This window comes from Tyto alba, unplaced genomic scaffold, assembly GCF_018691265.1.
Source record: "Tyto alba isolate M040663 unplaced genomic scaffold, T.alba_DEE_v4.0 Super-Scaffold_17, whole genome shotgun sequence".
Lineage (NCBI taxonomy): Eukaryota > Metazoa > Chordata > Aves > Strigiformes > Tytonidae > Tyto > Tyto alba.
Window position 1 is genome coordinate 21,818,080 of NW_024881279.1, and position 138,913 is coordinate 21,956,992.

The 138,913-nt window shown below is 52.8% G+C and overlaps 14 protein-coding genes and 3 pseudogenes across 14 annotated transcripts; all 17 read right to left on the reverse strand.

Annotated features, from left to right (window-relative positions):
* Window positions 1–1,261: 1,261 nt before the first annotated feature.
* LOC122153265 (protocadherin gamma-B1-like) lies at window positions 1,262–5,967 on the reverse strand. The gene is made up of 2 exons (XM_042790505.1): window positions 3,145–5,967; window positions 1,262–1,387 (listed from the first exon to the last, which is right to left on the reverse strand). The coding sequence occupies exons 1-2, from the start codon at window positions 5,695–5,697 to the stop codon at window positions 1,262–1,264; spliced, it is 2,679 nt and encodes an 892-aa protein (XP_042646439.1). The 5' UTR covers window positions 5,698–5,967.
* A 1,626-nt stretch (window positions 5,968–7,593) lies between these two features.
* Window positions 7,594–11,648, reverse strand: LOC122153226 (protocadherin gamma-A10-like). The gene has a single exon (XM_042790030.1). The coding sequence runs from the start codon at window positions 11,066–11,068 to the stop codon at window positions 8,594–8,596; it is 2,475 nt and encodes an 824-aa protein (XP_042645964.1). The 5' UTR covers window positions 11,069–11,648; the 3' UTR covers window positions 7,594–8,593.
* A 3,676-nt stretch (window positions 11,649–15,324) lies between these two features.
* LOC122153266 (protocadherin beta-4-like) lies at window positions 15,325–17,755 on the reverse strand. The gene is given in 6 exon segments (XM_042790506.1): window positions 15,325–16,875; window positions 16,877–16,972; window positions 16,975–16,998; window positions 17,001–17,045; window positions 17,048–17,143; window positions 17,146–17,755. Coding segments are annotated over 6 exon segments (2,340 nt in total). The 5' UTR covers window positions 17,674–17,755.
* A 5,622-nt stretch (window positions 17,756–23,377) lies between these two features.
* Window positions 23,378–27,204, reverse strand: LOC122153253 (protocadherin beta-15-like). The gene has a single exon (XM_042790430.1). It carries the CDS (start codon window positions 27,066–27,068, stop codon window positions 24,627–24,629), a length of 2,442 nt encoding a protein of 813 aa, XP_042646364.1. The 5' UTR covers window positions 27,069–27,204; the 3' UTR covers window positions 23,378–24,626.
* A 1,244-nt stretch (window positions 27,205–28,448) lies between these two features.
* On the reverse strand, window positions 28,449–31,236 carry LOC116963941 (annotated as a pseudogene).
* Window positions 31,199–36,308, reverse strand: LOC116961463 (protocadherin beta-16-like). The gene is made up of 2 exons (XM_042790363.1): window positions 33,412–36,308; window positions 31,199–31,984 (listed from the first exon to the last, which is right to left on the reverse strand). Exons 1-2 carry the CDS (start codon window positions 35,848–35,850, stop codon window positions 31,865–31,867), a joined length of 2,559 nt encoding a protein of 852 aa, XP_042646297.1. The 5' UTR covers window positions 35,851–36,308; the 3' UTR covers window positions 31,199–31,864.
* A 3,093-nt stretch (window positions 36,309–39,401) lies between these two features.
* Window positions 39,402–42,084, reverse strand: LOC122153219 (protocadherin beta-15-like). Its single transcript, XM_042790006.1, has one exon. It carries the CDS (start codon window positions 41,955–41,957, stop codon window positions 39,516–39,518), a length of 2,442 nt encoding a protein of 813 aa, XP_042645940.1. The 5' UTR covers window positions 41,958–42,084; the 3' UTR covers window positions 39,402–39,515.
* A 5,574-nt stretch (window positions 42,085–47,658) lies between these two features.
* LOC122153220 (protocadherin beta-15-like) lies at window positions 47,659–51,481 on the reverse strand. Its single transcript, XM_042790007.1, has one exon. The coding sequence runs from the start codon at window positions 51,348–51,350 to the stop codon at window positions 48,909–48,911; it is 2,442 nt and encodes an 813-aa protein (XP_042645941.1). The 5' UTR covers window positions 51,351–51,481; the 3' UTR covers window positions 47,659–48,908.
* A 2,025-nt stretch (window positions 51,482–53,506) lies between these two features.
* LOC104367669 (protocadherin beta-16-like) lies at window positions 53,507–58,485 on the reverse strand. Its single transcript, XM_042790005.1, has 2 exons — window positions 55,714–58,485; window positions 53,507–54,287 (listed from the first exon to the last, which is right to left on the reverse strand). The coding sequence occupies exons 1-2, from the start codon at window positions 58,153–58,155 to the stop codon at window positions 54,168–54,170; spliced, it is 2,562 nt and encodes an 853-aa protein (XP_042645939.1). The 5' UTR covers window positions 58,156–58,485; the 3' UTR covers window positions 53,507–54,167.
* A 2,611-nt stretch (window positions 58,486–61,096) lies between these two features.
* Window positions 61,097–64,379, reverse strand: LOC122153247 (protocadherin beta-15-like). Its single transcript, XM_042790371.1, has one exon. The coding sequence runs from the start codon at window positions 64,250–64,252 to the stop codon at window positions 61,811–61,813; it is 2,442 nt and encodes an 813-aa protein (XP_042646305.1). The 5' UTR covers window positions 64,253–64,379; the 3' UTR covers window positions 61,097–61,810.
* Window positions 64,380–70,029: 5,650 nt separating this feature from the next.
* LOC104368266 (protocadherin beta-15) lies at window positions 70,030–72,624 on the reverse strand. The gene has a single exon (XM_009975570.3). It carries the CDS (start codon window positions 72,510–72,512, stop codon window positions 70,071–70,073), a length of 2,442 nt encoding a protein of 813 aa, XP_009973872.3. The 5' UTR covers window positions 72,513–72,624; the 3' UTR covers window positions 70,030–70,070.
* A 1,306-nt stretch (window positions 72,625–73,930) lies between these two features.
* On the reverse strand, window positions 73,931–76,719 carry LOC104365968 (annotated as a pseudogene).
* LOC116964701 (protocadherin beta-16-like) lies at window positions 76,682–81,717 on the reverse strand. The gene is made up of 2 exons (XM_042790367.1): window positions 78,894–81,717; window positions 76,682–77,467 (listed from the first exon to the last, which is right to left on the reverse strand). The coding sequence occupies exons 1-2, from the start codon at window positions 81,333–81,335 to the stop codon at window positions 77,348–77,350; spliced, it is 2,562 nt and encodes an 853-aa protein (XP_042646301.1). The 5' UTR covers window positions 81,336–81,717; the 3' UTR covers window positions 76,682–77,347.
* Window positions 81,718–84,376: 2,659 nt separating this feature from the next.
* Window positions 84,377–87,619, reverse strand: LOC116959878 (protocadherin beta-15-like). The gene has a single exon (XM_042790369.1). The coding sequence runs from the start codon at window positions 87,502–87,504 to the stop codon at window positions 85,063–85,065; it is 2,442 nt and encodes an 813-aa protein (XP_042646303.1). The 5' UTR covers window positions 87,505–87,619; the 3' UTR covers window positions 84,377–85,062.
* Window positions 87,620–92,033: 4,414 nt separating this feature from the next.
* Window positions 92,034–95,866, reverse strand: LOC122153246 (protocadherin beta-15-like). The gene has a single exon (XM_042790368.1). The coding sequence runs from the start codon at window positions 95,723–95,725 to the stop codon at window positions 93,284–93,286; it is 2,442 nt and encodes an 813-aa protein (XP_042646302.1). The 5' UTR covers window positions 95,726–95,866; the 3' UTR covers window positions 92,034–93,283.
* A 1,277-nt stretch (window positions 95,867–97,143) lies between these two features.
* Window positions 97,144–99,923, reverse strand: LOC122153267 (annotated as a pseudogene).
* LOC122153251 (protocadherin beta-16-like) lies at window positions 99,886–104,770 on the reverse strand. The gene is made up of 2 exons (XM_042790396.1): window positions 102,098–104,770; window positions 99,886–100,671 (listed from the first exon to the last, which is right to left on the reverse strand). Exons 1-2 carry the CDS (start codon window positions 104,537–104,539, stop codon window positions 100,552–100,554), a joined length of 2,562 nt encoding a protein of 853 aa, XP_042646330.1. The 5' UTR covers window positions 104,540–104,770; the 3' UTR covers window positions 99,886–100,551.
* Window positions 104,771–138,913: the final 34,143 nt, after the last annotated feature.

Here is a 138,913-nt window from a genome sequence, read left to right on the forward strand (position 1 = left end):
ACATGAGAAGAAACAAGGAAGGAATGTGAAACCCACAGAAGTGAAGGAATCATAGCTGAGCATTTCAGATTAAGTCATTTGTAGTAGGTACACAAGAAAAGCATCCAGTTGGCAAAAAGTACACGGGAGGATCACAGAGGAGTTCACAACTCAGACCACAACCACAGTTCTCAAAGGCATTTCTTTGGACAATGAGAGAAGGAAAAGGCACTGGACCAAAACTATGGGGCTCATATTAAAACTACGAGAAAGGCAACATTTACACCTACCTTTTAGACATTTCAAACAACACCACAGCGAACTCTTCCAGCTGCCCTGTCTCTGTGCAGACAGAATGCTTCAGCGTGCTCAAACATCACACAACAAGGAAGCTAACTTGGCACACAGACATCACGGAAAGAAATGTTTCCCACAAAAATTCTTGGGAGAAGAAGGATCCCAACCCATAAGCATGCACAGGGACTACTCTACTCATCAAACTCGTCTGAGGAAACCTGAAATGTTCTAAAGAGCATAAGTGATATGTTAAAGACTCGGTTGTCAGTATCAGCTCAGAGACACCATCATTCACCTTCAGCACCTGGGCCATTGGGCACATATGTGACTCTGTAACTGGTAACTCAATGTTGACATCTATGCCCAAGAGCTACCATTGACAAGGAAAGCTGGATCAGCCATGACACTGCATGAAAGGAGTCGATTCCCTGCACATGCTTCAAAGAACAAGCTCTAAATGCAGAAATTCCACACAAAAATGCCCTCACTTTCCCCTACATTCCCAGTAATTTTGATACCGACAAAAGATCAACAGTTACTTCATATCAGCAAGTGCCATTAGTAGCATTTGATGGCCGGTAAAAGCTGGGAAAAGCTCAATACAACCAGGATGAAACTCTAAATCACCATCTTACAAGCACATACAACTAGAAAAATTACATTTCTCACAGCAATTCTCTCTCTCTCTCACACACACACACACACAGAGGAGCAGAGCTGTCAGACTCATTACCACAGGCGGCAAGAACTTGATTTTCGATTTCCCTGAAACTACAGTGTAAAACATTGATACTTCGTAGCAAAGTAGTCATCTAATCCTGGAGTCTCCATGTTAGTAGGACACCTTTTCAGCAAAGCACTGTAGGGCAGCAGCAGAAGACAAGTACAGCTGCACAGCCTACACTATCTGTAAGTGTGAAACAGACTTTATCAAGTGCCTAATTGCTGCCGGTTTGCATATTTCCTTGTCGGTTTAGAAATGTTCTCAAGGTGAGAACAGGTCAATCAGGCAGATCCAATAACGAAACAACGATTCATCAAGTGGGCGACACACCGAATTTCTCAGTTTAGTATTTCCCTCTCGACACAATGGACCACGTCCATCATCTCTCTGGGAAAAAGGAAGAAGAATAGTGGACAGGCTCCGAAAGACGAAAGGCGGTATCTATTTATCTATAGCTATAGGTCTATAAGATATATCTGTAGATATATTTCTTAGATGCCATCGTGCATCTTCACGTTTGTGGGAAAGACAGATCAGGAACGGTAAAAAAGAGGAAACTACCCCCCAGAATGAAAATTTAAATAGTAATAAAAGAATAATAGATAAATAACTGCATAGAGAAACAATGCCTGGAATAAATAACCCGTCCCATATTCTGCAATTTCTCCTTTCATGGAGAAAACACCTACGTTTCAGGAAGGCAAGATCTGCAACACCAAGCGCCACCCCCATGTTCCCAGCTGCACCATGTAGGACCCATGGAACTCTTTCTACACTCGAAGAACCCCTGCAGACAGTTAGAACGGGAAATAACTTTACAAGGAACACGAAATCTCACGCCTGGATAAAATGTATCCATCCCCTCAGGGCTCCCATTTCTGCAGCAGCCTTCCCCCAAAAGCTGGCAGGGCACACGGCAGGAGAGGGAGGAACAGTCGGTAACTTCTGCACTGATAGAGCCACACGCACGTTTCCTAACTTCCTAAATACCTAAACCCTCTAATTTCTGGAAGATGAAAAGCAGGTTGACTGCCGAAGGAATTGGCGGCATGAGACTTTGCATTTAAAAGCCAGAGCAGAAAAACAAAAGGCAGCTCCGTGTTAAAGCAAACGGTACCGATCAGCACGTATGAAAGGGAACCGATGGAGCTAGTCCTGGGAACAAAAAACACCTCATCAAAAACTTAACGACTTGGCTCCAACCTTTGGGATGCCAGCTGCAAAGGACTCTTTTCACATTCTATTTTTGCCTGGGATCAGGGCACTACTGGGAGAAAGGAGGGGCCTGCCCTTCTTTGGAAAGTCTATAGTCACACTGTTTGCTTCAATAAACGATTCAGCTTAGATCCAAGCTCTGGTCCGTGTCTTCATACGCTGCAGTAATTAAAGAGTTTGTGCCGAGAGAACAACCAGGTGCCACCAGATTGCTTCAGGATAAATCTCTAACACCGGGTACCAGACCCGAGCCTGTCATGCAGAACCAGCGGATCTCCCTCTCATGAGGAAAGATCTGAGATCACCGTTACTAGCTCACAGGAGTTCTAGACAACACTAGAGTTGGAGACAAAACCTCTCGGGTGAACCTGAACCTGGGAGCCTGATAAACCAGGGAGTACCGCGGCTCACTGCCTGCTCTGAGGGGCGGGGGGATGCGCCTTCCCTTATTCCGTTCCTTCCCTCACGGAGGCACGGATCAGCACTAGTCCCCAAAAGGGGGATTCTCTTGTTTCACAGGGTACAAGGAATCTGTCGCTTTTTCCATTCGTGGAGCCACAGACACATTTTCTTTGGGAGTCCAAAATTGACAACCCGCTAACTAACGGGTTTGTGCCCAGCTAGCAAACAGGGACAAGAGCATTGCTCATTGCTCCAGGATAAAATCCCCAACACCAGGTGTCAGTGCCCAACCTGTCATGCAGAATCAGCGGATCTCGCTCCTCTCATGAGGAAGGATCCGCGGTCACCGTTACCAGCTCACAGGATTTTAGGCAACACTGGAGCTGGAGAGGAAACACCTCGGGTGAAGCTGGTAAACCGCGGAGTGCCGCGTCTCACTGCCTGCTCTGGGGGGCAGGGGAATGCGCCCTCCCCTCTCCCCTTCCTTCCCTCCCGCGGGCAGACACCGCCGCCCTCTCCCCGCCCACAGCCCCCGCGCAAGGCCCGCGGGAAAGAGGAGAGGGGCTCCGAGAGGCTGCGGGAGAGCAGCGAGAGCGCGCGGGCTTCCAGACCTGCGGTGCGTCGGGCTCCGCGGGCGGCTCTCCCGCGCCGGCGCTGCTGCTCGGGCTCCGCTTCCCGCAGGGCTCCCCGCCGAGCAGCTCCTCCGCGGGCAGGCTGGGCACCGGCAACGGCGGCGGCGGCGGCCAAGCGCCCTCGGCCACGGCGCGGCCCGGCGCCACGCACAGGTTGTAGGAGTAGGGCAAGGTGCCCTCGCAGAAGTCGGCCGGGAAGGCGGCGCCGGCCGCGGAGAAGCGCTGCGCGCCCAGGCAGCGCAGGACGGCGGGCGGCCCGGCCCGGCGCACCCGCGCCAGCACGGCCAGCGCCACGCTCAGCAGGAACAGGGCGGAGAGGAGCGCCAGCGCCAGCACCAGGTAGAACTGCAGCTCCGCCGGCGAGTCGGCGCCCGCCGCCCGCTCGCTCAGCTCCGGCAGCGCCTCCTGCAAGCTCTCGGCCAGCACCACGTGCAGCGTGGCCGTGGCCGACAGCGCCGGCTGCCCGTGGTCCTTCACCACGGCCACCAGCCGCTGCTTCGCCGCGTCCCGCTCCGACACGGCCCGCGCCGTCCGCACCTCGCCGCTGTGCAGCCCCACGCGGAACAGCGCCGGCTCCGGCGCCTGCACCAGCTCGTACGACAGCCACGCGTTGCGCCCCGCGTCCGCGTCCACCGCCACCACCTTGGCCACCAGGTACCCGGCCTCGGCCGAGCGCGGCACCACCTCGAACGGCCCCGCCGCTCCCGCCGCCGCTCCCGCCGCCGCCCCCGCGCCCGCCCCCGCGCCCGCCGCCGGCCACAGCACCCGCGGCGCGTTGTCGTTGCGGTCCAGCACGAAGACGCGCACCGTCGCCGTCGAGCTCCGCGCCGGCGCCCCGCCGTCCTGCGCCCGCACCGCCACCGCGAACTCGCGGCACTGCTCGTAGTCGAAGGAGCGCTGCGCGTACACCGCGCCGCTCCGCGCCTCCACCGACACGGGCGGCGCCGCGCCCGCGCTGCCGCCCGCCAGCCAGTAGCTCACGCGCCCGTTGGCGCCCGCGTCCGCGTCCCGCGCGCGCACGCGCAGCACCGGCGCGCCCGCCGCGTTGTTCTCCGCCACGTAGGCGCTGTAGGCGGCCTCCTCGAACACCGGCGCGTTGTCGTTCACGTCCGACACCTCCAGCACCAGCGCCGCGCGGCTCGAGAGCGACGGGCTGCCCCGGTCCCGGGCGGTGATGGTGATGTTGTAAGCAGAAGCCGTTTCTCTGTCCAGGGCACTGGCTATTATTAGTTTATAGCTGTTCTCTGATGACAGTTCTAGTCTGAAAGGCAAATCGCCGTCGATGTTGCAGCTCACTTCTCCGTTATCCCCCGAGTCTCTGTCACGGACGTTGATCACAGCTACAACTGTAGTCTCGACTGAGTCTTCGGGTACCGGGTTTAAGATAGGCAGGAGGGAAATTGTTGGTGCATTGTCGTTCACGTCTAGAATGTCTATGTGCACTTTGGCGTGCGCACTCAGCCCGCCCCCATCCTTTCCTTCAACACTCGCTTCGTAATACTTCCCTTCTTCATAGTCCAAGGGGCCTGTAATCTTCACTTCCCCTGTCCTGGAGTCCAGAGTGAAGAGTTGTCTAGCACTGTTTGCGATGTCACTGAAAGTGTAGGTAACTTCTGCATTTGTCCCTTCGTCGCCGTCAGTAGCTTTCACCTGAAAAGCTAAGGAGCCCTCTGGCAGGTTTTCCAGTAGTCGAACCTTGTAGACCTCTTTGGTGAACACCGGCGCGTTGTCATTTGCGTCGGTCACGTTAATGTTAATCTGGGCGGTCCCGGATCGGACTGGATCCCCGCTATCCACTGCCGTTAGTATCAAACGATGATTTCTCTGTTTTTCTCGATCTAAGCTTTTCTCCAGTAGCAGTTCCGCATATTTCATCCCCTCGGGACTCTCCCTCACTACAAGGGAAAAGATCGGGTTGGGCGTAAGTTGGTAGCTTTGTAATGAGTTTGCCCCAACGTCGGGGTCTCTTGCACTGCCCAGTGGGAACCTGGCTCCAGGAGGCGTTGACTCAATTATTTCTATGACAACAGATTCTCTGTCAAACTGCGGCGCATTGTCATTGATGTCCTGGATAGTAACGCTCACATGAAATATATTGAAAGGGTTTTCCACGACGGCCTCCAAACTGAGGACGCAAGGCGACACGGCCCCGCAGATGCCCTCTCGGTCTATCCTCTCGTTTACCCGCAGGTTTCTATTATCTTCCCCGAGAGTGAAGTATTGCTTTTCGTCACCAGCCACGAGCCGCAGCTTGCGTGCCGGCAGCTCCGCCGGGCTCAGCCCCAGGTCCCGCGCCAGCGGCCCCACCAGCGAGCCTCTGCCCAGCTCCTCGGGGATGGCGTAGCGGAGCCGCTCCGGTGCCACCGGGCAGCACACCGGCAGCAGCACGGCGAGCAGCGCGACCCGCCCAGCGGCTGCCCGGCCCTGCGCTGCCGGTCGGACCTCCATTCTCTGCAGACGATTGGAAATTAGGCTTTCAGAGCAGATGAATCAGTACCTGAGAGAAATCAATAAATGAAATCCCTGCCGCCGGGCGGAGAACGGGCTGAGTCAGCCAGTTCCTGCTCTTCTCTCTGCTCTGCTCCGTGGGCGGTGGAGCCGGGGAGGAGCCGACGGCGGAGCCGCTTCTCCGCCTTGGCCAACAGTGACACCCTGAGTCCGTGTCCGAGAACCGCAGCGTTCCAGAGGAAAACGACAGCCCGATGGTCCTGCTACACACGTCCTTAGATCGCATTCACACGCGGCTTGAAAAATACAGATGTTGTCGGTAGCGTGAAACCAAAAAAGTTGTATCTGTCCTGAAACGCTACGTCTATAAGTTCCCATTGTCTGGATTGCTTACACTTGCAAGTCTTCTGCGGGACAAATCCTCTTCCATTGCTCCGAGGCTATATGGGGAAGGATCTCTATCTCTGCCCCACAGTGATCTTAGCGGTGTCTAGGGTGAGGCGCTGGCGTGTTCCCGCTGCCATCTCCTCACCACGGGAAGAGAAACGGCAAGACGGGACGAATGCTGAAGCCCTGCTCGTAGATAGCGGTTTTATTTTCGATAGCTGGGACATCCAGAGCTAGCACTCAGCTTTTCCACTTTCAGCGGTGATCGCTGATGGACGAGGAAAGCCGGGAATCCCAGCCACTGAGAAAATCACAGCTGTCACACCAGACCTACAGGATCTCATCTCTGTCGACATTCAAAACCCAGCATCATCATGTCAGTGCCATACAACCCAATTCCGAATTTATTTTGTCGGTGTCTCTGACAAACTACATCCTCATCTCTCCGTGAGCCAGCCGTTACTTCAACAGGACTCAAACCTTAAGAATATATTCTGGCAAAGGTTGATGGCAGTTACCGTTGCTTGAATAAGTGATCCCTCACGAAAAGCCACTCTACCTCGCCTGTACATTAAAACCTTTTCTATGGTGAAGAACAAAAAAAAAGACCTGAAGGAAAGCTGTATCACCACAACCCCTTATGCAGAAGACAAGGAAAGGTTAGAAAAGTCTCCATTCTACCTACCTGGTGGAGGAGTTCCAGCATATACACCAACGCTGAGTCTCTGCAGATGCCAACGTGAAGACCTCCTCCCCTTCTCAGTAATAGGTCATTAAAAAAATGTTTTCCTGCTAACTCCTGCCATTTATTCAGTGGAGAATAATTTATTTTCCTCCATCTGTACTTATACACGACTCACGGTAACAAACTAACTACTCATTAAAAGGGGAATTTGGTTTGAATTTGTAGTGTTTTGAGAGTCAAGATGCAGCAAGCATGTGGGCATCTTTATATGATTTCGAGAGAAGGATATGGATATTTATATAGGGACAGGGGGGACTCTGCTGAAACAAGTTGGCGTCAATTCACTGCTTCCAGTATGGCGAGCATTGTCTATCACAAACCAGACACACATTTTCATGCACCTTCACACACTGAAACACCCTCCAAATCGGGTTTCAAGAGGGGGTTGATGTCTCCTAGTTCCAGGATTTTCTCTTCCCCCTTGTACTCGAGCCTGAGGGCCATAACACAGTTAAGTTCCAGGACGAAACAGCTAAGAACCAGCCTGCATCAGAGAGGGAAATATTTTCTTCTCACATGCATATGGCATATTTGTGTCTGATGGATGGCAGCAGAAAGGAGGAACGACCACATGGTTATTTCAGGTGAAGCATTATGTTAAGTCTCAGCTTCTGTTCTCACCACACACAAAAGTACTTGTACAAATTCACAATATTTTGGTAAGATTTAGGATCAGTACAAAAACATCTGTGCAGACATTCCCCAGGAACCTTACAGTATGTTTTCCTCTCAAATTGAAAGCAGTCATTTTTGTGTGCCACTAGTTTATTTTGTTTAAAATGCAATGATACACTGTATCACCAGCTTAAATAGCAGAATAACGAATAGAGCAATGTAATAGTATTCCTTAATTATATTCCTGAAGTCCTAAAAGCCTGTTCAGTTCATGATGAAAGATCAGTAATAGAGAAAATAGGGCAGGCTGCTTCCAAGTCAGCCTGATTAGTAGACGTGCTTTCAGGACAGGATGACGTGTTTTGCAGGGAAAAGTGTTTTAATATTATAAGGAAACCAAGGACTAAAATATTTCAAATTCTCGGATTAATTGAAATTCTGAAATTAGACACACGAAACAGAGACTGTAACGAATTATAATGTGTTTAAAAATTTTTCCATCTCTATTCTAGTAAATACACTCTATTTTGATGTCTATGCCTGTACATTATTCAACAATTACATTTGTATCGACTCCAAAAGTTCAGTTATGAAGTTGAGCAGTGGGAAAAAACTCGGTGGGATATCTTAAGAATTTTTCACTGTGTAATACCAACCTATTTGTAGAATTCTAAGTCTTCTCAAGTGGGATTGATAAATTCGTTTGTTGAAGGAGGATTTCCAAGTAACCTGGGACTTCAGAGGTCTTGGCTTTCGAACTACAAGATTGCTCAATTATATCAGCATTTGAGAGTTGAAACACAGGATGCAAAGGAAATTCTGACAACTAGGTACGAGGAAGTACATAAACAATTTCAAGGAAGTCTGAGAGGAAGACCTAGACACTGCAAATTCCTTGTGCAATTGCACATGCAATGGAATGTTCCAGCCTTAGCAAAAGCTAGATATGATGAACTCTACCCAGCCAGCAGAGAGCACGGCACATAAAACACACATAACAGACTCAGCACACATTCAGGAGGTGACATTCATTAGCTGGTGACCATCATAAAACGTGATTTCTAGGACTGTGAACACTGAAATGTCTGTAGCTACCCCAACAATCCTAAAAACCACGTACACAAAAAAAAAGGCTTAAAAAAAAAAAAATTAACGTACCTGAAAGGAAACTTGGCAACCGTTTTCGGCAACATGATCTCCGGTCAAGAGAAGATCACCCGAGGGCTCGTCGGGCGGCGGCCGGGCCGGGAGGGTGTCGCAGCAGCTGCCGCCCGACAAGCGGAGCTGGCTCTTGCGCGAGTCGGCCGTGAGCGACACCTCGTGCGAGTAGGAGTGCAGGAAGGCGCGGACGCCGTCGATGCCCACGAAGTGCGAGGCCGGCACGCCGCGCAAGGCGCCGCTGCCCGCCGCCAGCAGCTGCGAGCGGCGCCAGCGCCGCAGGCGCAGCGCCAGCAGCAGCAGCAGGAAGGCGAGGAAGAGGCAGGACACGGCCGCCACGGCCACCACCAGCCACCGCGTCAGGCTGCCGGCCGGCTCGCCCGGCGCCGCCGCCGCGCTGCCCAGCTCCGACAGCAGCTCGGCCACGCTCTCGGCCAGCACCACCGTCAGCGTGGCCGTGGCCGACAGCGCCGGCCGCCCGTGGTCCTTCACCACCACCACCAGGCTCTGCCGCGCCGCGTCGCGGGCCAGCGGGAAGCGCGCCGTGCGCACCTCGCCGCTGTGCAGCCCCACGCGGAACAGCCCCGGCTCCGTCGCCTTGGCCAGCTCGTACGACAGCCACGCGTTCTGACCCGCGTCCGCGTCCACCGCCACCACCTTGGCCACCAGCGCCCCGGGCTCCGCCGAGCGCGGCGCCAGCTCCACGCCCGCCCAGACCGCGACCGCGCCCGCGCCCGCGCCCACGCCAGGCACCGGCGCCGGCGCCGGCGGCGGGTACAGCACCTGCGGCGCGTTGTCGTTCTCGTCCACGATCACGAGCCGCACCGACACGTTGCTGCTCAGCGCCGGCGCGCCGCCGTCCTCCGCCCGCACCCACAGCCCCACCTCGCGCACCTCCTCGTAGTCGAAGGAGCGCAGCGCGTACAGCGCGCCCGTCTCCGCCTGCACCGACACGTACGACGACAGCGGCGCGCCCCGCACCCGCCCCTCCGCCAGCCGGTACCGCACGCGCGCGTTCTGCCCCCAGTCCGCGTCCGCCGCCCGCACCGTCAGCACCAGCGCGCCCGCCGCGTTGTTCTCGGGCAGCCGGGCGCTGTAGCGCGCCTCCGCGAACACCGGCGCGTTGTCGTTCACGTCCAGCACGCGCAGCGCCAGCACCGCGCTGCTCCACAGCGCCGGCGACCCGCCGTCCGCCGCCCGCACCGTCACGTTGTACTCCGACACCTCCTCCCGGTCCAGCTCCCTCGCCGTCACCACGCGGTAGTAGTCCTCAAAGGACCGCTCCAGCCGGAACGGGACGCCCCCGCCCAGCGAGCACCGCACGTCGCCGTTCGGCCCCGAGTCCCGGTCCTGCACGTGCAGCAGGGCCACCACCGTCCCCGACGGGGCGTCCTCCGAGATCTCGCTCAGCGCCGACCTCACCGAAATCTCGGGCGCGTTATCGTTCACGTCTGTCACTGTGATCACCACTTTCGCCGTGTCGAAAAACTCGCCGATGTCCCGTGCCTGCACCTCCAATTCATGAGAAGAAATTTCCTCAAAATCTAAATCTGACTTAAGGGATATTTCTCCTGTCTCAGAGTCGATATTCAAAAGTCCCGAAGCATGTTCTGAAATTTTGTGGAAAGTGTATTCAACGTGCCCGTTTGTCCCCTCGTCGGCGTCGGAGGCCGTGACGGTGAGGAGGGTGGAGCCCACGGGCACGTCCTCGGGCACACGCGCCGTGTACTCCGCCTGCCCGAACACGGGCGCGTTGTCGTTCGCGTCCAGCACCGCCACGCGGATCCGCGCCGTGCCCGTCCGTGCCGGCTCGCCGCCGTCGCTCGCCCTCAGCACCAGCTCGTGAAACGCCGCCTCCTCCCGGTCCAGCGCCTTCGCCAGCACCAGCTCGGGACGCTGCTCCCCGCCGGGGCCCGCCCGCACGGCCAGCGAGAAGTGCTCGTCGCCGCTCAGCTCGTATCTCTGCACCGAATTCCGTCCTGAGTCCGGATCGTGCGCGTCCCGCAGGGGAAACCGCGACCCCGGCGCTGCCGTTTCACTTATTCTCAGTTGCGTTTCTGCCTCTGGGAAGATGGGCGCGTTGTCGTTAATGTCCATGATCTCCACTTCGATTCCGTAAACGTGCATTTCCCCCTCCGCGATCACCTCGCAGCGCAACACGCATCTCTCCTGCAGCCGGCACAGCTGCTCTCTGTCTATCCTCTGCGCCGTCACCAAATGGCCCGTCTTCCCGTGCAGGGCGAAATACGGCGTCCTACCTGCCGAGACAAGGCTGACGCCGCGGGGGCCGAGCGCCGGCAGCTGCAGCCCCAGGTCCGCGGCCACGTCGCCCACGAACGAGCCCTTCGGCATCTCCTCGGGCAGCGAGTAGCGCAGCTGCCCCCACGCCGCCTCCCACGCCGCCACCAGCACGCACCACAGCAGGGCTCGCTCCCGCCGGCCCCGGCGCTCTTCTCTCTCCGCCATGGCAAAGCCCGGCAGCAGCTGCTTGCTCGCCCCTCAGCCCACTGGTGCCTCTCCGCGACTCCTCGCTACGCTCTTTCCTCCACCCCTTCCCCAGGCAGCCCGGCTCGGCTCGCTTTCGCCGCTCCGCTCCGGGCTCCGTCCATCAGCCCCGCCGCTCCCTCCCGGTTCACCGTTGTTCTGGCCGCCGCCGCCCGTCCGTGGCCCATCGTGAGCCAACAGCGACACTCGCCGCCGCAGCCGGGAACGGCAGCGCTCCATCCCTCGGCCCTGTCGAATTCCCTCTCCTGCTCCTCCAACTGAGCCTGCTGCTGCACCGAGCTTGCGATCGTCCCTATAACGGAGCCTAAAGATTAACGGGACATGAATCCTGGAGAGTGTCTCTGACAAGTCCTGCCCACCGCATTGCTTCCTAAAAGGCACATCGCATGATATCCTCAGAAAGCTCAGCAGTGTGTTCAGGCCCTCCGGTAAAGGAAAGAGCCTTCAACTCTCATAGGGTAAAATCCACAATAAAACAGTGAGTCATGAACTACATCAGACAACTGGATCCTTGAGCTGGAATGACCACAAGAAGCAGCTGGTTTACACCAGAAGGTGCTGGTTCCTTGTCATCCACTAAGAGAGACACACTGACACTCTGAGAGGTCACTCACAACTCGTATAGCTCATGGTATTGGAAGAGATCAGCATAGAGAATCTTATGTCCCCTGAGATGTGGAGAAATATGAGCATAGTAGTTTCAGACACAACTCCAGACAAGCACATCATGCCATGGCAGACCCTCGTCACAGAAGAAAAAGAGTGGCCTGATTCCATCCTTCAAGTCATTATTGGCCTCTTCTGCAAGAAAACAATTCTACTCATCATTTCTGCTGTCACAGTAACAGAAGTTCCCACGTGGACTCCTTGCTTGCAGGTGGCTTTGTCTCCAGGGCCAAGGGGAAGCTGCCTGCAGGTTCCTCAGTGTCCTGTGTTTGAGTGAGTGGTGGGGCTTTTTGATAGCAGGGGTGGGGGCTTTAGGGGTGGCCCCCTGTGAGAAGCTTCCTGAAGCTCCCCCAGCTTGAAGTCAACTAAACCTCTGCATGAAAACTGAGCCAATCGGCTGCACTGCATCTCTGCAATAACGTATTTAAGAACGGACTTGTGAGGAGGAGTTGCAACAGCTGCATGAACACCAAGGTCAGTGGAGGAACGGAGGAAGAAAAGAAAGGGGAGGTGTACCAGGGCAGAGACCCAGCTGTATCCTGTGGTGAGATGGCAGGGCAGCCCCCCCTGCCACCCATGAAGATCTACAGTGGAGCAGACACTGATTTATGGCCTCTGTTTTTTGCCTGGGTGATCAAGATGCTGTGCCTGAAGAAGGTCAGGGTCTTGTGGGAAAAGGTAGCCCTGCTGTTGTAGTTCAGCACTGGGAGGATTGCAGCATGTGGGGGTGTCCCACACCGGAGCAGCTCAGGAAGGCCTGCAGCCCATGGGAGGAACTCCAGTCAGAGAAAGTTGGTGACACACACCGGAGCAGTGTAAGGAAATACTGCGGCCTGTGAGGGGGACTCATGTCAGAGAAAGTTTCTGGAGGACTGTCTTCTGTGAGAGGGGGACCACGCTGCAGCAGGGGGAAGAAGTTCCAGAAGCTCCTCCCACCAAAGATGGAAAAACTGGGAGCACTGACTGCACCCCCCATTCCCTGCCCCTGTGCCGCTGGGGGAGGAGGTAGAGATATCGGGAGCAGAGCTGAGCATGGGAAGAAGGGAGGGGTGAGGGGAAGGTGTTCTCAAGATATGGCAATGCTTCTCACTGTCCTACTCTGTTAAGTGATGTTAGTGTCTGTAAAAAATACATGCTTTTTTCATTCCCATAACGAGTCTGCCTCTTCCTTGTAACAATAAAGGGTGATTTTCCACTAATGGTGCTATCCTGAATCCCAAGACTGGCTCTCTGTCCCTTCTAGTTGCTGGAAGAGAAGGGGGAGAGAGTGGGTGCATGGTGTTGGGCTGCCGACAAGGCTCAAACCACAACACTCGGTTGCAATGAGCTCTTGGAGTTTCTCCTGCCCACCAGTGACTTATGCAGCACAAACCACAACAGCACAGCTCAGCACAGGCCTGCGCCTGCCCCGATGAACTGGACCGAGGATCATTCCCTCTTCTACGTACAACACTCTCCCGCTCAGCAGAACTACACCAGCCAGTCCTCAGGACTTACCTTTTATCAGAGATTTTACAGAAGGGACGGCTGTGCTCCTCGGCATTTCAGGAGAGGGAATCCTCTCCTGGGCAGTAGTTCTTGCCCACCTCTCGGGAATCCACCCAATACTTCCCCAAGGGAACACGCACGCTGCCTTGGTGACATCCATCCACCCATCCATCCATCCATCCATCCATCCATCCATCCATCCATCCATCCATCCATCCATCCTCCATCCATCCATCCATCTGTCAATCCATCCATCCATCCATCTGTCAATCCATCTATCCCTCCAAAAGCTTTAGAATCAAAAGACTTTGTGCTCAAACACCCCAGAGTTGCTACACGCAGCAGGAGCTGTCGGGAGACTTGGAAAGGTCACTGCTCCCACCTCACTGCTTTGCAGAGGCCTTTGCACACCCAGGGCCCCTCTTAGCCCAGGCGACACTTTCCCCTGGCCTGGAGCTCACTGGGCTCTCTCACAGCCAGAAGCTCACTGCTCAGAATCCCACAGAGGCCTGGCAGTAGTTCCCTGCTCCCCACAATTTCCCCAAATGCTCTATCGGACACGTCTCCACACTGAACCAATTCACCTGCTCAACTTCACCTCAGCCAAGGGATAAAAGGAGAAAAAAAAATCCCAGCCTTTTTGAAAACTTGGCAGAGCATTCCCAGAAAGAACCTTGCTACAAAGACCAGTCTCCACACAAGGCATTCACAGGTTCTCTTTATTTCACTTTTACACGCAAGGGTACTCCGGGTTACAACGATGCAGTTTACAACTGCTCTACATAACAGCGTGAGGTTCTCTGAATACCCTGTGCCACACGGCCTTCATTCAAACAATCAATTATTATATATGGGGTGACAGTCCTTCTCAGGCAAAATAGGCAACACAAGGCTCAACAAGGTTCACAGAGTAAAAGGAGAAGGGGTAAAAAAGAGAATGCACGTGCCCTAACACAAACCCAAAAAATCTTTTTGGGACACCTTTCCACTCCCATCAAGAAGCCTCTGAATTTAGGAACAATGATGATGAGGTCAAACTCAACAGTCCTTTTTCAAGTTCCTCCTGATTCTGCCTTCAGACAATACCTTGGAAACAACTTCTGGACTTTTCTTGCACGTGTAGAAAAGCAACACCTATTCCCAGCTCTGTCCAGGTACAGCCTGTGCCAACACCCTTGGTGCTGCTGCACTTCCAGGGCACTCCCAAGCAGGCAGCCCATCCACCCACCCAGCCCCTCTCATGGCCCAAAGGGACAGCTCCTGTGTTTTACTGCTCTCCCGTAGACAAGATGTGGCTTCTCTAGCCAAGGGGACAATAGACCCTCCGTGCCCGCTGAGCTGGGACTGTGCACATTGCAACAGTTCGATGTGCGCAACTCCCCGCTTTACCGGGCAGCACCAGCGCAGCATTTACACACACCCAACGGCTGCACGGACAGACAGAGAGACAGAGCCCACACACCTCCCAGACAGACCCCCAAGAGAAAGAGAGGAATGAGCCCCGTGCATGCACCACATTGGGACACAGTACTCACAACTTCCTTGCTTTTCTGGCCTGTGACCAGCGCTACGTGCAATTCAGCGAGCAGGCGATTGGTCTGCCCGAGCACACCGGTGAGTTACAACACAGAATTTGAACTCCATGGTCTTGCCTAACAGTGAGTCTGACAAAAAACGTAGTGGGGGATCTTGGAAGTCATCCCACTCTCAAAGAGTTTCAGAAATATCTGTCAGGAAGAGGAAACCAAATCTTTCCAGCATGAGGGAGGTGTAGGTTTGCTCGGCTGGTTGGTTGGTGGTTGGGATGGAGAAACAACAGTTCTTCTCCCTTCAAATTTGTGGGAAATTGGTGATGCCAATCGCAAATGCAGATTTACTCTGGAGGAACCACGGCCGCACGCAGTAGCCTGCATCCCTTCCTGTCATGGGGCACGAAGCCTCTGGCCGTGCTGCCTCCGAGCTAGTTAAAGGCAAGACTGTGGGAGTGTTGGGCAGAGAGCGTCCCTGGGTCCCCCGGTGCCGTGTCCTCCACAGCCATAGGGCCATGGGGGAACTGGAGCTCCTCATCGGTGCCACCCCCCGTAGGCACGGTGCTGTGGCGACAGGCTGGGGAGGATGGGCTTCAGGAACTGGAACTCGCTGCTGCCCGAGCCCGTTGTGAGGCTGACCTCGTAGCAATAGGCGTGGGGCAGGGTCCCTGCAGCGGCCGCATCAGCCGGGACCCTCGGCAAGTTGCTGGGGCCATAAAGCCCACGCTCAGGCGTCAGCTCCTTTCTCTTGCACACCTTGCGAGTGATGAAGGCTGCGGCGGACGCAAGGAAGAGGAGTGAGACGCAGACCAAGGAAATGATTAAATAGGTTGTCAGGGAGCCGTCGTCGTCCTCCGTGGCCGGGCTGCTGTGGGGGATGCGCACGTCTGAGAAGTCACTGAGCAGGAGCGCGCTCAGCGCAGCCGTGGCTGACAGTGGTGGCCGCCCGTTGTCTCGCACCACAACGACGAGCTTCTGCTTCACGGCGTCTCTCTCGGTCACGGGCCTCCTCAGCCGCACCTCCCCGCTTTGGGCACCCACCGCAAACAGCCCGGGCTCAGTGGCCCTCAGCAGGTGGTACGAGAGCCACGAGTTCTGACCCGAGTCAGCGTCCACGGCCACCACTTTGGTGACCAGGTAGCCCGCCTCAGCCGAAACGGGCACCAGCTCGCTGGGCGCCGGGCTGCTGCCCTGGGCCGGGTACAGCACCAGCGGCGCATTGTCATTCTCATCCACCACAACAAGGCGGACGGTGACATTGGCACTCAGAGGAGGAGTCCCCGCATCAGAGGCCATCACCCACACCTCCACCTGCCTCACCTGCTCGTAGTCCAAGGGCCGCAGCACAAAGACGTGCCCGTTCTCTGAGTTGATGGAGAGGCAGGAGCAGGGAGGCTGCTCTGCGGGCTGCGCTGGGGCCAGGGAATAGGTCACCTTGGCGTTGGGCCCCACGTCAGCATCCCAGGCGCTCACAGCTCCAACCAACACCGTGGGGACATTGTTCTCTCGCACGTACATGGTGTACGACGTCTCGTTGAAGACAGGCGCGTTGTCGTTCACATCGGAGATGGCCACCGTGAAGGTCTGGGTGGTCGTCAGAGGAGGCGACCCCGCGTCCGCCGCTGTGACAGGGAGGACGTAGCGAGCCGTCTCCTCCCGGTCCAGCTCGCTCACAGTCACCAGCTCGTAGTAATTCTTATAGGCCGGCCGCAGGGAGAACGACAGCTGGTCCTCAAGGGCACAGGAGATCTGCCCGTTGGCACCGGCATCCCGGTCCCTCACAGCAAAGAGGGCCACCACCGTCCCGGGTAACGCGTTCTCGGGGAGGGAGCTGCTGAAGGAACTCACCACCAGCTCCGGTGCGTTGTCATTCACATCCACCACCTCCACCAACACCTTGCAGATTGCCGACAGTCCCCCGCCGTCTCTGGCCCGCACACTGAGCTCGTGACTCTCTGCTGCCTCATAGTCCAGAGGCGTTGTGAGTTTAATTTCACCGCTGACAGGGTCAATCCCAAAAGCGGAGTTGCTCTGCCCCACTGCTTGGCTGAATTCATAAGTGATGTCCCCATTAGATCCTGCATCCCTGATCGGTTGCCACCACGCTGACAACCACAGAGCCTTCTGGAGCATTTTCCAAAACCTGCCCAACATACAGCTCTTGCGTGAAGATTGGGAGCATTAGTCATTGACATCTAGAATGACTAATGCTGGATTTGGGTGGTCCCGCTCCTGGGGGGAGAGCCCCCATCCACAGGCTAATGACACTGAAACTCATCTCCGCCTGCTCCTCTCGGTCTAGCGGCTTTTCCAGGACTAGTTCAACAATCTTATCTTCAGCACTTATCGACTCCCAAAGGAGATGCTAAAGTACTCATTCTCGGGAGCGATGCTGTAAGCCTGGATGCTGTTGCTGCCAACATCCAGGTCCCGAGCCTCCTCCAGCGGGAAACGCGAGCCCGGGTTGCTCATTTCCAGGATCCTCAGTGTGACTTGCTCCTCCGGGAACACGGGCGAGTGGTCATTGACGTCCTCCACGGCCACCTCGACCCGCACGAACTGCAGCGGGTCGGCCAGCAGCAGCTCGACGGGGAGCGTGCACGTCCCGGCCTGCCCGCACAGCTCCTCCCGGTCCAGCCTCTCCGCCACCACGAGGCGGCCGGTGCCGCGCTCGAAGCGAAAGTGCTGCCGGCCGTCCTCCGAGGCCAGGCGGGCGCGGCGAGCCGAGAGCTGCGCCGGGGCCAGCCCCGCGTCCTCCGCCACGTTGCCTACCACGGAGCCGCGCTCGCCCTCCTCGGCTACGGAGTAGCGGAGGGGCTGGCAGCGAGCGGGCGGCAGGCAGAGGAGAGCCGAGAGCCAGAGCACTTGCCTTGCCGGCGCCATGGCGCACGGGGCGGCGGGCAGCCTCCGTCCCGCGGGGCGCCCGCGCCGTCCTCCGCCGAGCGCGGCCGCCGTGGCCCTGCAGCGGGGGAGACCGGGGCACCGCTCGCCGCCGCTGCCGCCGCCGCCGCCGCCGCCCGGCTGGGCTGGGCTGGGCTGGGCTGGGCAGGGCCGGGCCGGGCTCGGCCGCCTCCCCGCCCGCAGCCGCTCGGCGCCGCCTTGGCCGGCAGCACCACCCTGCGGCCCGCGGCGGGACTGCGCCCGCCGCCCGCTGCCCGCTGCCCGCTGCCCGCGCTGCCGGCTCGCCCGGCCACGCGCGGCCGTGCGCACACGCGTGGGGTCCCCGCGGCAGGACGCGCACACGCGTGGGGGCCCCGCGGCAGGACGCGCGCACCCCGCGCCGGGGCGGCAAGCGCAGGGCAGGAGCGCCCAGAGCCCGGCGGGGCCGCCGCTGCAGCCCGAGCGCCCGGGCAGCGCCGGCAGCTGCCCCGCGTCCTCCCCCGCTGCCCAGAGCCCGCGGGCAGGCGTGCGCGCCGGGCTCCCGGCAGGCCGGGCCCTGCCCCGCCACGGACACGCCGGCAGGACACGCGACACGCGTCGCCCGCCGGGCCGCTCGGCCAGCGCGCCACTCGGCTTGCTGTCAGCCCCCGGGGCGCTCAGGTTCTGCGCCATCCCGCTCTCCCTTCCGGGGAGGAAGAGGTTAAGCAGTGTCCGGACCTACCCCTGAGGGACAGCACTCGTTACAGATCCCCACAGGGACACGGAGGCGGTGACGGCCACTCCCTCAACCTGGCAGCCCACCCGATTCCTTTTTGTCTACTCAGTAGTCCATTCAATTCCTTCTCCTGTAAATTCGGCCTTAAATTCCTTCCCCATTCGATGGCACAGCTAAATTCTTATCCCCATAATAGTACATCCAGCAATTCCATCTGTTTCTCCGATTTGGAGACAAGGACAGCGTGTCACATGCCTTGCAGAACTCCAGATAGGCGACTTCCGTAGCTCTTCCCCTGTCCCCTGATGCAGTCATTCCACCGCACAACGTCACTAGGTTGCTCAGGCAAGACTCGCTCTTGGTGAAGCTGTGCTGGCTGTCCCCAAGCACCTCCCTGTCCCCCAGGTGCCTCAGCAGAGCTCCCAGGAGGATCTGTTCCCTGAGCTGCCCAGGCACAGAGCTCAGGCTGACAGGTCAGTACATCCCAGCTGTCACGTCAACTGGTTAAGGCAGAAAATCTCAGAGAGAACCAAATCAACACTCTCAGTCCAAGCGTATTCAATATATGAACCTGTTACCGTTCGGATACACTAATAGTGGACGGCACCTTCACTCTAGTCATGCTCATGAACTAGCACGGCCACTCTTTGGTCGCGTTCAGTGAGAAACTGAAACGACTAGCTATTTAAATAGTCCAGTTTATTTAAGTGACAGATATAGAGGTCCTTATGATTGTCGGTGAGAAATACACTGCCTGGAAAGTACGTGCAAATAAGAGGATATATAAAGCACACAACAAAGTTATAACAGTACAGCCAGGCTATAGAAATGCCAAAGGGACTTTCTAGAAACATTTCTAAGTTCCTAAGTCTTACCCAAAGGCATCCATACGGGGAGGGAAAGAGAGGCTCAGCCCATCAACTGATGCCAGAAGTTCACACGATGGTGTCTTCCATCAACTTCCCTGGGCTATTTTTATACTATTTTTTACCTTCCAGCTGGAGTTTGAGTGACTCTAGACGTAAATACCTTCAGTATGGTTGGTGTAAAATCCTCTCGCTTCACATTTAAAGGTAGACATTACAAAAACACAGGGCACGGAGTCAAAGAGGAGTGGTCGCACCTTAGCGGCGGGCAGCCTTTGGGATGGAGCTGTGTTTTGCTATTGTAATGACCTTGTAACGAGCAAAGTTCGCACAAAGGACAGCATTTCATCAAAATCCAACAGGATGTCTGGCTCGGGGTAGCCAGTATGCAGCTTGTCAGTTCTGTAGTTCCCCCTTGTTCATGTACCTGCTGTACCATCGCAGGGAGAGACCTGAGCTCTCCAGCCCAATTCACCCCCCGTGGTGCTCTGCAAGAAATATTATCCCAGCAATCGCAGATGTCCTGGTGGATTCTTCGCACAACAGCTGCAGCTGTGTTATGCCCTAGACGCCTTTTGATTTTATACCATTCCGTAATGAGTGAACAATGCTGGATTTTGGTCATTTTTGTAATTATTCCACACCAGGGTCCTCCTTGCAAACCTTTTTCCAAATGGCTGCAACGTTTCCCTTTTTCCGGTCACCAGGGACTTCTCCGGAGTGCCATGACTTTTCAAATATCCTGGAGAGTGGCTTGGCAACTGCATCAGCCTCAGGACCCTCACTTCTCTCAGGACTCTGCGATGCACCTCCTTGGCTCCCACACCTTCTGTATCTTCAGCTTCCTCAGGTCCGCTCAAAACTGATCTTTCCTTACAGTCGGAGGGACTTTGCTCACCCAGTCCCTGACTTGAGGCTCATCCGCTCGAGATGTGTGGCATTGTTAGCGGTCGCAATCGCTAAAGAACTTATCTACACACAGCAGATAAGCAGGCACTTCTTTATTCCAGCACTGGGGAACACGGGGGATAAATCCGCCAGAGACTTGTTCACCGACAGGTATAAAACACAACATATTTATACACTTTTTCAGCAGAGTCATAGTTACATAAGATCAACAAAATTCATAAAGTTTAAGTTGACCTTGATAATGATTGTCTTTCAGTTACCTCACCTTAACTATATTCCTATTGTACAGAAATCATTGGTCATCTTTACTGATTCATTTAAATAGAATGGGGGGATGGCAGTGATTAGCATATTCATGTTATTTCCTGGAAATTATTATCATATGCAAATGTCTCTAACGCACGCGTGGTTATACTGGATGGGGGTCCTCTGGTGGTCGTCAATAGTCTTCCTCACTGTGTCCGCTGATTGAACTCCATCCTTGAGCATGCACATTTTATCTTTGGCTAATGCTCATTTCTCCCTTGGCTGATCTTCCTAACCAAACCAATTTCTTCTGGTACCAATTGTACCAAGTCAAGATCCATGACCAGTACCTATTGTGTTAATTCAGAGTCCATAACGATTCTTAGAGTGTTCAAGGCACACAGCATACTAGTTGCTTAATCCTAAGGGCCTTAGTGTACTTTATATTCTTCTAGCTACTGTAGCTTCATGTTAAATCCAAATCATACTTTTAAACTAAAATCAAAGTAATATTCTAGGATTCAAAATGTTTTATTAGGGTGACTGCAACAGCATGAGAGACTGCCAGTGAACACAGAAGCAAAAGTATTGATGAGGAACTCAGCCTACTCCTTCTCTGGTTACGAACTACATCAGACATCCACGTGCTTGAGCTGGGATGACCCAAGAAGTAGCTGATTTACACCAAGAGGTGCTGCTTCCTGTTGGAGAATGGCTCAGAGACGAGGGTCCTGAGCCCACCGAGCAATTGTACGATCAGAGCCTGTTCTAGGGGCTGATGCTGGGCCTCACTAGGGTTTGCCTGCCGCTGCTCGCAGCTGCTGATACATGAAGAATGTCAAGGACGAAGCAGTGGTAAACAAGTTTGCTGGAGACAAGCCAAGTCAAGACGAATGTTGAACTGAATAAGCAAACAACAAGGGGGAGGGATATAAAAATGTAATCTTTCTAACTTAGCCTATGGCTTACCAATACGTATGCATAATTACGCTGCTGTCTATATAAGAATATGTTGTACCAATAAAGGTTGAAGATTGCTCTATCATTCGTGTCGAACTGACTGCTGTCTTCCCTCGCTCGTCAGCTTCCTTGTCATTTCACTGAGACACACCAAGTCTCTAAGAATTCATTCACAACTCTGTTATAGCTCACAGTATTGTTAGAGGTTAGTGTAGAGGATCTAATGTCCCTTTAAGTGTCGAGAACCCTGATCTCAGTAGCTTCACATGGGACTTCAGCCGAGCACATCATGTCAGGAAGACACCGGTCATAGAAAAAAAATACGAGTGGTCCCCCTTGCATCCTTGAGGTCAGTAGAGGTCTTTTCGGCAAGAAAGCAATTCTACTCATCCTTTCTGCTGTCACAGTAACAGAAGGTCCCACGTGGACTCCATGCTTGCAGGTGGCTTTCTCTCCAGGGCCAGAAGGTTCCTCAGGATCCTGTGTTTGAGTGTGTGGTGGGGTTTTTTGATAGCAGCGGATAGCACCTCCTTGGCTCCCACACATTCTGTATCTCCAGGTTAATCAGGTGCTCTCAAACCTGATCTTTTCTTACAGCAGGAGGGACTTGCTCGCCCAGTCCCTGACTGGAGGCTCATCCGATTGAGATGTGTGGGATGAGAGACTGCCAGTGAAGACTGGGGAAAAAATATTGTTGAGGAACTCAGGCTTCTCCTTCTCTAGTCATGAACCACATCAGACACCCAGATGCTCCACATGGAACGACCCCAGAAACAGCTGTTTTGGAACAGGAGCTGCTGGATCCTTGTCACCTCAACAAGAGAGAAATGATGACTCTCTACAGAGTTATTCACAACTCTGTTGTAGCTCACAGTGTTGAAAGAGATCAGCATAGAGAATCTTATGTCCCTTTAGATGATGAGAAGCCTGAGCACAGAAGCTTCACACATCAATCAAGCCACGCACTTGATGCCATACAGACCGAAGTCATAGAAATGGAAGGGTGGTGCCGCTTCCATCCTTGAAGTCAACATAGGTCCTTTCTGCAAGAAATCAATTCCACTCATGGCATCTGCTGTCACAGAAAAGACTGTCCCACGTGGACTCGTTGCTCACTGGTGGCTTTCTCTCCAGGGCCAAGGGGGAGCTGCCTGCAGGTTCCTCGGATGCAATGAGCTCTCGGAGTTTCTCCTGCCCACCAGGGATTTATGCAGCACAAACCACAACAGCACAGCCCAGCACAGGCCTGCGCCTGCCCTGATGAACTGGACCGAGGATCATTCCCTCTTCTACGTACAACACTCTCCCGCTCAGCAGCACTACACCAGCCTGTCCTCAGGACTTACCTTCTATCAAGGATTTTACAGAAGGGACGTCTGTGCTCCTCGGCATTTCAGGAGAGGGAATCCTCTCCTGGGCAGTAGTTCTTGCCCACCTCCCGGGCATCCACCCAATACTTCCCAAGGGAACACGTACGCTGCCTTGCTGACATCCATCCATCCATCCATCCATCCATCCATCCATCCATCCATCCATCCATCCATCCATCCATCCATCCATCCATCCGTCTGTCAATCCATCTATCCCCCCAAAAGCTTTAGAATCAAAAGACTTTGTGCTCAAACACCCCAGAGTTGCTACACGCAGCCAGAGCTGTCGGGAGACTTCGAAAGGTCACTGTCCCCACCTCACTGCTTTGCAGAGGCCTTTGCACACCCAGGGCCCCTCTTAGCCCAGGCGACACTTTCCCCTGGCCTGGAGCTCACTGGGCTCTCTCACAGCCAGAAGCTCACTGCTCAGAATCCCACAGAGGCCTGGCAGTAGTTCCCTGCTCCCCACAATTTCCCCAAATGCTCTATCGGACACGTCTCCACACTGAACCAATTCACCTGCTCAACTTCACCTCAGCCAAGGGACAAAAGGAGAAAAAAAATCCCAGCCTTTTGGAAACTTCTACAGAGCACTCCCAGAAAGAACACCTCTACAAAGACTACAGTCTCCACACAAGGCATTCATGGGTTCTCTTTATTTCACTTTTACACGCAAGGGTACCCCGGGTTACAACGATGCAGTTTATAACTGCTCTACATAACAGCGTGAGGTTCTCTGAATACCCTGTGCCACACGGCCTTCATTCAAACAATCAATTATTATATATGGGGTGACAGTCCTTCTCAAGCAAAATAGGCAACACAAGGCTCAACAATGTTCAAAGAGTAAAAGGAGAAGGGGTAAAAAGGAGAATGCACATGCCCTAACACAAACGCACAAAATCCTATTGGGATACCTTTCACTCCCATCAAGAAGACTCTGAATTTGGGAACAACGATGATGTGGTCAAACTCAACAGAACTTTTCTGAGTTTGTTCAGATTCTGCCTTAGGAGAAGCCTTTGGAAACAACTTCTGGACTTTCCTTGCACCCATGGAAAAGCAACACCTATTCCCAGCTCTGTCCAGGTACAGCCTGAGCCAACACCCTTGGTGCTGCTGCACTTCCAGGGCACTCCCAAGCAGGCAGCCCACCCACCCAGCCCCTCTCACGGCCCAAAGGGACAGTTCCTGTGTTTTACTGCTCTCCCGTAGAGAAGATGTGGTTTCTCTAGCCAAGGGGACAACAGACCCTCCGTGCCCGCTGAGCTGGGACTGTGCACATTGCAACAGTTCGATGTGCGCAACTCCCCGCTTCCCCAGGCAGCACCAGCGCAGCATTTACACACACCCAACGGCTGCACGGACAGACAGAGAGACAGAGCCCACACACCTCCCAGACAGACACCCGAGAGAAAGAGAAGAACGAGCCCCGTGCATGCACCACATTGGGACACAGTACTCACAACTTCCTTGCTTTTCTGGCCTGCGACCAGCGCTACGTGCATTGCAGCGAGCAGGCGATTGGTCTGCCCGAGCGCGCCGGTGCATTACAGCACAGAATTCGAGCTCCATGGTCTTGCCTAACAGTGAGTCACACAAAAACTTAGTCGGGGATCTTGGAAGTCAACCCACTCTCAAACAATTTCAGAAATATCTGTCAGGAAGAGGAAACAAAATCTTTCCAGCACGAGGGAGGCATAGGTTTGCTCGGCTTGTTGGTTTGTGGTTGGGATGGAGAAACAACAGTTCTTCTCCCTTCAAATTTGTGGGAAATTGGTGATGCCAATCGCAAATGCAGTTTTACTCTGGAGGAACCACGGCCGCATGCAGTAGCCCGCATCCCTTCCTGTCGTGGGGCACGAAGCCTCTGGCTGTGCTGCCTCCGAGCTAGTTAAAGGCAAGACTGTGGGAGTGTTGGGCAGAGAGCGTCCCTGGGTCCCCCGGTGCCGTGTCCTCCACAGCCATAGGGCCATGGGGGAACTGGAGCTCCTCATCGGTGCCACCCCCCGTGGCACGGTGCTGTGGCGACAGGCTGGGGAGGATGGGCTTCAGGAACTGGAACTCGCTGCTGCCCGAGCCCGTTGTGAGGCTGACCTCGTAGCAATAGGCGTGGGGCAGGGTCCCCGCAGCGGCCGCATCAGCCGGGACCCTCGGCAAGTTGCTGGGGCCGTAAAGCACACGCTCAGGCGTCAGCTCCTTTCTCTTGCACACCTTGCGAGTGATGAAGGCTGCAGCGGACGCGAGGAAAAGGAGTGAGACGCAGACCAAGGAAATGATTAAATAGGTTGTCAGGGAGCCGTCGTCGTCCTCCGTGGCCGGGCTGCTGTGGGGGACGCGCACGTCTGAGAAGTCACTGAGCAGGAGCGCGCTCAGCGCAGCCGTGGCTGACAGTGGTGGCCGCCCGTTGTCTCGCACCACAACGACGAGCTTCTGCTTCACGGCGTCTCTCTCGGTCACGGGCCTCCTCAGCCGCACCTCCCCGCTTTGGGCACCCACCGCAAACAGCCCGGGCTCAGTGGCCCTCAGCAGGTGGTACGAGAGCCACGAGTTCTGACCCGAGTCAGCGTCCACGGCCACCACTTTGGTGACCAGGTAGCCCGCCTCAGCCGAAACGGGCACCAGCTCGCTGGACGCCGGGCTGCTGCCCTGGGCCGGGTACAGCACCAGCGGCGCATTGTCATTCTCATCCACCACAACAAGGTGGACGGTGACATTGGCACTCAGAGGAGGAGTCCCCGCATCAGAGGCCATCACCCACACCTCCACCCGCCTCACCTGCTCGTAGTCCAAGGGCCGCAGCACAAAGACGTGCCCGTTCTCTGAGTTGATGGAGAGGCAGGAGCAGGGAGGCTGCTCTGCGGGCTGCGCTGGGGCCAGGGAATAGGTCACCTTGGCGTTGGGCCCCACGTCAGCGTCCCAGGCGCTCACGGCTCCAACCAACACCGTGGGGACATTGTTCTCTCGCACGTACATGGTGTACGACGTCTCGTTGAAGACAGGCGCGTTGTCGTTCACATCGGAGATGGCCACCGTGAAGGTCTGGGTGGTCGTCAGAGGCGGCGACCCCGCGTCCGCCACTGTGACAGGGAGGACGTAGCGAGCCGTCTCCTCCCGGTCCAGCTCGCTCACAGTCACCAGCTCGTAGTAATTCTTATAGGCCGGCCGCAGGGAGAACGACAGCTGGTCCTCAAGGGCACAGGAGATCTGCCCATTGGCACCGGCATCCCGGTCCCTCACAGCAAAGAGGGCCACCACCGTCCCGGGTAACGCGTTCTCGGGGAGGGAGCTGCTGAAGGAACTCACCACCAGCTCCGGTGCGTTGTCATTCACATCCACCACCTCCACCAACACCTTGCAGATTGCCGACAGTCCCCCGCCGTCTCTGGCCCGCACACTGAGCTCGTGACTCTCTGCTGCCTCATAGTCCAGAGGCGTTGTGAGTTTAATTTCACCGCTGACAGGGTCAATCCCAAAAGCGGAGTTGCTCTGCCCCACTGCTTGGCTGAATTCATAAGTGATGTCCCCATTAGGTCCTGCATCCCGATCGGTTGCCACCACGCTGACAACCACAGAGCCCTCTGGGGCATTTTCCAAAATCTGCCCAACATACAGCTTTTGTGTGAAGATGGGCACGTTGTCATTGACATCGAGAACGACAATATGGATTTGGGTGGTGCCGCTCCTGGGGGGAGAGCCCCCATCCATGGCAATGAGACTGAAACTCATCTCCGCCTGCTCTTCTCGATCTAACGGCTTTTCCAGGACTAGTTCAACATCTTTGCCTTCAGCACTATTACTTCCAAAGGAGATGCTAAAGTATTCATTCTCGGGGGCAATGCTGTAAGCCTGGATGCTGTTGCTGCCAACATCCAGGTCCTGAGCCTCCTCCAGCTGAAAACGCGAGCCCGGGTTGCTCATTTCGGGGATCCTCAGCGTGACTTGCTCCTCCGGGAACACGGGCGAGTGGTCATTGACGTCCTCCACGGCCACCTCGACCCGCACGAACTGCAGCGGGTCGGCCAGCAGCAGCTCGACGGGGAGCGTGCACGTCCCGGCCTGCCCGCACAGCTCCTCCCGGTCCAGCCTCTCCGCCACCACGAGGCGGCCGGTGCCGCGCTCGAAGCGAAAGTGCTGCCGGCCGTCCTCCGAGGCCAGGCGGGCGCGGCGAGCCGAGAGCTGCGCCGGGGCCAGCCCCGCGTCCTCCGCCACGTTGCCTACCACGGAGCCGCGCTCGCCCTCCTCGGCTACGGAGTAGCGGAGGGGCTGGCAGCGAGCGGGCGGCAGGCAGAGGAGAGCCGAGAGCCAGAGCACTTGCCTTGCCGGCGCCATGGCGCACGGGGCGGCGGGCAGCCTCCGTCCCGCGGGGCGCCCGCGCCGTCCTCCGCCGAGCGCGGCCGCCGTGGCCCTGCAGCGGGGGGGACCGGGGCACCGCTCGCCGCCGCTGCCGCCGCCGCCGCCGCCGCCCGGCTGGGCTGGGCTGGGCTGGGCTGGGCAGGGCCGGGCCGGGCTCGGCCGCCTCCCCGCCCGCAGCCGCTCGGCGCCGCCTTGGCCGGCAGCACCACCCTGCGGCCCGCGGCGGGACTGCGCCCGCCGCCCGCTGCCCGCGGTGCCGGCTCGCCCCGCCACGCGCGGCCGTGCGCACACGCGTGGGGGCCCCGCGGCAGGACGCGCGCACCCCGCGCCGGGGCGGCAAGCGCAGGGCAGGAGCGCCCAGAGCCCGGCGGGGCCGCCGCTGCAGCCCGAGCGCCCGGGCAGCGCCGGCAGCTGCCCCGCGTCCTCCCCCGCTGCCCAGAGCCCGCGGGCAGGCGTGCGCGCCGGGCTCCCGGCAGGCCGGGCCCTGCCCCGCCACGGACACGCCGGCAGGACACGCGACACGCGTCGCCCGCCGGGCCGCTCGGCCAGCGCGCCACTCGGCTTGCTGTCAGCCCCCGTGGCGCTCAGGTTCTGCGCCATCCCGCTCTCCCTTCCGGGGAGGAAGAGGTTAAGCAGTGTCCGGACCGACCCCGGAGGGACAGCACCCGTCACAGATCTCCACAGGGACACGGAGGCGGTGACGGCCACTCCTCGAACCCGGCGGCCCACCCAATTCCTTCTTCTCTGCTCAATAATCCATTTAATTCCTTCTCCAGTAAATTCGGCATTAAATTCCTTCCCCATTCGATGCTACAGATAAATTCTTATCCCCTCAATACTACATCCAGCAATTCCACCTGTCTCTCCCATTTGGAGACAAGGACAGCGTGTCACATGCCTTGCAGAACTCCAGGTAGGCGACTTCCGTAGCTCTTCCCCTGTCCCCTGATGCAGTCACTCCACCGCACGACGTCACTAGGTTGCTCAGGCAAGACTCACCCTTGGTGAAGCCGTGCTGGCTGTCCCCAAGCACCTCCCTGTCCTCCAGGTGCCTCAGCAGAGCTCCCTGAAGGATCTGTTCCCTGAGCTGCCCAGGCAGAGCTCAGGCTGACAGGTCAGTAACTACTGACCAGCTGTCACGTCAACTGGTTAACGCAGAAAATCTGAGAGATAACCCCCGCGGGACCGGTCGGCTAAGGGTCAGCTTGCCTCTGCTGTCAAGCCACCTCCTCCGGCAGGAAAAAGCAAACTGGAGCCTCCGTGGGGCCAGCAGACATTTAACGGCAGAGGACGGCACTACAACTACTCGGGAATCTGTGGCTGAGGACGATGAGCATAGGCAGGTCCCGGCGGGGCTCAGGCGTGGACGTGCCTGCCGGCCGGCCAGTCCAACCCATGACCAGGAGCAGGGGCTCTGCTCCCCGGGATGGCTTCCCACTTGCCAGCAGGCTGGGAGCAACAGAACCGTTCCTTGGCCTTTCCACCCCCTACGTCAAAGCTGCCTTGCGGGCTGGGCAGGATGGGCCTCAGGAACTGGAATTCGCTCCTCCCCGAGCCGGTGGTCAGGCATGCTTCATAGCAGTAAGCCAAGTCGCTGTGCCGGCCACATCCACGCTGTCGGCGGCAAAGTCACTGTCAGTGTAGCAGCGGGCAGAGGGCGGCGAAAGCCTTACCCAGAGGCGAGCCCTGCAGAAATTGTATGCTGTAAAGGTGAGGATGGACAGGAGGAACAGCGAGGAAACACCGACCAGGGCGGCGATGAGGTTGGTGGTGAGCTTGTCCTCCTCAGCCTCCTGCCGCTGTTGCCTTCCCTCAGGAGTGTGGGAGAGCTGGTGAATGGCATCGGAGAAGCCATGCACCAGGGTGATGGCCAGGGTGGCGGTGGCGGAGCGCGGCAGCTGCCCACGGTCTCGCACCAGCACGACAAGCCTCTGCCGCGCCACGTCCCGCTCCGACATGGCCCGCGCCGTGCGCACCTCGCCGCTGTGCAGCCCCACGTGGAACAGCCCCGGCTCCGGTGCCTTGGCCAGCTCGTACGACAGCCACGCGTTCTGCCCCATGTCTGCATCCACCGCCACCACCTTGGCCACCAGGTAGCCCTCCAGTGCCCAGCGTGGCACCAGCTCGCACATTGTCGCCGCGCTGCTGTCGGGGGGTGGGTGCAGCACGACGGGCGCGTTGTCATTCTCGTCACGCACCACTACGTGCAGCACTGCCTGGGCACGGAGCGGTGGTGAGATCCCATCGGCAGCGTGGTCCACCACCTCGAAGGCGCGCACCACCTCGTAGTCCAGCAGGTGCAGCGCTTGCACGGTCCCTCTCTCTGCGTCCACAGCCACGAACAAGATCGCAGCGGGCAAGTCCGGTGGGGGTGGCCCCAGTGCGTATCTCACATGGGTGTTTTTTCCCTCATCGGTGTCCGTGGCGGTCAGACAGCCCAGGCTCATCCCCGCCGGCTGGTTTTCACTCACCACCATGGTGTAACTGTCCTGGGTGAAGGTGGGCGCGTTGTCGTTCGTGTCCAAGAGCCGCACGAGCAGAGTCTTGGATGACGAGAGCGCGGGGGAACCCTCCTCGTGAGCCCACACCGTCACGTTGTACTCCCCCACCTGCTCCCAGTCCAGCGCCTCCGATGTCACCAGCACATACACGTCGGCCGCCAGCTGCCTGATGCTGAAGTGCTGCTCATCTGGCAGCTCACAGCTCGTCCTGCCGTTGTCCCCCGAGTCCCGGTCCCGCACATTGAAGAGGGCCACCACGGTGGTCGGCGGGGCGGCTTCCGAGAGGGTGCTGGACAGGGAGGTGATGATCACTTCGGGGGTGTTGTCGTTCACATCCTCCACTCGCACCTCCATCTTGCAGTGCGCGGACAAGCCCCCTCCGCCTGTGGCCTGGACGTCTATCTCGTAGGTCTTTATTTCTTCATAATCCACCGGCTTTTTGAGTCGAATCTGCCGTCTCTGAATTTATTTGAAACTTCTGGCGATTCTCCTCTGAATTTTGAACTATGGAATAGGCTATTTCCCCGTTCGTTCCTGAGTCTAAATCTCTAGCAGACACCGCCACCACTAAGGTATCCGGGCAGCTGTTTTCCAATACTCGGACTTTATACACACGCCAGCTAAATACCGGGTGTTGTCATTTATATCCAGGACTATCACGCGGATTAAGGCTGTACCAGAGCGTGGTGGAGATCCACCATCCACAGCCGTGACACCGAAAGCCACTTCTGCCTGCTGCTCCCAGTGCAGGGCTCGCTCCAACACCAGCTCGGCGTACCTCCTGCCATCACTCCGCCTCCGGCTGTTGATACTGAAATAGTCATTCGAGCTGATACTGTAATACTGAAGACTGTTGTTCCCCACATCCGGGTCCTGAGCGCTTTCCAACAAAAATCGAGCCTCCGGCATTGCGCTTTCCGAGATCTTTAAAACTATCTCTTTCTTTAAGAACCCGGGAGCGTGATCGTTTATGTCAGTGAGGCTTACCTCAGCTCGGAAGGACTGCAGTGGGCTCTCCAGCAGCACCTCGAAACGCAGCAGGCAGGGCTCGCTCTGCCCGCACAGCTCCTCCCGGTCCATCTGCTCTCGCACCACCAACGGAAGCTATGCTTCCGTTTGCCTTTCATTTGAAAACAAGATTTATTTAAAGCTGTTTTTTCTAATCCCTCCCTACAGCACTTTGAACTGTTTACGCACAATGAAGAAATTCCTTTTAGGCTGTTTAGCTAAAAAAAGCTGTTCATCGTTACAGGTGTCCAGCATCCAGAGCGAGCTGGTCCATGAACCACGGCAGCGATCGCAATGTAGTTCCCCGTAGTAATTCCTGGCCTCGTTTCTGGAATGGACAGAGGTTGTTGCCCCATTCAGACTGGGAGCCCTCATGAAGGGGATGGGGGCAGCATCTCTCGGGCCTCAGCTTGGCTCAGAAAAGCCCCCTTCACCTTCTTCTGGCCTCTGAGATCGGCCTAGTTTCCAGGTCGCTCTGATTTCCACTGCACAAAACCCACTCCAAATGCACAGATTTATTCCCAAAGTCCTGCTCTTGGCATGGCTATTTCTTTGGCGATGACTGTGACAAGTGAATTTCAAGACAGCACACTCACCTGAGGGAATTCCAAGTAGCTTTTATTGTTCTCTGTCATCAGACATTAGACTCTTGAAAATGGGTGAGCGACAGGAAATATCACATTATTTATAGACCATAAACAATTAATTAAAAGAAAGCAAAGCTTCCTGATGCCCTATATTCTACAGTGCCCTAAGTTTATTATAAACGTTTTAGCCTATTCTACTATAAAACCACAAAGAGTACATTCAATTCTCTACGACCTTATGCTCGAAAATCTTTAAATGTTCATTTCAACTTTACACTATGAAAAATCCCACCCCAACCCAACCCAAAACAAAAAAAAATACCACAACAGAAACTGAAAAGACACAGAAAAGCTGATGTAGGAAAAAGTGATCTTGAAGATCTCCTCCCAGTTTTCAGTATTTCCCTTAAGATTCAGAAGCAGTAAGACTCTCACAATCATACATCAAGTGTCAGTGTAATCAACATGCAACACAGTCCCCAGCCTCCATTCATATCACAATTACAAAATGCCTGCAGGACTTAAGTACTGCTCAAGAGTAGAGGGGTTCTGCCCTCTCACGGAGATGTCTGGTACCTCCCTGGTACTTTCTTTGGTGGGTGTTTGGTCTCTTAATTCCCTTTTCCCTTTGAGGACGTTAGCCGGTGAGGACAGACACGCTTGTCTTTCTCTTCGCTTACTGATGGGTGAGCCAAGGGTTTTGATCAGAGTTGATATTTTGCTTCAGCCCCCTGTTTGCTGTGCAAGCTGCTTCCGCAAGTCTGGGGACCGTGTCTTCGGGAAGGGGAGCTCTACCCTGCAAAGAACAGAGTGGAGGTTGTTGTTTGGGTGTTGAAAGGTAAGCAGACATCAGCGAGAAGCTTCGAGGGCATGTCTTACACCACCGCACGGCTGTCACCGCTCTTCTCTACCCAGAGCCAAAGAGGAGGTTAGACCGGGAGGTGGGTCTCTGACCTGAACGCGGAAAATCTAACCCCCCAAACCATCCTCCACTGAGGACATCACAAAGGCACTACTGCAAAGCTTCGGTGAGTCTGAGGGAGTAATTTAACATGGGAAGAGCCCAAAATAAAAAGCACTTTCTCAAAAAGAGTAAAGGTGGTTTAATGTTGATGTATCAGGATGGGTCCTTGTCTCCCTTGAGGCTACTGCAGCTGCGGTTCTGTGAACCTGCAGTAGAGTGAGTCCAAGACATCAGTGGTTGTGAAATACGAAAATGTTGTGGCGTGACCATAAAAGATGTTGTTTATAGGTCTTCAGCCTCATATATGTTCATCGTCCAGACTCTTACGACGTGCTGGATGGCCCCCAGAAACTAGGAACCCCATGAGGAGAGAAGGAGCTCTTTCAATGACTGCCTTTTTTCCCCCTCACACTCTTTGAACAGCTGGAGTTCGAAGGGCACCTCAGACATGACTCACTTTAGGTTCACAGCAGCACTGAGAAGAGAAGTGCTGGTACTGTCCGGCAGCACCCGGCGCCTGGGTCAGGAAGTGACTGGGACGGTGCTTTGTAAAGCCCCAATAACCACATTTTTCTGGCCAACACTGTTCATGCAAGCCACAAAAATACAAGGGAATTTAATGGCAGAGGTTCCCACCTCCGTGGCCTCCAGCAGCTTGGAAGACAGCTTAAGTTCAGCACTGCCATCACCCTGCTGAACAGCACTTGGCAGGGTCCGGCACCAGCTCCTAACAGCAGTGCAGGGGACAGCGTCAGTGATGTGACACCCCTTTGCACTGTTGTCCCTGCAGCCCCAGTTGACTCTGGACAGGACCACTGCACTCCGCTGCTGCTGCCTCTGGGAGGATGTGCCCCTAGGGCACCTGCTCTGAGTCCCTGTGGGCTCTACCCAGTGCGTGGACAGGACACACTGTGCGGCTCACACATCCATACCCCTCCTTCTCATCTTCTCACAGCCCAGATGCCCCCCTTTTTGGTGACACCCAAGACTTGACCTAACATGAATACGCAAGGGATAAAGCTGAATGTATACAGACTCACTTAGTCAGCACTTGGGGAGCAGAGGGCCGTGCCGGATCCTCCTGGGAGGCCCCTGCCAGCGGCTCTGAAACCCTCTCTACCCTCTCCTCCCTCCCCAGTAGCTCCTCCAACACTAGCTCTGCAACATCGATAGTTGTTCCTGCCAGGGGTGAGCACCCCCCACCCCACACTGCTCCCTCCCCGCTCCCCCCATCGCCTCGGCCCGGCCAGGTCCCTCACCTGTGCAGCCCAGTCGCCTTCTTCCCCGAGGTTGGTTGCCTCTTGTGAGCACACCGAGCTCCGCTGTTCGCCCGAGCCGGGGGGCAGCCCGGCGGGGAAGCAGGGAAAGAGGGGCCTGAGGAACCGAAACTCGCTGTTGACGGTCCCAGCAGCAAAACGGACGTCGTACACGTAGCTGCGGGGCAGGGAGCCCGCATCACTCTCCGTGGCAGTCTGTGGGAACGTGGGTAAAGTCTCCGCCTCCCTCTGCCTGGCCTGCCGCAACTTGACCACCAAGGCGGCCACCGCGGTGGCGAGGAACAGCGCCGATACGCAGGCCAGGCAGGCGATGAGATACAGGGTGAGCCGCCCGTCGGGCTCGGCCACCGGCACCTCCTCGCTCACCTGCAAATGGGCATCGGAGAAGCCGTGCACCAGAGCGATGTCCAGGGTGGCGGTGGCGGAGCGTGGCGGTTGCCCACGGTCTCGCACCAGCACAACGAGCCTCTGCCGCGCCACGTCCCGCTCCGACACGGCCCGCGCCGTGCGCACCTCGCCGCTGTGCAGCCCCACGTGGAACAGCCCCGGCTCCGGTGCCTTGGCCAGCTCGTACGACAGCCACGCGTTCTGCCCCGCGTCCGCGTCCACCGCCACCACCTTGGCCACCAGGTAGCCCTCCGGGGCCCAGCGTGGCACCAACTCGCCCATCGCCACCGCACTGCTGCCGGGGGGTGGGTGCAGCACGACGGGCGTGTTGTCGTTCTCGTCACGCACCACCACACGCAGCACCGCCTCAGCGCGGAGAGGTGGCGAGCCCCCGTCGGCAGCGCGCACCACCACCTCGAAGGCGCGCACCTCCTCATAGTCCAGTGGGTGGAGGATATAAACATCCCCGTTTTCAGAGTTGACTGACACGGGCTGTTCTTTGCCCTCCTGCCTCACCAGCGCGTAGTTTACGTGGGCGTTTTGCCCCGCATCGGCATCCGTGGCGTTCACACTGCCGATCCGCAGCATGGGGCTGTTGTTCTCCGTAACCGGCATGATGTAAACCTCCTGGGTGAACTCCGGGGGATTGTCATTCACATCTGATATCTGCACAAAGATGGTTTCTTCAGAGCTCAGCCGTGACATGCCCCAGTCCGTGGCTATGATGGTGATGTTATACTCCGCTGTCCTCTCCCTGTCCAGCGCTGTGTTTGTTCTCAGCTCGTAGTAATTATCAAAAGTGTGGGTGAGACTGAAGGGGAAGTCTCCGTTGATCGAGCACTCCGTCCTGCCGTTGTCCCCGGAGTCCCGGTCCCGCACACTGAACAGGGACACCACGGTGCGGGGAGGGGTGTCCTCAGGAATGGAGGCAGTGATGGAGGTGAGCGCTATCTCAGGGGCGTTGTCATTCACGTCCAGGACCTCCACCTGCACTTTGCAATGCGCAGACAGCCCTCCGCCATCGGTGGCTCTCACCAACATCTCATGGTTTTCTGCTTTCTCGAAATCCAGGTTACCCGTGACTTGTATCTCACCGGTGGCAGGGTTCAGCTCGAAGAGCTGCCGCGACTGCTCCCATGTCTGGCTGAAGGCGTACCGCACTTTCCCGTTGGACCCTTCGTCGGGATCCACGGCCGTGACTCTGACCGCCAGCTGCCCCAGGGGGCTGTTCTCGGCCAGCCGCACCTCGTAGACCTCCCGGCTGAAGACTGGGATGTTGTCATTGGCATCCAGCACCACGATGTGGATCTGAGCCGTGCCCGACCTGGGTGGCGAGCCCCCGTCAGTGGCGGTGAGGTGTAAATTCAGCTCCTGCTGCTCTTCGCGGTCCAGCTGCCGCTGTAGGACCAGCTCTGGGTATTTTACTCCACCTTTCCCTGTTCCGAGAGTGAGAGAGAAATGTGAATTGGACTCGAGGCTATAGTTCTGCAAACCATTACTGCCCACGTCCTTGTCTTGGGCGCTTTCCAGAGGAAAACGAGACCCTGGAGGTGTCGTTTCCGGAATCTCTAAAACCATCTCCTTCTCCGGGAACACAGGGGAGTTGTCGTTCACGTCACGAAGCTCCACTTCCCCTCGCATCAGCTGCAACGGATTTTCAAAGAATATCTTAAAGAAGAGTGTGCAGGTCTTGCTCTGCGGACAGATCTCCTCTCGGTCCAGCGACTCCTTTATCGTCAGGACTCCGGTGTTTGCATTGAGGCGGAAAAGCTGCTCATTCCCCTCGGACACGACACGGGCCTTGCGAGCTGCAAGCTGGCTCGGAGCAAGCCCCAGGTCGTTTGTAATATTGGCGACAAAGGAGTCCCTCTCCATTTCCTCCGCCAGGGAATAGCGGAGGGTTTTGGCCCCGCTCTGACACAAGCAAACGCACAGAATAAACAAGCTCACTTGCCTCTTGCTGCCTCCGCTCCGTCTCCCACACGCCATTCCTCTCCAGAAAAGCCATCCACCGTCCTCCGTGGCTCCCGGCATTTTGAAGTAGCTTCCGAGGCAGAGCGGTGTTTGTCAGGAATCCCGGGGTAAGGGGGTCTGAAAGCCCCCGAGCAACCCGGCTCCGTGCCCCGCCGCCCTTCCCGAGCAGCTCACGCGGCTTTTTTTTTTGTCTCCCTGTGCCGGCAAATCCGGAGCGGGCAGAGAAACCTCCCGCTCCGTGGCCAACACCCCCACCCAGCGTCGCGAGGGGGAATAGTTCCTCTGCCTCCTCATTCGGGGCAGCGCAGCGGGTTTGGAGTTTGCTGCTTGAATCTGCACCCTCCGTGCCAAAGCGGAGCCGGAAGACGCAGTGTAAACGCTCTCTTCGTTTGGAAGCAGGCTCCCGCCCCGCAAACGGAGCGCTGCCCTGGGCTATCGCTTCCCAGCTCGCAGTCGCGAACTCTTCATACACAGCTGTTGGTCTTCCTCCGTGTTGGGTAAGCATTGCAAGATCTGCCACTTCCACAGGCTGCGCTGAGGGATTTTCTCTCTCTTCTCCACTTCTTAATGAGCACAGCACAATTAGCAAATTGGGCGGGTCAGAGAAGCACCGCTATTGAACGAGAGCAGACGCCAGGGAAAGGTCCCGAAAGCAAAGGCTTCACCATCGCCCTGGCTCACTGTCACATCAGAATGATAATGCTGTTGTACACCACATCATCCCAGTGTTCTTTTCTTCACGTTGTGCATCACACCTCGCCCAAAGGGCACACGGCTTTAACAGAATTATCCTTCCCTGCCGCCTGCTGCCCTTTGCGCCGTGAAAAATGTCCCCAGCCGTCCACAACAAACACTGAAATGCTGCAACCTGCTTTCGTGTTTTGGAGGGACGCAGTCCTTTCTCCTCTGATGTTACCACACAGACATAGAAATACTTGAAAGGTGCCTGTACTGGGAAGTCGAACCCGAACTGCTGTACCTGTGTAAAGATACACGGCCAACAGCTATTTAATACCAAGGGCAAGGAAACGAGCAGGAGGGCTCGTCAATTAAACCCTCAGATACACAAACGCTAACGAGCAGGAGCTAACGGAGACAATAGCGAAGACCAGGGATCTAACGACACCGACCGATGGGCCATTAAAGGAACCGTTCAAGTGCAAACTCCAAGAGTTGTAGCCAGCGATTTTGTAAACGATAAGGAGGGGTGGCGGGGCGGGGCGGGTGGGGGGGAAGAAGTATCATGGATTATCTGCAAGTGCCTTGTAGGAAAGAGCAAATTGATTGCGAGATATTTGAGGGGGGTTCTAGCAGTATGCAAAGTTTTTTATGGGATGATTAGAGGCAGGATCAAACTCGGTAAATGGAGAGGTCAGGAGTGGAGCTGGGAGGAACAGCCATGGGGAAAGGGAGGTGGGAGGGGAGAGCGAGGGGTTCTGAGCACGGCCTGAGAGTGCGAGCCAGGATCCGTGCCGGAGGCCGGATAAAATCCCAGGATCAGGCACCCATTGCCGGCCCTGAGGATCGATGTGTATCGCGACTGCTCCTGCGGACCCAGGGGCGAGCTCCGGCAAATGCATAAGGAATGTATTGGAGAGGCTCACAGCTGCCTCCAAGAGCAGTCCTCCTCTTACAGAATAAAAATAAAATAAAATAATAAAATAAAATAAAATAAAATAAAATAGAAAATCCCTACAGTTTGCAGTACTTATTTTTGGTTCAAGCAATTATAATTCTGCTTTTAATATAAAAGTATGCATGCTATTTATATATACATTTATATAGAAAATATACTAACCTCCTTAATTTTCTCATATTTTCTTCAATTACTTAAATATTTCCAACTTATTTTTGATTGCTAATGGGGTTACCAATGTAAACCAATGCTCACCAGATGAAGACCTAGAAATGCACTGATGCATTCATTTCTTTTAAACTAGACATTTCCAGGAGTGAACATCAATTCGGCCTGGGTGACATCCATCCATCCATCCATCCATCCATCCATCCATCCATCCATCCATCCATCCATCCATCCATCCATCCCCCCAAAACCTTTAGAATCAAAAGACTTTGTGTTCAAACACCCCAGAGTTGCTACACGCAGCTGGAGCTGTCGGGAGTCTTGGAAAGGTCACTGTCCCCACCTCCCTGCTTTGCAGAGGCCTTTGCACACTCAGGGCCCCTCTTAGCCCAGGGGACACTTTCCCCTGGCCTGGAGCTCACTGGGCTCTCTCACAGCCAGAAGCTCACTGCTCAGAATCCCACAGAGGCCTGGCAGTAGTTCCCTGCTCCCCACAATTTCCCCAAATGCTCTATCGGACACGTCTCCACACTGAACCAATTCACCTGCTCAACCTCAACCTATGTCAAGGGACAAAATGAGAAAAATAATTCCAGCCTTTTCAAAACCTTGGCAGAGCATTCCCAGAACGAACACCTCTCCAAGGACCAAAGTATCCAAACAAAGCGTTCACGGGTTCTCTTTATTTCACTTTTACATGCAAGGGTACCCCGGGTTACAACGATGCAGTTTATAACTGCTCCACATAACAGCGTGAGGGTCTCTGAATACCCCGTGCCACACGGCCTTCATTCAAACAATCAAGTATTATATATGGGGTGACAGTCCTTCTCAAGCAAAATAGGCAACACAAGGCTCAATAATGTTCAAAGAGTAAAAGGAGAAGGGGTAAAAAGGAGAATGCACATGCTCTAACACAAATGCACAAAATCCTATTGGGACACCTTTCCACTCCCATCAAGAAGCCTCTGAATTTGGGAACAACAACAATGATGTGGTCAAAATCAACAGTCCATTTCTGAGTTCGTTTGGATACTTCCTTCAGACAAGCCCTTGGAAACAACTTCTGGACTTTCGTTGAACCCATAGAAAAGCAACAACTATTCCCAGATCTGTCCAGGTACAGCCTGTGCCAACACCCTTGGTGCTGCTGCACTTCCAGGGCACTCCCAAGCAGGCAGCCCACCCACCCAGCCCCTCTCACGGCCCAAAGGGACAGCTCCTGTGTTTTACTGCTTTCCTTTAGGGAAGTTGTGGATTCTCTAGCCAAGGGGACAATAGACCCTCCGTGCCCGCTGAGCTGGGACTGTGCACATTGCAACAGTTTGATGTGCGCAACTCCCCGCTTCACCGGGCAGCACCAGCGCAGCATTTACACACACCCAACGGCTGCACGGACAGACAGAGAGACAGAGCCCACACACCTCCCAGACGGACACCCGAGAGAAAGAGAAGAACGAGCCCCGTGCATGCACCACATTGGGACACAGTACTCACAACTTCCTTGCTTTTCTGGCCTGTGACCAGCGCTACGTGCATTGCAGCGAGCAGGCGATTGGTCTGCCCGAGCACACCGGTGCGTTACAACACAGAATTCGAGCTCCATGGTCTTGCCTAACAGTGAGTCACACAAAAGCTTAGTGGGGGAACTTGGAAGTCATCCCACTCTCAAACAATTTCAGAAATATCTGTCAGGAAGAGGAAACAAAATCTTTCCAGCACGAGGGAGGCATAGGTTTGCTCGGCTTGTTGGTTTGTGGTTGGGATGGAGAAACAACAGTTCTTCTCCCTTCAAATTTGTGGGAAATTGGTGATGCCAATCGCAAATGCAGTTTTACTCTGGAGGAACCACGGCCGCATGCAGTAGCCCGCATCCCTTCCTGTCATGGGGCACGAAGCCTCTGGCCGTGCTGCCTCCGAGCTAGTTAAAGGCAAGACTGTGGGAGTGTTGGGCAGAGAGCGTCCCTGGGTCCCCCGGTGCCGTGTCCTCCACAGCCATAGGGCCATGGGGGAACTGGAGCTCCTCATCGGTGCCACCCCCCGTGGCACGGTGCTGTGGCGGCAGGCTGGGGAGGATGGGCTTCAGGAACTGGAACTCGCTGCTGCCCGAGCCCGTTGTGAGGCTGACCTCGTAGCAATAGGCGTGGGGCAGGGTCCCCGCAGCGGCTGCATCAGCCGGGACCCTCGGCAAGTTGCTGGGGCCGTAAAGCACACGCTCAGGCGTCAGCTCCTTTCTCTTGCACACCTTGCGAGTGATGAAGGCTGCGGCGGACGCGACGAAGAGGAGTGAGACGCAGACCAAGGAAATGATTAAATAGGTTGTCAGGGAGCCGTCGTCGTCCTCCGTGGCCGGGCTGCTGTGGGGGACGCGCACGTCTGAGAAGTCACTGAGCAGGAGCGCGCTCAGCGCAGCCGTGGCTGATAGTGGTGGCCGCCCGTTGTCTCGCACCACAACGACGAGCTTCTGCTTCACGGCGTCTCTCTCGGTCACGGGCCTCCTCAGCCGCACCTCCCCGCTTTGGGCACCCACTGCAAACAGCCCGGGCTCAGTGGCCCTCAGCAGGTGGTACGAGAGCCACGAGTTCTGACCCGAGTCAGCGTCCACGGCCACCACTTTGGTGACCAGGTAGCCCGCCTCAGCCGAAACGGGCACCAGCTCGCTGGACGCCGGGCTGCTGCCCTGGGCCGGGTACAGCACCAGCGGCGCATTGTCATTCTCATCCACCACAACAAGGCGGATGGTGACATTGGCACTCAGAGGAGGAGTCCCCGCATCAGAGGCCATCACCCACACCTCCACCCGCCTCACCTGCTCGTAGTCCAAGGGCCGCAGCACAAAGACGTGCCCGTTCTCTGAGTTGATGGAGAGGCAGGAGCAGGGAGGCTGCTCTGCGGGCTGCGCTGGGGCCACGGAATAGGTCACCTTGGCGTTGGGCCCCACGTCAGCGTCCCAGGCGCTCACGGCTCCAACCAACACCGTGGGGACATTGTTCTCTCGCACGTACATGGTGTACGACGTCTCGTTGAAGACAGGCGCGTTGTCGTTCACATCGGAGATGGCCACCGTGAAGGTCTGGGTGGTCGTCAGAGGAGGCGACCCCTCGTCTGCTGCTGTGACAGGGAGGACGTAGCGAGCCGTCTCCTCCCGGTCCAGCTCGCTCACAGTCACCAGCTCGTAGTAATTCTTATAGGCCGGCCGCAGGGAGAACGACAGCTGGTCCTCAAGGGCACAGGAGATCTGCCCGTTGGCACCGGCATCCCGGTCCCTCACAGCAAAGAGGGCCACCACCGTCCCGGGTAACGCGTTCTCGGGGAGGGAGCTGCTGAAGGAACTCACCACCAGCTCCGGTGCGTTGTCATTCACATCCACCACCTCCACCAACACCTTGCAGATTGCCGACAGTCCCCCGCCGTCTCTGGCCCGCACACTGAGCTCGTGACTCTCTGCTGCCTCATAGTCCAGAGGCATTGTGAGTTTAATTTCACCACTGACAGGGTCAATCCCGAAAGCGGAGTTGCTCTGCCCCACTGCTTGGCTGAATTCATAAGTGATGTCCCCATTAGGTCCTGCATCCCGATCGGTTGCCACCACGCTGACAACCACAGAGCCCTCTGGGGCATTTTCCAAAACCTGCCCAACATACAGCTTTTGTGTGAAGATGGGCACGTTGTCATTGACATCGAGAACGACAATATGGATTTGGGTGGTGCCGCTCCTGGGGGGAGAGCCCCCATCCATGGCAATGACACTGAAACTCATCTCCGCCTGCTCTTCTCGATCTAACGGCTTTTCCAGGACTAGTTCAACATCTTTGCCTTCAGCACTATTACTTCCAAAGGAGATGCTAAAGTACTCATTCTCGGGGGCAATGCTGTAAGCCTGGATGCTGTTGCTGCCAACATCCAGGTCCTGAGCTAACTCCAGCGGGAAACGCAAGCCCGGGTTGCTAGTTTCCAGGATCCTCAGCGTGACTTGCTCCTCCGGGAACACGGGCGAGTGGTCATTGACGTCCTCCACGGCCACCTCGACCCGCACGAACTGCAGCGGGTCGGCCAGCAGCAGCTCGACGGGGAGCGTGCACGTCCCGGCCTGCCCGCACAGCTCCTCCCGGTCCAGCCTCTCCGCCACCACGAGGCGGCCGGTGCCGCGCTCGAAGCGAAAGTGCTGCCGGCCGTCCTCCGAGGCCAGGCGGGCGCGGCGAGCCGAGAGCTGCGCCGGGGCCAGCCCCGCGTCCTCCGCCACGTTGCCTACCACGGAGCCGCGCTCGCCCTCCTCGGCTACGGAGTAGCGGAGGGGCTGGCAGCGAGCGGGCGGCAGGCAGAGGAGAGCCGAGAGCCAGAGCACTTGCCTTGCCGGCGCCATGGCGCACGGGGCGGCGGGCAGCCTCCGTCCCGCGGGGCGCCCGCGCCGTCCTCCGCCGAGCGCGGCCGCCGTGGCCCTGCAGCGGGGGGGACCGGGGCACCGCTCGCCGCCGCTGCCGCCGCCGCCGCCGCCGCCCGGCTGGGCTGGGCTGGGCTGGGCTGGGCAGGGCCGGGCCGGGCTCGGCCACCTCCCCGCCCGCAGCCGCTCGGCGCCGCCTTGGCCGGCAGCACCACCCTGCGGCCCGCGGCGGGACTGCGCCCGCCGCCCGCTGCCCGCTGCCCGCTGCCCGCGCTGCCGGCTCGCCCCGCCACGCGCGGCCGTGCGCACACGCGTGGGGGCCCCGCGGCAGGACGCGCGCACCCCGCGCCGGGGCGGCAAGCGCAGGGCAGGAGCGCCCAGAGCCCGGCGGGGCCGCCGCTGCAGCCCGAGCGCCCGGGCAGCGCCGGCAGCTGCCCCGCGTCCTCCCCCGCTGCCCAGAGCCCGCGGGCAGGCGTGCGCGCCGGGCTCCCGGCAGGCCGGGCCCTGCCCCGCCACGGACACGCCGGCAGGACACGCGACACGCGTCGTCCGCCGGGCCGCTCGGCCAGCGCGCCACTCGACTTGCTGTCAGCCCCCGGGGCGCTCAGGTTCTGCGCCATCCCGCTCTCCGTGCCGGGGAGGAAGAGGTTAAGCGGTCCCCGGACAGACCCCGGAGGGACAGCACTCGTCATGGATCTCCGCAGGGACACGGAGGCGGTGACGGCCACTCCCCGAACCCGGCGGCCCACCCGATTCCTTCTCCGCTCCATAGTACCATCAATTCCTTCTCCTGTAAATTTGGCATTAAATTCCTTCCCCATTCGATGCTTCAGCTAAATTCTTATCCCCACAATACTACATCCAGCAATTCCACCTGTCTCTCCCATTTGGAGACAAGGACAGCGTGTCACATGCCTTGCAGAACTCCAGGTAGGCGACTCCAGTAGCTCTTCCCCTGTCCCCTGATGCAGTCACTCCACCGCACGATGTCACTAGGTTGCTCAGGCAAGACTCGCTCTTGGTGAAGCCGTGCTGGCTGTCCCCAAGCACCTCCCTGTCCTCGCAGGTGCCTCAGCAGAGCTCCCAGGAGGATCTGTTCCCTGAGCTGCCCAGGCACAGACCTCAGGCTGACAGGTCAGTACTTCCCAGCTGTCACGTCAGCTGCTTAAGGCAGAAAATATCAGAGAGAACCAAATCACCCCTCTCAGTGCAAGCAGGTGCAATATATGAACCTGTTACGGTTCGGATACACTAATAGTGGACGGCACCTTCACTCTAGTCGTGCTCATGAAGTAGTACGGCCACTCTTTGGTCGCGTTCAGTGAGAAACAGAAACGACTAGCTGCCTAAATGATCCAGTTTATTTAAGTGACCGATATAGAGGTCCTTATGATTGTTGGTGAGAAATACACTGCCTGCAAAGCACGTGCAAATAAGAGGATATATAAATCACACAACAAAGTTATAACAGTACAGCCAGGCTATGGAAATGCCAAAGGGACTTTCTAGAAACATTTCTAAGTTCCTAAGTCTTACCCAAAGGCATCCCTACGGGGAGGGAAAGAGAGGCTCAGCCCGTCAACTGATCCCAGAAGTTCACACGATGATGTCTTCCCCCAACTTCCCTGGGCTATTTTTATACTATTTTTTACCTTCCGGCTGGAGTTTGAGTGACTCTAGACGTAAATACCTTCAGTATGGTTGGTGTAAAATCCTCTCGCTTCACATTTAAAAGTAGAGATTACAAAAACTCAGGGCACGGAGTCAAAGAGGAGTGGTCGCACCTTAGCGGTGGGCAGCCTTTGGGATGGAGCTGTGTTTTGCTATTGTAATGACCTTGTAACGAGCAAAGTTCGCACAAAGGACAGCATTTCATCAAAATCCAACAGGATGTCTGGCTCGGGGTAGCCAGTATGCAGCTTGTCAGTTCTGTAGTTCCCCCTTGTTCCCGTACCTGCTGTACCATCGCAGGGAGAGACCTGAGCTCTCCAGCCCAATTCACCCCCCGTGGTGCTCTGCAAACAATATTGTCCCAGCAATCGCAGATGTCCTGGTGGATTCTTCGCATGCCAGCTGCAGCTGTGTTATGCCCTAGACGCCTTTTGATTTTATACCTTCCTGTAATGCGTGAACAATGCTGGATTTTGGTCATTTTTGTAATTATTCCACACCAGGGTCCTCCTTGCAAACCTTTTTCCAAATGGCTGCAACGTTTCCCTTTTTCCGGTCACCAGGGACTTCTCCGGAGTGCCATATCTTTTCAAATATCCTGGAGAGTGGCTTGGCAATTGCATCAGCCTCAGGACCCTCACTTCCCTCAGGAATCTGCGATGCACCTCCTTGGCTCCCACACCTTCTGTATCTTCAGCTTCCTCAGGTCTGCTCGAAACTGATCTTTCCTTACAGTCGGAGGGACTTTGCTCACCCAGTCCCTGACTTGAGGCTCATCCGCTCGAGATGTGTGGCATTGTTAGCGGTCGCAATCGCTAAAGAACTTATCTACACACAGCAGATAAGCAGGCACTTCTTTATTCCAGCACTGGGGAACACGGGGGATAAATCCGCCAGAGACTTGTTCACCGACAGGTATAAAACACAACATATTTATACACTTTTTCAGCAGAGTCATAGTTACATAAGATCAACAAAATTCATAAAGTTTAAGTTGACCTTGATAATGATTGTCTTTCAGTTACCTCACCTTAACTATATTCCTATTGTACAGAAATCATTGGTCATCTTTACTGATTCATTTAAATAGAATGGGGGGATGGCAGTGATTAGCATATTCATGTTATTTCCTGGAAATTATTATCATATGCAAATGTCTCTAACGCACGCGTGGTTATACTGGACGGGGGTCCTCTGGTGGTCGTCAATAGTCTTCCTCACTGTGTCCGCTGATTGAACTCCATCCTTGAGCATGCACATTTTATCTTTGGCTAATGCTCATTTCTCCCTTGGCTGATCTTCATAACCAAACCAATTTCTTCTGGTACCAATTGTTTCAAGTCAAGATCCATGACCAGTACCTATTGTGTTAATTCAGAGTCCATAACGATTCTTAGAGTGTTCAAGGCACACAGCATACTAGTTGCTTAATCCTAAGGGCCTTAGTGTACTTTATATTCTTCTAGCTACTGTAGCTTCATGTTAAATCCAAATCATACTTTTAAACTAAAATCAAAGTAATATTCTAGGATTCAAAATGTTTTATTAGGGTGACTGCAACAGCATGAGAGACTGCCAGTGAACACAGAAGCGAAAGTATTGATGAGGAACTCAGCCTACTCCTTCTCTGGTTACGAACTACATCAGACATCCACGTGCTTGAGCTGGGATGACCCAAGAAGTAGCTGTTTTACACCAAGAGGTGCTGCTTCCTGTTGGAGAATGGCTCAGAGACAAGGGTCATGAGCCCACCGAGCAATTGTACGATCAGAGCCTGTTCTAGGGGCTGATGCTGGGCCTCACTAGGGTTTGCCTGCCGCTGCCCGCAGCTGCTGATACATGAAGAATGTCAAGGACGAAGCAGTGGTAAACAAGTTTGCTGGAGACAAGACAAGTCAAGACGAATGTTGAACTGAATAAGCAAACGACAAGGGGGAGGGATATAAAAATGTAATCTTTCTAACTTAGCCTATGGCTTAGCAATACGTATGCATAATTACGCTGCTGTCTATATAAGAATATGTTGTACCAATAAAGGTTGAAGATTGCTCTATCATTCGTGTTGAATTGACTGCTGTCTTTCCTTGCTCGTCAGCTTCCTTGTCATTTCACTAAGAGAGACACACCAAGTCTCCAAGAATTCATTCACAACTCTGTTATAGCTCACAGTATTGTTAGAGATTAGTGTAGAGAATCTAATGTCCCTTTCAGTGTCGAGAACCCTGATCTCAGTAGCTTCACATGGGACTTCAGCCGAGCACATCATGTCAGGAAGACACCGGTCATAGAAAAAAAATACGAGTGGTCCCCCTTGCATCCTTGAGGTCAGTAGAGGTCTTTTCGGCAAGAAAGCAATTCTACTCATCCTTTCTGCTGTCACAGTAACAGAAGGTCCCACGTGGATTCCTTGATTGCAGGTGGCTTTCTCTCCAGGGCCAGAAGGTTTCTCAGGATCCTGTGTTTGAGTGTGTGGTGGGGTTTTTGGATAGCAGCGGATAGCACCTCCTTGGCTCCCATACATTCTGTATCTCCAGGTTCCTCAGGTGCTCTCAAACCTGATCTTTTCTTACAGCAGGAGGGACTTTGCTCACCCAGTCCCTGACTGGAGGTTCATCCGATTGAGATGTGTGGGATGAGAGACTGCCAGTGAAGACTGGGGAAAAAATATTGTTGAGGAACTCAGGCTTCTCCTTCTCTGGTCATGAACCACATCAGACTCCCAGATGCTCCACATGGAACGACCCCAGAAACAGCTGTTTTGCAACAGGAGCTGCTGGTTCCTTGTCATCTCAACAAGAGAAAATTACGACTCTCTACAGAGTTAGTCACAACTCTGTTATAGCTCACAGTATTGGAAGAGATCAGCATAGAGAATCTTATGTCCCTTTAGATGTTGAGAAGCCTGAGCACAGAAGCTTCACACGTCAATCAAGCCACGCACTTGATGCCATACAGATCGAAGTCATAGAAATGGAAGGGTGGTGCCGCTTCCATCCTTGAAGTCAACATAGGTCCTTTCTGCAAGAAAGCAATTCCACTCATGGCATCTGCTGTCACAGAAAAGACTGTCCCACGTGGACTCCTTGCTCGCAGGTGGCTTTCTCTCCAGGGCCAAGGGGGAGCTGCCTGCAGGTTCCTCGGTTGCAATGAGCTCTCGGAGTTTTTCCTGCCCACCAGGGATTTATGCAGCACAAACCACAACAGCACAGCTCAGCACAGGCCTGCGCCTGCCCCGATGAACTGGACCGAGGATCATTCCCTCTTCTACGTACAACACTCTCCCGCTCAGCAGCACTACACTAGCCTGTCCTCAGGACTTACCTTCTATAAGAGATTTTACAGAAGGGGCGGCTGTGCTCCTCGGCATTTCATGACAGGAAATCCTCTCCCGGGCAGTAGTTCTTGCCCACCTCCCGGGCATCCACCCAATACTTCCGCAAGGGAATATGTATGCTGCCTTGGTGACATCCATCCATCCATCCACCTGTCCGTGCATCCATCCATCCACCCATCCATCCATCCATCCATCCATCCATCCATCCATCCATCCATCCATCCATCCATCCATCCATCCATCCATCCATCCCCCCAAAACATTTAGAATCAAAAGACTTTGTGCTCAAACACCCCACAGTTGCTACACGCAGCCAGAGCTGTAGGGAGACTTGGAAGTGTCACTGTACCCACCTCCCTGCTTTGCAGAGGCCTTTGCACACCCAGGGCACCTCTTAGCCCAGGGGACACTTTCCCCTGGCCTGGAGCTCACTGGGCTCTCTCACAGCCAGAAGCTCACTGCTCAGAATCCCACAGAGGCCTGGCAGTAGTTCCCTGCTCCCCACAATTTCCCCAAATGCTCTATCGGCCACGTCTCCACACTGAACCAATTCACCTGCTCAACCTCAACTTATGCCAAGGGACAAAAGGAGAAAAAAAATCCCAGCCTTTTGGAAACCTTGGCAGAGCATTCCCAGAAAGAACACCTCTCCAAAGACTACAGTCTCCACACAAGGCATTCATGGGTTCTCTTTATTTCACTTTTACACACAAGGGTACCCCGGGTTACAACGATGCAGTTTACAACTGCTCTACATAACAGCGTGAGGGTCTCTGAATACCCTGTGCCACATGGCCTTCATTCAAACAATCAATTATTATATATGGGGTGACAGTCCTTCTCAAGCAAAATAGGCAACGCAATGCTCAACAATGTTCAAAGAGTAAAAGGAGAAGGGGTAAAAAGGAGAATGCACATGCTCTAACACAAACGCACAAAATCCTATTGGGACACCTTTCCACTCCCATCAAGAAGCCTCTGAATTTGGGAACAACAACGATGAGGTCAAAACCAACAGTCCATTTCTGAGTTCGTTCGGATACTACCTTCAGACAAGCCCTTGGAAACAACTTCTGGACGTTCCTTGCACCCATAGAAAAGGAACAAATTTTCATAGCTCTGTCCAGGTACAGCCTGTGCCAACACCCTTGGTGCTGCTGCACTTCCAGGGCACTCCCAAGCAGGCAGCCCACCCACCCAGCCCCTCTCACGGCCCAAAGGGACAGCTCCTGGGTTTTACTGCTCTCCTGTAGAGAAGATGTGGATTCTCTAGCCAAGGGGACAACAGACCCTCCGTGCCCGCTGAGCTGGGACTGTGCACATTGCAACAGTTCGATGTGCGCAACTCCCCGCTTCACCGGGCAGCACCAGCGCAGCATTTACACACACCTAACGGCTGCACAGACAGACAGAGAGACAGAGCCCACACACCTCCCAGACGGACACCCGAGAGAAAGAGAAGAACGAGCCCCGTGCATGCACCACATTGGGACACAGTACTCACAACTTCCTTGCTTTTCTGGCCTGTGACCAGCGCTACGTGCATTGCAGCGAGCAGGCGATTGGTCTGCCCGATCGCGCCGGTGCGTTACAGCACAGAATTCGAGCTCCATGGTCTTGCCCAACAGTGAGTCAGACAAAAACTTAGTGGGGGATCTTGGAAGTCAACCCACTCTCAAACAATTTCAGAAATATCTGTCAGGAAGAGGAAACAAAATCTTTCCAGCACGAGGGAGGTGTAGGTTTGCTCGGCTGGTTGGTTGGTGGTTGGGATGGAGAAACAACAGTTCTTCTCCCTTCAAATTTCTGGGAAATTGGTGATGCCAATCGCAAATGCAGTTTTACTCTGGAGGAACCACGGCCGCACGCAGTAGCCCGCATCCCTTCCTGTCGTGGGGCACGAAGCCTCTGGCCGTGCTGCCTCCGAGCTAGTTAAAGGCAAGACTGTGGGAGTGTTGGGCAGAGAGCGTCCCTGGGTCCCCCGGTGCCGTGTCCTCCACAGCCATAGGGCCATGGGGGAACTGGAGCTCCTCATCGGTGCCACCCCCCGTGGCACGGTGCTGTGGCAGCAGGCTGGGGAGGATGGGCTTCAGGAACTGGAACTCGCTGCTGCCCGAGCCCGTTGTGAGGCTGACCTCGTAGCAATAGGCGTGGGGCAGGGTCCCCGCAGCGGCCGCATCAGCCGGGACCCTCGGCAAGTTGCTGGGGCCGTAAAGCACACGCTCAGGCGTCAGCTCCTTTCTCTTGCACACCTTGCGAGTGATGAAGGCTGCGGCGGACACGAGGAAGAGGAGTGAAACGCAGACCAAGGAAATGATTAAATAGGTTGTCAGGGAGCCGTCGCCGTCCTCCGTGGCCGGGCTGCTGTGGGGGACGTGCACGTCTGAGAAGTCACTGAGCAGGAGCGCGCTCAGCGCAGCCGTGGCTGACAGTGGTGGCCGCCCGTTGTCTCGCACCACAACGACGAGCTTCTGCTTCACGGCGTCTCTCTCGGTCACGGGCCTCCTCAGCCGCACCTCCCCGCTTTGGGCACCCACCGCAAACAGCCCGGGCTCAGTGGCCCTCAGCAGGTGGTACGAGAGCCACGAGTTCTGACCCGAGTCAGCGTCCACGGCCACCACTTTGGTGACCAGGTAGCCTGCCTCAGCCGAAACGGGCACCAGCTCGCTGGACGCCGGGCTGCTGCCCTGGGCCGGGTACAGCACCAGCGGCGCATTGTCATTCTCATCCACCACAACAAGGCGGATGGTGACATTGGCACTCAGAGGAGGAGTCCCTGCATCAGAGGCGATCACCCACACCTCCACCCGCCTCACCTGCTCGTAGTCCAAGGGCCGCAGCATAAAGACGTGCCCGTTCTCTGAGTTGATGGAGAGGCAGGAGCAGGGAGGCTGCTCTGCGGGCTGCGCTGGGGCCACGGAATAGGTCACCTTGGCGTTGGGCCCCACGTCAGCGTCCCAGGCGCTCACAGCTCCAACCAACACCGTGGGGACATTGTTCTCTCGCACGTACATGGTGTACGACGTCTCGTTGAAGACAGGCGCGTTGTCGTTCACATCGGAGATGGCCACCGTGAAGGTCTGGGTGGTCGTCAGAGGAGGCGACCCCGCGTCCGCCGCTGTGACAGGGAGGACGTAGCGAGCCGTCTCCTCCCGGTCCAGCTCGCTCACAGTCACCAGCTCGTAGTAATTCTTATAGGCCGGCCGCAGGGAGAACGACAGCTGGTCCTCAAGGGCACAGGAGATCTGCCCGTTGGCACCGGCATCCCGGTCCCTCACAGCAAAGAGGGCCACCACCGTCCCGGGTAACGCGTTCTCGGGGAGGGAGCTGCTGAAGGAACTCACCACCAGCTCCGGTGCGTTGTCATTCACATCCACCACCTCCACCAACACCTTGCAGATTGCCGACAGTCCCCCGCCGTCTCTGGCCCGCACACTGAGCTCGTGACTCTCTGCTGCCTCATAGTCCAGAGGCGTTGTGAGTTTAATTTCACCGCTGACAGGGTCAATCCCGAAAGCGGAGTTGCTCTGCCCCACTGCTTGGCTGAATTCATAAGTGATGTCCCCATTAGGTCCTCCATCCCGATCGGTTGCCACCACACTGACAACCACAGAGCCTTCTGGGGCATTTTCTAAAACCTGCCCAACATACAGCTCCTGCGTGAAGATGGGTACGTTGTCATTGACATCGAGAACAATAATATGGATTTGGGTGGTCCCGCTCCTGGGGGGAGAGCCCCCATCCAAAGCAGTGAGACTGAAACTCATCTCCGCCTGCTCCTCTCGGTCTAGCGGCTTTTCCAGGACTAGTTCAACAAAGTTCTTGCCCTTAATCCTGCTCCCAAAGGAGATGCTAAAGTACTCATTCTCGGGAGCGATGCTGTAAGCCTGGATGCTGTTGCTGCCAACATCCAGGTCCTGAGCCAACTCCAGCGGGAAACGCAAGCCCGGGTTGCTAGTTTCCAGGATCCTCAGCGTGACTTGCTCCTCCGGGAACACGGGCGAGTGGTCATTGACGTCCTCCACGGCCACCTCGACCCGCACAAACTGCAGCGGGTCGGCCAGCAGCAGCTCGACGGGGAGCGTGCACGTCCCGGCCTGCCCGCACAGCTCCTCCCGGTCCAGCCTCTCCGCCACCACGAGGCGGCCGGTGCCGCGCTCGAAGCGAAAGTGCTGCCGGCCGTCCTCCGAGGCCAGGCGGGCGCGGCGAGCCGAGAGCTGCGCCGGGGCCAGCCCCGCGTCCTCCGCCACGTTGCCTACCACGGAGCCGCGCTCGCCCTCCTCGGCTACGGAGTAGCGGAGGGGCTGGCAGCGAGCGGGCGGCAGGCAGAGGAGAGCCGAGAGCCAGAGCACTTGCCTTGCCGGCGCCATGGCGCACGGGGCGGCGGGCAGCCTCCGTCCCGCGGGGCGCCCGCGCCGTCCTCCGCCGAGCGCGGCCGCCGTGGCCCTGCAGCGGGGGGGACCGGGGCACCGCTCGCCGCCGCTGCCGCCGCCGCCGCCGCCGCCGCCGCCGCCCGGCTGGGCTGGGCTGGGCTGGGCTGGGCTGGGCAGGGCCGGGCCGGGCTCGGCCGCCTCCCCGCCCGCAGCCGCTCGGCGCCGCCTTGGCCGGCAGCACCACCCTGCGGCCCGCGGCGGGACTGCGCCCGCCGCCCGCTGCCCGCTGCCCGCTGCCCGCGCTGCCGGCTCGCCCCGCCACGCGCAGCCGTGCGCACACGCGTGGGGGCCCCGCGGCAGGACGCGCGCACCCCGCGCCGGGGCGGCAAGCGCAGGGCAGGAGCGCCCAGAGCCCGGCGGGGCCGCCGCTGCAGCCCGAGCGCCCGGGCAGCGCCGGCAGCTGCCCCGCGTCCTCCCCCGCTGCCCAGAGCCCGCGGGCAGGCGTGCGCGCCGGGCTCCCGGCAGGCCGGGCCCTGCCCCGCCACGGACACGCCGGCAGGACACGCGACACGCGTCGTCCGCCGGGCCGCTCGGCCAGCGCGCCACTCGGCTTGCTGTCAGTCCCCGTGGCGCTCAGGTTCTGCGCCATCCCGCTCTCCGTGCCGGGGTGGAAGAGGTTAAGCAGTGTCCGGACCGACCCCGGAGGGACAGCACTCGTCATGGATCTCCGCAGGGACACGGAGGCGGTGACGGCCACTCCCCGAACCCGGCGGCCCACCCGATTCCTTCTCCGCTCCATAGTACCTTCAATTCCTTCTCCACTAACTTCAGAATTAAATTCCTTACCCATTCGATGTTTCAGCTAAATTCTTATTCCCAAAATACTACATCCAGCAATTCCACCTGTCTCTCCCATTTGGAGACAAGGACAGCGTGTCACATGCCTTGCAGAACTCCAGGTAGGCGACTCCCGTAGCTCTTCCCCTGTCCCCTGATGCAGTCACTCCACCGCAGGACGTCACTAGGTTGCTCAGGCAAGACTCGTCCTTGGTGAAGCCGTGCTGGCTGTCCCCAAGCACCTCCCTGTCCTCCAGGTGCCTCAGCAGAGCTCCCTGAAGGATCTGTTCCCTGAGCTGCCCAGGCAGAGCTCAGGCTGACAGGTCAGTAACTACTGACCAGCTGTCACTTGAAATGGTTAACGCAGAAAATCTGAGAGATAACCCCCGCGGGACCGGTCGGCTAAGGGTCAGCTTGCCGCCAGAGTCGAGCCACCTCCTCCGGCAGGAAAAAGCAAACTGGAGCCTCCGCGGGGCCAGCAGACATTTAACGGCAGAGGACGGCACTACAACTACTCGGGAATCCGTGGCTGAGGACGAGGAGCATTGGCTGGTCCCGGCGGGGCTCAGGCATGGACGTGCCTGCCGGCCGGCCAGTCCAACCCATGACCAGGAGCAGGGGCTCTGCTCCCCGGGATGGCTTCCCACTCACCAGCAGGCTGCGAGCAACAGAACCGTTCCTTGGCCTTTCCACCCCCTACGTCAAAGCTGCCTTGCGGGCTGGGCAGGATGGGCCTCAGGAACTGGAATTCGCTCCTCCCCGAGCCGGTGGTCAGGCATGCTTCATAGCAGTAAGCCAAGTCCCTGTGCCGGCCACATCCACGCTGTCGGCGGCAAAGTTGCTGTCAGCGTAGCAGCAGGCAGAGGGCAGCGAATGCCTTGCCTGGAGGCGAGCCCTGCAGAAATTGTATGCAGAAAAGGCAAGGATGGACGGGAGCAACAGCGAGGAAACACCGACCAGGGTGGCGATGATGTTGGTGGTGAGCTGGTCCATGAACCACGGCAGCGATAGCAATGTAGTTCCCCGTAGTAATTCCTGGCCTCGTTTCTGGAATGGACAGAGGTTGTTCCCCCATTCAGGCCAGGAGCCCTCATGAAGGGGATGGGGGCAGCATCTCTCGGGCCTCAGCTTGGCTCAGAAAAGCCCCCTTCACCTTCTTCTGGCCTCTGAGATCGGCCTAGTTTCCAGGTCGCTCTGATTTCCACTGCACAAAACCCACTCCAAATGCACAGATTTATTCCCAAAGTCCTGCTCTTGGCATGGCTATTTCTTTGGCGATGGCTGTGACAAGTGAATTTCAAGACAGCACACTCACCTGAGGGAATTCCAAGTAGCTTTTATTGTTCTCTGTCATCAGACATTAGACTCTTGAAAATGGGTGAGCGACAGGAAATATCACATTATTTATAGACCATAAACAATTAATTAAAAGAAAGCAAAGCTTCCTGATGCCCTATATTCTACAGTGCCCTAAGTTTATTATAAACATTTTAGCCTATTCTACTATAAAACCACAAAGAGTACATTCAATTCTCTGCGACCTTATGCTCGAAAATCTTTAAATGTTCATTTCAACTTTACACTATGAAAGATCCCACACCAACCCAAAACAAAACAAAATACCACAACAGAAACTGAAAAGACACAGAAAAGCTGATGTAGGAAAAAGTGATCTTGAAGATCTCCTCCCAGTTTTCAGTATTTCCCTTAAGATTCAGAAGCAGTAAGACTCTCACAATCATACATCAAGTGTCAGTGTAATCAACATGCAACACAGTCCCCAGCCTCCATTCATATCACAATTACAAAATGCCTGCAGGACTTAAGTACTGCTCAAGAGTAGAGGGGTTCTGCCCTCTCACGGAGATGTCTGGTACCTCCCTGGTACTTTCTTTGGTGGGTGTTTGGTCTCTTAATTCCCTTTTCCCTTTGAGGACGTTAGCCGGTGAGGACAGACACGCTTGTCCTTCTCTTCGCTTACTGATGGGTGAGCCAAGGGTTTTGATCAGAGTTGATATTTTGCTTCAGCCCCCTGTTTGCTGTGCAAGCTGCTTCCGCAAGTCTGGGGACCGTGTCTTCGGGAAGGGGAGCTCTACCCTGCAAAGAACAGAGTGGAGGTTGTTGTTTGGGTGTTGAAGGTAAGCAGACATCAGCGAGAAGCTCCGAGGGCATGTCTTACACCACCGCACGGCTGTCACCGCTCTTCTCTACCCAGAGCCAAAGAGGAAGTTAGACCGGGTGGTGGGTCTCTGACCTGAACACGGAAAATCTAACCCCCCAAACCATCCTCCACTGAGGACATCACAAAGGCACTACTGCAAAGCTTTGGTGAGTCTGAGGGAGTAATTTAACATGGCAAGAGCCCAAAATAAAAACCACTTTCTCAAAAAGAGTAAAGGTGGTTTAATGTTGATGTATCAGGATGGGTCCTTGTCTCCCTTGAGGCTACTGCAGCTGCGGTTCTGTGAACCTGCAGTAGAGTGAGTCCAAGACATCAGTGGTTGTGAAATACGAAAATGTTGTGGCGTGACCATAAAAGATGTTGTTTATAGGTCTTCAGCCTCATATATGTTCATCGTCCAGACTCTTATGACGTGCTGGATGGCCCCCAGAAACTAGGAACCCCATGAGGAGAGAAGGAGCTCTTTCAATGACTGCCTTTTTTCCCCCTCACACTCTTTGAACAGCTGGAGTTCGAAGGGCACCTCAGACATAACTCACTTTAGGTTCACAGCAGCACTGAGAAGAGAAGTGCTGGTACTGTCCGGCAGCACCCGGCGGCTGGGTCAGGAAGTGACTGGGACGGTGCTTTGTAAAGCCCCAATAACCACATTTTTCTGGCCAACACTGTTCATGCAAGCCACAAAAATACAAGGGAATTTAATGGCAGAGGTTCCCACCTCCGTGGCCTCCAGCAGCTTGGAAGACAGCTTAAGTTCAGCACTGCCATCACTCTGCTGAACAGCACTTGGCAGGGTCCGGCACCAGCTCCTAACAGCAGTGCAGGGGACACCGTCAGTGATGTGACACCCCTTTGCACTGTTGTCCCTGCAGCCCCAGTTGACTCTGGACAGGACCACTGCACTCGGCTGCTGCTGCCTCTGGGAGGATGTGCCCCTAGGGCACCTGCTCTGAGTCCCTGTGGGCTCTACCCAGTGCGTGGACAGGACACCCTGTGTGGCTCACACATCCATACCACTCCTTCTCATCTTCTCACAGCCCAGATGCCCCCGTTTTTGGTGACACCCAAGACTTGACCTAACATGAAAACGCAAGGCATAAAGCTGAATGTAGACAGACTCACTTAGTCAGCACTTGGGGAGCAGAGGGCCGTGCCGGATCCTCCTGGGAGGCCCCTGCCAGCGGCTCTGAAACCCTCTCTACCCTCTCCTCCCTCCCCAGTAGCTCCTCCAGCACCAGCTCTGCAACATCGATAGTTGTTCCTGCCAGGGGTGAGCACCCCCCACCCCACGCTGCTCCCTCCCCGCTCCCCCCATCGCCTCGGCCCGGCCAGGTCCCTCACCTGTGCAGCCCAGTCGCCTTCTTCCCCGAGGTTGGTTGCCTCTTGTGAGCACACCGAGCTCCGCTGTTCGCCCGGGCCTGGGGGCAGCCCGGCAGGGAAGCAGGGAAAGAGGGGCCTGAGGAACCGAAACTCGCTGTTGACGGTTCCTGCGGTGAAACAGACATCGTACACGTAGCTGCGGGGCAGGGAGCCCGCATCACTCTCCGTGGCAGTCTGTGGGAATGTGGGTAAAGTCTCCGCCTCCCTCTGCCTGGCCCGCCGCAACTTGACCACCAAGGCGGCCACCGCGGTGGTGAGGAACAGCGCCGATATGCAGGCCAGGCAGGCGATGAGATACAGGGTGAGCCGCCCGTCGGGCTCGGCCACCGGCACCTCCTCGCTCACCTGCAAATGGGCGTTGGAGAAGCCGTGCACCAGAGCGATGTCCAGGGTGGCGGTGGCGGAGCGTGGCGGCTGCCCACGGTCTCGCACCAGCACGACGAGCCTCTGCCGCGCCACGTCCCGCTCCGACACGGCCCGCGCCGTGCGCACCTCGCCGCTGTGCAGCCCCACGTGGAACAGCCCCGGCTCCGGTGCCTTGGCCAGCTCGTACGACAGCCACGCGTTCTGCCCCGCGTCCGCGTCCACCGCCACCACCTTGGCCACCAGGTAGCCCGCCGGTGCCCAGCGTGGCACCAGCTCGCCCATCGCCGCCGCACTGCTGCCGGGGGGCGGGTGCAGCACGACGGGCGTGTTGTCGTTCTCGTCACGCACCACCACACGCAGCACCGCCTCAGCACGGAGAGGTGGCGAGCCCCCGTCGGCAGCACGCACCACCACCTCGAAGGCACGCACCTCCTCGTAGTCCAGCGGGTGGAGGATATAAACATCCCCGTTTTCAGAGTTGACCGACACGTCAGGCTGTTCTTTGCCCTCCTGCCTCACCAGCGCGTAGTTTACACGGGCGTTTTGCCCCGCATCGGCATCCGTGGCATTCACACTGCCGATCCGCAGCATGGGGCTGTTGTTCTCTGTAACCGACATGATGTAAACCTCCTGGGTGAACTCCGGGGGATTGTCGTTCACATCTGATATCTGCACGAAGATGGTTTCTTGAGAGCTCAGCCGTGACATGCCCCAGTCCGTGGCTATGATGGTGATGTTATACTCCGCCGTCCTCTCCCTGTCCAACGCCGTGTTTGTTCTCAGCTCGTAATAATTATCAAAAGTGGGGGTGAGACTGAAGGGGAAGTCTCCGTTGATCGAGCACTCTGTCCTGCCGTTGTCCCCGGAGTCCAGGTCCCGCACACTGAACAGGGCCACCACGGTGCGGGGAGGGGCGTCCTCAGGAATGGAGGCGGTGATGGAGGTGAGCGCTATCTCCGGGGCGTTGTCATTCACGTCCAGGACCTCCACCTGCACTTTACAACGTGCAGACAGCCCTCCGCCATCGGTGGCTCTCACCAACATCTTGTGGTTTTTCGCTTCTTCAAAATCCAGGTTGCCAGCGACCAGTATCTCCCCGGTGGCAGGGTTCAGCTCGAAGAGCTGCCGCGACCGCACCGATATCTGGCTGAAGGCGTACCGCACTTTCCCGTTGGACCCTTCGTCGGGATCCACGGCCGTGACTCTGACCGCCAGCTGCCCCAGAGGGCTGTTCTCGGCCAGCCGCACCTCGTAGACCTCCCGGCTGAAGACTGGGATGTTGTCATTGGCATCCAGCACCACGATGTGGATCTGAGCCGTACCCGACCTGGGTGGCGAGCCCCCGTCGGTGGCAGTGAGGAGTAAATTCAGCTCCTGCTGCTCTTCGCGGTCCAGCTGCCGCTGTAGGACCAGCTCCGCATATTTCACTCCATCTTTCCCTGTTCCGAGAGCGAGAGAGAAATGCGAATTGGACTCGAGGCTGTAGTTCTGCAAACCATTACTGCCCACGTCCTTGTCTTGGGCGCTTTCCAGTGGAAAACGAGACCCTGGAGCTGTTGTTTCCAGAATCTCTAAAACCATCTCCTTCTCCGGGAACACAGGGGAGTTGTCGTTCACATCACGAAGCTCTACTTCCCCTCGCATCAGCTGCAACGGATTTTCAAAGAATATCTTAAAGAAGAGTGTGCAGGTCTCGCTCTGCGGACAGATCTCCTCTCGGTCCAGCGACTCCTTTATCGTCAGGACTCCGGTGTTTGGATTGAGGCGGAAAAGCTGCTCATTCCCCTCAGACACAACACGGGCCTTGCGAGCTGCAAGCTGGCTCGGAGCAAGCCCCAGGTCGTTTGTAATATTGGCGACAAAGGAGTCCCTCTCCATTTCCTCCGCCAGGGAATAGCGGAGGGTTTCGGCCCCGCTCTGACACAAGCAAACGCACAAAATAAACAAGCTCACTTGCCTCTTGCTGCCTCCGCTCCGTCTCCCACACGCCATTCCTCTCCAGAAAAGCCATCCACCGTCCTCCGTGGCTCCCGGCATTTTGAAGTAGCTTCCGAGGCAGAGCGGTGTTTGTCAGGAATCCCGGGGTAAGGGGGTCTGAAAGCCCCCGAGCAACCCGGCTCCGTGCCCCGCCGCCCTTCCCGAGCAGCTCACGCGGCTTTTTTTTTTGTCTCCCTGTGCCGGCAAATCCGGAGCGGGCAGAGAAACCTCCCGCTCCGTGGCCAACACCCCCACCCAGCGTCGCGAGGGGGAATAGTTCCTCTGCCTCCTCATTCGGGGCAGCGCAGCTGGTTTGGAGTTTGCTGCTTGAATCTGCACCCTCCGTGCCAAAGCGGAGCCGGAAGACGCAGTGTAAACGCTCTCTTCGTTTGGAAGCAGGCTCCCGCCCCGCAAACGGAGCGCTGCCCTGGGCTATCGCTTAATCGCGAACTCTTCATACACAGCTGTTGGTCTTCCTCCGTGTTGGGTAAGCATTGCAAGATCTGCCACTTCCACAGGCTGCACTGAGGGATTTTCCCTCTCTTCTCCACTTCTTAATGAGCACAGCACAATTAGCAAGTTGGGCGGGTCAGAGAAGCACCGCTATTGAACGAGAGCTGACGCCAGGGAAAGGTCCCGAAAGCAAAGGCTTCACCATCGCCCTGGCTCACTATCACATCAGAATGATAATGCTGTTGTACACCACATCATCCCAGTGTTGTTTTCTTCACGTTGTGCATCACACCTCGCCCAAAGGGCACACGGCTTTAACAGAATTATCCTTCCCTGCCGCCTGCTGCCCTTTGCGCCGTGAAAAATGTCCCCAGCCGTCCACAACAAACACTGAAATGCTGCAACCTGCTTTCGTGTTTTGGAGGGACGCAGTCCTTTCTCCTCTGATGTTACCACACAGACATAGAAATACTTGAAAGGTGCCTGTACTGGGAAGTCGAACCCGAACTGCTGTACCTGTGTAAAGATACACGGCCAACAGCTATTTAATACCAAGGGCAAGGAAACGAGCAGGAGGGCTCGTCAATTAAACCCTCAGATACACAAACGCTACCGAGCAGGAGCTAACGGAGACAATAGCGAAGACCAGGGATCTAACGACACCGACCGATGGGCCATTAAAGGAACCGTTCAAGTGCAAACTCCAAGAGTTGTAGCCAGCGATTTTGTAAACGATAAGGAGGGGTGGCGGGGCGGGGCGGGTGGGGGGGAAGAAGTATCATGGATTATCTGCAAGTGCCTTGTAGGAAAGAGCAAATTGATTGCGAGATATTTGAGGGGGGTTCTAGCAGTATGCAAAGTTTTTTATGGGATGATTAGAGGCAGGATCAAACTCGGTAAATGGAGAGGTCAGGAGTGGAGCTGGGAGGAACAGCCATGGGGAAAGGGAGGTGGGAGGGGAGAGCGAGGGGTTCTGAGCACGGCCTGAGAGTGCGAGCCAGGATCCGTGCCGGAGGCCGGATAAAATCCCAGGATCAGGCACCCATCGCCGGCCCTGAGGATCGATGTGTATCGCGACTGCTCCTGCGGACCCAGGGGCGAGCTCCGGCAAATGCATAAGGAATGTATTGGAGAGGCTCACAGCTGCCTCCAAGAGCAGTCCTCCTCTTACAGAATAAAAATAAAATAAAATAATAAAATAAAATAAAATAAAATAAAATAGAAAATCCCTACAGTTTGCAGTACTTATTTTTGGTTCAAGCAATTATAATTCTGCTTTTAATATAAAAGTATGCATGCTATTTATATATACATTTATATAGAAAATATACTAACCTCCTTAATTTTCTCATATTTTCTTCAATTACTTAAATATTTCCAACTTATTTTTGATTGCTAATGGGGTTACCAATGTAAACCAATGCTCACCAGATGAAGACCTAGAAATGCACTGATGCATTCATTTCTTTTAAACTAGACATTTCCAGGAGTGAACATCAATTCGGCCTGGGTGACATCCATCCATCCATCCATCCATCCATCCATCCATCCATCCATCCATCCATCCATCCATCCATCCATCCCCCCAAAACCTTTAGAATCAAAAGACTTTGTGCTCAAACACCCCACAGTTGCTACACGCAGCCAGAGCTGTCGGGAGTCTTGGAAAGGTCACTGTCCCCACCTCCCTGCTTTGCAGAGGCCTTTGCACACTCAGGGCCCCTCTTAGCCCAGGGGACACTTTCCCCTGGCCTGGAGCTCACTGGGCTCTCTCACAGCCAGAAGCTCACTGCTCAGAATCCCACAGAGGCCTGGCAGTAGTTCCCTGCTCCCCACAATTTCCCCAAATGCTCTATCGGACACGTCTCCACACTGAACCAATTCACCTGCTCAACCTCAACCTATGTCAAGGGACAAAATGAGAAAAATAATTCCAGCCTTTTCAAAACCTTGGCAGAGCATTCCCAGAAAGAACACCTCTCCAAGGACCAAAGTATCCAAACAAAGCATTCACGGGTTCTCTTTATTTCACTTTTACATGCAAGGGTACCCCGGGTTACAACGATGCAGTTTATAACTGCTCCACATAACAGCGTGAGGGTCTCTGAATACCCCGTGCCACACGGCCTTCATTCAAACAATCAAGTATTATATATGGGGTGACAGTCCTTCTCAAGCAAAATAGGCAACACAAGGCTCAATAATGTTCAAAGAGTAAAAGGAGAAGGGGTAAAAAGGAGAATGCACATGCTCTAACACAAATGCACAAAATCCTATTGGGACACCTTTCCACTCCCATCAAGAAGCCTCTGAATTTGGGAACAACAACAATGATGTGGTCAAAATCAACAGTCCATTTCTGAGTTCGTTTGGATACTTCCTTCAGACAAGCCCTTGGAAACAACTTCTGGACTTTCGTTGAACCCATAGAAAAGCAACAACTATTCCCAGATCTGTCCAGGTACAGCCTGTGCCAACACCTTTGGTGCTGCTGCACTTCCAGGGCACTCCCAAGCAGGCAGCCCACCCACCCAGCCCCTCTCACGGCCCAAAGGGACAGCTCCTGTGTTTTACTGCTCTCCTGTAGAGAAGATGTGGATTCTCTAGCCAAGGGGACAATAGACCTTCCGTGCCCGCTGAGCTGGGACTGTGCACATTGCAACAGTTCGATGTGCGCAACTCCCCGCTTCACCGGGCAGCACCAGCGCAGCATTTACACACACCCAACGGCTGCACGGACAGACAGAGAGACAGAGCCCACACACCTCCCAGACGGACACCCGAGAGAAAGAGAAGAACGAGCCCCGTGCATGCACCACATTGGGACACAGTACTCACAACTTCCTTGCTTTTCTGGCCTGTGACCAGCGCTACGTGCATTGCAGCGAGCAGGCGATTGGTCTGCCCGAGCACACCGGTGCGTTACAACACAGAATTTGAGCTCCATGGTCTTGCCTAACAGTGAGTCACACAAAAACTTAGTGGGGGAACTTGGAAGTCATCCCACTCTCAAACAATTTCAGAAATATCTGTCAGGAAGAGGAAACAAAATCTTTCCAGCACGAGGGAGGCATAGGTTTGCTCGGCTTGTTGGTTTGTTGTTGGGATGGAGAAACAACAGTTCTTCTCCCTTCAAATTTGTGGGAAATTGGTGATGCCAATCGCAAATGCAGTTTTACTCTGGAGGAACCACGGCCGCATGCAGTAGCCCGCATCCCTTCCTGTCATGGGGCACGAAGCCTCTGGCCGTGCTGCCTCCGAGCTAGTTAAAGGCAAGACTGTGGGAGTGTTGGGCAGAGAGCGTCCCTGGGTCCCCCGGTGCCGTGTCCTCCACAGCCATAGGGCCATGGGGGAACTGGAGCTCCTCATCGGTGCCACCCCCCGTGGCACGGTGCTGTGGCGGCAGGCTGGGGAGGATGGGCTTCAGGAACTGGAACTCGCTGCTGCCCGAGCCCGTTGTGAGGCTGACCTCGTAGCAATAGGCGTGGGGCAGGGTCCCCGCAGCGGCCGCATCAGCCGGGACCCTCGGCAAGTTGCTGGGGCCGTAAAGCACACGCTCAGGCGTCAGCTCCTTTCTCTTGCACACCTTGCGAGTGATGAAGGCTGCGGCGGACGCGAGGAAGAGGAGTGAGACGCAGACCAAGGAAATGATTAAATAGGTTGTCAGGGAGCCGTCGTCGTCCTCCGTGGCCGGGCTGCTGTGGGGGACGCGCACGTCTGAGAAGTCACTGAGCAGGAGCGCGCTCAGCGCAGCCGTGGCTGATAGTGGTGGCTGCCCGTTGTCTCGCACCACAACGACGAGCTTCTGCTTCACGGCGTCTCTCTCGGTCACGGGCCTCCTCAGCCGCACCTCCCCGCTTTGGGCACCCACCGCAAACAGCCCGGGCTCAGTGGCCCTCAGCAGGTGGTACGAGAGCCACGAGTTCTGACCCGAGTCAGCGTCCACGGCCACCACTTTGGTGACCAGGTAGCCCGCCTCAGCCGAAACGGGCACCAGCTCGCTGGACGCCGGGCTGCTGCCCTGGGCCGGGTACAGCACCAGCGGCGCATTGTCATTCTCATCCACCACAACAAGGCGGATGGTGACATTGGCACTCAGAGGAGGAGTCCCCGCATCAGAGGCCATCACCCACACCTCCACCCGCCTCACCTGCTCGTAGTCCAAGGGCCGCAGCACAAAGACGTGCCCGTTCTCTGAGTTGATGGAGAGGCAGGAGCAGGGAGGCTGCTCTGCGGGCTGCGCTGGGGCCAGGGAATAGGTCACCTTGGCGTTGGGCCCCACGTCAGCGTCCCAGGCGCTCACGGCTCCAACCAACACCGTGGGGACATTGTTCTCTCGCACGTACATGGTGTACGACGTCTCGTTGAAGACAGGCGCGTTGTCGTTCACATCGGAGATGGCCACCGTGAAGGTCTGGGTGGTCGTCAGAGGAGGCGACCCCGCGTCTGCTGCTGTGACAGGGAGGACGTAGCGAGCCGTCTCCTCCCGGTCCAGCTCGCTCACAGTCACCAGCTCGTAGTAATTCTTATAGGCCGGCCGCAGGGAGAACGACAGCTGGTCCTCAAGGGCACAGGAGATCTGCCCGTTGGCACCGGCATCCCGGTCCCTCACAGCAAAGAGGGCCACCACCGTCCCGGGTAACGCGTTCTCGGGGAGGGAGCTGCTGAAGGAACTCACCACCAGCTCCGGTGCGTTGTCATTCACATCCACCACCTCCACCAACACCTTGCAGATTGCCGACAGTCCCCCGCCGTCTCTGGCCCGCACACTGAGCTCGTGACTCTCTGCTGCCTCATAGTCCAGAGGCGTTGTGAGTTTAATTTCACCGCTGACAGGGTCAATCCCGAAAGCGGAGTTGCTCTGCCCCACTGCTTGGCTGAATTCATAAGTGATGTCCCCATTAGGTCCTGCATCCCGATCGGTTGCCAGCACACTGACAACCACAGAGCCTTCTGGGGCATTTTCTAAAACCTGCCCAACATACAGCTCCTGCGTGAAGATGGGTACGTTGTCATTGACATCGAGAACAATAATATGGATTTGGGTGGTCCCGCTCCTGGGCGGAGAGCCCCCATCCACAGCAATGAGACTGAAACTCATCTCCGCCTGCTCTTCTCGATCTAGCGGCTTTTCCAGGACCAGTTCAACAAAGTTCTTGCCCTTAATCCGACTCCCAAAGGAGATGCTAAAGTACTCATTCTCGGGAGCGATGCTGTAAGCCTGGATGCTGTTGCTGCCAATATCCAGGTCCTGAGCCTCCTCCAGCTGAAAACGCGAGCCCGGGTTGCTCATTTCGGGGATCCTCAGCGTGACTTGCTCCTCCAGGAACACGGGCGAGTGGTCATTGACGTCCTCCACGGCCACCTCGACCCGCACGAACTGCAGCGGGTCGGCCAGCAGCAGCTCGACGGGGAGCGTGCACGTCCCGGCCTGCCCGCACAGCTCCTCCCGGTCCAGCCTCTCCGCCACCACGAGGCGGCCGGTGCCGCGCTCGAAGCGAAAGTGCTGCCGGCCGTCCTCCGAGGCCAGGCGGGCGCGGCGAGCCGAGAGCTGCGCCGGGGCCAGCCCCGCGTCCTCCGCCACGTTGCCTACCACGGAGCCGCGCTCGCCCTCCTCGGCTACGGAGTAGCGGAGGGGCTGGCAGCGAGCGGGCGGCAGGCAGAGGAGAGCCGAGAGCCAGAGCACTTGCCTTGCCGGCGCCATGGCGCACGGGGCGGCGGGCAGCCTCCGTCCCGCGGGGCGCCCGCGCCGTCCTCCGCCGAGCGCGGCCGCCGTGGCCCTGCAGCGGGGGGGACCGGGGCACCGCTCGCCGCCGCTGCCGCCGCCGCCGCCGCCGCCCGGCTGGGCTGGGCTGGGCTGGGCTGGGCAGGGCCGGGCCGGGCTCGGCCGCCTCCCCGCCCGCAGCCGCTCGGCGCCGCCTTGGCCGGCAGCACCACCCTGCGGCCCGCGGCGGGACTGCGCCCGCCGCCCGCTGCCCGCTGCCCGCGCTGCCGGCTCGCCCCGCCACGCGGGGCCGTGCGCACACGCGTGGGGGCCCCGCGGCAGGACGCGCACAGGCGTGGGAGCCCCGCGGCAGGACGCGCGCACCCCGCGCCGCGGCGAAAAGCGCAGGGCAGGAGCGCCCAGAGCCCGGCGGGGCCGCCGCTGCAGCCCGAGCGCCCGGGCAGCGCCGGCAGCTGCCCCGCGTCCTCCCCCGCTGCCCAGAGCCCGCGGGCAGGCGTGCGCGCCGGGCTCCCGGCAGGCCGGGCCCTGCCCCGCCACGGACACGCCGGCAGGACACGCGACACGCGTCGCCCGCCGGGCCGCTCGGCCAGCGCGCCACTCGGCTTGCTGTTAGCCCCCGGGGCGCTCAGGTTCTGCGCCATCCCGCTCTCCGTGCCGGGGAGGAAGAGGTTAAGCAGTGTCCGGACCGACCCCGGAGGGACAGATCTCGTCATGGATCTCCGCAGGGACACGGAGGCGGTGACGGCCACTCCACGAACCCGGCAGCCCACCCGATTCCTTCTCCGCTCCATAGTACCTTCAATTCCTTCTCCACTAAATTCTGCATTAAATTCCTTCCCCATTCGATGGCACAGCTAAATTCTTATCCCCACAATACTACATCCAGCAATTCCACCTGTCTCTCCCATTTGGAGACAAGGACAGCGTGTCACATGCCTTGCAGAACTCCAGGTAGGCGACTCCAGTAGCTCTTCCCCTGTCCCCTGATGCAGTCACTCCACCGCACGATGTCACTAGGTTGCTCAGGCAAGACTCGCTCTTGGTGAAGCTGTGCTGGCTGTCCCCAAGCACCTCCCTGTCCTCCCAGGTGCCTCAGCAGAGGTCCCAGGAGGATCTGTTCCCTGAGCTGCCCAGGCACAGAGCTCAGGCTGACAGGTCAGTACTTCCCCAGCTGTCACGTCAACTGGTTAAGGCAGAAAATCTCAGAGAGAGCCAAATCACCACTCTCAGTCCAAGCGGGTTCAATATATGAACCTGTTACGGTTCGGATACACTAATAGTGGAAGGCACCTTCACTCTAGTCGTGCTCATGAACTAGCATGGCCACTCTTTGGTCGCGTTCAGTGAGAAACCAAAACGACTAGTTGCTTAAATGGTCCAGCTTATTTAAGTGACAGATATAGAGGTCCTTATGATTGTCGGTGAGAAATACGCTCTCTGCAAAGCATGTGCAAAGAAGAGGATATATAAAGCACACAACAAAATTATAACAGTACAGCCAGGCTATAGAAATGCCAAAGGGACTTTCTAGAAACACTTCTAAGTTCCTAAGTCTTACCCAAAGGCATCCATACGGGGAGGGAAAGAGAGGCTCAGCCCATCGACTGATCCCAGAAGTTCACACGATGGTGTCTTCCCCCAACTTCCCTGGGCTATTTTTATACTATTTTTTACCTTCCGGCTGGAGTTTGAGTGACTCTAGATGTAAATACCTTCAGTATGGTTGGTGTAAAATCCTCTCGCTTCACATTTAAAGGTAGAGATTACAAAAACACAGGGCAGAGAGTCAAAGAGGAGTGGTCGCACCTTAGTGGCGGGCAGCCTTTGGGATGGAGCTGTGTTTTGCTATTATAATGACCTTGTAACGAGCAAAGTTCGCACAAAGGACAGCATTTCATCAAAATCCAACAGGATGTTGGCTCGGGGTAGCCAGTATGCAGCTTGTCAGTTCTGTAGTTCCCCCTTGTTCCCGTACCTGCTGTACCATCGCAGGGAGAGACCTGAGCTCTCCAGCCCAATTCACCCCCCGTGGTGCTCTGCAAGCAATATGGTCCCGGCAATCGAAGACGACCTGGTGGATTCTTCGCATGCCAGCTGCAGCTGTGTTATGCCCTAGACGCCTTTTGATTTTATACCATTCCGTAATGCGTGAACAATGCTGGATTTTGGTCATTTTTGTAATTATTCCACACCAGGGTCCTCCTTGCAAACCTTTTTCCAAATGGCTGCAATGTTTCCCTTTTTCCGGTCACCAGGGACTTCTCTGGAGTGCCATGACTTTTCAAATATCCTGGAGAGTGGCTTGGCAATTGCATCAGCCTCAGGACCCTCACTTCCCTCAGGACTCTGCGATGCACCTCCTTGGCTCCCACACCTGTATCTTCAGCTTCTCAGGTCCGCTCGAAACTGATCTTTCCTTGCAGTCGGAGGGACTTTGCTCACACAGTCCCAGACTTGAGGCTGATACGCTCGAGATGTGTGGCATGAGAGACTGCCAGTGAACACGGAAGCAAAAGTATTGATGAGGAACTTAGTCTTCTCCTTTTCTGGTTACGAACTACATCAGACGTCCACGTGCTTGAGCTAGGATGACCCAAGAAGTAGCTGTTTTACACCAAGAGGTGCTGCTTCCTTGTCATTTCACTAAGAGAGACACACCAAGTCTCCAAGAATTCATTCACAACTCTGTTATAGCTCACAGTATTGTTAGAGATTAGTGTAGAGAATCTAATGTCCCTTTCAGTGTCGAGAACCCTGATCTCAGTAGCTTCACATGGGACTTCAGCCGAGCACATCATGTCAGGAAGACACCGGTCATAGAAAAAAAATACGAGTGGTCCCCCTTGCATCCTTGAGGTCAGTAGAGGTCTTTTCTGCAAGAAAGCAGTTCTACACATCCTTTCTGCTGTCACAGTAACAGAAGGTCCCACGTGGATTCCTTGATTGCAGGTGGCTTTCTCTCCAGGGCCAGAAGGTTCCTCAGAATCCTGTGTTTGAGTGTGTGGTGGGTTTTTTTGATAGCAGCGGATAGAACCTCCTTGGCACATTCTGTATCTCCAGGTGCCTCAGGTGCTCTCAAACCTGATCTTTTCTTACAGCAGGAGGGACTTTGCTCACCCAGTCCCTGACTGGAGGTTCATCCAATTGAGATGTGTGGGATGAGAGACTGCCAGTGAAGACTGGGGAAAAAATATTGTTGAGGAACTCAGGCTTCTCCTTCTCTGGTCATGAACCACATCAGACACCCAGATGCTCCACATGGAACGACCCCAGAAACAGCTGTTTTGCAACAGGAGCTGCTGGTTCCTTGTCACCTCAACAAGAGAAAATTACGACTCTCTACAGAGTTAGTCACAACTCTGTTATAGCTCACAGTATTGGAAGAGATCAGCATAGAGAATCTTATGTCCCTTTAGATGTTGAGAAGCCTGAGCACAGAAGCTTCACACGTCAATCAAGCCATGCACTTGATGCCATACAGACCGAAGTCATAGAAATGGAAGGGTGGTGCCGCTACCATCCTTGAAGTCAACATAGGTCCTTTCTGCAAGAAAGCAATTCCACTCATGGCATCTGCTGTCACAGAAAAGACTGTCCCACGTGGACTCCTTGCTCGCAGGTGGCTTTCTCTCCAGGGCCAAGGGGGAGCTGCCTGCAGGTTCCTCGGTTGCAATGAACTCTCGGAGTTTTTCCTGCCCACCAGGGATTTATGCAGCACAAACCACAACAGCACAGCTCAGCACAGGCCTGCGCCTGCCCCGATGAACTGGACCGAGGATCATTCCCTCTTCTACGTACAACACTCTCCCGCTCAGCAGCACTACACCAGCCTGTCCTCAGGACTTACCTTCTATAAGAGATTTTACAGAAGGGGCGGCTGTGCTCCTCGGCATTTCATGACAGGAAATCCTCTCCCGGGCAGTAGTTCTTGCCCACCTCCCGGGCATCCACCCAATACTTCCGCAAGGGAATATGTATGCTGCCTTGGTGAACATCCATCCATCCATCTACCTGTCCGTGCATCCATCCATCCACCCATCCATCCATCCACCCATCCATCCATCCATCCATCCATCCTTCCATCCATCCATCCATCCATCCATCCATCCATCCATCCATCCCCCCAAACCCTTTAGAATCAAAAGACTTTGTGCTCAAACACCCCACAGTTGCTACACGCAGCCAGAGCTGTAGGGAGACTTGGAAGTGTCACTGTACCCACCTCCCTGCTTTGCAGAGGCCTTTGCACACCCAGGGCACCTCTTAGCCCAGGGGACACTTTCCCCTGGCCTGGAGCTCACTGGGCTCTCTCACAGCCAGAAGCTCACTGCTCAGAATCCCACAGAGGCCTGGCAGTAGTTCCCTGCTCCCCACAATTTCCCCAAATGCTCTATCGGCCACGTCTCCACACTGAACCAATTCACCTGCTCAACCTCAACTTATGCCAAGGGACAAAAGGAGAAAAAAAATCCCAGCCTTTTGGAAACCTTGGCAGAGCATTCCCAGAAAGAACACCTCTCCAAAGACTACAGTCTCCACACAAGGCGTTCATGGCTTCTCTTTATTTCACTTTTACACACAAGGGTACCCCGGGTTACAACGATGCAGTTTACAACTGCTCTACATAACAGCGTGAGGGTCTCTGAATACCCCGTGCCACACGGCCTTCATTCAAACAATCAATTATTATAGAAGGGGTGACAGTCCTTCTCAAGCAAAATAGGCAACGCAATGCTCAACAATGTTCAAAGAGTAAAAGGAGAAGGGGTATAAAGGAGAATGCACATGCTCTAACACAAACGCACAAAATCCTATTGGGACACCTTTCCACTCCCATCAAGAAGCCTCTGAATTTGGGAACAACAACGATGAGGTCAAAACCAACAGTCCATTTCTGAGTTCGTTCGGATACTACCTTCAGACAAGCCCTTGGAAACAACTTCTGGACGTTCCTTGCACCCATAGAAAAGGAACAAATTTTCATAGATCTGTCCAGGTACAGCCTGTGCCAACACCCTTGGTGCTGCTGCACTTCCAGGGCACTCCCAAGCAGGCAGCCCACCCACCCAGCCCCTCTCACGGCCCAAAGGGACAGCTCCTGGGTTTTACTGCTCTCCTGTAGAGAAGATGTGGATTCTCTAGCCAAGGGGACAACAGACCCTCCGTGCCCGCTGAGCTGGAACTGTGCACATTGCAGCAGTTCGATGTGCGCAACTCCCCGCTTCACCGGGCAGCACCAGCGCAGCATTTACACACACCTAACGGCTGCACAGACAGACAGAGAGACAGAGCCCACACACCTCCCAGACGGACACCCGAGAGAAAGAGAAGAACGAGCCCCGTGCATGCACCACATTGGGACACAGTACTCACAACTTCCTTGCTTTTCTGGCCTGCGACCAGCGCTACGTGCATTGCAGCGAGCAGGCAATTGGTCTGCCCGAGCGCGCCGGTGCGTTACAGCACAGAATTCGAGCTCCATGGTCTTGCCCAACAGTGAGTCAGACAAAAACTTAGTGGGGGATCTTGGAAGTCAACCCACTCTCAAACAATTTCAGAAATATCTGTCAGGAAGAGGAAACAAAATCTTTCCAGCACGAGGGAGGCATAGGTTTGCTCGGCTTGTTGGTTTGTGGTTGGGATGGAGAAACAACAGTTCTTCTCCCTTCAAATTTGTGGGAAATTGGTGATGCCAATCGCAAATGCAGTTTTACTCTGGAGGAACCACAGCCGCATGCAGTAGCCCGCATCCCTTCCTGTCGTGGGGCACGAAGCCTCTGGCCATGCTGCCTCCGAGCTAGTTAAAGGCAAGACTGTGGGAGTGTTGGGCAGAGAGCGTCCCTGGGTCCCCCGGTGCCGTGTCCTCCACAGCCATAGGGCCATGGGGGAACTGGAGCTCCTCATCGGTGCCACCCCCCGTGGCACGGTGCTGTGGCGACAGGCTGGGGAGGATGGGCTTCAGGAACTGGAACTCGCTGCTGCCCGAGCCCGTTGTGAGGCTGACCTCGTAGCAATAGGCGTGGGGCAGGGTCCCCGCAGCGGCCGCATCAGCCGGGACCCTCGGCAAGTTGCTGGGGCCGTAAAGCACACGCTCAGGCGTCAGCTCCTTTCTCTTGCACACCTTGCGAGTGATGAAGGCTGCGGCGGACGCGACGAAGAGGAGTGAGACGCAGACCAAGGAAATGATTAAATAGGTTGTCAGGGAGCCGTCGTCGTCCTCCGTGGCCGGGCTGCTGTGGGGGACGCGCACGTCTGAGAAGTCACTGAGCAGGAGCGCGCTCAGCGCAGCCGTGGCTGACAGTGGTGGCCGCCCGTTGTCTCGCACCACAACGACGAGCTTCTGCTTCACGGCGTCTCTCTCGGTCACGGGCCTCCTCAGCCGCACCTCCCCGCTTTGGGCACCCACCGCAAACAGCCCGGGCTCAGTGGCCCTCAGCAGGTGGTACGAGAGCCACGAGTTCTGACCCGAGTCAGCGTCCACAGCCACCACTTTGGTGACCAGGTAGCCCGCCTCAGCCGAAACGGGCACCAGCTCGCTGGACGCTGGGCTGCTGCCCTGAGCCGGGTACAGCACCAGCGGCGCATTGTCATTCTCATCCACCACAACAAGGCGGATGGTGACATTGGCACTCAGAGGAGGAGTCCCCGCATCAGAGGCCATCACCCACACCTCCACCCGCCTCACCTGCTCGTAGTCCAAGGGCCGCAGCACAAAGACGTGCCCGTTCTCTGAGTTGATGGAGAGGCAGGAGCAGGGAGGCTGCTCTGCGGGCTGCGCTGGGGCCAGGGAATAGGTCACCTTGGCGTTGGGCCCCACGTCAGCGTCCCAGGCGCTCACGGCTCCAACCAACACCGTGGGGACATTGTTCTCTCGCACGTACATGGTGTACGACGTCTCCTTGAAGACAGGCGCGTTGTCGTTCACATCGGAGATGGCCACTGTGAAGGTCTGGGTGGTCGTCAGAGGAGGCGACCCCGCGTCCGCCGCTGTGACAGGGAGGACGTAGCGAGCCGTCTCCTCCCGGTCCAGCTCGCTCACAGTCACCAGCTCGTAGTAATTCTTATAGGCCGGCCGCAGGGAGAACGACAGCTGGTCCTCAAGGGCACAGGAGATCTGCCCGTTGGCACCGGCATCCCGGTCCCTCACAGCAAAGAGGGCCACCACCGTCCCGGGTAACGCGTTCTCGGGGAGGGAGCTGCTGAAGGAACTCACCACCAGCTCCGGTGCGTTGTCATTCACATCCACCACCTCCACCAACACCTTGCAGATTGCCGACAGTCCCCCGCCGTCTCTGGCCCGCACACTGAGCTCGTGACTCTCTGCTGCCTCATAGTCCAGAGGCGTTGTGAGTTTAATTTCACCGCTGACAGGGTCAATCCCAAAAGCGGAGTTGCTCTGCCCCACTGCTTGGCTGAATTCATAAGTGATGTCCCCATTAGGTCCTGCATCCTGATCGGTTGCCACCACGCTGACAACCACAGAGCCCTGCGGGGCATTTTCCAAAACCTGCCCAACATACAGCTTTTGCGTGAAGATGGGAGCATTATCATTGACATCTAGAATGACAATGTGGATTTGGGTGGTCCCGCTCCTGGGGGGAGAGCCCCCATCCACGGCTATGAGACTGAAACTTATCTCCGCCTGCTCTTCTCGATCTAACGGCTTTTCCAGGACCAGTTCAACATCTTTATCTTCAGCACTATGACTTCCAAAGGAGATGCTAAAGTACTCATTCTCGGGAGCGATGCTGTAAGCCTGGATGCTGTTGCTGCCAACATCCAGGTCCCGAGCCTCCTCCAGCGGGAAACGTGAGCCCGGGTTGCTCATTTCCAGGATCCTCAGTGTGACTTGCTCCTCCGGGAACACGGGCGAGTGGTCATTGACGTCCTCCACGGCCACCTCGACCCGCACGAACTGCAGCGGGTCGGCCAGCAGCAGCTCGACGGGGAGCGTGCACGTCCCGGCCTGCCCGCACAGCTCCTCCCGGTCCAGCCTCTCCGCCACCACGAGGCGGCCGGTGCCGCGCTCGAAGCGAAAGTGCTGCCGGCCGTCCTCCGAGGCCAGGCGGGCGCGGCGAGCCGAGAGCTGCGCCGGGGCCAGCCCCGCGTCCTCCGCCACGTTGCCTACCACGGAGCCGCGCTCGCCCTCCTCGGCTACGGAGTAGCGGAGGGGCTGGCAGCGAGCGGGCGGCAGGCAGAGGAGAGCCGAGAGCCAGAGCACTTGCCTTGCCGGCGCCATGGCGCACGGGGCGGCGGGCAGCCTCCGTCCCGCGGGGCGCCCGCGCCGTCCTCCGCCGAGCGCGGCCGCCGTGGCCCTGCAGCGGGGGGGACCGGGGCACCGCTCGCCGCCGCTGCCGCCGCTGCCGCCGCCGCCCGGCTGGGCTGGGCTGGGCTGGGCTGGGCAGGGCCGGGCCGGGCTCGGCCGCCTCCCCGCCCGCAGCCGCTCGGCGCCGCCTTGGCCGGCAGCACCACCCTGCGGCCCGCGGCGGGACTGCGCCCGCCGCCCGCTGCCCGCTGCCCGCGCTGCCGGCTCGCCCGGCCACGAGCAGCCGTGCGCACACGCGTGGGAGCCCCGCGGCAGGACGCGCACAGGCGTGGGGGCCCCGCGGCAGGACGCGCGCACCCCGCGCCGGGGCGGCAAGCGCAGGGCAGGAGCGCCCAGAGCCCGGCGGGGCCGCCGCTGCAGCCCGAGCGCCCGGGCAGCGCCGGCAGCTGCCCCGCGTCCTCCCCCGCTGCCCAGAGCCCGCGGGCAGGCGTGCGCGCCGGGCTCCCGGCAGGCCGGGCCCTGCCCCGCCACGGACACGCCGGCAGGACACGCGACACGCGTCGCCCGCCGGGCCGCTCGGCCAGCGCGCCACTCGGCTTGCTGTCAGCCCCCGGGGCGCTCAGGTTCTGCGCCATCCCGCTCTCCCTTCCGGGGAGGAAGAGGTTAAGCAGTGTCCGGACCGACCCCGGAGGGACAGCACTCGTCACAGATCTCCACAGGGACACGGCGGCGGTGACAGCCACTCCCCGAACCCGGCGGCCCACCCAATTCCTTCTTCTCTGCTCAATAATCCATTTAATTCCTTCTCCAGTAAATTCGGCATTAAATTCCTTTCCCATTCGATGATACAGATAAATTCCTATCCCCACAACACTACATCCAGCAATTCCACCTGTCTCTCCCATTTGGAGACAAGGACAGCGTGTCACATGCCTTGCAGGACTCCAGGTAGGCGACTCCAGTAGCTCTTCCCCTGTCCCCTGATGCAGTCACTCCACCGCACGACGTCACTAGGTTGCTCAGGCAAGACTCGCCCTTGGTGAAGCCGTGCTGGCTGTCCCCAAGCACCTCCCTGTCCTCCAGGTGCCTCAGCAGAGCTCCCTGAAGTATCTGTTCCCTGAGCTGCCCAGGCAGAGCTCAGGCTGACAGGTCAGTAACTACTGACCAGCTGTCACGTCAACTGGTTAACGCAGAAAATCTGAGAGATAACCGCCGCGGGGCCGGTCGGCTAAGGGTCAGCTTGCCTCTGCTGTCAAGCCACCTCCTCCGGCAGGAAAAAGCAAACTGGAGCCTCTGTGGGGCCAGCAGACATTTAACGGCAGAGGATGGCACTACAACTACTCGGGAATCTGTGGCTGAGGACGATGAGCATAGGCAGGTCCCGGCGGGGCTCAGGCGTGGACGTGCCTGCCGGCCGGCCAGTCCAACCCATGACCAGGAGCAGGGGCTCTGCTCCCCGGGATGGCTTCCCACTCACTAGCAGGCTGCGAGCAACAGAACCGTTCCTCGGCCTTTCCACCCCCTACGTCAAAGCTGCCTTGCGGGCTGGGCAGGATGGGCCTCAGGAACTGGAATTCGCTCCTCCCCGAGCCGGTGGTCAGGCATGCTTCATAGCAGTAAGCCAAGTCCCTGTGCCGGCCACATCCACGCTGTCGGCGGCAAAGTTGCTGTCAGCGTAGCAGCAGGCAGAGGGCGGCGAAAGCCTTACCCGGAGGCGAGCCCTGCAGAAATTGTATGCTGTAAAGGTGAGGACGGACAGGAGGAACAGTGAGGAAACACCGACCAGGGTGGCGATGAGGTTGGTGGTGAGCTTGTCCTCCTCAGCCTCCTGCGGCTGTTGCCTTCCCTCAGGAGTGTGGGAGAGCTGGTGAATGGCATCGGAGAAGCCATGCACCAGGGTGATGGCCAGGGTGGCGGTGGCGGAGCGCGGCGGCTGCCCACGGTCTCGCACCAGCACGACGAGCCTCTGCCGCGCCACGTCCCGCTCCGACATGGACTGCGCCGTGCGCACCTCGCCGCTGTGCAGCTCCACGCGGAACAGCCCCGGCTCTGGCGCCTTGGCCAGCTCGTACGACAGCCACGCGTTCTGCCCCATGTCTGCATCCACCGCCACCACCTTGGCCACCAGGTAGCCCTCCAGTGCCCAGCGTGGCACCAGCTCGCACATTGTCGCCGCGCTGCTGTCGGGGGGTGGGTGCAGCACGACGGGCGCGTTGTCATTCTCGTCACGCACCACTACGCGCAGCACTGCCTGGGCACGGAGCGGTGGTGAGCCCCCGTTGGCAGCGTGGTCCACCACCTCGAAGGCGCGCACCTCCTCGTAGTCCAGTGGGCGCAGCGCTTGCACGGTCCCTCTCTCTGCGTCCACGGCCACAAACGATGTCGCAGCGGCCTGTCTGGTGGGGTGGCACCGGTGCGTAACTCACATGGGCGTTTTTTCCCTCGTCGGCGTCCGTGGCGGTCAGACAGCCCAGGCTCATCCCCGCCGGCTGGTTTTCACTCACCACCATGGTGTAACTGTCCTGGGTGAAGGTGGGCGCGTTGTCGTTCGTGTCCAAGAGCCGCACGAGCAGAGTCTTGGATGACGAGAGCGCGGGGGAACCCTCCTCGTGAGCCCACACCGTCACGTTGTACTCCCCCACCTGCTCCCAGTCCAGCGCCTCCGATGTCACCAGCACATACGCGTCGGCCGCCAGCTGCCTGATGCTGAAGTGCTGCTCATCTGGCAGCTCACAGCTTGTCCTGCCGTTGTCCCCCGAGTCCCGGTCCCGCACATTGAAGAGGGCCACCACGGTGGTCGGCGGGGCGGCTTCCGAGAGGGTGCTGGACAGGGAGGTGATGATCACTTCGGGGGTGTTGTCGTTCACATCCTCCACTCGCACCTCCATCTTGCAGTGCGCGGGCAAGCCCCCTCCACCTGTGGCCTGGACGTCTATCTCGTAGGTCTTTATTTCTTCATAATCCACCGGCTTTTTGAGTTGAATCTGCCCTGTCTCTGAATTTATTTGAAACGTGTGGTAATTCTCCTCTGAATTTTGAACTATGGAATAGGCTATTTACCCGTTTGTTCCTGAGTCTAAATCTCTAGCAGACACCGCCACCACTAAGGTATCCGGGCAGCTGTTTTCCAATACTCGGACTTTATACACACGCCGGCTAAATACCGGGATGTTGTCATTTATATCCAGGACTATCACGCGGATTAAGGCTATACCAGAGCGTGGTGGAGATCCACCATCCACAGCCATGACACCGAAAGCCACTTCTGCCTGCTGCTCCTAGTGCAGGGCTCGCTCCAACACCAGCTCGGCGTACCTCCTGCCATCACTCCGCCTCCCGGTGTCGATACTGAAATAGTCGTTCGAGCTGATACTGTAATACTGAAGACTGTTGTTCCCCACATCCGGGTCCTGAGCGCTTTCCAACAAAAATCGAGCCTCCGGCATTGCGCTTTCCGAGAGCTTTAAAACTATCTCTTTCTTTAAGAACCCGGGAGCGTGATCGTTTATGTCAGTGAGGCTTACCTCAGCTCGGAAGGACTGCAGTGGGCTCTCCAGCAGCACCTCGAAACGCAGCAGGCAGGGCTCGCTCTGCCCGCACAGCTCCTCCCGGTCCATCTGCTCTCGCACCACCAACGGAAGCTATGCTTCCGTTTGCCTTTCATTTGAAAACAAGATTTATTTAAAGCTGTTTTTTCTAATCCCTCCCTACAGCACTTTGAACTGTTTACGCACAATGAAGAAATTCCTTTTAGGCTGTTTAGCTAAAAAAAGCTGTTCATCGTTACAGGTGTCCAGCATCCAGAGCGAGCTGGTCCATGAACCACGGCAGCGATCGCAATGTAGTTCCCCGTAGTAATTCCTGGCCTCGTTTCTGGAATGGACAGAGGTTGTTGCCCCATTCAGACTGGGAGCCCTCATGAAGGGGATGGGGGCAGCATCTCTCGGGCCTCAGCTTGGCTCAGAAAAGCCCCCTTCACCTTCTTCTGGCCTCTGAGATCGGCCTAGTTTCCAGGTCGCTCTGATTTCCACTGCACAAAACCCACTCCAAATGCACAGATTTATTCCCAAAGTCCTGCTCTTGGCATGGCTATTTCTTTGGCGATGACTGTGACAAGTGAATTTCAAGACAGCACACTCACCTGAGGGAATTCCAAGTAGCTTTTATTGTTCTCTGTCATCAGACATTAGACTCTTGAAAATGGGTGAGCGACAGGAAATATCACATTATTTATAGACCATAACCAATTAATTAAAAGAAAGCAAAGCTTCCTGATGCCCTATATTCTACAGTGCCCTAAGTTTATTATAAACGTTTTAGCCTATTCTACTATAAAACCACAAAGAGTACATTCAATTCTCTACGACCTTATGCTCGAAAATCTTTAAATGTTCATTTCAACTTTACACTATGAAAAATCCCACCCCAACCCAACCCAAAACAAAAAAAAATACCACAACAGAAACTGAAAAGACACAGAAAAGCTGATGTAGGAAAAAGTGATCTTGAAGATCTCCTCCCAGTTTTCAGTATTTCCCTTAAGATTCAGAAGCAGTAAGACTCTCACAATCATACATCAAGTGTCAGTGTAATCAACATGCAACACAGTCCCCAGCCTCCATTCATATCACAATTACAAAATGCCTGCAGGACTTAAGTACTGCTCAAGAGTAGAGGGGTTCTGCCCTCTCACGGAGATGTCTGGTACCTCCCTGGTACTTTCTTTGGTGGGTGTTTGGTCTCTTAATTCCCTTTTCCCTTTGAGGACGTTAGCCGGTGAGGACAGACACGCTTGTCCTTCTCTTCGCTTACTGATGGGTGAGCCAAGGGTTTTGATCAGAGTTGATATTTTGCTTCAGCCCCCTGTTTGCTGTGCAAGCTGCTTCCGCAAGTCTGGGGACCGTGTCTTCGGGAAGGGGAGCTCTACCCTGCAAAGAACAGAGTGGAGATTGTCGTTTGGGTGTTGAAGGTAAGCAGACATCAGCGAGAAGCTCCGAGGGCATGTCTTACACCACCGCACGGCTGTCACCGCTCTTCTCTACCCAGAGCCAAAGAGGAGGTTAGACCGGGTGGTGGGTCTCTGACCTGAACGGGGAAAATCTAACCCCCCAAACCATCCTCCACTGAGGACATCACAAAGGCACTACTGCAAAGCTTTGGTGAGTCTGAGGGAGTAATTTAACATGGGAAGAGCCCAAAATAAAAACCACTTTCTCAAAAAGAGTAAAGGTGGTTTAATGTTGATGTATCAGGATGGGTCCTTGTCTCCCTTGAGGCTACTGCAGCTGCGGTTCTGTGAACCTGCAGTAGAGTGAGTCCAAGACATCAGTGGTTGTGAAATACGAAAATGTTGTGGCGTGACCATAAAAGATGTTGTTTATAGGTCTTCAGCCTCATATATGTTCATCGTCCAGACTCTTATGACGTGCTGGATGGCCCCCAGAAACTAGGAACCCCATGAGGAGAGAAGGAGCTCTTTCAATGACTGCCTTTTTTCCCCCTCACACTCTTTGAACAGCTGGAGTTTGAAGGGCACCTCAGACATGACTCACTTTAGGTTCACAGCAGCACTGAGAAGAGAAGTGCTGGTACTGTCCGGCAGCACCCGGCGGCTGGGTCAGGAAGTGACTGGGACGGTGCTTTGTAAAGCCCCAATAACCACATTTTTCTGGCCAACACTGTTCATGCAAGCCACAAAAATACAAGGGAATTTAATGGCAGAGGTTCACACCTCCGTGGCCTCCAGCAGCTTGGAAGACAGCTTAAGTTCAGCACTGCCATCACCCTGCTGAACAGCACTTGGCAGGGTCCGGCACCAGCTCCTAACAGCAGTGCAGGGGACACCGTCAGTGATGTGACACCCCTTTGCACTGTTGTCCCTGAAGCCCCAGTTGACTGTGGACAGGACCACTGCACTCCGCTGCTGCTGCCTCTGGGAGGATGTGCCCCTAGGGCACCTGCTCTGAGTCCCTGTGGGCTCTACCCAGTGCGTGGACAGGACACCCTGTGTGGCTCACACATCCATACCCCTCCTTCTCATCTTCTCATAGCCCAGATGCCCCCCTTTTTGGTGACACCCAAGACTTGACCTAACATGAATACGCAAGGCAAAAAGCTGAATGTAGACAGACTCACTTAGTCAGCACTTGGGGAGCAGAAGGCCGTGCCGGATCCTCCTGGGAGGCCCCTGCCAGCGGCTCTGAAACCCTCTCTACCCTCTCCTCCCTCCCCAGTAGCTCCTCCAGCACCAGCTCTGCAACATCGATAGTTGTTCCTGCCAGGGGTGAGCACCCCCCACCCCACGCTGCTCCCTCCCCGCTCCCCCCATCGCCTCGGCCCGGCCAGGTCCCTCACCTGTGCAGCCCAGTCGCCTTCTTCCCCGAGGTTGGTCGCCTCTTGTGAGCACACCGAGCTCCGCTGTTCGCCCGAGCCGGGGGGCAGCCCGGCGGGGAAGCAGGGAAAGAGGGGCCTGAGGAACCGAAACTCGCTGTTGACGGTCCCAGCAGCAAAACGGACGTCGTACACGTAGCTGCGGGGCAGAGAGCCCGCGTCACTCTCCGTGGCAGTCTGTGGGAATGTGGGTAAAGTCTCCGCCTCCCTCTGCCTGGCCTGCCGCAACTTGACCACCAAGGCAGTCACCGCGGTGGCGAGGAACAGCGCTGATACACAGGCCAGGCAGGTGATGAGATACAGGGTGAGCCGCCCGTCGGGCTCGGCCACCGGCACCTCCTCGCTCACCTGCAAATGGGCGTTGGAGAAGCCGTGCACCAGAGCGATGGCCAGGGTGGCGGTGGCGGAGCGCGGCGGTTGCCCACGGTCTCGCACCAGCACGACGAGCCTCTGCCGCGCCACGTCCCGCTCCGACACGGCCCGCGCCGTGCGCACCTCGCCGCTGTGCAGCCCCACGTGGAACAGCCCCGGCTCCGGTGCCTTGGCCAGCTCGTACGACAGCCACGCGTTCTGCCCCGCGTCCGCGTCCACCGCCACTACCTTGGCCACCAGGTAGCCCGCCGGTGCCCAGCGTGGCACCAGCTCGCCCATCGCCGCCGCACTGCTGCCGGGGGGCGGGTGCAGCACGACGGGCGTGTTGTCGTTCTCGTCACGCACCACCACACGCAGCACCGCCTCAGCACGGAGAGGTGGCGAGCCCCCGTCGGTAGCGCGCACCACCACCTCGAAGGCGCGCACCTCCTCATAGTCCAGTGGGTGGAGGATATAAACATCCCCGTTTTCAGAGTTGACCGACACGTCGGGCTGTTCTTTGTCCTCCTGCCGCACCAGCGCGTAGTTTATGCAGGCGTTTTTCCCTGCATCGGCATCCGTGGCGTTCACGCTGCCGATCCGCAGCATGGGGCTGTTGTTCTCCGTAACTGACATGATGTAAACCTCCTGGGTGAACTCCGGGGGATTGTCGTTCACATCTGATATCTGCACGAAGATGGTTTCTTGAGAGCTCAGCCGTGACATGCCCCAGTCCGTGGCTATGATGGTGATGTTATACTCCGCTGTCCTCTCCCTGTCCAACGCCGTGTTTGTTCTCAGCTCGTAGTAATTATCAAAAGTGGGGGTGAGACTGAAGGGGAAGTCTCCGTTGATCGAGCACTCCGTCCTGCCGTTGTCCCCGGAGTCCAGGTCCCGCACACTGAACAGGGACACCACGGTGCGGGGAGGGGCGTCCTCAGGAATGGAGGCAGTGATGGAGGTGAGCGCTATCTCCGGGGCGTTGTCATTCATGTCCCGGACCTCAACCTGCACTTTGCAATATGCAGACAGCCCCCCGCTGTCAGTAGCTCTCAGCACCATCTCATGGTTTTTCGCTTCTTCAAAATCCAGGTTGCCAGCGACCAGTATCTCCCCGGTGGCAGGGTTCAGCTCGAAGAGCTGCTGGGACCGCTCCGATGTCTGGCTGAAGGTGTACCGCACTTTCCCGTTGGACCCTTCGTCGGGATCCACGGCCGTGACTCTGACCGCCAGCTGCCCCAGGGGGCTGTTCTCGGCCAGCCGCACCTCGTAGACCTCCTGGCCGAAGACTGGGATGTTGTCATTGGCATCCAGCACCACGATGCGGACCTGAGCCGTGCCCGACCTGGGTGGCGAGCCCCCGTCGGTGGCGGTGAGGAGTAAATTCAGCTCCTGCTGCTCTTCGCGGTCCAGCTGCCGCTGTAGGACCAGCTCTGGGTATTTTACTCCACCCTTCCCTGTTCCGAGAGTGAGAGAGAAATGCGAATTGGACTCGAGGCTGTAGTTCTGCAAACCATTACTGCCCACGTCCTTGTCTTGGGCGCTTTCCAGAGGAAAACGAGACCCTGGAGCTGTCGTTTCCAGAATCTCTAAAACCATCTCCTTCTCCGGGAACACAGGGGAGTTGTCGTTCACGTCACGAAGCTCCACTTCCCCTCGCATCAGCTGCAACGGATTTTCAAAGAATATCTTAAAGAAGAGTGTGCAGGTCTTGCTCTGCGGACAGATCTCCTCTCGGTCCAGCGACTCCTTTATCGTCAGGACTCCGGTGTTTGCATTGAGGCGGAAAAGCTGCTCATTCCCCTCGGACACGACACGGGCCTTGCGAGCTGCAAGCTGGCTCGGAGCAAGCCCCAGGTCGTTTGAAATATTGGCGACAAAGGAGTCCCTCTCCATTTCCTCCGCCAGGGAATAGCGGAGGGTTTCGGCCCCGCTCTGACACAAGCAAACGAACAGAATAAACAAGCTCACTTGCCTCTTGCTGCCTCCACTCCGTCTCCCACACGCCATTCCTCTCCAGAAAAGCCATCCACCGTCCTCCGTGGCTCCCGGCATTTTGAAGTAGCTTCCGAGGCAGAGCGGTGTTTGTCAGGAATCCCGGGGTAAGGGGGTCTGAAAGCCCCCGAGCAACCCGGCTCCGTGCCCCGCCGCCCTTCCCGAGCAGCTCACGCGGCTTTTTTTTTTTTGTCTCCCTGTGCCGGCAAATCCGGAGCGGGCAGAGAAACCTCCCGCTCCGTGGCCAACACCCCCACCCAGCGTCGCGAGGGGGAATAGTTCCTCTGCCTCCTCATTCGGGGCAGCGCAGCTGGTTTGGAGTTTGCTGCTTGAATCTGCACCCTCCGTGCCAAAGCGGAGCCGGAAGACGCAGTGTAAACGCTCTCTTCGTTTGGAAGCAGGCTCCCGCCCCGCATACGGAGCGCTGCTCTGGGCTATCGCTTCCCAGCTCGCAATCGCGAACTCTTCATACACAGCAGTTGGTCTTCCTCCGTGTTGGGTAAGCATTGCAAGATCTGCCACTTCCACAGGCTGCACTGAGGGATTTTCCCTCTCTTCTCCACTTCTTAATGAGCACAGCACAATTAGCAAATTGGGCGGGTCAGAGAAGCACCGCTATTGAACGAGAGCTGACGCCAGGGAAAGGTCCCGAAAGCAAAGGCTTCACCATCGCCCTGGCTCACTATCACATCAGAATGATAATGCTGTTCTACACCACATCATCCCAGTGTTGTTTTCTTCTCGTTGTGCATCACACCTCGCCCAAAGGGCACACGGCTTTAACAGAATTATCCTTCCCTGCCGCCTGCTGCCCTTTGCGCCGTGAAAAACGTCCCCAGCCGTACACAACAAACACTGAAATGCTGCAACCTGCTTTCGTGTTTTGGAGGACGCAGTCCTTTCTCCTCTGATGTTACCACACAGACATAGAAATACTTGAAAGGTGCCTGTACTGGGAAGTCGAACCCGAACTGCTGTTCCTGTGTAAAGATACACGGCCAACAGCTATTTAATACCAAGGGCAAGGAAACGAGCAGGAGGGCTCGTCAATTAAACCCTCAGATACACAAACGCTAACGAGCAGGAGCTAACGGAGACAATAGCGAAGACCAGGGATCTAACGACACCGACCGATGGGCCATTAAAGGAACCGTTCAAGTGCAAACTCCAAGAGTTGTAACCAGCGATTTTGTAAACGATAAGGAGGGGTGGCGGGGCGGGGCGGGTGGGGGGGAAGGAGTATCATGGATTATCTGCAAGTGCCTTGTAGGAAAGAGCAAATTGATTGCGAGATATTTGAGGGGGGTTCTAGCAGTATGCAAAGTTTTTTATGGGATGATTAGAGGCAGGATCAAACTCGGTAAATGGAGAGGTCAGGAGTGGAGCTGGGAGGAACAGCCATGGGGAAAGGGAGGTGGGAGGGGAGAGCGAGGGGTTCTGAGCACGGCCTGACAGTGCGAGCCAGGATCCGTGACGGAGGCCGGATAAAATCCCAGGATCAGGCACCCATCGCCGGCCCTGAGGATCGATGTGTATCGCGACTGCTCCTGCGGACCCAGGGGCGAGCTCCGGCAAATGCATAAGGAATGTATTGGAGAGGCTCACAGCTGCCTCCAAGAGCAGTCCTCCTCTTACAGAATAAAAATAAAATAAAATAGTAAAATAAAATACAAAATCCCTACAGTTTGCAGTATTTATTTTTGTTTAAAGGGATTATAATTCTGCTTTTAATATAAAAGTATGCATGCTATTTATATATACATTTATATAGAAAGTATACTAACCTCCTTCATTTTTTCATATTTTCTTCAATTTCTTAAATATTTCCAACTTATTTTTGATTGCTAATGGGGTTAACAATGTAAACCAATGCTCACCAGATGAACACCTAGAAATGCACTGATGCCTTCATTTCTTTTAAACTAGACATTTCCAGGAGTGAACATCAATTCGGCCTGGGTGACATCCATCCATCCATCCATCCATCCATCCATCCATCCATCCATCCATCCATCCATCCATCCATCCATCCATCCATCCATCCATCCATCCATCCATCCATCCATCCATCCATCCATCCATCCATCCATCCATCCAACCATCCATCCGCCCAAAACCTTTAGAATCAGAAGACTTTGTGCTCAAACACCCCAGAATTGCTACACGCAGCTGGAGCTGTCGGGAGACTTGGAAAGGTCACTGTCCCCACCTCCCTGCTTTGCAGAGGCCTTTGCACACCCAGGGCACCTCTTAGCCCAGGCGACACTTTCCCCTGGCCTGGAGCTCACTGGGCTCTCTCACAGCCAGAAGCTCACTGCTCAGAATCCCACAGAGGCCTGGCAGTAGTTCCCTGCTCCCCACAATTTCCCCAAACGCTCTATCGGACACATCTCCACACTGAACCAATTCACCTGCTCAACCTCAACATATGTCAAGGGACAAAATGAGAAAAATAATCCCAGCCTTTTGGAAAACTTGGCAGAGCATTCCCAGAAAGAACACCTCTCCAAGGACCACAGTATCCAAACAAAGCGTTCACGGGTTCTCTTTATTTCACTTTTACATGCAAGGGTACCCTGGGTTACAACGATGCAGTTTATAACTGCTCTACATAACAGCATGAGGGTCTCTGAATACCCCGTGCCACACGGCCTTCATTCAAGCAATCAATTATTATATATGGGGTGACAGTCCTTCTCAAGCAAAATAGGCAACACAAGGCTCAATAATGTTCAAAAATTAAAAGGAAAAGGGGTAAAAAGCAGAATGCACATGCCCTAACACAAACGCACAAAATCCTATTGGGACTCCTTTCCACTCCCATCAAGAAGCCTCTGAATTTGGGAACAACAACGATGATGTGGTCAAAATCAACAGTCCATTTCTGAGTTCATTCGGATACTACCTTCAGACAAGCCCTTGGAAACAACTTCTGGACTTTCGTTGAACCCATAGAAAAGCAACACCTATTCCCAGCTCTGTCCAGGTACAGCCTGTGCCAACACCCTTGGTGCTGCTGCACTTCCAGGGCACTCCCAAGCAGGCAGCCCACCCACCCAGTCCCTCTCACAGCCCAAAGGGACAGCTCCTGGGTTTTACTGCTCTCCCGTAGACAAGATGTGGATTCTCTAGCCAAGGGGACAATAGACCCTCCGTGCCCGCTGAGCTGGGACTGTGCACATTGCAACAGTTTGATGTGCGCAACTCCCCGCTTCACCGGGCAGCACCAGCGCAGCATTTACACACACCCAACGGCTGCACGGACAGACAGAGAGACAGAGCCCACACACCTCCCAGACGGACACCCGAGAGAAAGAGAAGAACGAGCCCCGTGCATGCACCACATTGGGACACAGTACTCACAACTTCCTTGCTTTTCTGGCCTGTGACCAGCGCTACGTGCATTGCAGCGAGCAGGCGATTGGTCTGCCCGAGCGCGCCGGTGCGTTACAGCACAGAATTCGAGCTCCATGGTCTTGCCTAACAGTGAGTCACACAAAAACTTAGTGGGGGAACTTGGAAGTCAACCCACTCTCAAACAATTTCAGAAATATCTGTCAGGAAGAGGAAAGAAAATCATTCCAGCAAGAGGGAGGTGTAGGTTTGCTCGGCTGGTTGGTTGGTGGTTGGGTTGGAGAAACAACAGTTCTTCTCCCTTCAAATTCGTGGGAAATTGGTGATGCCAATCCCGAATGCAGATTTATTCTGGAGGAACCACGGCCGCACGCAGTAGCCCGCATCCCTTCCTGTCGTGGGGCACGAAGCCTCTGGCCGTGCTGCCTCCGAGCTAGTTAAAGGCAAGACTGTGGGAGTGTTGGGCAGAGAGCGTCCCTGGGTCCCCCGGTGCCGTGTCCTCCACAGCCATAGGGCCATGGGGGAACTGGAGCTCCTCATCGGTGCCACCCCCCGTGGCACGGTGCTGTGGCGGCAGGCTGGGGAGGATGGGCTTCAGGAACTGGAACTCGCTGCTGCCCGAGCCCGTTGTGAGGCTGACCTCGTAGCAATAGGCGTGGGGCAGGGTCCCCACAGCGGCCGCATCAGCCGGGACCCTCGGCAAGTTGCTGGGGCCGTAAAGCACACGCTCAGGCGTCAGCTCCTTTCTCTTGCACACCTTGCGAGTGATGAAGGCTGCGGCGGACGCGACGAAGAGGAGTGAGACGCAGACCAAGGAAATGATTAAATAGGTTGTCAGGGAGCCATCGTCGTCCTCTGTGGCCGGGCTGCTGTGGGGGACGCGCACGTCTGAGAAGTCACTGAGCAGGAGCGCGCTCAGCGCAGCCGTGGCTGATAGTGGTGGCCGCCCGTTGTCTCGCACCACAACGACGAGCTTCTGCTTCACGGCGTCTCTCTCGGTCACGGGCCTCCTCAGCCGCACCTCCCCGCTTTGGGCACCCACCGCAAACAGCCCGGGCTCAGTGGCCCTCAGCAGGTGGTACGAGAGCCACGAGTTCTGACCCGAGTCAGCGTCCACGGCCACCACTTTGGTGACCAGGTAGCCCGCCTCAGCCGAAACGGGCACCAGCTCGCTGGGCGCCGGGCTGCTGCCCTGGGCCGGGTACAGCACCAGCGGCGCATTGTCATTCTCATCCACCACAACAAGGCGGACGGTGACATTGGCACTCAGAGGAGGAGTCCCCGCATCAGAGGCCATCACCCACACCTCCACCCGCCTCACCTGCTCGTAGTCCAAGGGCCGCAGCACAAAGACGTGCCCGTTCTCTGAGTTGATGGAGAGGCAGGAGCAGGGAGGCTGCTCTGCGGGCTGCGCTGGGGCCACGGAATAGGTCACCTTGGCGTTGGGCCCCACGTCAGCGTCCCAGGCGCTCACGGCTCCAACCAACACCGTGGGGACATTGTTCTCTCGCACGTACATGGTGTACGACGTCTCACTGAAGACAGGCGCGTTGTCGTTCACATCGGAGATGGCCACCGTGAAGGTCTGGGTGGTCGTCAGAGGCGGCGACCCCGCGTCCGCCGCTGTGACAGGGAGGACGTAGCGAGCCGTCTCCTCCCGGTCCAGCTCGCTCACAGTCACCAGCTCGTAGTAATTCTTATAGGCCGGCCGCAGGGAGAACGACAGCTGGTCCTCAAGGGCACAGGAGATCTGCCCGTTGGCACCGGCATCCCGGTCCCTCACAGCAAAGAGGGCCACCACCGTCCCGGGTAACGCGTTCTCGGGGAGGGAGCTGCTGAAGGAACTCACCACCAGCTCCGGTGCGTTGTCATTCACATCCACCACCTCCACCAACACCTTGCAGATTGCCGACAGTCCCCCGCCGTCTCTGGCCCGCACACTGAGCTCGTGACTCTCTGCTGCCTCATAGTCCAGAGGCGTTGTGAGTTTAATTTCACCGCTGACAGGGTCAATCCCAAAAGCGGAGTTGCTCTGCCCCACTGCTTGGCTGAATTCATAAGTGATGTCCCCATTAGGTCCTGCATCCCGATCGGTTGCCACCACGCTGACAACAACAGAGCCCTCTGGGGCATTTTCCAAAACCTGCCCAACATACAGCTCCTGCGTGAAGATGGGAGCATTATCATTGACATCTAGAATGACAATGTGGATTTGGGTGGTACCGCTCCTGGGGGGAGAGCCCCCATCCACAGCAATGACACTGAAACTCATTTCCGCCTGCTCCTCTCGGTCTAGCGGCTTTTCCAGGACTAGTTCAACAAATTTCTTGCCCTTAATCCGACTCCCAAAGGAGATGCTAAAGTACTCATTCTCGGGAGCGATGCTGTAAGCCTGGATGCTGTTGCTGCCAATATCCAGGTCCTGAGCTAACTCCAGCGGGAAACGCGAGCCCGGGTTGCTCGTTTCCAGGATCCTCAGCGTGACTTGCTCCTCCGGGAACACGGGCGAGTGGTCATTGACGTCCTCCACGGCCACCTCGACCCGCACGAACTGCAGCGGGTCGGCCAGCAGCAGCTCGACGGGGAGCGTGCACGTCCCGGCCTGCCCGCACAGCTCCTCCCGGTCCAGCCTCTCCGCCACCACGAGGCGGCCGGTGCCGCGCTCGAAGCGAAAGTGCTGCCGGCCGTCCTCCGAGGCCAGGCGGGCGCGGCGAGCCGAGAGCTGCGCCGGGGCCAGCCCCGCGTCCTCCGCCACGTTGCCTACCACGGAGCCGCGCTCGCCCTCCTCGGCTACGGAGTAGCGGAGGGGCTGGCAGCGAGCGGGCGGCAGGCAGAGGAGAGCCGAGAGCCAGAGCACTTGCCTTGCCGGCGCCATGGCGCACGGGGCGGCGGGCAGCCTCCGTCCCGCGGGGCGCCCGCGCCGTCCTCCGCCGAGCGCGGCCGCCGTGGCCCTGCAGCGGGGGGGACCGGGGCACCGCTCGCCGCCGCTGCCGCCGCCTTGGCCGCCGCCCGGCTGGGCTGGGCTGGGCTGGGCTGGGCAGGGCCGGGCCGGGCTCGGCCGCCTCCCCGCCCGCAGCCGCTCGGCGCCGCCTTGGCCGGCAGCACCACCCTGCGGCCCGCGGCGGGACTGCGCCCGCCGCCCGCTGCCCGCTGCCCGCGCTGCCGGCTCGCCCCGCCACGCGGGGCCGTGCGCACACGCGTGGGGGCCCCGCGGCAGGACGCGCACACGCGTGGGGGCCCCGCGGCAGGACGCGCGCACCCCGCGCCGGGGCGGCAAGCGCAGGGCAGGAGCGCCCAGAGCCCGGCGGGGCCGCCGCTGCAGCCCGAGCGCCCGGGCAGCGCCGGCAGCTGCCCCGCGTCCTCCCCCGCTGCCCAGAGCCCGCGGGCAGGCGTGCGCGCCGGGCTCCCGGCAGGCCGGGCCCTGCCCCGCCACGGACACGCCGGCAGGACACGCGACACGCGTCGCCCGCCGGGCCGCTCGGCCAGCGCGCCACTCGGCTTGCTGTCAGCCCCCGAGGCGCTCAGGTTCTGCGCCATCCCGCTCTCCGTGCCGGGGAGGAAGAGGTTAAGCAGTGTCCGGACCGACCCCGGAGGGACAGCACTCGTCATGGATCTCCGCAGGGACACGGAGGCAGTGACGGCCACTCCACGAACCCGGCGGCCCACCCGATTCCTTCTCCGCTCCATAGTACCTTCAATTCCTTCTCCTGTAAATTTGGCATTAAATTCCTTCCCCATTCGATGCTTCAGCTAAATTCTTATCCCCACAATACTACATCCAGCAATTCCACCTGTCTCTCCCATTTGGAGACAAGGACAGCGTGTCAAATGCCTTGCAGAACTCCAGGTAGGCGACTCCCGTAGCTCTTCCCCTGTCCCCTGATGCAGTCACTCCACCGCACGACGTCACTAGGTTGCTCAGGCAAGACTCGCTCTTGGTGAAGCCGTGCTGGCTGTCCCCAAGCACCTCCCTGTCCTCGCAGGTGCTTCAGCAGAGCTCCCAGGAGGATCTGTTCCGTGAGCTGCCCAGGCACAGAGCTCAGGTGACAGGTCAGTACTTCCCCAGCTGTCACGTCAACTGGTTAAGGCAGAAAATCTCAGAGAGAGCCAAATCACCACTCTCAGTCCAAGCGGGTTCAATATATGAACCTGTTACGGTTCGGATACACTAATAGTGGACGGCACCTTCACTCTAGTCGTGCTCATGAACTAGCACGGCCACTCTTTGGTCGCGTTCAGTGAGAAACTGAAACGACTAGTTGCTTAAATGGTCCAGCTTATTAATTGACAGATATAGAGGTCCTTATGATTGTCGGTGAGAAATACGCTCTCTGCAAAGCATGTGCAAAGAAGAGGATATATAAAGCACACAACAAAATTATAACAGTACAGCCAGGCTATAGAAATGCCAAAGGGACTTTCTAGAAACACTTCTAAGTTCCTAAGTCTTACCCAAAGGCATCCATACGGGGAGGGAAAGAGAGGCTCAGCCCGTCCACTGATCCCAGAGGTTCACACGATGGTGTCTTCCACCAACTTCCCTGGGCTATTTCTATATTATTTTTTACCTTCCGGCTGGAGTTTGAGTGACTCTAGATGTAAATACTTTTAGTATGATTGGTGTAAAATCCTCTCGCTTCACGTTTAAAGGTAGAGATTACAAAAACACAGGGCACAGAGTCAAAGAGGAGTGGTCGCACCTTAGCAGCGGGCAGCCTTTGGGATGGAGCTGTGTTTTGCTATTATAATGACCTTGTAACGAGCAAAATTCGCACAAAGGACAGCATTTCATCAAAATCCAACAGGATGTTGGCTCGGGGTAGCCAGTATGCAGCTTGTCAGTTCTGTAGTTCCCCCTCATTCCCGTACCTGCTGTACCATCGCAGGGAGAGACCTGAGCTCTCCAGCCCAATTCACCCCCCGTGGTGCTCTGCAAGCAATATTGTCCCAGCAATCGCAGATGTCCTGGTGGATTCTTCGCATGCCAGCTGCAGCTGTGTTATGCCCTAGATGCCTTTTGATTTTATACCATTCCGTAATGCATGAACAATGCTGGATTTTGGTCATTTTTGTAATTATTCCACACCAGGGTCCTCCTTGCAAACCTTTTTCCAAATGGCTGCAACGTTTCCCTTTTTCCGGTCACCAGGGACTTCTCCGGAGTGCCATGACTTTTCAAATATCCTGGAGAGTGGCTTGGCAATTGCATCAGCCTCAGGACCCTCACTTCTCTCAGGAATCTGCGATGCACCTCCTTGGCTCCCACACCTTCTGTATCTTCAGCTTCTCAGGTCCGCTCGAAACTGATCTTTCCTTACAGTCGGAGGGACTTTGCTCACACAGTCCCAGAGTTGAGACTCATCCGCTCGAGATGTGTGGCATGAGAGACTGCCAGTGAACACGGAAGCAAAAGTATTGATGAGGAACTTAGTCTTCTCCTTCTCTGGTTATGAACTACATCAGACATCCACGTGCTTGAGCTAGGATGACCCAAGAAGTAGCTGTTTTACACCAAGAGGTGCGGCTTCCTTGTCATTTCACTGAGAGACACACCAAGTCTCCAAGAATTCATTCACAACTCTGTTATAGCTCACAGTATTGTTAGAGATTAGTGTAGAGAATCTAATGTCCCTTTCAGTGTCGAGAACCCTGATCTCAGTAGCTTCACATGGGACTTCAGCCGAGCACATCATGTCAGGAAGACACTGGTCATAGAAAAAAAATACGAGTGGTCCCCCTTGCATCCTTGAGGTCAGTAGAGGTCTTTTCGGCAAGAAAGCAGTTCTACACATCCTTTCTGCTGTCACAGTAACAGAAGGTCCCACGTGGATTCCTTGATTGCAGGTGGCTTTCTCTCCAGGGCCAGAAGGTTCCTCAGGATCCTGTGTTTGAGTGTGTGGTGGGGTTTTTTGATAGCAGCGGATAGCACCTCCTTGGCTCCCATACATTCTGTATCTCCAGGTTCCTCAGGTGCTCTCAAACCTGATCTTTTCTTACAGCAGGAGGGACTTTGCTCACCCAGTCCCTGACTGGAGGTTCATCCAATTGAGATGTGTGGGATGAGAGACTGCCAGTGAAAACTGGGGAAAAAATATTGTTGAGGAACTCAGGCTTCTCCTTCTCTGGTCATGAACCACATCAGACTCCCAGATGCTCCACATGGAACGACCCCAGAAACAGCTGTTTTGCAACAGGAGCTGCTGGTTCCTTGTCACCTCAACAAGAGAAAATTACGACTCTCTACAGAGTTAGTCACAACTCTGTTATAGCTCACAGTATTGGAAGAGATCAGCATAGAGAATCTTATGTCCCTTTAGATGTTGAGAAGCCTGAGCACAGAAGCTTCACACATCAATCAAGCCACGCACTTGATGCCATACAGACCGAAGTCATAGAAATGGAAGGGTGGTGCCGCTTCCATCCTTGAAGTAAACATAGGTCCTTTCTGCAAGAAATCAATTCCACTCATGGCATCTGCTGTCACAGAAAAGACTGTCCCACGTGGACTCCTTGCTCGCAGGTGGCTTTCTCTCCAGGGCCAAGGGTGAGCTGCCTGCAGGTTCCTCGTTGCAATGAACTCTCGGAGTTTCTCCTGCCCACCAGGGATTTATGCAGCACAAACCACAACAGCACAGCCCAGCACAGGCCTGCGCCTGCCCCGATGAACTGGACCAAGGATCATTCCCTCTTCCACATACAACACTCTCCCGCTCAGCAGCACTACACCAGCCTGTCCTCAGGACTTACCTTCTATCAAGGGTTTTACAGAAGGGACGGCTGTGCTCCTCGGCATTTCAGGAGAGGGAATCCTCTCCCGGGCAGTAGTTCTTGCCCACCTCCTGGGCATCCACCCAATATTTCCCAAGGGAACACGTACACTGCCTTGGTGACATCCATCCATCCATCCATCCATCCATCCATCCATCCATCCATCCATCCATCCATCCATCCATCCATCCGTCTGTCAATCCATCCATCCCCCCAAAAGCTTTAGAATCAAAAGACTTTGTGCTCAAACACCCCACAGTTGCTACATGCAGCTGGAGCTGTCGGGAGTCTTGGAAACGTCACTGTCCCCACCTCCCTGCTTTGCAGAGGTCTTTGCACACCCAGGGCCCCTCTTAGCCCAGGCGACACTTTCCCCTGGCCTGGAGCTCACTGGGCTCTCTCACAGCCAGAAGCTCACTGCTCAGAATCCCACAGAGGCCTGGCAGTAGTTCCCTGCTCCCCACAATTTCCCCAAATGCTCTATCGGACACGTCTCCACACTGAACCAATTCACCTGCTCAACTTCACCTGAGCCAAGGGACAAAAGGAGAAAAATAATCCCAGCCTTTTGGAAAACTTGGCAGAGCATTCCCAGAAAGAACACCTCTCCAAAGACTACAATCTCCACACAAGGCGTTCACCGATTCTCTTTATTTCACTTTTACACGCAAGAGTACCCCGGGTTACAATGATGTAGTTACAACTCCTCTACATAACAGCGTGAGGGTCTCTGAATACTCCGTGCCACATGGCCTTCATTCAAACAATCAATTATTATATATGGGGTGACAGTCCTTCTCAAGCAAAATAGGCATCACAATGCTCAACAATGTTCAAAGAGTAAAAGGAGAAGGGGTAAAAAGGAGAATGCACATGCTCTAACACAAACGCACAAAATCCTATTGGGACAGCTTCCCACTCCCATCAAGAAGCCTCTGAATTTAGGAACAATGATGATCAGGTCAAACTCAACAGTCCTTTTTCAAGTTCCTCCTGATTCTGCCTTCAGACAAGCCCTTGGAAACAACTTCTGGATGTTCCTTGCACCCATAGAAAAGCAACACCTATTCCCAGCTCTGTCCAGGTACAGCCTGTGCCAACACCCTTGGTGCTGCTGCACTTCCAGGGCACTCCCAAGCAGGCAGCCCACCCACCCAGCCCCTCTCACGGCCCAAAGGGACAGCTCCTGTGTTTTACTGCTCTCCCGTAGACAAGATGTGGCTTCTCTAGCCAAGGGGACAATAGACCCTCCGTGCCCGCTGAGCTGGGACTGTGCACATTGCAACAGTTCGATGTGCGCAACTCCCCGCTTTACCGGGCAGCACCAGCGCAGCATTTACACACACCCAACGGCTGCACGGACAGACAGAGAGACAGAGCCCACACACCTCCCAGACAGACCCCCAAGAGAAAGAGAGGAATGAGCCCCGTGCATGCACCACATTGGGACACAGTACTCACAACTTCCTTGCTTTTCTGGCCTGTGACCAGCGCTACGTGCAATTCAGCGAGCAGGCGATTGGTCTGCCCGAGCACACCGGTGAGTTACAACACAGAATTTGAACTCCATGGTCTTGCCTAACAGTGAGTCTGACAAAAAACTTAGTGGGGGATCTTGGAAGTCATCCCACTCTCAAAGAGTTTCAGAAATATCTGTCAGGAAGAGGAAACCAAATCTTTCCAGCATGAGGGAGGTGTAGGTTTGCTCGGCTGGTTGGTTGGTGGTTGGGATGGAGAAACAACAGTTCTTCTCCCTTCAAATTTCTGGGAAATTGGTGATGCCAATTGCAAATGCAGATTTACTCTGGAGGAACCACGGCCGCACGCAGTAGCCTGCATCCCTTCCTGTCGTGGGGCACGAAGCCTCTGGCCGTGCTGCCTCCGAGCTAGTTAAAGGCAAGACTGTGGGAGTGTTGGGCAGAGAGCGTCCCTGGGTCCCCCGGTGCCGTGTCCTCCACAGCCATAGGGCCATGGGGGAACTGGAGCTCCTCATCGGTGCCACCCCCCGAGGCACGGTGCTGTGGCGACAGGCTGGGGAGGATGGGCTTCAGGAACTGGAACTCGCTGCTGCCTGAGCCCGTTGTGAGGCTGACCTCGTAGCAATAGGCGTGGGGCAGGGTCCCCGCAGCGGCTGCATCAGCCGGGACCCTCGGCAAGTTGCTGGGGCCATAAAGCACACGCTCAGGCGTCAGCTCCTTTCTCTTGCACACCTTGCGAGTGATGAAGGCTGCGGCGGACGTGAGGAAAAGGAGTGAGACGCAGACCAAGGAAATGATTAAATAGGTTGTCAGGGAGCCGTCGTCGTCCTCCGTGGCCGGGCTGCTGTGGGGGACGCGCACGTCTGAGAAGTCACTGAGCAGGAGCGCGCTCAGCGCAGCCGTGGCTGACAGTGGTGGCCGCCCGTTGTCTCGCACCACAACGACGAGCTTCTGCTTCACGGCGTCTCTCTCGGTCACGGGCCTCCTCAGCCGCACCTCCCCGCTTTGGGCACCCACCGCAAACAGCCCGGGCTCAGTGGCCCTCAGCAGGTGGTACGAGAGCCACGAGTTCTGACCCGAGTCAGCGTCCACGGCCACCACTTTGGTGACCAGGTAGCCCGCCTCAGCCGAAACGGGCACCAGCTCGCTGGACGCCGGGCTGCTGCCCTGGGCCGGGTACAGCACCAGCGGCGCATTGTCATTCTCATCCACCACAACAAGGCGGACGGTGACATTGGCACTCAGAGGAGGAGTCCCTGCATCAGAGGCGATCACCCACACCTCCACCCGCCTCACCTGCTCGTAGTCCAAGGGCCGCAGCACAAAGACGTGCCCGTTCTCTGAGTTGATGGAGAGGCAGGAGCAGGGAGGCTGCTCTGCGGGCTGCGCTGGGGCCAGGGAATAGGTCACCTTGGCGTTGGGCCCCACGTCAGCGTCCCAGGCGCTCACAGCTCCAACCAACACCGTGGGGACATTGTTCTCTCGCACGTACATGGTGTACGACGTCTCGTTGAAGACAGGCGCGTTGTCGTTCACATCGGAGATGGCCACCGTGAAGGTCTGGGTGGTCGTCAGAGGAGGCGACCCCGCGTCCGCCGCTGTGACAGGGAGGACGTAGCGAGCCGTCTCCTCCCGGTCCAGCTCGCTCACAGTCACCAGCTCGTAGTAATTCTTATAGGCCGGCCGCAGGGAGAACGACAGCTGGTCCTCAAGGGCACAGGAGATCTGCCCGTTGGCACCGGCATCCCGGTCCCTCACAGCAAAGAGGGCCACCACCGTCCCGGGTAACGCGTTCTCGGGGAGGGAGCTGCTGAAGGAACTCACCACCAGCTCCGGTGCGTTGTCATTCACATCCACCACCTCCACCAACACCTTGCAGATTGCCGACAGTCCCCCGCCGTCTCTGGCCCGCACACTGAGCTCGTGACTCTCTGCTGCCTCATAGTCCAGAGGCGTTGTGAGTTTAATTTCACCGCTGACAGGGTCAATCCCAAAAGCGGAGTTGCTCTGCCCCACTGCTTGGCTGAATTCATAAGTGATGTCCCCATTAGGTCCTGCATCCCGATCGGTTGCCACCACGCTGACAACAACAGAGCCCTCTGGGGCATTTTCCAAAACCTGCCCAACATACAGCTCCTGCGTGAAGATGGGAGCATTATCATTGACATCTAGAATGACAATGTGGATTTGGGTGGTACCGCTCCTGGGGGGAGAGCCCCCATCCACAGCAATGACACTGAAACTCATTTCCGCCTGCTCCTCTCGGTCTAGCGGCTTTTCCAGGACTAGTTCAACAAATTTCTTGCCCTTAATCCGACTCCCAAAGGAGATGCTAAAGTACTCATTCTCGGGAGCGATGCTGTAAGCCTGGATGCTGTTGCTGCCAATATCCAGGTCCTGAGCTAACTCCAGCGGGAAACGCGAGCCCGGGTCGCTCCTCTCCGTGATCCTCAGCGTGACTTGCTCCTCCGGGAACACGGGCGAGTGGTCATTGACGTCCTCCACGGCCACCTCGACCCGCACGAACTGCAGCGGGTCGGCCAGCAGCAGCTCGACGGGGAGCGTGCACGTCCCGGCCTGCCCGCACAGCTCCTCCCGGTCCAGCCTCTCCGCCACCACGAGGCGGCCGGTGCCGCGCTCGAAGCGAAAGTGCTGCCGGCCGTCCTCCGAGGCCAGGCGGGCGCGGCGAGCCGAGAGCTGCGCCGGGGCCAGCCCCGCGTCCTCCGCCACGTTGCCTACCACGGAGCCGCGCTCGCCCTCCTCGGCTACGGAGTAGCGGAGGGGCTGGCAGCGAGCGGGCGGCAGGCAGAGGAGAGCCGAGAGCCAGAGCACTTGCCTTGCCGGCGCCATGGCGCACGGGGCGGCGGGCAGCCTCCGTCCCGCGGGGCGCCCGCGCCGTCCTCCGCCGAGCGCGGCCGCCGTGGCCCTGCAGCGGGGGGGACCGGGGCACCGCTCGCCGCCGCTGCCGCCGCCGCCGCCGCCGCCCGGCTGGGCTGGGCTGGGCTGGGCTGGGCAGGGCCGGGCCGGGCTCGGCCGCCTCCCCGCCCGCAGCCGCTCGGCGCCGCCTTGGCCGGCAGCACCACCCTGCGGCCCGCGGCGGGACTGCGCCCGCCGCCCGCCGCCCGCTGCCCGCGCTGCCGGCTCGCCCCGCCACGCGCGGCCGTGCGCACACGCGTGGGGGCCCCGCGGCAGGACGCGCACACGCGTGGGGGCCCCGCGGCAGGACGCGCGCACCCCGCGCCGGGGCGGCAAGCGCAGGGCAGGAGCGCCCAGAGCCCGGCGGGGCCGCCGCTGCAGCCCGAGCGCCAGGGCAGCGCCGGCAGCTGCCCCGCGTCCTCCCCCGCTGCCCAGAGCCCGCGGGCAGGCGTGCGCGCCGGGCTCCCGGCAGGCCGGGCCCTGCCCCGCCACGGACACGCCGGCAGGACACGCGACACGCGTCGTCCGCCGGGCCACTCGGCCAGCGCGCCACTCGGCTTGCTGTCAGCCCCCGAGGCGCTCAGGTTCTGCGCCATCCCGCTCTCCGTGCCGGGGAGGAAGAGGTTAAGCAGTGTCCGGACCGACCCCGGAGGGACAGCACTCGTCATGGATCTCCGCAGGGACACGGAGGCGGTGACGGCCACTCCTCGAACCCGGCGGCCCACCCAATTCCTTCTTCTCTGCTCAATAATCCATTTAATTCCTTCTCCAGTAAATTCGGCATTAAATTCCTTCCCCATTCGATGGCACAGCTAAATTCTTATCCCCACAACACTACATCCAGCAATTCCACCTGTCTCTCCGATTTGGAGACAAGGACAGCGTGTCACATGCCTTGCAGAGCTCCAGGTAGGCGACTCCCGTAGCTCTTCCCCTGTCCCCTGATGCAGTCACTCCACCGCACGACGTCACTAGGTTGCTCAGGCAAGACTCACCCTTGGTGAAGCCGTGCTGGCTGTCCCCAAGCACCTCCCTGTCCTCCAGGTGCCTCAGCAGAGCTCCCTGAAGTATCTGTTCCCTGAGCTGCCCAGGCAGAGCTCAGGCTGACTGGTCAGTAACTACTGACCAGCTGTCACGTCAACTGGTTAACGCAGAAAATCTGAGAGATAACCCCCGCGGGACCGGTCGGCTAAGGGTCAGCTTGCCTCTGCTGTCAAGCCACCTCCTCCGGCAGGAAAAAGCAAACTGGAGCCTCCGTGGGGCCAGCAGACATTTAACGGCAGAGGATGGCACTACAACTACTCGGGAATCTGTGGCTGAGGACGAGGAGCATAGGCAGGTCCCGGCGGGGCTCAGGCGTGGACGTGCCTGCCGGCCGGCCAGTCCAACCCATGACCAGGAGCAGGGGCTCTGCTCCCCGGGATGGCTTCCCACTTGCCAGCAGCCTGCGAGCGACATAACGGTTCCTCAGCCTTTCCCCCCCCTGTCTCAACGATGCCTTGTGGGCTGGTCAGGATGGGCCTCAGGAACTGGAATTCGCTCCTCCCCGAGCCGGTGGTCAGGCATGCTTCATAGCAGTAAGCCAAGTCCCTGTGCCGGCCACATCCACGCTGTCGGCGGCAAAGTCGCTGTCAGTGTAGCAGCGGGCAGAGGGCAGCAAAAGCCTTACCCGGAGGCGAGCCCTGCAGAAATTGTATGCTGAAAAGGCGAGGACTGACAGGAGGAACAGCGAGGAAACACCGACCAGGGCGGTGATGAGGTTGGTGGTGAGCAGGTCCTCCTCAGCCTCCTGTTGCCTCCCCTCAGGAGTGTGGGAGAGCTGGTTAATGGCATTGGAGAAGCCGTGCACCAGGGCGATGGCCAGAGTGGCGGTGGCGGTGTGTGGTGACTGCCCACGGTCTCGCACCAGCACGACGAGCCTCTGCCGCACCGTGTCCCGCTCCGACACGGCCCGCGCCGTGCGCACCTCGCCGCTGTGCAGCTCCACGTGGAACAGCCCCGGCTCCGGCGCCTTGGCCAGCTCGTATGACAGCCACGCGTTCTGCCCCATGTCTGCATCCACCGCCACCACCTTGGCCACCAGGTAGCCCTCCAGTGCCCAGCGTGGCACCAGCTCGCACATTGTTGCCCCGCTGCTGTCGGGGGGTGGGTGCAGCACGACGGGCGTGTTGTCGTTCTTGTCACGCACCACTACGTGCAGCACTGCCTGCGCACGGAGCGGTGGTGAGCCCCCGTTGGCAGCGTGGTCCACCACCTCGAAGGCGCGCACCTCCTCGTAGTCCAGCGGGCGCAGCGCTTGCACGGTCCCTCTCTCTGCATCCACGGCCACGAACGATTTCGCAGCGGCCTGTCTGGTGGGGTGGCACCGGTGCGTAACTCACATGGGCGTTTTTTCCCTCGTCGGCGTCCGTGGCGGTCAGACAGCCCAGGCTCATCCCTGAGAGCTGGTTTTCACTCACCACCATGGTGTAACTGTCCTGGGTGAAGGTGGGCGCGTTGTCGTTCGTGTCCAAGAGCCGCATGAGCAGAGTCTTGGACGACGAGAGCGCAGGGGAACCCTCCTCGTGAGCCCACACCGTCACGTTGTACTCCCCCACCTGCTCCCAGTCCAGCGCCTCCGATGTCACCAGCACATACGCGTCGGCCGCCAGCTGCCTGATGCTGAAGGGCTGTTCATCTGGCAGCTCACAGCTTGTCCTGCTGTTGTCCCCCGAGTCCCGGTCCCGCACATTGAAGAGGGCCACCACGGTGGTCGGCGGGGCGGCTTCCGAGAGGGTGCTGGACAGGGAGGTGATGATCACTTCGGGGGTGTTGTCGTTCACATCCTCCACTCGCACCTCCATCTTGCAGTGCGCGGACAAGCCCCCTCCACCTGTGGCCTGGACGTCTATCTCGTAGGTCTTTATTTCTTCATAATCCACCGGCTTTTTGAGTCGAATCTGCCGTCTCTGAATTTATTTGAAACTTCTGGCGATTCTCCTCTGAATTTTGAACTATGGAATAGGCTATTTCCCCGTTCGTTCCTGAGTCTAAATCTCTAGCAGCCACCGCCACCACTAAGGTATCCGGGCAGCTGTTTTCCAATACTTGGACTTTATACACACGCCAGCTAAATACCGGGTGTTGTCATTTATATCCAGGACTATCACGCGGATTAAGGCTGTACCAGAGCGTGGTGGAGATCCACCATCCACAGCAGTGACACCGAAAGCCACTTCTGCCTGCTGCTCCCAGTCCAGGGCTCGCTCCAACACCAGCTCGGCGTACCTCCTGCCATCACTCCGCCTCACGGTGTCGATACTGAAATAGTCATTCAAGCTGATACTGTAATACTGAAGACTGTTGTTCCCCACATCCGGGTCCTGAGCGATTTCCAACAAAAATTGAGACTCCGGCATTGCGCTTTCCGGGATCTGTAAAACTATCTCTTTCTTTAAGAACCCGGGAGCGTGATCGTTTACGTCAGTGAGGCTTACCTCAGCTCGGAAGGACTGCAGTGGGCTCTCCAGCAGCACCTCGAAACGCAGCAGGCAGGGCTCGCTCTGCCCGCACAGCTCCTCCCGGTCCATCTGCTCTCGCACCACCAACGGAAGCTATGCTTCCGTTTGCCTTTCATTTGAAAACAAGATTTATTTAAAGCTGTTTTTTCTAATCCCTCCCTACAGCACTTTGAACTGTTTACGCACAATGAAGAAATTCCTTTTAGGCTGTTTAGCTAAAAAAAGCTGTTCATCGTTACAGGTGTCCAGCATCCAGAGCGAGCTGGTCCATGAACCACGGCAGCGATCGCAATGTAGTTCCCCGTAGTAATTCCTGGCCTCGTTTCTGGAATGGACAGAGGTTGTTGCCCCATTCAGACTGGGAGCCCTCATGAAGGGGATGGGGGCAGCATCTCTCGGGCCTCAGCTTGGCTCAGAAAAGCCCCCTTCACCTTCTTCTGGCCTCTGAGATCGGCCTAGTTTCCAGGTCGCTCTGATTTCCACTGCACAAAACCCACTCCAAATGCACAGATTTATTCCCAAAGTCCTGCTCTTGGCATGGCTATTTCTTTGGCGATGACTGTGACAAGTGAATTTCAAGACAGCACACTCACCTGAGGGAATTCCAAGTAGCTTTTATTGTTCTCTGTCATCAGACATTAGACTCTTGAAAATGGGTGAGCGACAGGAAATATCACATTATTTATAGACCATAACCAATTAATTAAAAGAAAGCAAAGCTTCCTGATGCCCTATATTCTACAGTGCCCTAAGTTTATTATAAACGTTTTAGCCTATTCTACTATAAAACCACAAAGAGTACATTCAATTCTCTACGACCTTATGCTCGAAAATCTTTAAATGTTCATTTCAACTTTACACTATGAAAAATCCCACCCCAACCCAACCCAAAACAAAAAAAAATACCACAACAGAAACTGAAAAGACACAGAAAAGCTGATGTAGGAAAAAGTGATCTTGAAGATCTCCTCCCAGTTTTCAGTATTTCCCTTAAGATTCAGAAGCAGTAAGACTCTCACAATCATACATCAAGTGTCAGTGTAATCAACATGCAACACAGTCCCCAGCCTCCATTCATATCACAATTACAAAATGCCTGCAGGACTTAAGTACTGCTCAAGAGTAGAGGGGTTCTGCCCTCTCACGGAGATGTCTGGTACCTCCCTGGTACTTTCTTTGGTGGGTGTTTGGTCTCTTAATTCCCTTTTCCCTTTGAGGACGTTAGCCGGTGAGGACAGACACGCTTGTCCTTCTCTTCGCTTACTGATGGGTGAGCCAAGGGTTTTGATCAGAGTTGATATTTTGCTTCAGCCCCCTGTTTGCTGTGCAAGCTGCTTCCGCAAGTCTGGGGACCGTGTCTTCGGGAAGGGGAGCTCTACCCTGCAAAGAACAGAGTGGAGATTGTCGTTTGGGTGTTGAAGGTAAGCAGACATCAGCGAGAAGCTCCGAGGGCATGTCTTACACCACCGCACGGCTGTCACCGCTCTTCTCTACCCAGAGCCAAAGAGGAGGTTAGACCGGGTGGTGGGTCTCTGACCTGAACGGGGAAAATCTAACCCCCCAAACCATCCTCCACTGAGGACATCACAAAGGCACTACTGCAAAGCTTTGGTGAGTCTGAGGGAGTAATTTAACATGGGAAGAGCCCAAAATAAAAACCACTTTCTCAAAAAGAGTAAAGGTGGTTTAATGTTGATGTATCAGGATGGGTCCTTGTCTCCCTTGAGGCTACTGCAGCTGCGGTTCTGTGAACCTGCAGTAGAGTGAGTCCAAGACATCAGTGGTTGTGAAATACGAAAATGTTGTGGCGTGACCATAAAAGATGTTGTTTATAGGTCTTCAGCCTCATATATGTTCATCGTCCAGACTCTTATGACGTGCTGGATGGCCCCCAGAAACTAGGAACCCCATGAGGAGAGAAGGAGCTCTTTCAATGACTGCCTTTTTTCCCCCTCACACTCTTTGAACAGCTGGAGTTTGAAGGGCACCTCAGACATGACTCACTTTAGGTTCACAGCAGCACTGAGAAGAGAAGTGCTGGTACTGTCCGGCAGCACCCGGCGGCTGGGTCAGGAAGTGACTGGGACGGTGCTTTGTAAAGCCCCAATAACCACATTTTTCTGGCCAACACTGTTCATGCAAGCCACAAAAATACAAGGGAATTTAATGGCAGAGGTTCACACCTCCGTGGCCTCCAGCAGCTTGGAAGACAGCATAAGTTCAGCACTGCCATCACCCTGCTGAACAGCACTTGGCAGGGTCCGGCACCAGCTCCTAACAGCAGTGCAGGGGACACCGTCAGTGATGTGACACCCCTTTGCACTGTTGTCCCTGAAGCCCCAGTTGACTGTGGACAGGACCACTGCACTCCGCTGCTGCTGCCTCTGGGAGGATGTGCCCCTAGGGCACCTGCTCTGAGTCCCTGTGGGCTCTACCCAGTGCGTGGACAGGACACCCTGTGTGGCTCACACATCCATACCCCTCCTTCTCATCTTCTCATAGCCCAGATGCCCCCCTTTTTGGTGACACCCAAGACTTGACCTAACATGAATACGCAAGGCAAAAAGCTGAATGTAGACAGACTCACTTAGTCAGCACTTGGGGAGCAGAAGGCCGTGCCGGATCCTCCTGGGAGGCCCCTGCCAGCGGCTCTGAAACCCTCTCTACCCTCTCCTCCCTCCCCAGTAGCTCCTCCAGCACCAGCTCTGCAACATCGATAGTTGTTCCTGCCAGGGGTGAGCACCCCCCACCCCACGCTGCTCCCTCCCCGCTCCCCCCATCGCCTCGGCCCGGCCAGGTCCCTCACCTGTGCAGCCCAGTCGCCTTCTTCCCCGAGGTTGGTCGCCTCTTGTGAGCACACCGAGCTCCGCTGTTCGCCCGAGCCGGGGGGCAGCCCGGCGGGGAAGCAGGGAAAGAGGGGCCTGAGGAACCGAAACTCGCTGTTGACGGTCCCAGCAGCAAAACGGACGTCGTACACGTAGCTGCGGGGCAGAGAGCCCGCGTCACTCTCCGTGGCAGTCTGTGGGAATGTGGGTAAAGTCTCCGCCTCCCTCTGCCTGGCCTGCCGCAACTTGACCACCAAGGCAGTCACCGCGGTGGCGAGGAACAGCGCTGATACACAGGCCAGGCAGGTGATGAGATACAGGGTGAGCCGCCCGTCGGGCTCGGCCACCGGCACCTCCTCGCTCACCTGCAAATGGGCGTTGGAGAAGCCGTGCACCAGAGCGATGGCCAGGGTGGCGGTGGCGGAGCGCGGCGGTTGCCCACGGTCTCGCACCAGCACGACGAGCCTCTGCCGCGCCACGTCCCGCTCCGACACGGCCCGCGCCGTGCGCACCTCGCCGCTGTGCAGCCCCACGTGGAACAGCCCCGGCTCCGGTGCCTTGGCCAGCTCGTACGACAGCCACGCGTTCTGCCCCGCGTCCGCGTCCACCGCCACTACCTTGGCCACCAGGTAGCCCGCCGGTGCCCAGCGTGGCACCAGCTCGCCCATCGCCGCCGCACTGCTGCCGGGGGGCGGGTGCAGCACGACGGGCGTGTTGTCGTTCTCGTCACGCACCACCACACGCAGCACCGCCTCAGCACGGAGAGGTGGCGAGCCCCCGTCGGTAGCGCGCACCACCACCTCGAAGGCGCGCACCTCCTCATAGTCCAGTGGGTGGAGGATATAAACATCCCCGTTTTCAGAGTTGACCGACACGTCGGGCTGTTCTTTGTCCTCCTGCCGCACCAGCGCGTAGTTTATGCAGGCGTTTTTCCCTGCATCGGCATCCGTGGCGTTCACGCTGCCGATCCGCAGCATGGGGCTGTTGTTCTCCGTAACCGACATGATGTAAACCTCCTGGGTGAACTCCGGGGGATTGTCGTTCACATCTGATATCTGCACAAAGATGGTTTCTTGAGAGCTCAGCCGTGACATGCCCCAGTCCGTGGCTATGATGGTGATGTTATACTCTGCCATCCTCTCCCTGTCCAACGCCGTGTTTGTTCTCAGCTCGTAGTAATTATCAAAAGTGGGGGTGAGACTGAAGGGGAAGTCTCCGTTGATCGAGCACTCTGTCCTGCCGTTGTCCCCGGAGTCCAGGTCCCGCACACTGAACAGGGACACCACGGTGCGGGGAGGGGCGTCCTCAGGAATGGAGGCAGTGATGGAGGTGAGCGCTATCTCCGGGGCGTTGTCATTCACGTCCAGGACCTCCACCTGCACTTTGCAATGCGCAGACAGCCCTCCGCCATCGGTGGCTCTCACCAACATCTCATGGTTTTCTGCTTTCTCGAAATCCAGGTTACCCGTGACTTGTATCTCCCCGGTGGCAGGGTTCAGCTCGAAGAGCTGCCGCGACCGCTCCGATGTCTGGCTGAAGGTGTACCGCACTTTCCCGTTGGACCCTTCGTCGGGATCCACGGCCGTGACTCTGACCGCCAGCTGCCCCAGGGGGCTGTTCTCGGCCAGCCGCACCTCGTAGACCTCCCGGCCGAAGACTGGGATGTTGTCATTGGCATCCAGCACCACGATGCGGATCTGAGCCGTGCCCGACCTGGGTGGCGAGCCCCCATCGGTGGCAGTGAGGAGTAAATTCAGCTCCTGCTGCTCTTCGCGGTCCAGCTGCCGCTGTAGGACCAGCTCTGGGTATTTTACTCCACCCTTCCCTGTTCCAAGAGTGAGAGAGAAATGTGAATTGGACTCGATGCTGTAGTTCTGCAAACCATTACTGCCCACGTCCTTGTCTTGGGCGCTTTCCAGAGGAAAACGAGACCCTGGAGCTGTCGTTTCCAGAATCTCTAAAACCATCTCCTTCTCCGGGAACACAGGGGAGTTGTCGTTCACGTCACGAAGCTCCACTTCCCCTCGCATCAGCTGCAACGGATTTTCAAAGAATATCTTAAAGAAGAGTGTGCAGGTCTTGCTCTGCGGACAGATCTCCTCTCGGTCCAGCGACTCCTTTATCGTCAGGACTCCGGTGTTTGCATTGAGGCGGAAAAGCTGCTCATTCCCCTCGGACACAACACGGGCCTTGCGAGCTGCAAGCTGGCTCGGAGCAAGCCCCAGGTCGTTTGTAATATTGGCGACAAAGGAGTCCCTCTCCATTTCCTCCGCCAGGGAATAGCGGAGGGTTTCGGCCCCGCTCTGACACAAGCAAACGCACAGAATAAACAAGCTCACTTGCCTCTTGCTGCCCCCACTCCGTTTCCCACACGCCATTCCTCTCCAGAAAAGCCATCCACCGTCCTCCGTGGCTCCCGGCATTTTGAAGTAGCTTCCGAGGCAGAGCGGTGTTTGTCAGGAATCCCGGGGTAAGGGGGTCTGAAAGCCCCCGAGCAACCCGGCTCCGTGCCCCGCCGCCCTTCCCGAGCAGCTCACGCGGCTTTTTTTTTTGTCTCCCTGTGCCGGCAAATCCGGAGCGGGCAGAGAAACCTCCCGCTCCGTGGCCAACACCCCCACCCAGCGTCGCGAGGGGGAATAGTTCCTCTGCCTCCTCATTCGGGGCAGCGCAGCTGGTTTGGAGTTTGCTGCTTGAATCTGCACCCTCCGTGCCGAAGCGGAGCCGGAAGACGCAGTGTAAACGCTCTCTTCGTTTGGAAGCAGGCTCCCGCCCCGCAAACGGAGCGCTGCCCTGGGCTATCGCTTCCCAGCTCGCAGTCGCGAACTCTTCATACACAGCTGTTGGTCTTCCTCCGTGTTGGGTAAGCATTGCAAGATCTGCCACTTCCACAGGCTGCACTGAGGGATTTTCCCTCTCTTCTCCACTTCTTAATGAGCACAGCACAATTAGCAAATTGGGCGGGTCAGAGAAGCACCGCTATTGAACGAGAGCTGATGCCAGGGAAAGGTCCCGAAAGCAAAGGCTTCACCATCGCCCTGGCTCACTGTCACATCAGAATGATAATGCTGTTCTACGCCGCATCATCCCAGTGTTGTTTTCTTCTCGTTGTGCATCACACCTCGCCCAAAGGGCACACGGCTTTAACAGAATTATCCTTCCCTGCCGCCTGCTGCCCTTTGCGCCGTGAAAAACGTCCCCAGCCGTACACAACAAACACTGAAATGCTGCAACCTGCTTTCGTGTTTTGGAGGACGCAGTCCTTTCTCCTCTGATGTTACCACACAGACATAGAAATACTTGAAAGGTGCCTGTACTGGGAAGTCGAACCCGAACTGCTGTTCCTGTGTAAAGATACACGGCCAACAGCTATTTAATACCAAGGGCAAGGAAACGAGCAGGAGGGCTCGTCAATTAAACCCTCAGATACACAAACGCTACCGAGCAGGAGCTAACGGAGACAATAGCGAAGACCAGGGATCTAACGACACCGACCGATGGGCCATTAAAGGAACCGTTCAAGTGCAAACTCCAAGAGTTGTAACCAGCGATTTTGTAAACGATAAGGAGGGGTGGCGGGGCGGGGCGGGTGGGGGGGAAGGAGTATCATGGATTATCTGCAAGTGCCTTGTAGGAAAGAGCAAATTGATTGCGAGATATTTGAGGGGGGTTCTAGCAGTATGCAAAGTTTTTTATGGGATGATTAGAGGCAGGATCAAACTCGGTAAAAGGAGAGGTCAGGAGTGGAGCTGGGAGGAACAGCCATGGGGAAAGGGAGGTGGGAGGGGAGAGCGAGGGGCTCTGAGCACGGCCTGAGAGTGCGAGCCAGGATCCGTGCCGGAGGCCGGATAAAAACCCCAGGGTCAGGCACCCATCGCCGACCCTGCGGATCGATGTGTATCGCGACTGCTCCTGCGGACCCAGGGGCGAGCTCCGGCAAATGCACAAGCAACGTATTGGAGATGCACACGGCTGTCTCCAAGACCAGTCATCCTCTTACAGGAAAAAAAAAAAAAAAAAAATGAGGAAAAAAAACCCCACAGCTTGCACTACTTATTTTTGTTTCAAGCAATTTTAATTCTGCTTTTACCCTAAAAGGTGGCACGCTATATATCTATATATATTTAAAGTATACTAACCTCCTTAGTTTTGTCACATTTTCTTTGGTTTCTTAGATATATTCCACTTATTTTTGCTTGCTAAAAGTGCTGACACCGTAAAACAATGCTCACCAGTTGAAGTCCTAGAAATTCGCTGATGCTTTCATTTGCTTTAAAATAAATTTTCCTGACCGTATCAGTAGGAGAAAGGAACAACCACTGTTGACTTCTGGATTCCCCAGAATTTTAGCTACTAGAGGACTTTGCACAGATGCAGCAATTTTTGATGATTTCCTCTTACCGCCCTTTGACTTCGAAGTGTGATAGAATCTAAAAGGCTAACTTACATCAAAGGCCAGGTCAGCTCTTTCTTCCTTTCTTCTGAAAATTCTCGGCTTCACTTCCCTTCCAGGGACGTGTCCATCTCTAGAATTGCTGTCATTATCACCACCACAGAAGCCTGATGTAAAACCAGCCTTTGGCCAAGTACAGCAGCAGATGTGTGGGGAACGTGGCTTCTCTCCTCATTCGTGCTGTGCAAAAATAAGCGCCATCTGGAATCCACTTGCTTTCTGTTCTTGCCAGTGCTCCTGCTCAGGTCTTGGCACCTCTCAGAGGGGAAAGGTGCGTTTCCTTCTACATAACCTAATCCTTGGCATAGCTATGCAGCAGGGAACAGTCACAAATTGAGAAGAGCTTCCACAGACACTTCCCGCCCTGAGTACAGTAACTCGGTATTTGTTACTCCCCTCATTTCAGAAGGGAAATGGTGTCCTTCAGTTTCAGGTGTAGAAGAGTGTAAAAGGAACAGTGATCCTTCACGGAGCTCTTGGCTATAGTTGTATCTTTGCACATCAGATGCTGCTCGTAGGCTGAAGATTATATTCTTTCGGATTTTAGAGAAATGCGAAATAAAGAGGGTCACTTACCATGCACCACTGGATAGCTAACGCTGGTGCTTCCCCTTGTGTTGCAAGAATAAAATGGATGTATACAAATGGAAAAAAGAAGAAATATGTATACTGCAAACGAAGGCACACTGTGTTTTAGGACAGACTAAGGCACTATAGCCATTATAAGAATGTAATTTGCATCAATGTGTCAGAGAATTCACAAATCTCCCTGAGCACATAGTGATGTTGCAGGCTTCCTCGTTTTTTGGTTTAGTCATGATGTTTTTATCCTAAGAAGGTATCTTAAAATGACCGAAAACCTGTTCTCTTTACTCTGGGAGTTGTATTTTAACACTGGAAAAGAGTTACAGCAACATATTATGCTCAGTTCCAGCTATGTCTCTGTATTTCAGAACACTGTTCCTAGAAGAAGATTCTGCCTGCACTTTTGCAGCCTGAGCAGTTTCCATTTCCAAAATCCCCTTCTTGGTTTTCCAGTTGGGAATTCAGATCCGCCGAGTGAAATCTCAGAGGCCCCATGCCGGGTTTTGTTGCCCCCCTGGATAAAGGCTTCTTCCCCACCCCGGGAGCCACTGCCCAGCCACCTCCAAGCACACCCTCAGGATAGCGTGACTGGGGAGGAGTCTGCACACCCAAAACTCGGATGCTTCCCCGAGTCACCGTGGTTTCCATGCCCGAGTGCAAAGAGGGAGCCGCGTTCCCGTCCTCTTATTCCCAGCCAGCTCCCAGGACGGATTTCTTCTCTCACCTCCAGCATTCAGGCAGCGCCTCAAATCCCAGCTCTCCCCCGGAACTGCTGCCCTGAGCTCCCAGCTGGACGCAAACGTGAGGAAAGCCGAGACAATCGTTCCCAACCTTCTGGGTCTCCGTTATACTGTAAATACCACTGGTACATGTCCTTTTGTCGTTCATTTTCCGAGAGATAAACCGGCTTCCTCTCTCTGTCTACGTTCAGTCCAGTTAATGCTTTTCCCATCACTGTTAAATGCAAACATTTATTTCTCGCGGTATTAAGACCGGTGCTTACCAACCAACGGGCTCTGTCTGAGTCACCCCAGACCTGCGGCGAAATCCTCCCAAATCCCCCAGGGATGGACCTGGGAGACCGTTTCCCTCCTTCACATTCCCGGTTCTGCCTTGTGCTCTTGGCGTTTCCAGACGGTTCTCGATGCGGCAATTCCCAGCACATCCCTTGGAAAGGCGTATTCCAGTGCAACCGGGCCATTTCGGCCGGGCTCTCAGCTCATGTCAGCCCCGTAGCAGCTGACTGGTGCTCACTGGTCTCTCCCTGCCTGGGAGCTCCCCGCCCAGCAGCAGCAATACGCGCACAGCCCTGGCCAACAGCGGCACTGGGCGTCCAACGCAGGAAATGCACATGGGCGTCTACCCCCGAGTCTCAGCACGCATCTCCCTCCCTAGTCTTTGGCAAATAAACGCACATTCTTGGTGCTTATTGAGACATTTGGCTTGGCACTAATAAAGCAGGCAAGCATTAAAAGTCTAGAAGGCATCCTATGCAAACCTTCTGCTTAACAAAGATGAAAGCCATGGGCAAACGTAGCAAGCATTGCTCATGCTGTGCACTACATCTTCCAGAAGTCAGAGAGACAATCGAGGAGTTTTCAAGCACAGGCTGGTTGCAGAAGGCTCAGAGTTTTGAAAATTTTCTATTTCACAAGGAGGTGTCCAACTGTTTTATGTCCTCTCCTAAAGTAACCTGAAGTTTAGAACCAATTCAGTATTAATAACAGTATGAACACCCATTGCCCCTTGGATCAGCTGCAACGGATCTTCAAATAATATCTTAAAGAAGACAGTACAGGTATCACTCTGCAGACAGATCTCAGACCACCTCTTGGTCTAGCGACTCCTTTAATGACAAGACTCCAGTGTTTTGACTGAGGCAGAGATGCTGGTTGATCTTGAACACATTTGAGGACACATTTCTTCCTAGGTAGCAGTACTTCTGTTCCACTAACATCTGTTTGTGAGGCTGGCTGCTCTAAAATCTCCTCTGTATACCTTCCAACTTCAAAGCATAAAGGGAAATTCCCTGCTTCAAAAGTTTGAGTTCATATACCTTCTCAGAGACATCCTGCACTCTCCAGTCTCCAAAGATAATGTTGGACAGAAGATACCTTCCAGATGTCTACCCAGATCTTTTCCATCCCACATTTTTTGAAGGCAATGAATTCTGTCTCTCTTCTCTCTAGCCATGACAATCTCAGTACTTCTTGTTTGAAAAGAAATCTCAGCTTCAATACTTTTGAAGCCAAGTAATTATTCTCATCTTTGTAAACTTTTGGCTTAGTGGGTCCATTTTTTTCACCCTCAACCTCACTCTTAGCTCAAATATGCAGTGATTTTCTTCATAAATCCCTAGAACCATGTGTTTTCTTGTGTCCTGAGGTCTCAAATGGCCCATAAATAATACTTCAATTTCTAGCTCTAAGTTGACATATTTTGTGAGGGAAAATATCATCTGCCGAGATTTCTTTTCATGTTCTTGTGTCCAGTGATTCCTCCCACAGTTTCCTGCAGTGGCTGTTTCAGTTGACTAGGAGGAGTTAGATTCATATAGAAAGTTACATGATGAAAAGTCAAGCAGCACAAGGTTGTCAGGCAATTAAAGTCCACTGTATGAATAATCTTGGCTTTCCATGTGCTTTTCATGAAGCAACAGGGGAGAATAAGATGGCTTTCTCAGTGACATTTGGAAAACCTTGCAAAAGAGACCAGGGACAGAAGTGCCACACAGGTATTTAATGAACAGAAGCAATAAATTTCCAGCTTGTGAAGAAATGTTTCTACAACTGGCTAACTGAAGATAATGAGTAGAAGTGATTGTAGGAAAACAGTCATGTGATCTAGTAAGAAAGTGAGAAATAGCCAGACTGTGTTTTGCTCTGGGCACAAAAATAACACATTTTCTCTTTAATAGATGGGCCAGAAAGGAAATTGTGTGAGGAGAGGTTGGCTTTGGATGAGCTAATTTCAAAATACTAGCTGGTCACCTAAGGAGAGAAAAAAGACTTGAACTGAGAAGCAGATTTGGAAGTAAATGAGAGAAAAACAGAGAAGGACAGGGGATAGCAATGGTTAGAGGAGAGGAAATTGCTATGGAAGAGGGACCAAGCATGAACCTGTTCATGGTAAGGACAGAGAAATACATGTAGGATCCATCCTGAAGGCAATTTAGGAGGAGCTTGTTGGTGTAACACCTGTAAGAAAAGAATCAGAATGGGCATTAGTGAAGGGAAAGTGGGGTCTAATCAGCCAGAGTGAAAGGGGCATGGGGATTTCTGGAGAAAAGGAGGAAGGGCAGTAGATGTAGTTTGAAGTCAAAGCAGGAGCATGGATCAGAAAGGAACCAAAATGGACATAAAGAAGAAAGAAACAAAACGGTCAGGAGAGGAAAGTAGGAGGAAGAAAGGCAGAGATACAGTCCTTTAGTCTTGTGCCTATCCTTCTTCCATTCTCAGTGTCCGGCTTTGGTCTTAGATTTCCACTTTTCCATTTTTCTCCATTGGAATGCCTCTCTTTCCACTTGGGGAGCAAGAAAATTATCAGAAGGTAGCAGCAAACCAAAGGGAACCCTAGTTTTTCAGCTAGTTTAACAGGGTGAAGTGCCCAGAGAAAGCAAACATCAGTGCCCAACTTTCTGTGTCCTGATGCCAAGCTTGGCCCATCCTCAAGACAAGTTTCCAATCCTGTAACCCTTGGATGGCATATTGAGAAGTTGGAAACATCTGGCCCAACATTACCTAAAAGAGAGGTCAATGGAGAAGTGATTCAAGCACAACTTCATGGACAGCATGGTCATTGCCTGGAAGGAAAACAGCTTCTGAACTGAACAAAAGAGACAGAGAGATCAAGGGAGTTGTCATGTTTACTTATGTCACAGGTGAACAGAGAGATGGGTCAACATGAAGGGATCACCCCTCACTTCATGTCTAGTGCTTCTGAAGACACAGTGACCAGTCCAGTGGCTAACTAAGTAGCCCTCACTCTTTGTAAACCAAATCCAGCTAAATGGCAAGGGCTGTATAACTCCAGCATAAGAGAAAGCTGGCTTATGCTTTGCAGAAGCAGCAGAGACATCTCATTTTGGGAGGATATTTGGAAAAACAAAGGCTTTTTATGCAGTCTGTTTAATATGTCTGCCCTCAGCTGCAAGTCCCTTCCTCTCACAATATGATTCCAGCAGTAACTGCAGACCAGGCACCCTCTGGGATCACAAGATGACCCTTGTGTCTCTGACACAACTAAATCATTCCCAGAAATACAAGGTGACCAGTGAACTTCCTGGGACATCTTTTACACAAAGTAGTGAAGTTTAGGCTCTCAGTATCCTAATATACCCTTGTATCTTGACTTTCTTTTCCCTTTTTTATACCTGTTGTGTCTTGTCAAAGCTGAGCTGTGAAAAGCCATCTTTCTGTCAGACCATGTTTTGACATGCTTGGTACTGCTGACCAACGACATGTAAATACTCTGAAAGAAAGGAGACTTACAGAACAGAAAGCATCCATCCTGTGAGGAGAAATGCAGAAAGGGTGTATTCACTGTTTAGGCATATACTCACATTGATATCACATTTACTAATGGAGTGAACACACTAGCAATGAAAAACGGAATATCACTTTGAAGATAGATGCACACTCGTGGTTCCTAGTGAATAATTATGAAGCAAACATATGAAAGCAGTGCATTTAGCAGGTACTGTTGAAAGTGCATGACAGCTAATTTACTTTTTGAAGAGTTTATACCTAGACAGGTGCAGCACACTTCTGATGTCAAGATTCTTCTACTGCTGGGCTCATAAATCTAAAAAAAAAAAAAAAAAAAAAAAAAAAAAGAAGTTAGTTTATTTTTATTTTTATATTAAAGATACTGGCTTCCATCAATGATGGAGAGGGCTAGTAGAAAACAACCTATAGTTCATGAGCAGTTTTTTTGCCGACCAGCAAGTCGGGTCGTGCCCGGAGCTCGGCCCGGGCGGGGCAGAGGCAGCGGGGGCGGATCCGGCTGCCCCGGCCCCGGCTGCTGCAATCCCCGCTCCGCGCCGGCGGAGGGCAGCCGACACCGGGGAAAAAAAAAAACCAAAAAAACAAAAAAAAAACGGGCGAATTTGCAAGTCACGGAAAGGAGCTGCAGAAACCCGCTTGGAAACAACCGGCCTCGGCAGCAACCTGCGTTCGGCTAGGGCAAGGGATGGTGTCCCTCGGAGAGAGGCAGGTCTCTTTATTATCTATCTATCTATCTATCTATCTATCTATCTATCTATCTATCTATCTATCTATCTATCTATCTATCTATCTATCTATCTATCTATCTATCTATCTATCTATCTATCTATCTATCTATCTATCTATCTATCTATCTATCTATCTATCTATCTATCTATCTATCTATCTATCTATCTATCTATCTATCTATCTATCCATCCATCCATCCATCCATCCATCCATCCATCCATCCATCCATCCATCCATCCATCCATCCATCCATCCATCCATCCATCCATCCATCTGCATCTTTGTCTGCAGGAGCTGGCTCCTGTTGTGCTGCTTGATGCACAGGGGAAAGGAGCACACACTCAGATCCAGGGAAATAAACTCAGATTGAGATATTTTTACACTCCAGGAGTCTGGAGAGGAAGGGGAATTATCAAGTCATGAGTGCTGAGACAAGATTGAGGGGGGACCTGGCATTCTGGACTGAGCTGGCTTGGAGAGAGGATCAAGGTCGTGGAGCAACCATGGGGATCACTTAATCCCTTGGGGTCCCTAATGCTGGCTTTCAGCTCTTGCCACAGATCAAAAAGGAAATTGCAGTAATATTGAGCAGTGTGCTGATTCCCCCCAGCACTGGGGCTACAGGGCAAGTGAGGACAGCAGCCAGCTTAAACCCTGGGATCAGGGATTGTTGTAGGAGGCAGCAGGACTGAATAATCTCTTGATTTCCTTCCCTGTCAGGCCAGAGCATCTCCAATGCAGAAGATATTTATACTATTTTAAATATGCTTAAAGAACCGTGTTCATATTAATAACTACATACCTGTCATCTGTTTTAAACTTTACAGAAGACAAAAGAAAAGGGGGATACAGACACCTATTTAGAGACACAGTTGTCAGGAATTCATATATATATGTGTGTGTGTATATATATATTTATATATTATTCCTAATCACACACCTGAATTTAGAGTGACATTAACAGCCTTGTCCATGACTGATTTATTAATTTAAAATACCTTAAAGAAAATGCACCTTTAAAAGTTTAAGCCAAAATTTTAAAATAAGATTAGTGATGCGGAGACATTTGAGATCAAGAAGTTTCAGCAAAGGTACAGTAAGCAAATCTGATTTTCAATAAGCAATCATATCATACACTACTGTAAATCTACCATTTAGATCCTTACAGTACAAGTAAAATAGTTTTTGTCTCCTTTCTTACTTATTTTAAAAATGTCTTGCACAAAACAAATAAATAGAGAAAGCCTGCAATACACAGTAGTATGTAATTTCTTCTGAAGATCAGATTAATGTTTCATCTCAGTTAGGCTATACAGTTTACTCCCCTAGACTAATCTAATTAGGCAAAGTTAGGCAAAGATATTTGAAATATAAATGGCCAGTGTGTTCTGTATTGTGTTAAAGGAAAATTAATTTGTAGTCTTCAAATTAGGCAGTTACATAGTATTTTTCACTGTTGAAGAAAATTACATGTATAAGTTTTACTCAACTTCACCAATCATCATGTGTGTAGTTAGAAGTAGCCCTGAAGGCCTGCGTGATGAAAGACTACTTAAAATATGTCTTAGATGGAAATTAAGGACAGATTTCTTAAAGTGCAATCCTGAAAGCCCTGCTCTGTGTCTCCTAAACTTAGAGATACACTGCTGAAGAGCATTAGCTCTTTAACTGTAGAGCTCTGTAAGCCCACAAAATTCCATTTCTATCTGTGCAGATGTGTCCTGACATTACCAAGCAATTTGTTTTTTCCTTTAAGTGCCCGGGTGGGGTCCAGAAGTTTGTGATACCATATGTGTCTTCCAGAAGGATTTGGTTCACTGGGCATTTAAAGGATTGTGCAGAGCCTATGCAAAATGCAGTGCTGCTCTGCAAGGTACAGTACTTTATTTTAATACTTGAAAATGGAGAAGAATATTGTAAGATCCCCCTTTTCTCTAATACCATCCTATGTTTAATGTTTCAAATTAAACTCTGCCTAAAAGTGTTCAAACTCACTTCTGGATATTGGCTGATAGGAACTTCACCATGAAACGAGTTCCTAGCCTTCCTCTCAAAACATACATTATATTCATTAGCAGGTAGTAGATAACAACTAAATCAGTATCCCTTTCCTTCCTCATTTTATTTCTTTTATCTTCCTCATTCTATTTCTTGATGTATTAATCAAGGTAACTAAAGAAAGAAATGCTCAAACTGTGCTCCCCCCTGCCCCCAAAACCAGGTACAGAGTCACGAGTGATTCTGAGACAGGTTAAGAATTAATACAGACTTCCTGTGTGAATAAAAAGCATATCCCTTAAACTGAATTTGTTAATCTTAATCCCAAATTTAAATGTGCATCTTTTTGAACATATGGATAAAACAGCTCTGTGCCCAATACACAGTCATTTGCCATTCTGAGAGTAAAACTGGAGTATTGGATACAGTGACAGGAACAGATACATGTCCATTACATTGTTGTTCAGTAGCTGGAGTATGAGTTACTTCTTCATAAAAGTGCTAAACAAAGAGACTCCTAGCTATCCAGTCTCTTTGTTTATTGACACTTTTCACTAAATGCACATAACAAAAAGACACCAGAGAAAGTATTTGGCAAAACCTTTAAGCTGAACAAAATAAACCTGTGGAGTGGTTCTTGCTTTGTACATAACCTTCACTTATTTATGCATATGCCTCATGAGCAAAACATCAGAAAAATCAAGATAGATGTTGAACTGCACAGATCATTGAGTTCCGGCATCACTAAGATGATTTTTAACTTGCTTGCTGTCCTCCTTACCTCAGTGATGGCTCAAATGCTCTCCAAGTTCAGAACAGTGAGACACAATGGATTGAAAATACAGTTTCCACAAATGTGTTCCACAGTTTGTTCCATGGTGTTGCAAAGGAGAAAACCAGTGAGGCCTAGTACCACTAATAACAGCTGGATTAGAGCAGCAGCTATGTGATAAGACTGTGAAACTAATGTATCATCTTTCAAAATAAACAAACAGTCTTGTTTGTAGTTGAGGGGAAAAGTAAGAAATTTGGAGGGCACAAAATAGTCATACAGATCTACTAATACTGGTAGCCTCTGTTAGGCAGCTTCTGATTTACAGTATCTTTAAGAACAGATGATTATTTTAGGAAAAATATATCACATTCTGAAACATATTACTGCTTTCTGCTGTTACATAGAAGCCATCCATCTGCTGGCAAGTTTGTCAGTACTTGAAATCCAGCTGTAACATACCCACAGTACACATAATGGGTACAGCATATGGGAGCAGTTATCATGATACCGGACCTAAATTTTAGACAAAGATACAAGAGATATCATGAACCCATCACAAAGGTTAATACCAGTAAGTACAGTTTACTTAAAGTATCCCTGAATGAAAGACGCCTCATGTAATGCGTCCTTCTGTAATGTGTTGTAGCATATTTCTAAAGTTCCCAGAGCTTTAAAGAGAGCTTGGTTTATATTAAAGTGATGATTGAGAGGTTTAATGAGATGTTGTCCAGTGAAGACAAGACATTTATAAATGCCAGCCAGATAACAGACAGTGCATCCTCAAGAGAAATAAGGAAATGTAAGAGAGTGTCAGAACTGTGTTATCACAGCTGAATCAAATCCCTAAAGTTTCCCCTGGGAATAAACTGTTGTGAGCTGACAGCAAATGGTGAAATCAGAAAAACTTTTTCCCCAAAAAAAGACCCAAAGAAAACCCCAAGATGGTATAACTACCAATCCATTTGAATATTCAAATTAAAAGGACTTGTTATGAATGATCAAATTAATTTATTTAAAAAGACAGCAAAAGCTCTTCACGTATCATTTGAAGTTTCACATCAAATCGTGGGGAAAAAAAAACAATACAAACCACCTCCTCTCCAATCCCCAAATCTTCATATTGGACAAGCATTTCCACTTGCCTTTGAAATAAAAATATGTGGGATTATCCACAGTTAAGAATAAGGTTGAGCTTGTAAAGTGATTCTTCAGTCAGTTAATGAAACAGTGAAAGGCACTGAGGACATTTCAGAGGACTGCAGGTACTGGTTTCTTGGCCCATGGGAACAAAATCCTAAAACTATTCTGAAGATTTCTGAATTAACACTGTAAAATTCCTTAAATGCATTGATCTACATATGTTATAATCAGAGCAGTTTATGTGTTCATTATACATGGAAACTGGAAATGCAATTTTTAAATGAGCTAGTAATTTCTTAAATTCTTATCACCCTTTAGCTTCTCAGTACTTCATTTATCTATTTTCTTTGTTTCTTTCTTGTTACTTTTGTTATCTAAATTAACAGAGAAGTTAAGGCAGAACACAGGCAAACATCTGAAATAAAACCAAGGGAAACCACTGCACATTTCCATGTCACTCACTACGTTACCTATAGATAACTTTTTACCAGAAAAACAGTAAGACAGAAATTCACAGATTTTGTTTGAGTGAGTGATATTCTCAGCAAGGCCTCTAAAGCTATTCCTTTGTCAGGATAGATGATCCCACCCTGAGTCTTCTGTTCTTCACAACAGTTACAACGGCTGTTGAGGGACAAGACATTTAACTAAATAAGATAATAAGCTACAGTTTGGTTCCTAACATTGTAATTAAGTAGCTGAACATTGCCAAAGGCCAAATTTTGCAGACATTTAACTACCATAGCCATGTAATCCATTATTTAAAAAATTGTTTTAGAAGTATATGGCAGTTTAAACTTGATATTTTGGTGTCTAGACCAAAAATCATCATTATTCTTTGGAAAAATATGCATGAAAATTATAAGAAAGCCATGCTGACAAAGATTATGTATTTCAAAACAGAAGCACCTCATATTGTGGGTTCCTTCACTTGCTGCTCCATTAAATACTTATAAAAAATTTTTAAATATTTAAGTGGTGGCTGGGTCAATGCTGAGGACCATCCCTGACCTCGCCTCTATTGTTCTTGTCCTGCTAGTGTCTTGGAGCTTTCTTGGCTCTTGTCATGGATCCCCATAATCCCTACTCAGAGATCCAATGCCAAATTTAATATTGCTCTTCTCCTGTCTTTCTTCCTGTGTTGGGAGGTCCTCTGTCAGAAGTATTATGGGATTGCATTATCAGAATCAACATGTCAGGAGGCTCGGCTGCTGTGACTCTTCCCACCTTTCCTAGATGGTCCCCTGTCAGTGTCCATTCAGTGTGGATGCAGCCAGGTCATTGGAAGGGCAGGAGGGGACTGCTTGGTGGAAGCTGTGAGGTCCAGTCGCCTCTGAAATAGCATGTCCAACATGCCAGCTTAGTCATGCCAAGACAGTGATCTGGACCTTGAAGGTACTGGTGGGGCACAATTACAGGACAGAGTGAGCAAACTGAGTCACAATCAATGCTTAAGTAGAGGTGCCTAGTGCTATTCAAGGTGAAATTATACACAACATATAGGATGTCTGGCCTTGTCTTCAGTGCCAGAAGGACACCTGTTCCTAAACACAATTACTGGACTTGGACACAAGAGTATACCTGTAGCAAAAATCACAAAGGGAAAGAAGTGCTTTCAGCCATCAGGAAGCAGAATAAATGAATAAGTCAAACCCCCACCTCCTACTGTATCATATTTTATTTACTGCTTTCTTCTGGATACTCCTTTCGTTGTGTGGCAACAGATTAAACTCTCATCACAGATCTAATGAGGAGAGTGCACCTTAATGGAAAGCAGATTATGTCAAGGAGATATGATATCTTTCTCTGAGAAAATCACAAATATGAATGATAACAGAGACTGTATTGCTGATATAGTATAATCAGACTTTTATAAGACTTCTGGCTTTATGCCTCTAACATTCAGATAAAAAAGTAAAAAAAAGAGTACCATGGAAAATCAGAATGGCACATCCTGAATCAAAATAAATTTGTCAAATTGATAGTCTCACTGCAATTCATGTGGATGCATCAAGCAATTGCAATTAGAATAGTAATCTCTTATAAAAACTTTCTCTTGTGCTCTTACATAATCTCTTTTGCAATTATACACAGATATAATGATAGTGTTAACATACAATTGTTCTTGGAAAGTTTTCAGATTATATAAATATTGGGATGGTGATAGACAAGAAAGCCAGTGAGCAGTTCACAGAGCTGTGGAATGCTTGGTATGGCACACCAAGGCACTTTTAATACAATAAACCACAACATTTTTCCTGCAGGAACAAAGGATCATGTGCAGAGACCTGACTCTGGACAGTGGTCCAGAAACTACTCGCTGTGGACAGAGTGAAAATTTCTGTAGGCATTCTCTTGAGCACCACTGGGAAGGCTAAAACAATACATGGATTATTACAGAAGAACACTGAATTTCTTTGCAGTGTTTCTTTCATAGAAACCATTGTAACACAGCCTCCATGTGTGCATTTCAAAACTGTTGGTAGTTCACAGAGGAACAGTAAGAGTGATTACTGGTCTGGAGAACAGGGCACAGAGACTGAAAGAGCTCCAGTCCCCAACCTACCATTGTGAAGTTACAGGTGGTATGATCAGACTCTGATGAACAGATATCTATCAGATGGTTCTTTAACCTAGCAAGGACATCTGACATGTCCCTGTTATGATCCAGAAGTTTAAAGAAATGAAAACAGGGAATAAAGCACAATTTATAACACCAAGAGGACACGGCTAAGACATATGGTGTATAACCTCTCATTTGATACCTTCAAGTCATAGGTGAGGTCTTTCTAAAGATAGCCTGTAATTCTGTCACAAGGCGGTGGTCTTGTTGCAGGGAGCAGTGGTTACAAATATGTGGTGTATGCCATGCACAGAGCAGATTAGATGATCACAAAATTCATCTTGCATCTATAAAATATATCCATTGGTATCTAACACGCTCTATGTCATATACCATGTCTTCTCTATTTAGCCTCTCCACGTTTGGTTCCCAAATACCTTGTAACTAGTAGCTTTCAAAATTATCTAACCTTTTAATTCACACACATATTCCCCAGGAATTAGATTTTTAAACAATAAAATGAACCAAATTCAGTTTTTACTCTGCTTTGTGTTCCCAGGACAGATACCAAGAACCAGAGATTTTCACAGAAGTTACTGAAACAACAAAGATAAAACAAAGTTAAAACTTCATACCTTGGGAAACACAAAGAAGTCCCTTTCCTTCTGGTCAAGACATATGCAAGCATTAGATGTTGGTTCCTGTGAGTCCATTTCCTACAGGATTCTTTCAAATGACAGACTGATCTCTGTGATATCCCTCAGGGACTGCATACATGTATATCAAGTAGAATAATCTGGTATGGTAGTTTTTTGTGTGTTTTTTTTTTGTTTGTTTTTTTTTTTTTTTTAATTTTGTCATTTTGGAAATACTGGTTTTGCACTCCAATTGTCTTCTGAAGAGTAAATATCTTGTTGATTCCCTGGGTATATTTATTCTGTTTTTTTTTTTTTTTTTCCTTTGAGATCTGTAGAGCCAGCTCTGCTCTGCCTGCACAGTATTACAAATATGAACTGAAGTGTTAATGAAGATGCATCGGCAGGGCCAGATGCTGGCCTTAGTAATGGCTGCACCCAGCTAATTCCCTGTCTGCCATTGTAAATTCTGAAACAATGGTCTTTCAGAAGATAAATTTAATGTGATATGTTACATATTATCTTTCCTATTGCACTTATCCACCAGAAAGTGCAAGCAGTCTGACTTTAACCAGGAATGGTGTTTCCTGGCAATAGAAATATACTATTTCTTGCTTATATTAGGAACATGTTTAATCTGTGCTCAGGCAATAAACATGGGATTCTTAAATCCTGCATTTACACCACTGGTTTGGTTTGGTTTGGTTTGCTTTTTTTTTTTTTTTTTTCAGTGAAATATTAGTTTAATCTGCCTTAACAGGAATGCTGTTGACATGTCCTTTCTGACTACACCACCTGTCCCACTGAGCAGCAGGTCCCTATTTTCCATAGCCACCTTCTTGCTGTCAATGTACTTCTAGGAGCTTTCTTGTTGCTGTGATATCACTCACTGGTTCACACTCCAGCTCATCTTCAGCTTCTCTAACTTGACTTCAACACAGTCAAGTCAGGTTTCTCTATTCCTTTAGAGCAATCTGTCCCCACTTTCATTGTCTAACTCCTTTTTGCATTTGAGCTCAGTCAGGAATTTGCTGCTTATTCATGTTGGTTTTGGCCAAGCCTGCATGTCTTCCCATTCATTGGAACAGCACTTTCTTGTGTTTTGAGGATGCTGTCCTTGAAAACCAATGGTCTGTCCTGGGTCCTTTGCCCTTCACTGCAGTAGTAAGTTGAGCAGAAGTTTCTAGGGAATGTGATCAGGATGTGGGTAAAACCGGCTGATTGTTTATTCCTTTGAAGGGCTATACAGTCACAAATACAAATACTACCAAAAGGAAACAGGAGGGAGGATTGAACATGTTACCCATGCAAGCTGAAATATTTCATTACCTGGGTTTCCTCAAGGGCAAGGTTTACAACCCTAACTCCTACAAACTCACCAGGAAGGATTATTCTACTTATAATGTCACCATCGGTATTTCTGTTTTATTCTTGTTCTGTAAGTTAAAGCACAAAGGTCCATTCAGAGACAAATAGGACATCATCAATCACCAGATATTACTCAGTGTGTCCTTTGTTAATAACTGCATTAACTTATTTCCCCCAAAGATCATAGAATTGTTTGTTTCTGACAATTATTTCTCATGTCCTGATATTTGACTGACCTGTTCTCTCTTTTTTTCTTACTGATAACCAAGTCTGAGGAATGTTCTGGAAGATATTTCATAGCAAAGTACTAGGATGCAAATGAAACTGATGGAAAAGAATGAGTAATCTCTATTACAAAAAATCCCAACAACTTCTCCAGACACAACTCTTCAAGCCAAAACTGTTTCCTTGTTCATTATTTTTTAGCCCTTCACTCTCCCTGGGTTCTCCACATTGTCTGTATTTTCCTTGCTTACGTCCATTTTTTCTTTCTGTTCTCCTTTTCTAATATTCCTTCCCAAATGGGACACCAGCTCACCATGATATATTCAGATCACACCATTCCATTCAGAATAATGAAATGCATTTGAAATTAAGTAACATAAGCTTGTCAACCCCTTCCAAACACAAGGCAAATCTGTAGTTGGTATTTGAAAGCATGGTGGTTTTCTCGTGATGACTTATGTCTCTGCATAAAACTGAACCCTTGGTGTGTCTTTTGCAATAACAAATCTATTCCAATAGAAAGAACATGATAGCACCTTTAAAAATTACCAGTTGTAGTTCTGGTTTTCTCTCTGCTTTTGGAGTTGAAAATTCACTCACTGAGCTACCTCTTAAAGAAGAAAACTATGTTTGTAAGTGAAGTAATAGCCCATCCCATCCTAACGGAAGAATGGGATGAAGAATCATTGTAGATAAGCTGCAAAAAGCAACTTGTATGAGACAGTGATTTTCTACAAAATATGGAATAAATTCCCAGAGACAGTCCAGTGCATTTTGAGAAATTCAGATGGAAAGTTGTGAGAAGTGAAGAAACCTAAAAGCAGTGAGAAAAAACATGCCACCAAGAAAATTTTGAGTAATGAGCCTGAAGTCCAGGCTGCATATATTCTCTGCTGTTGTTGTAATGTAGTGATAAAGCACAGGGATATAACTACTCATCTCCTTCCTCATCAATGAGAAGACCAAGTTCACTTTCCAGGATAAATCAGAAATGTTTTAAAGATCTTCTGTTTTCTGCCAGCTGGTAGAAGTTTTTAAGGGACCTGAGTACAAGTCTGGGATTGGCAAAGTGCATCAATGTCCTACTTTTAGTATTTCCTACTAGTGGTAACTGGAAGCTTAAATCAGCCTTATATTTTGCAGAGATTTCCCCATGGTGGTGTCTTCTCTTTGCACACTAAATATCAGTAAAGCAGGCACATTACTAGTCTCTTCTTCAAACTCTGGGTCAGATTTACTTACAGGTAATCTCATACTAGAAATGTTCACTTGTGAAATGATCTTCACTTATTGATGATCTTCTGACCACTGACAAAGAAAGAATGTTTTTAGAGTTTTTTACATGTATAATCTATCACTGATACCACTGACCACAAGATAATATTGAACTGTTTGGACTCCTGAGCAGGAGAAACAGAGCTCCATTTTTTAACTTGAGGAGAAACTGAGCAATAGTCCATGAATACTTGGTAGCTTTAATGACTCTGTCAAAGGGATACTCACAGAGGTTTTCTCCCTTTATTACAATAACATTTTTTCCCTTTCTAACCATAGTTGATCTGTTCCCTCGGGAGGAATCTACTGTGTCCAGATCCTAGTCACTCATCAATTATGTTCACACCAAACCCGTTTACCTCTCTGCACTCCAAAGGCTCCTCAGGGTCCCTTACTCATTATGTTCTTCTCCAAGACTGAACAGGATGTAGCTGATGTGTGCTGTGCTGGATGGCAGTTGGGAATAGAGAGACCTATGAACTTTGTACGGTTACTCTAAATCTACTTCTATGTTCTCTCTCTTCTGATGCAAGAATATGGAAGGTCCCCAAGGAGGGTTTCTGGACAGATCATGAAAACTGCCAGGAACTGATAAAAGGAGTAGACAGATCTGCAAGAAGTCAGCTCTTTTACCCAAATCTGATTTCCTAGTGAGCTTCATTCAGGGACCTTTCATGCTCCAAAATATCATGCATATCTTGCTTACACCAGGAGGTATCGTATACCAGTCCCAGGTGTTGTGAGTGACACTTGGTAGTCTAGAAGAAAACCTCTCCAAAACAGGCATCTTCCAAGTCCTAGACTGTGCAAGTTTGTTTCTAAAAATTCAAGACTTCGACACAGTGACTGTGTCACTGTTCCAGTATGGCTGGACAGAATTTAGTAAGGTAAATTTATTATATTTGAAGATGAAAAGTTTCAGAAGAAGTGAAAGAGCAGAAAACAAAGGTAGCAGACATTTGGACATGTGCCTACAAAAGAGAATGTCTCGGGCAGAAACGTTCTTTAAGAAATCCAGAGTGGATCATGAGGAGGATGTGAGGAAAAACCAGCACCCCTCAGGAGATAATTCCTTGCCTAGGTTTTTGAAGGCACATTTATCATGTTAAAAGGCACTTTGAGATGTGATAACACACAAACGGGGGAAAACATATCACTAAAGATAGACAAACTTCAAATGTTTTCAGTTACTACCTAGAATTTCAACTGTTTGGCCAAATGGTCATATTTTGTTTGTGTTTGTACCTACCTAGGTCTATATGGCATTAGCCCCAGAATAGGCTTTCTGGGTAATTTCTTCTTCCATAACATAGCTACTTCTTCAATTAATTACTGGTTTGTCCAGTCCAAAGGAAATGCAAATTCATGAACCATTTTTCATTGTAATATAAAATTAATATAATTACTATTTCTAACATTCTTATTTGTCGTGCCAGCTCTGTAAATGTTGATTGTGTGAAGCTCTTCTGAAAAATCCTGGAAAGTAGCATATCATCTGTGCTGTTATTTTGTTTTAGTTGGTGTAATCTAAGGTAAAAGACAATGTACCCTGCAAGTCAGCTGTGTATTTTAGCAATTTTCTACATCATTACTTGCTGCTTTGTTCATATATTTCTTTATACCATCCACCATAAATTAAAAAGTACAGTGAACTTCCAGTAATCTTCTTATTTTATAATCAGCAGACATGAAGCTTTTGTAATATTTTTAATTAACTACAGTTCCTCAGCCCATGAGTAATTCTGACTGATTTATATTCTCTGTTTCTATAATATCCGTTTTATAACAAACGGATAGCCACATCACACAGGATAGCTCAAATGCAACATGTTCATAAACTTAGCCAATCCAAAGAAATATTATCAACTGATAAAAGGCTTGAAGGAAATGAAATGTGAGGAAAGAGAGTTAAAATGTATAGCTTAGGGAGAAATAGATGAGGAGGTGAGATAGAAGTCTACAAAAAGCAAAAGTGTGTCAACAATGAAGCAAGAAATAGCAGAGGCATAGGGGTACAAAACTAATGCATGTGCACAAAATGACTTAGAGGAAAGTGTAAACTGAGTGCTAGGGAATTGTTTGGGTTTATTTACATATAGATCCCTGCAAGTCCAAACATAATCTCCATATAAAAGCACAGTATAAAATTGATTGTAGCAGATTTTTTGTGAATGTTCTGGAGTAAAACTGAGAAATAGAGACCATGAAAGAGAACAATCAACCTTCTTGACCTACTTGATCATTTGCCTTCTAGTACCTTTTCTCCAACTGCAAATTGTATTAGAAAAATATTAAGTTTACAGGGAAGTACCTAAAATTTAAGAGGCAATGCTGTAGTTACTGTAACAAATTAGTTTTCCTAATATCAAAATTCCATTTTTAACCTCAGCTTTACATTTATTCAGCTGTACAAAGATAAGGAAAGATATGAGTAAAAATTAGGAAGTTTTATCTCTGCCTTATAGTTACACTTTTTATTGTATGTATCACTTGCTAAATAGTCATCATAATGCAAAGGCAGTTTGTGCTAACACCTTATTTTAATCACTAGCAAGCATACAATATTTCTGAACAAGTTTGATTGACCAGATTGCATACATTTTTGACAAAGGGCCCATGGCCTGACTGTTCAGCAGTAACCATGATATCAGCGTAACTGACACCAGTATTACAATCACATGGGAAACAAGAACACCCATGGGAATTACTAAAAAACATATACTCACTAAGCAAGTCACTTTTCCCAGGAACAGATATTATTTTAGAAAACAAAACTCACTGAAGGAAACTGGAATTTTGCCAGAACTGGTACTTAAAAAGAAAGAAAGGAAAAAAAAAAAAATAGAGCTTTTGAAGATTAAGCAACTATAGAAAATGAGAAAGCCCCCTTTGCCGAATCCTGAGGTAAGCACCAAAAGAACTGGGACATTATTAGCATATGCATTCAATATGCTTCTGGAAGCAAGGAGATGTTTAAAAAGATTTACATGTAACACCTGTCTTTTTTACTAAGGAATAAGAAAAAGAATAAAAAAATCCAGGAAGGGTAACAGAGGACACCATTAAGCTGAGATGAAGTGGACCAGATGGACTGTTATGATTTAATTAAGGACAGTTTGACTCTGTGGGATTCACACATGGGAGATTATTCCTATCAAATCTGACAGTTTTTCAGAGTGGTAGCAAATATCAGAGAGGGAAACTATGGACATAAAAATGATTTGACACTGTACTGCATATTGTTAAATTAGAAAATTAACTAATAGGTTATATACAGCAAGAAAAGCTTACAAAAGGAAAAAACTTTGAAATGAAATATATGAAATCGAAAGATAAAATGTACATCAAATTTTAATTTAGTCAGCTTCATCAAATTAAATGTACCTGCCTACTCCTAGCACCTTTCGGTCAGCTAGCCATAAAAGTATAATACACCACTTTCAGCAAAACAAGAATTCCCATCTTCTACTTAAAAGTGTATAAATTGCATATTATCTAAATGTGACTAATTCTTTCTTTGATTCTGGTCTTGTCTTTTCTTTCTGGGAGCTCATAATTAACCTGCTTTATCAGGAACTAGTTTTCCAGTAATTCATAGAGCCACAGAACTGTTGAGGTTAGAATGTACCCTCTGAAGATCATCTAGTTCAGCACCCCCCTTCTCCCCCCAGGCTGGGTAGGCTAAAGTGGGCTGCTCAGGCTCAGCCAGTTGAGGTTTGAATACCTCCAGGAATAGAGACACTGCAAACTCTCTGCAGACTAGTCAACTACCATTAGAGTGTGAAAGTGTTTTCCTTGAGTTTAGAATGGAATTTCATGTATTTCCATTCCTGCCCATTGCCTATTGTCCTGTCAGACTGTCTGTCTCTGTCTGTTTTACTCCTTCTGATCAGGTATTTGATCGATAAAATCAAATCAAGAAGATAAAGAAGAGAAGAGCAGCAGGCCCACATTTTACTAGTCTCCCTTTTGCTACCGATATACCTGTAAAAGCCTGTTGCCTTGCCCATCCATCACCACATTCAACTTCAGATGGGCTTTGGCTTTCCTATTCCAGCCTTGCATGCATCTTGGACAGCATCTCTATATTCCTGTGGGGTCACTTATCCCTTCTTTCAGTTTTTGTATTCTTCTTTTTTATATTTGAGTTGTGACAAGAGCTCCTTGATTTTCCATGCACCTTCATTTGATTTTCTACATATTGAGGTGGACCATTCTGGATCTTGGAGAAGGTAAAACTTTGAAATCGCCTGAACTACTCTTTTCTCCAGGACCATCATTTATGAGATTCTTACTAGCAGATCCCTGAACAGGCCAAAGCCTATTCTGCTGAAACCTAGGGTTGAGAGGCAGTTCTTTCCTCCCAGAATCCTTAACTCCACCATGGATTTGTCCCTAAAACCAAGACTGCCCTGACTTTCACACCCCAGACCCATTTGCCCTTGTTTGTACGTATCAGGTCCATCAAAGAATTGATTCCTCCTTGGTTCCTCAGTCACCTGTACCAGGGAATTATCACTGATGCACTCCAGAAACCTGGCTTGCTTGCATCCTGTTTTATTGTCCTTTTGGCAAATATCAGAGTGCATAAAGACTCTGGAGAGTCTGTGAGCTTTTTCTGGCCATTGTTCCTTATGCTGTAGTCAAGTGTGGTAACTGTCCCAGCTGGGGGGAAAGGACATACAATGGTGCATAATTACTGAGAATACACCATTAGACAGTTAAGTAGGCACTATTTCTTCAGCAGACACCCAGCCAACGGTAAGCATTTCTGCTTCTTTATCTTTATAATGCTGCTGTGAGGCACAGATAGAAAATTAATCAGCAGTTTCATTTATCTTTTAGGATAGTTAATATGCCAGGGATTAATAGGAGGGAGCACACCCTATGTTCACCTGAATGCAGGGGCTTCATTATAACCCAAAAGGGTGGTAATTTTCTCATATAACCCTCTGGTGAATTATATCAGCTGAGGCCGTCGTACTACGCAGAAAATGGTTCTAGAGGAAGTCCAGGTCATTGGTTGTTGAAATACTTCTTTAGTGAATGCTCCTCAACTCTAAAACTCATCATGGCTTAAGAGAAATAAAGTTTGGTGACTTTGGCCTCAAAACTGTACTTTAGTTAATACTGAAGTTATTTGTGCTAGTCCAAAATGTTTCTAGATAAAAGTTTGTTAAGTTTGAAGGCAGTCACTCTTGATAATATCAACTAAATAGCAAAGAAAGTTAAAGAATTACTCATTTATTTTACCAACAGTAATGTTTACAGCAATGTAATCTGTTACAAAGATCATTTCAAAGTAGCCTAATATTTGAAAGGAAATTAAAGGCAGGCTTTGACAGTTATCTGTTCTGAAGATCAGAGCTGGGACCACACACTGATTCTCTGTAATAACATTCTGAGTTGTTTGCAGATTCTCAGAGCTCTCAGTTTGGCAGCCAGAAAGGAACACATTCATCTCTGTCAGGCTGATACTGTGGTCATTTCATAGATAAAAAGGAAGACAGTGGGTTACTTACTAATTAAATGTAATAACAATGTACATATGTCAAGTAATGCTTGGAAAGTTTAGTTCTGTAGTTTCATATACATTGTAATACATTTTAAAACCTACATGCTAGAGTGGCATTTAATTATATACATTGTAGGGTACGTGTGTGAAAGCTGCATTGCATCTCACAGCTGCATCTTATAACCCTGTGCCAGCATTCTTCATCAGGGAAGAAGATGAATAAATTCTCTTTTTGAAGTGATTTGTGAATGGAAGGAGGAAGCCAGAGGAAGAATGTTTCCATGCCATGGTGTTGTGGTGCACTTCTATACCACAAATGCCTCCAGCTGATGATCAGTCCTTGACAATTTATGTGTGTGGAAGTATAGCTATTGCTCAACAGATCTGAAGAGGGGATTGTGTTGTACTGAATGAAGGTCAAAACCCAAATCTGATTGGTGCTGAAGATACAAACTGGACATGGTTTCCTTTATGGCTACCATGGACCATATTACTGAACCCATCTGGGACTATTCAGTCACAGCTTTCTCGTTGCACTGGCTCACCAAACCTGAGTCCTGAGCTCTGAAAGGAACTGGGGATTGGGAAGGGGACATATTGGTCATAGGCTGTAAGTATAAGGCAACTAGATTATTTTCTACTGTCTTGGTTTGGGCTGAAATAGAGTTAATATTCCTTTTCAGGGACTAGATGAGTGCTGTGTTTTAGATTTAGCTTTGGGTTTGGTATGGGAAAAATGCTGATAGCACACTGATGTTTTCAGCTGCTACCGAGACTTCAAGGACTCTCCGACTCCCCATGTCCTGCCCTTGCGCAAGGGCACAGGGAGCAGGGAGGGAGCACGGCCACAGCACCTGACCCTAATTGGCCAATGAAATATTCCATATGATGGAATGTCATGCTCACTATATAAAGGAGGGATGGTGTCCTGGGTTGAGTGAGTGGTGGAGTTTTTTGGTGGCAGGGGAGGGGGCTATCAGGGCGGCCCCCTGTGAGAAGCTTCTCGAAGCTCCCCCAGCTCCACGTCAGCTCCACTTCTGTTTGGGAAATTGAGCCAATCAGCTGTGCCTCTGCGGTAACGTATTTAAGAAGGGACGTGGTGACGGGCAGTCGGACTTGTGAGGAGGAGTTGCTGCAGCTGCATGAACACCAAGGTCAGTGGAGGAACGGAGGAAGAAAGGAGGGGGGAGGTGTGCGGGAGCAGAGACCCCCCTGTATCCTGTGGTGAGACAGCAGGGCGGCCCCCCCCTGCCACCCATGGAGATCTACGGTGGAGCAGACATTGATTTATGGCCTGTGGCTCCTGCTCGCCTGATCAAGGTTCTGTGCCTGAAGAAGGCTGGGGTCTCATGGGAAAAGGTAGCCCCGTTGCTGTAATTCAGCGCTGGGAGGATTGCAGCATGCAGGGGTGTCCCACGCCGGAGCAGCTCGGGAAGGGCTGCAGCCGTGGGAGGGAATCCAGTCAGAGGAAGTTAGTGACCCATGATGGAGCAGTGTGGGGAATGCTGTGGCCCATGGGAGGAATTCATGTTGGAGAAAGTTTGTGGAGGACTGTCTCCTGTGAGAGGGGAACCACGATGGAGCATAAGGAACAAGTTCTGGACACTCCCCTCACCGAAGATAAAGGAAGTGGCAGCGCTGACTGCACCCCCCATTCCCTGCCCCTGTGCCACTGGGGGAGGAGGTAGAGATATCGGGAGCAGAGCTGAGCCCGGGAAGAAGGGAGGGGTGGGGGAAAGGTGTTCTCAAGATGTGGCAATGCTTCTCACTGTCCTACTCTGTTATGTGTTGTTAGTGTCTGTAATAAATATATGTTCTTTTTTCCCTTCCCCTAACAAGTCTGCCTCTTGCTCGTGATCATAAAGGGGAAATTTTTCCCCATCCCAGTCTTATCTCGAACCCCAAGCCTGGCTCTCTGTCCCTTCTCGTTGCCGGAGGGGAAGGGAGAGAGAGCTGCTGCATTGTGGTTGGCTGCCAACCAGGCCTAAACCACGACAGGTGGTTGGGAAGGATCTCTCTCTCTCTCGCTCGCTTCCAGGATTGCGACTGTGGGATCTTGGTATCTCGGGGTCGCTAGCCAGGAATGGGCTGGATATTGGTTAGCGGGTGGTGAGCAATTACGCTGTACATTGCCTGTTTATATATTTCTTTTTGTTTTCGCCCTATCATCGTTATTTTTCTCATTTTATTTCCATTATTAAACTGTTCTTATCTCAGCCTGCGAGTCTCCCTTCACCCCTCTAATCCCCACCCCCATTCCCAGGTGGGGAGGGGGAAGGGACGGTGACTAGCTGCGGTGGTTGGTTGCCAATCAGGCCCAAACCACAACATCTCTCAAGCCTAATCCCTAAAGAAAGCTTCATCTTGTATCTGGATATTGTAGTACCTCTCAGTACTGCTGGTATATCAGCATCTCTGAGCACTGTAAAAGATGTGCAAATCTACCCCACTCAGTATCTCACTGTAGCATATGTTGTTTTCAGAACTTCCTGAATCACGGACTCAATTCAGCTAGCACTTGAATAGTTTGCTATGCCAGACCAGGGCTCCCCTGGGCACCTACCTCAGGCTTAGCTTCAGGAGTGTCAAATGAATCAGCACTGCACCATCCCAAAGTTCTACCATTTGTTCTCTACTCAGAAGCACACAGTTCCTCAGAACCTCACAGTTACTGAGTCCTCCTCATTACTGTTCTCCATGACATCTGTGTTGTGGCATATGCCATGGAGTCAAAATGCAGATGTGAAAAGCCATGTTTTTGTCTCTGGCCACACCATATCTCCTTGAATAGCTCCTCTTTTTCCTCAGATCTCATCTACCTGATAACTTCCTGAGGAGAATCACGGACTCTGGCAACTCCATAAGAGTCAGAAGTCAAAATCCCTTTATTGCCGATACAAGTGCATTTGTAAATCTTCCTAATAACTGGTCACACATAAACAGAAGGCTTGATTGGTTACATGCATTCTTCACACACTGTTCACACGCCTAATATGAACATTTGGTTGGTTATTACCCCCTGTCCGTAATACACCCGACAATTCATTGGCTACAAGTTAGTTACTGCTATCCTAAGCCTATTGGTTAATTAAATCTTACAAGCACAAACACAATGTTCTATACACTTTTAGCTCAAGGTAGAACACTTTCCACTGTTTAAGAAGCAACCAGATGTTTCCCATCAACCGTAGCCTGGCATGTTTTCTTCAGGCAGATCTCAGCATCCTTATCTTGTTTTTCTACAATCCCGCTTGCTACTTCCAAGACTTCTGTCCGACAAAGGTCAAAATGTTCTCATCATTCACCAGCTGTACAGCACCCTCAGTTCTTCTTCCTCTTCTCACATCCCTTTTGTGATGTAGCCAAAGTTTTGCTCTTGTCCAACGTGGCCATTGTCCTCCAAAAATGATCCTACACCTTTCATACTCATCTCTACCACAGCCTGTGCCCAGAATAAGAGTAGGAAAAACTTTCCACTTCTCCAGAATGTCTTGATGTCTCAGTTGGACACCTAGAACATTTATAAAACCACATCCTTAGTTTTCTTTACTTAAAAAAGCCTATGTGCCTTTTTATATGTGACCAAAGATCATTGACCTTTCTTACAGCTAGTCACTTATCATACACAGCAACTGAGTTTGTGCTGACTGGTGCTCCAGAAAGCAGATAAGGACAGATTAAAGGTAGGCTTCAGTGAGCTGAAATTATGATTCAACTCCTTCAGCTCTTAAACATAAATAAGCTACAGTGAAGCATCAAACGGAAGGAAGACAGTCTTCTTTCAGTAAGAACAAAATGACCTTGAGCAACAAAACGATGCGGAATGAAGGAAGTATGAGCAGAACAGAATGATTCACATGTAAGAAATATTGTGAACTGTGCAGTAAAAGGTGCTTATTGTTCATAGGAGCACCCGTGGGCTTGGCTTACCCCACTGTGCTGTTACCCTTGGTTACAGGGAACTTAAATGATAGTAAACTTATAGGGAAATCCCAGATTGCTCCGACACAGAAAGACAGCACATAAAGGAGAGACCTGCATCATGAAAAAGTGGTTACCCAGTAAGTTTTCTGTCCTTTGGATAGAAATACAACTCCTAATTCATCTTCTGCTGGCAGTGATCCCAACTGGGCTTTTGACATTGAGAGGTAATAGAGAAAAATTGGAAATCTAATACGGTTTCTTCAAGGGTTAAACTCCTTAAAATCTCTCAGGTTTAACAAGGCAGCTTTGAAAATGTCTATGGGAGTTTGAACTTATAATGTGCATAACCCATCTCAATTCCCATGTTTGCTATGGTGAGCAACATCTTTTTTTCTGGAGAAGATAAACAGGTACCTATTATCTCTTATTGTTCTTTCCTTTCACCTGATTGTCCATCTGTCATTCACACTTCCAATCTCCCATTACAAATTCCTCTGTCATAGCACTGGTTTCTGGCCTGTTTTCTCTGTTCCCCATAAAGGTCCAAAAGGCAGTTGTTGACATAAGCAGTAATTGGAGACTATTTCCCAAACACACATATAATGCTTTTGCTCATGATGTTTAGAAATTCTGCAAGAAGTCTTTTGGTAATACAATCTTTATATTTTCAAAATTAATTTTGTTCTTCAAATCTGGTCCATTCCTGATTAAAGAAAATTGCAACTCTTTTCACATGTACTTCTCAACCTACAGTATGTCTGCGTTAACTGTCTGCTAGTATTCCTTTGTTCCTCTTCCTCCAGAAAACCTTCATGAATCTTTGTGTTTGGCCTTGTTTTCTTTTTCTCCAGTATGCTTTCTTTTCCTGATACCATGTAGATCAACAGTCACCTTTTAATGACCTGTTACTCCAACTCCTTCTACCCTCTTCAACCTTCAACCTGACACTTGACTTTTATGTGCCTGAGTTTACAGATAAACTTCAAAAAACAATCTGGTTACACCTTAGAATTGGCTTAGGTTAAGTGACCATAAAGGTCATAAGTAATAGACTCTGATAATATTTGGTGTTTAAACTATGGTTTACTGTCAATCTGTGATGACATTTCACGTATACACCTGCAGGAGTCTGTCATGCATCCAACTCTAAAAAACTGTTTTACTAGTATGTTATATGCTACTGTAACACACACAAAATGTTAGCTGATGCCAAACTGGGACAGGAAAAAAGGGAAGCTTTTTGGAATTCAAAAGAACTTTGTCAATTTGGGAGGGAGAGTCTGAAATAAGACAAAATTTCATAATGACACATTCAAAAAGGTACAGTCAGGAAGGTCAGAGCTAATATAACAGAGCGAAATGGGGAATTAAATGAGTCAGGAGTATTGCAGAAAATATCTGGGGTTATAGTGGTTCACCGAGTATGAGATGCCACTTTCAAAAAACAGAATATCTCATTCTGGATTTATTATTAGAAGTGTTGTATGTAAGACAAGGGAGGTAATTATTCTGCTCTACTTGTTACTAGTGAGATCTGGGTTCCTGCTTTGGGCACTGCATTTAAAGATACATGGACATAGAAAATATCCAACACAGAGTAAGAAAAACAAGGTTTTTCAGAACCCACAATCTTTAAAGAATTGTTTAGGTGATAAAGAATGAGGTTGAGTGAAGGGGAGAAGAGTCTTCCAGTTTGTCAAAGATTATTACAACAAAGACAGTGGTCAATTGTTCTCAGTGTCCTCTGGAGGAGGGTAAGAAGCAATCTGCTTAATTTGCAGCAGAGAGGATTTAGGTTACCCACTAGAAAAACTTGCTACTATAAGAATAGTTAAACTCTGGAACAGGATGTCTGGAGAGGTAGTAGGATCCCTTTGATAAGAAATTTTAAGAACAATTTTGACTGATGCATCAGGGATAGAAGCTGCAGGTATTTAATGTTTCAAGTGAGGTAGAAGATAATTTGGTCACCTCTTGCATCTTTGATGCAATTTTAGCACTGCCTCTACACATATTCTGTATGTAATGATACTGGAGCAGGCTGTGCATCTGACCTCACACTGATGAGCTTCTTGATTGCAGAGTTAGTAAGAATTCTTGAGAGGCTTCTTAAAATCACTCACTATCGTTGAGTGTATTCCAGTCATCTTTGATATAATTGACTATTTAAACACAAGCTGACAAGGATTGTTAGCAGCGCTATTTGATTACTCTTCCATTACAAACCAGAAATGAATATGGAAGTAAATTATTTCAAGGCAGATCCTGCCAGAGCAGCCTATGACTTTGTCAACAGGTTGCTATAGTATTTCTGACACTGAATTTCTCTAACTTCTAAAATTCTTATGTGTGAAATAGTACCCACAGAGAGCACATCATACCTATATTTTGAAGTGCAATGTTTTCACATTTGTGAATTTCAACAAATTCATTTTTGTCTATAAAGCTCAGTAGTTTGTATCTTGTCTACCTTGGAAATCCTCTTTCTCCCCATATGACACTAAGTAAATTCTTAGTTACTAAGCTGTTTTGAAACATAACAGCCTTTTCAAATGAAAAGAAACCATTAGCTTGATATTTTCTTTTCGTGACCTGCATGTTGAATTCACCTCCTTCCTAGATATTACAAGATGCAATGTTAGTCTCTCAACATGTGATGTTGTTAGTGAGTTTTATTACATTGAGCTTAGGAGCTTTAAATTTTGCAGAGGAATAAGGAATTTTGCAGATTTTTAAGAACACTAAGTTTTCTGGAATTCTATGTCTCAAAAAAATTATAAGAATGTCTAGTGATCCAAGGCAAGTACTTTGAGTAAATTAAATTAAATAAACAGATAAATAATCTGCTTATACTGAGCTGTGATAATTACTTTGTCATCTTTAATTTTCATAATCTTTCCCTTTCCCATTTGTGTCATACCAGTAGCAAGAAGGGTTGTTAGAATTTTAAAAATATATTAAATGTTTTCTTTCCCAAGGATTAGTAGCTGCTTCAACAACTTATTTCAAAACACCAGCTCTCACTTCTGTGCATTGCAGGTCCCTTATTGTAACAAGTAACCAGTGATGAACATGTCAAAGTGAGAGAACTGTACTTCCAACTAACACATGATCTTGCAACCACAAGACAAAAGTTGGGAGATAATGGGCAAGAAATAATACCTGCCAAATATTATTACAATAGGATAGAGATACAAGAAAATATTGTTCATGCAGACTTAATTAGACAGATACTTACCATAAGACAGATCTGTCAACACTCTCTCCATCCATCCCCCCAACCCCTCCCTCCCCACCACCAAATCCCAAGGATTACAAAGCAAAGCAGTCTGAACAGAAGATGCATAAGACATCTCAGAACAACAGGCTGGCCTAAACATAAGCCAGCTCAATTGCTGCAGTAATTAATGACTGAGGAGCTCAGAAATTTATATATTGAACTCCATAGTTTTATACCTGTGAAAAGAATTCTATCTCAGCAGGTGCTCTCAAAGACCTCAGATACCTAGTAAGAGCAAAATAAATCAAAGTGCTTTTTCCCTAACACTAACAAAAAAACCCTGATAACACAAAGGCCACCAGCAAATACAAGCTGTTTTTAAACAGTGTTAGGAGTGTCTGTGCTTTGCTCTGTGTCTAGATAGGAAAGGATTCCTTTTAATAAATGCTGGACTAGCCAGTTAACAGACTGCCAGTCCCTCTATTACATCAAGGAACAACCACTTTGTTCCAATATAAATGTTTTCAGGTTTCACCTAGTATCTGAAGTTATTATTCAGAGAAGAAACAGCAGCAGATCAGGAATAACAATGGGACAGTTTGGTATGTGTGCTCTCTATTCTCTTCCATCATAATAGGATTGAGTTCCACCATATTTATATGATAGGACCAGAAGTACTCACCAAGGTCTGCACAGGCCACAATGGATCTACCTCATGAATCTTGGGAAGGGCAATCTGGGATGCTAGGCTTCAGGAGCTGGAATTGTTCAGAGAATCCAAAGGCACACTACTAGCCTGGTGAAAGAGAGGGAAAGAGAAGGGGGCAGAAAATGTTCTGACCATATTTGTAGTCTTTCATTATCTGTACCTTCATGTGATGTTTACCATAATTTAGATGTTAAGCCAAAGAAGGCATATTGCATGTTTCTAACTTGTAGAACAGGTCAGGGAGATGGTGGTGGAGCTGGAATATATGCAAAAGGAGTGTAATTTTTTTCATTGAATCAGCAATGCACAGCTGGTGTAAAACACCTGTGTTTACTCCATGCCTTTAATCTGTCTGCAATTTGTAGAAGAATACATCCTTAGAGTCTTTCCTAGTCCTTGAATTCTAGTCGCTGTCATTTTAAATTTATTTCTTCCTTGTCTGGAAGCTATTTTAGTGCAAATGCAAGCACACATGCTCTGAGCAAGGCTCCTAAGAACAGCCAGCATGACAGTTACACTCCTATATATGTATATTATCTTCTTTCAACAGACTAGAAACCAGTGGAAAATATTTTTCCTTTTAATATATTTTTTGTTAATCCATGACCTGTTGCAGTGTTCCTTTTCCCCACTGCTTCCCAAATCATCCTCTATGGTATAAAGCATGGGCCGCAGCACCTTAGGAAAGTTTAAGATGGTACTGGGCTCACAGCAGCCAAAAGATCCTGGGGAAGGATTAGTGCAAGGACCTGTGCTAGGGATCAGACCTATTATGGGTCTCTTCCACTGCAGTCTTTTACGTCTGCATCTCTTAAACTCCAGCCTATTCAGTCAGCAATCCCTTTTCAATCATGAGAAAAGGAAATCTTTTTGACTCAGGAGTCACGCTGCCTCATTTCTGGATTTCTCATTGCTCCCTGAATGCATTGTAGCTTCCTGTCTCCCCTTACAGCGCAGATAATTACCCCCAGAATCATTTCTCCAGCACTGTCTCTTTCTGCGCCTATTTGTCCTATATTATGAGTTAGTAACCTCCAAAAGAGCCTGAATTTGATTCCATTAGTCATCCTCTCCCTTTACCCAGTATAAATTGCATTGCCATCATACCTTGCGCCCCAGAATAATAGCCTATTAATGCTTTCATCAATGTAGAAACCTGCATTTCTCCTACACTCAAACAATATTCTGATGGGATCCAATCTGGGGGCTGGGGGATGCTTAAGGAGAAGGGAGACAGCAAACATCAATTTAAGCAAGGGAAAAAAAATAAAAAAGAAAAATTTTGCCTTACACATTTACTCTGGATTTATTAATAACTAATTAATATCTACTTGACATCCAAAACTGGATTACTTGCAGAAGATTAAGAATAGAAAATGAGTAATCTTGCTGGGCTTTCTTACTCTGTCTAAAACAATATTTTACGAGCTTCAAGGAGCAGACATCTGATAGTCAAAGGGTGAGATTCCCTTGTCAAAATAGAGATATTTGCAGTGCAGACTGTCACTTTGGAGCTCATTTTCTGGGCTCTTTTTACAAAGGGACAGAAATAGGTCTTTTAGGAGTCACCTCATGTCAAAGATAGGACAAATTACTAGAATTTCAGAAGAGTTTCCCTGTACTGAATATGAAAGGAGACTCAAAGATTAGATCAGATACAGATATCTGTGCTGCAGACTTCTCAGATTAGGTGAGATGAGTCCCACTAGGTTTTCTAAATCTTGGTCACACATTTCCCATTTGTCCTATGTAACATGCAATATATAAATACTAGCTATAGAATAACATATTAGATATGTGATCTTTTCACTACTGAGAATTAAATTCCTTAGTAGACCCCTTACCATGTTGCAACTGAGCACAACTGTACTAATTAGGGAAATAGAGACTGCTGTGATGGAAGCATTTATAAGACAGATAAATAAGGGCAGCTTTAAACTCTGAAATCAACCCCACTTGACTTGCCTGATATTGACAATGCACAGCTAATGTTTGTTGGTACTTATTATTAATAACCACCACCACATATTCAAATAAGTCATTTTAACAGTCTTATTCTAAATTAGCTGCAAGTGTACAATAGCATGGAGAGGGTGCCATGTAGTCAGGGCCATTGCCTCCTGTCCTTGGTGATCTTAGTCCCTGAGATGAAGGTGATCAGTTTTGAGAAAGGGGAAGCTGGAAGGGAAAAAATCTTTCTTTACAACACCTAAACTCAATGTTTTCTCTTAAGTGTTTCAGTTTCTAGACAATTCTTACCCATTCACTTGTGCACTGCCGTGCACTGGGGGATGTTACTCTCCCAGGCTGCTACATGTGTCTTGGCCTGTTGTTTGTTTTGTGCTAGGATTATTTTTTTGTGTGTTTTATTATTTTTTAATCTCTTATTAAGATGCTGTTGTTGCTACCCCCTCACCATCTTACAGCAAAAGCAGTCTCTTCCCAGCTTTCCAGCGTGTGCCTCTTTAATCACCAATGATCAACTCATTGCTGACTCATAGTTCGGGGGGCTCCAGTTCAATATATGTTCGTATTTTCAAGGCCTTCACTACAATCCTATGTTTAAATTGTGTATATAACTAAAGACACTAGTTCAAGCTGGAGTTCACACATAACGTTTTTCCAACAAGCTGCTAACAAGCCTAACAGGCTGGGACTGGAGTTTGGCACAATTACTATAAAGCCTGAGACCTGTTCCTAGCAATGGTAATACTACTCTTACTAGGGCACCAGGTACAAAAACACCTAAACACTGTTTGATAGTTACGTGGCATGAGTGTGCACATGTTTAAATTCAAAACAAGCTAAAATCAAATATGTCCTCCTTATGGAGCTCCTACTTCCAGGGGTGCAATAGGCCTCTAATGTGGCTACAGCCACCTTCAAGCCCCAGAATTTTTGAAAGCTTCATTTTCTCTAAAAAGAGCTATTGATCTCAAGTGCCTTGTCCAAAAATGCAAATATTCATTACATTAATGAAGAAACAGTAGCCTTATTTAAAATCTACATGACTTCATCCTTCAAGCTGCTCTGTTTGGATTAGTGGTTTACTCTATTTGTTTCTCAGTGAGACATCTATGTTTGCTTTTTTTACAGGCATAAAAACTTAAATGGCGATTTAAAAAACTATTACAGAAAAGAAGAGACTAATTTGGAAATTCTGAGAACAGATAACTGCAAA

What these genes read in the sequence shown, in the direction of transcription:
- LOC122153253 (XM_042790430.1), bottom strand. Translation starts at nt 27,068, where the DNA reads ATGGCGCCGGCAAGGCAAGTGCTCTGGCTCTCGGCTCTCCTCTGCCTG.
- LOC116959878 (XM_042790369.1), bottom strand. Translation starts at nt 87,504, where the DNA reads ATGGCGCCGGCAAGGCAAGTGCTCTGGCTCTCGGCTCTCCTCTGCCTG.
- LOC122153247 (XM_042790371.1), bottom strand. Translation starts at nt 64,252, where the DNA reads ATGGCGCCGGCAAGGCAAGTGCTCTGGCTCTCGGCTCTCCTCTGCCTG.
- LOC116961463 (XM_042790363.1), bottom strand. Translation starts at nt 35,850, where the DNA reads ATGCCGGGAGCCACGGAGGACGGTGGATGGCTTTTCTGGAGAGGAATG. An exon ending in AAGGCGACTGGGCTGCACAG is followed by an intron (nt 31,985 to 33,411) that starts GTGAGGGACCTG and finishes TGTTCTTTGCAG; the next exon opens with GGTAGAGCTCCCCTTCCCGA.
- LOC122153219 (XM_042790006.1), bottom strand. Translation starts at nt 41,957, where the DNA reads ATGGCGCCGGCAAGGCAAGTGCTCTGGCTCTCGGCTCTCCTCTGCCTG.
- LOC122153220 (XM_042790007.1), bottom strand. Translation starts at nt 51,350, where the DNA reads ATGGCGCCGGCAAGGCAAGTGCTCTGGCTCTCGGCTCTCCTCTGCCTG.
- LOC122153226 (XM_042790030.1), bottom strand. Translation starts at nt 11,068, where the DNA reads ATGGCGGAGAGAGAAGAGCGCCGGGGCCGGCGGGAGCGAGCCCTGCTG.
- LOC104368266 (XM_009975570.3), bottom strand. Translation starts at nt 72,512, where the DNA reads ATGGCGCCGGCAAGGCAAGTGCTCTGGCTCTCGGCTCTCCTCTGCCTG.
- LOC116964701 (XM_042790367.1), bottom strand. Translation starts at nt 81,335, where the DNA reads ATGCCGGGAGCCACGGAGGACGGTGGATGGCTTTTCTGGAGAGGAATG. An exon ending in AAGGCGACTGGGCTGCACAG is followed by an intron (nt 77,468 to 78,893) that starts GTGAGGGACCTG and finishes TGTTCTTTGCAG; the next exon opens with GGTAGAGCTCCCCTTCCCGA.
- LOC104367669 (XM_042790005.1), bottom strand. Translation starts at nt 58,155, where the DNA reads ATGCCGGGAGCCACGGAGGACGGTGGATGGCTTTTCTGGAGAGGAATG. An exon ending in AAGGCGACTGGGCTGCACAG is followed by an intron (nt 54,288 to 55,713) that starts GTGAGGGACCTG and finishes TGTTCTTTGCAG; the next exon opens with GGTAGAGCTCCCCTTCCCGA.
- LOC122153246 (XM_042790368.1), bottom strand. Translation starts at nt 95,725, where the DNA reads ATGGCGCCGGCAAGGCAAGTGCTCTGGCTCTCGGCTCTCCTCTGCCTG.
- LOC122153265 (XM_042790505.1), bottom strand. Translation starts at nt 5,697, where the DNA reads ATGGAGGTCCGACCGGCAGCGCAGGGCCGGGCAGCCGCTGGGCGGGTC. An exon ending in GCGGGCCTTGCGCGGGGGCT is followed by an intron (nt 1,388 to 3,144) that starts GTGGGCGGGGAG and finishes CCTTTTTCCCAG; the next exon opens with AGAGATGATGGACGTGGTCC.
- LOC122153251 (XM_042790396.1), bottom strand. Translation starts at nt 104,539, where the DNA reads ATGCCGGGAGCCACGGAGGACGGTGGATGGCTTTTCTGGAGAGGAATG. An exon ending in AAGGCGACTGGGCTGCACAG is followed by an intron (nt 100,672 to 102,097) that starts GTGAGGGACCTG and finishes TGTTCTTTGCAG; the next exon opens with GGTAGAGCTCCCCTTCCCGA.